Genomic DNA, 136568 nt, shown 5'->3' on the forward strand with positions numbered 1-136568 from the left:
ACCCCTTCAGACAAGCTTGCCTGGGGCCACCCAACTAAGGATGCTGCAACCATGAAAGGGCATACCGGGATATCAATGACACCTGAGAAGTATGCGCAGCAGCCTTCTGAATACGAACACTGTTACGGCCATCAAAGACACACCAACATCAAATGTCAGTTGGGTCAGCAACTAAACCTCATGAAAGGTAAACAATGATATGAAAAATTAAACCGTACTCACAAATATGGGCATGACCCTTTTAGTAAGAACAAATAAACATAATTAAGGGGATTAATTTTTATACGTAACTAATGATCCTGGTGGCAACCCTTAAACAAGATTAAAAACCTACCAATAAAATTGGCCAGATTGGATGAAGATGATCCCTACACCATACTTAGATTACCTATAATCATGACCATTCCTACAGACCCCAGACCATTGGCAATGTGGAGTAGCTGGATATTGACCTCGCGCACGAGGCATGTAAAAACTCAGAAGACGCACTCATCTTTGAGAGTTCCCAATAGCAGCAGCAGGAGGACATAGTGTAGCTTTATTTGACAGAAGTAATCACATAAAATAACTAACTGGTGAAAGTGTAACAGATAATTTTAGTTTCTTTAATTTTACTTTTCACTTCAATATTTTAGTATATTACAGAAGGAGCACAGTAGCCGAGTATTAATGCTGTGGCGTCCAAGATCTTTCACTAAACAATAACTATATTTCTTCCAACATTCTTCAAATATACTCTCCTTTCCCATGTAGCTCACATATAAAAAGTACTTTCCTTTGACATGCGCAAAAGTTCTTTTAAAGCTGTACTTTATAAGTATCCTGCTTCAACGGTGTTTTATATGACGTTCATGGAATGCAGTGTTGGAATAACCCCACTTTGTGGGCCACTTTGGCAGATGAGCAAAATATAGCTCTTCTTGTGTGAAGTTGATGGCTAACTAAGAAAAAGGAAACAACTTTCCATTTTTAGACAGTGCACAGGCATCATATCAAATTTAAGATAGAAAATAAGTTGAGATGCGGTACAACTGAATGATCCAAAACAAAAGACTAATCCTGCCCCTTTTCAATGAGAACTGAGTAAAATATCAAATACATTATTCTCTCAACGATGATCAATGTTAATCCAGATAATAATATTTCTTTCACACACTGGTATAAGAGAGGGAAAAGGCTATATTTTCCAATTGGGACATTTAAAGGGAAATGCAGATGACAAAGAAAAAATCAACAATTCAGTCAGTATTTCCAGCAATGTAACAAAACAAATAATGAGACAGGTAATATGGGATCAATATGACTTTGTATCACAATAATAGAACTGGGAGAAATAAACAGATCTCTCAACAAATTTCTGAACATTTCTGGTAAATAATTTACGAATCTTTTAATTTCTTCTCTAATTCTTCAAAGGCTTTAATGTTTACATCATCAACTTCATCTTGGACCTGCAATGAAAAATAATCAAATGAGAAGTCTCAAAATAATCCATGGATTGCTTAAACCATTCCAAATAAACACCTACCTAATGTACACCATGTTCATAAATGCAAAATGTAATAAAATATGTTGCATAACCCTTCATCATCAAATTATTTTTAGCAGCTGTTCCAAAATCTGAATATGATGCAAAATTAACTTTCTGTTAAATAAACTAGGCTTTGAATAGCATGAAACTTGCAAGTTAGGAAGAGAGGACTTGAAGCCGTATATCATGCAAGAAAGAATACTACAAACCTGGCAATATCTTAAAGAGAGGAACAAAACTATACTAATAGAAATAATACAAGATATGAGACATAAAAGCAACCAGAGATTGTTAACATGTTTGAGCAGAATATATTTTTCAGTATTTTCCATAACTGGGTCCCCTTAAACCCCAGTTTATTTCAGGTTTCTTATGGATTATACACAAGAATAATAGATAACTAAAGCAAAATATCAATCATGAGAATCATCATTAAAGAGAATTACGATGCAAAGCTGCTCAGCGCACCTGCTAAAAATTTAAAAAAATAGAAAAGTAAGAATATTGATACAGCTGCATAAAGCATGGTTAAAGGAACAGATTTGGCCCAATCCAATTTAAAAACTAAACATAAAACATCAAATAATACTGAAATGTGAATGGAATGCATGAGCTGGATTGATGCAGAGAATGCATAGTGCAAGATGGAAACTCTGCAAGCAAGGGGAGTGATGTGTGTGAAGAGTTAGCACACTAGATTTTGGAGGACCTCATGTTTGCAAAGGCCGACACGTTGGAGTGCATTGGAATGATCATGTCTAGATGCAAAATAGGCACAAGTGAGGGCTTCAGCTGATGAGATGTTAGAGGCTAAGCTGAATAATGTACTGGAAGTGAAAATATATGGTCAATGTTGGCACATTTATCTGTACCATCCATGCTTTAGATCTGAACAACTTGAATATAACAATTCTTATTGTGTTATTTCACGTTTTACCTGTTCTACTTCGTCAACTTCAGGGATGTAAAACTGTAACATATTTTGAATTCCACTTTTTAAAGTAATAATTGAGCTTGGGCAGCCAGTGCAGGAGCCCAACAGTTTTAGCTTCACAACACCATTTTCAAAACCTTTAAAGATGATATCTCCTCCGTCTTCTTGCACAGTAGGTCTATAAATGTGAAACAAAATACAGCATCTTAATGTTTTATGTGATGCGACAATTATTGAATTATTTGAAGAGTGTACAGCAGGAAACTAAATTAAAGAGAATTACAACCCAAGGTTCTGACACTCAATTGTTGATTACTGACTACATTTTGATCTTAATTAAATCAAACTCACGGGAGCTATAATCTGTCAGTGGTTTGGTTTTTAATGGAAAAATATTCAGGACTATGCTGCATGCTGTAATGTCTACTTTTCTTTTTTCTGCCTGGCCTCTTACCCTCTCCCTTGAATATTAATATTATTTCTTCTCCCTTTTTCTCAAATGTTTTCTTTAGGAACTCCTGGGTGGGAAACTGTTTTACAAAATATTTTAATGTTCTACAATGCCAATTATATTTTATCTCTGTATGCTTTGCTGTCACCTTCTCCTGGCTACCAATGTTTTTTTTAACACAGTTTACCCTTCCTTATCTCTATGTCTCCCACTCCCCTGACACTCAGTTTGAAGAAGGGTCTCAACCCGAAACATCACCCATTCCTTCAATCCAGAGATGGAGTCTGTCCCGCTGAGATACTCCAGCATTCTGTGTCTATCTTAGTATTGGTATTTTTGTCTGTAGTATTTTTGAACACCAGTGTCATTAATAAGGAGGATTCTGTTCAAGACTATATTGGACATTGATGCAATGGGCTCTTTCTGACAAAGTGGAAGAAAAATTCATTTGGATTCCTTTGGATCAATATCCAGAATTCCATATATAACTTAATCTGTCATGAGTCAGTTAAGAAGTTCCACCATATTTGGTGAATATTTCAATTAAAACCAGATTAGTAAGTAAAATACCTTATTCTTGTATCCAGCAGTTCCTTGATCATTGCAACCACTTCGTCATCCTCCTCACTCTCTGAGAGGTCTAGAAGAGAGAAAGGCATGAAATAGCGCAATTCCACGACCACCTTCCAACCACACATTTTAAGAATTTCAGAATAACCATAAAATGATCTCCAGCAACAACTAACAATCACATGGTGCATATTTTTAATATAGCAGTCCTGTTTTTGTTCCACAATCTTTTTTTCTTTTTACCATCTTGCTGAAATGAAGGTGAATGTATAATGTATGGTTTTGGTTGTCTGTGTCTATGTGTCTGTGATGCTGCTGCAAGCAAGGTTTTAATTGTACCTGTACCTCATCATACTTGTGCATGACAATAAATGCAACTTTGACTTTAAAACGTGAAACTACAAACTAGAATAAAGACAATTTTCAATGAAAAACCATTAGTATCTGAATGAGACGTCACTACACCGCATAGAGAATCAATGATGCACCAGAGATTCTCCTCTACATTGGAGAAACCAAGCACATATCAGATGGCCCATGTGAACAATACTGTGCTGCAATAACTCAGCAGGTCAGGCCGCATGTCTGGAGAACATGGACAGGGAAGTCTGAAGAAGGGTCCCGGCCCGAAACGTCAATTATTCATGTTCTTCAGAGATGCTGCCTGACATGTTGAGTTACTCCATTACTTTTGTGTTTTAACCAGCTTCTGCAGTTCCTACACCAAACAACACTTCTGTCTAATTTCAAAACCCACCTGTTGCCTGTCACTCCAATTCTCCACCCCACTCTGATTTCCTTTCCTGTGGCCAATTTCATCATTCCAATGAAACTTAACGCAAGCTCTATAAACACCATTTCATATTGCTAGCAGGCATGTTATCGCCCTTAAGTCACAATGAATTCAACAATTTCAGAAATCCCGCCCGGTTGGTTCTAATGAAATATTGACCTTTTTAATCTCCACAGACTTTCCCTGATCTGCCGGTCTTTCAAGCAACTGCAACCTCCGTATTTATTCGTTACTTCTATGTAATCTAATTACATCTTGATCAGAGAGATCAACTCTGATGCAAAAGCTTTCACCACCCACTCTCAGTTGCCACTACTTCCTTGTGTGTCAGTTTGTCTTGGTCTCTTATCTCTTAATTTCTCCCTCCCTCCCACTACTCGATAACTTAAAACTTGCTACTTTCTAAGTGGGGAGTGGATTCAGAAGTTGGAGGTGCAAAGGGACTTGCGACTGCTGGTGCAGGATTCCCTAAGGGTCAATTTGCAGGTTAATTCAGTGGTAAGTGAGGTAAATGCAATGCTCGTGTCCATTTTATGGGGACAAGAATATACTGTAAAAGCAAGGCTATAATGCCGATGCTTTATAAAGTGCTGGTGAGGCCACATGTGAAATGTAGTGAGCAGCTTTAGGCCTCAAATCTGAGGACGGATGTGCTGGCATTGGAGAGAGTCCAGAGGTGGTTTACGAGAATGATCCCGGGGATGATTGGGTTAAAGTATGAGGAGCGTTTGATGGCTGTACTTGCGGTAGTTAGAATGATGAGGGGTGTCCTCATTGAAACCTATCAAATAATGAAAGACCTAGTTACAGTGGACGTGGAAAGGATGTTTCTAGTAATGGGAGAGTCCAGACCCAGAGGGCACAGCCTCAGAATAAAAGGATGCACCTTTAGAATAGGGATGAGGTGGAATTCATTACTGTGAAGGCCAAGACATTTGGTATTTTTAAAGTGGTTTATGAGTTCTTGATTAGTAAGGGTATTACTTTACAAGAAGTCAGGAGAATGGGGTTGAGAGGGAAAACATAAATCAGACATGATTGAATGGTGAAGTAGACTCGATGGGCCGAATGGCCTAATTCTGCTCCTATGTCTTATAGTCTTATGTACTAAGATACAGTGATAAACCTTGTTTTGTGTGTTATCCAGGCAAATCATACAGTACATAAGTATGTAAGAAGAAACTGCAGATGCTGGTTTAAACCGAAGACAGACACAAAAAGCTGGAGTAACTCAGTGGGACAGGCAGCATCTCTGAAGAAGGGTCTCGACCAGAAACATCACCCATCCCTTCTCTCCAGAGATGCTGCCTGCCCTGCAGAGATGCTGCCTGTCCCACTCTCCCGAGTCCCATTTTGGAGAACATATCAATTAAGTCTACAAGTGAGACCACAATTGTTAGAGGTCTTCTCCTTGGCACTGACTTGTCCCTATGTAGAACATTGTATCCCTAAGTAGTCACAGGCTTTCAGAAATTTTACTGACAGGTATGTGGGCCTGGCACAGATGGATGACCTGCCCCAGAAAAAAAAGACCCAAAGTATTGACGTTCTTGGATAGAAACTTGCAATTCATGTTCAACAGTACTAAAAATCACCAATTTCCAAATTCCTCCTTCACCCGCTCCTGTTTGTATAGGAGGGTGATGCCCTTACTCATGGATTCTAATATATTGCCACCAGAAGAATAGAAGTATGGGCCCACCTGTCTCAAAAAGCCATGTTTAAAATAGCTCATCAGCCATCACTTCTAGCAGCTTTATTTGTCTCAAAGAAATGGGTTGAACTTATCAGCTCCTTCAGGGTCCAGACATTCTCACGTCACCTACGCTCTCACCTACAGCCTCCAGGAGGGCAGAAAGTCCCATGGGCTCTAGTGCCCATGGTCTTCCAATCGTACAAGCTGGCTCTGAAGAATTTGCAGCTCCTCAATATGTCCAACTGCAAGAATATTACTGAACTGTCCTCCTCCTCAAGGGTGCAGTAACAAAGCTCCTCTGACAACCTATCTGAAGACTTGAGGACATATCTCTCCCTGTTCCACTTAATGGACCCAGGATTGAAAAAAATGGCCTCTTTTATTTATTTCTTGCAGTCGTTTTTTCATTCACCGGCATCAGGAGCAAATCCCTCTGACTCACCCTCGCATTCTAAACACCTTAGAGGATGAAGTACCTCTTGATATTCAGATGAATTGCTTCGCATCAGTGCAGTGGGATGTGAAGGAAACATTTCATGGCTCTCCAAAATGTATAATGCGTTTTTAAGTTCATCAATGTTTTTTTGCAGTGAGCTGTTTGATATTCAGCTTCCGTGCCCCAAACCAGCCTTCTGCTCTTCCTGTGGATGACAATCTGCCAGCAGTCAGAGAAGAACTCTGACTTGATATCTGTGCGGGTCTGACTACAGTGCTTGGGAACATAAGGAGAAATCATTCCAGACTGGATGGACTCCTCTCGTCTCAATCAGTGGACTGCCACTGGGCTCCACCTGCTGAACACCTGTACAGCTTGGCATCTTTACTGCCTCCACAAGGACTCTGGAGATGATGCCAAGTTTGTAGTGTGATCTGCCGGATCCTCCCGCTGTAATGATGATGTGGCAGGACTTACCAGCAGCAGCAGGGGCATTTTCATTTCAACCAAAGAAAGACTAATGATAATTAGCAGGAACAAGTTCTACAACTCAGCACTCATATTTGGAACCATGCGATGAATTATGGAGATGAACAAAATAGTTAAGAGAAAGTAATAAAAAAAAATAAAAATTTAAAATAGCCGTATGTAATACTAGCCGTTTTATGAATGCCCACAGGAAGTTGCCAAATTATACAATTTTCCTTGCATGGTAAATTCTGACATGCTTAAAAAGGAACTCTAATCTCAGCATCTAATCTCAGTTGGTTCTGACAAAGTATATAAGAATTAATAAAGAGTTTGGGACAAGAGGGCGGCACAGTGGAGCAGCAGCAGAGTTGCTGCCTGACAGTGCCAGAGTAACAGATTCGATCCTGACTATAGGTGCTTGTCTGTATGGACTTTATAAGTTCCCCTCCTGACCTGCATGGGTTTTCCCCGGTTTCCTCCCACACTCCAAAGACATACAGGTTTGTAGGGTAATTGGCTTGGTATTAATGTAAAATTGTCCTTAATGTGTAGGATAGTGTTAATGTATGGGGATCGCTGGTCAGCGCAGACTCGGTGGGCCGAAGGGCCTGTTTCCGTGCTGTATCTCTAAACTATAAAAAAAAGAGTAAGTGCACCACTGGACTGATCATCTGAGCAGCTTTGCTACAGATCTTAATTACTTATGTGTCATTCAATTTCATTTCAATGCCAATCGAGAAGAGCAAAGGGAAATCCTTACCAGAATCTGGTTGTGGTGTGCCTGTCATTAAAGGCAGGCCGCTAGCAAAGAAATCATCAAGGACTGCAGAAACCTGAGGCTTAAGAATGTTCCACTCCACATGGCTTTCCTGCAAATATTTAATACTTAATTTCCAGCACTATGTTCATATTTTACACAAAGCAAAATACAAATACTGTATGTTAAAGGTCAAACTTACCCTGGTTATTGTAATGAAATCAGGTCCATAAAACACACTTTTAACGCCTTCTATTTGGAACAGCTGCCTGAAAAAGAGAGCCAAATGAGTGCTGGTTTCTAAGAGCTTCCCTTCCTTACCAATATTAAACTGTTTTTGTAAGATTGCAAATTCTGCTTGTTACATTTACATTATTATAACTTTGACTCTTCAGTTACAAGGAGCAGCTCTGACCATTTATCAAACACAATGTTGGTATCCCACATTGCGTCTGAAATGCTGACAGGCAATTGAAAGAACGGAAAAGGTTCATAACTTTTGTAACTGCCTATTGTAACTGTAAGTCAGTGTCATTGGTTGCATGTTGTAACGGCTGCAGCAAAGATCATAAAGACTAATAGAAAGTATCAAACCGTAATGTGTAGATGTCAACAGTAAAGATGCTTTTTAAACTGTTTCCATTTTTAGCTATGTTTTGGACTTCCCACAAGGAAATTGTACATAGAAGGATTATGAGAAAGCATTACCAAAAACCTACATTTCCATAGTGGCACCTGAATTGTCTGTTGTTCTAAACAGGAGCAGTGATTTGCCGTAAAGATCTTTGTAACATGAGGTGGCATAAGAGGCAATTGAGCAATGGTCGTCTTACTTCTTAAGGGGCTGCGTCGTCTTACTTCTTAAGGGGCTGCCCACTGCGGCGACCTAATTGGCGAGTTTAGAAGAGTTTGCCCTCAACTCATACTCGCAGCATGGTCGACACGAGGTCCTAGGAGGTCTTTGTAACTCTCCTTCATGCTCGAGAGTAGTGCCTGCGTACTCGAGGCCTCAGCTAGGTCGCGGCGTATTTTTCAACATGCTGAAAAATGCCCGCAAGTAAAAAAAGGTCGCCATGCAAAAAATCTATATATTTTTTTACTCGTAGGTTTAGTCGAAGTAGGACGACATGTTATTCGTAGGTAATCGAGGGTAGTCTAAGGTAATCGAAGGTAGTCGTAGAGTCTTCAACATAGTCGAAGGGAGGTCCAAGGAGATCGAAGGAGGCGTCTTCACTCTCCACTATTCGGTGTCCAATTTTCCCGAAGGTAGTCGAAGCTAGTCTTCTACACAGTCGAAGGAGGTCTTCAACATGACACTTTTTCAAACTCTCCTACACTATTCTAAACTCGCCAATTAGGTTGATGGAAGTAGCACAGGCCAAGTAGTTGCTCCTCCTCTGTCTTCTTCTAATGTGTTTGTTTACATGGAAACTTGTTACACTTACATGGCTAGAGGTGAGCAGTGAGCTGAATTCACACTTGGAAAATCAATACTTCCCGAATCGACTACTTGACGACCAGCAAGAAACTTTAAGCTGTTAGGATTTGGCGTGTCCAGGGTCTGTATTGCCAGGAATCGAGCTATAAAAGAAAATATTATATCTCAGTATTTCCTACTACTGGGTTTCAAATTATGGCTCATATTAATTGCAGTACCCAGCAGTTTACTAATGAACAATAATCACCCAATAAAAATAAATATGCAAAATAGAAAAGTGCTGGAATAACTCAGCTGGTCAGTCAGCATCTGTGGAGGGACCCTTCTTGAGACTGAAGAACTGTCCTTACCCAAACCATTGCCAATCCATTTCCTCTACAGATGCTGTCTGGTCTGCTGAATTACTCCAACATTTTGTGTTTTCTCAAGCTAACTGCAAAGTCTTGCAGTTCCGTGTGTATCCATAAATAAATGTGCATTCACATCTATGCTCATTCACGATGAATCATTTTAACTTAGCCACCTAATTGTCTGCTTTTCAGTGCAATAAAATCATACTTTAAGGTGCAACAGAAAGAGAGCAAAAATTTCACTCTGCATGTATATTGTGAAGGAAATGGTAATTGTGCTGCTCTCAGCACTGGGCAGATACCACCACGTTGTCTCTGCAAAATCGTCCAAATTCACTGTAAATACAGGCCAACTAAGGTCTGTGTCCACTCTCAGGTTAAATCCCTACTATGGAGGCTCTACTTATACTTAATCGGCTACAATTTGTGTGGACGCCACCAGACTCCTGAAATAGACAATTCTATTCCAAGCTCTGTCATGAGAAGAGATTACTAGAAAACCAGAGGAAAATATTCAAGGATTTGTTTCAAGCCTCCTTGAAGAAATGCAGCATCTCCACTGACTCAGCGGGACAGGCAGCATCTCTGGAGAGAAGGAATGGGTGATGTTTCGGGACAAGACCCTTCTTCAGACTGGTGTCAGGGCAGTGGGCGGGACAGAGGTCCTTTGACACATGGAGTCCACACTGACCATCGATCACCCGTTCACACAGTTCTAAGTTATCCCACTTTCTAATCCACTCCCTACACACTAATGGCACTTTACAGAGGCTGACTAACCTACAAACCCACTGGTCTTTGGGATGTGGGAGGAAACTGGAGCACCGGGAGGAAACACAAGAGCATAAAAACTCCACACATACACAGCACCTGAGGTCAGCATTGAATCTAGATCTCTGGTGCTATGAGGCAGCAGCTCTACCAGCTGCGACATCATGCCGCCCACTTTCCATGCAGCTGAAAAGTAATTTAGTAGTATTGCAATTTAACAAGGCTCCAAATAAATGAAAATATTATTTTTTCTGGGCCACCAACAGGTGCGTTTAAGAACACCATTTATTTACACCCTGCCCTAGGTTATTCAATCCATAAGGTCACTCAGCATTTTCTCCCTGATCATACCTCTTCTGTTAATTCAATCAATTCATTCAATCAACATGTGTATTTCTTTAGGTACCAAACAAATGGAAAAAACAGTTGACATTCCACTTTGGTTTTGTCTGCTGCTAGTACGACAGGAAAGAGGTTATGTTGAGATACTTGTGGAACTGTAAGTCCAAGTAGTTCTGCTATCAAGTGCCTAATGCACTCTTTCCTTCTAAAATGATAGAATATTTAGAATATTCTTGGTCACCCATGTGACATTGTAGACAAAAGTAGTTACAGCAGCCAAGCATACTACTAATATGAAAATCGAATGATCTCAATACAAAAAGATGCACATAGTCTCCTACTCATGCAAGCAATTTTTTTTAAATGTCAATTTGTTTGCCTGTATTTTAACCAAATCTTTTGATCCTCACCCCTAAAAATAATGAACAAAAACTACAAACAACCAGCATATATAGTCTCTGGTGTCTGGAATATTCATGAAGATGTACTTAAAAAGGTAAAGACTACCCTATTAAATCTGTCAGAAGAAGGGTCTCAACCCGAAATGTCGCCTATTCCTTCTCTCCATTGATGCTGAGTTTCTCCAGCATTTTTGTCTACCTTCGATTTTCCCAGCATCTGCAGTTCTTTCTTAAACTATTAAATATGCAATAAGTTTTGAAAATACATTCATTATAATATCCCATTAATAAGACAAACCTACTGAAACACTATTAAGTAAGTAAGTAAGTAAGTAAGTTTTATTTATATAGCACGTTTTAAGTCAACTCGCATTGACACCAAAGTGCTTTACATAAAATAAATAATAAGTTTCCATTAAGGCATTATAAGTATAGGTGAGTCAGCATCGCATAGAAATGTAATGCATTGACGAGACAAACATTGCCTCCCATCTAGTGGTTGGAACTATACCTGCAGATTAATAGGCACAACACAGGAATTTAATTGAACTGCTTGGGGAACAAATATTGCAAACATTCACTATATATATATATATTTATATATACACATATATAAATATACATATGCATATATTTAAAAAAACTAAAGCTGTAAAAATTAAATGAAAAATCAGCAGTTCCAATTATTAAACATATCAATTTAAATTATAGATTATGTACGACAAAACATTCTATTTTGCAACATTGTCTGAATTATTTAGTTTAACTCTAAATATGGTACTTTCGAGTGCATAACTATCAAATTGGTAAAAGAATTAAGTTGTATTTAAGATCTGCAGCCTCTCTGATGCAAATTGACAGCCTTGTACTGAAAAGAGATTTACTTCATCAACGGACACTTCTGTGATGTATGATAAGTTGCTTTAGGAGAGACAAGTCCCTTAACACATTGACAGAAATAACACACACCGCTGAAAAAGTAATAAGAAGAGAGCATGTTGATGATTAGTCAGGATATCATCTCGTACAGACACAGGATTGCCACGGTACAGTGGAACAATAAAATCAGTCAAAATCAATTAAATTTAACACACTTGAGTGTTATACTGAGGCTTTCATTGAATCTTAACCAAGGGCATCATTCATGCTTTCAAAGGATAAATGCCAACTAATGAACATATAAATGAAAAATAATGTTCTTTTAAATATCTGCTGGCATTTTGCTGCCACTTGGACCAATATGGTAACATGCATATGACAGCTCAATAGAAAAGGCTGTGTGTTACTAACGTGGATGTCAGATCCCATGACAGACCGTCAATGAACCTCACCAGTATTTTAACTCTCTTTGGAAGTTTTCATTAAGGATTGATCTTTACAAAGATAAATGAGGTTTTCAACAAAAGTTGCTTGTTTTAAATACCCATAATATCGGAGTCCACTAAATATACACCTCAATCGAAAATCTTATTTCAGGCTACATTTTAACTGTGGATATTATGTAGGATTTAATGTATTTAATTATTTACTTCATCATATCTATACCTAAATGGCTCATATCTTGTGCTGCAGTCATACATCATGTTTGAAAATGTTAAAAAAAAAAGAACCAAAAGTAACACTCAGGAACACAAAATATTAAAGACAGATCTGCACCTTTTTAGGAAATTTGCAAGTGTTATTTTAAAAATAGCAGAGCAACAAAACAAATTTCGACATTATTTTACAAATACAGAACAATATTAAGATGATTGTGAGCAATTTGTAATTAAGGATCTTTTTTTAAAATACATGAACAAAACTGGCCATGTGAAGCAGATGATCGATCAACCCTCTAGCCAATGTGGCTGTACAGCTGAAGGCACTCAGAGTCGAGGCTTCAGGAAGGACAGGTGACAGGAAATATGCACAGCTAAGCATGTAATCGATTCAGAAAGCGCTTGGCAAGATGTATGATCTAATCATACATGGTAGCAAATGGTAACCGCAGCACAAAAGGATCATGTTCTACAGTAAAATGAGAACATTTGGTTGGAGTCTCACTGCCAGAACGTCCCTCCATCTACTCAAATATCCTTCCCAGCACTCCGTCCACCCTCACCCTCTGATAAGGTTCTCTCTGTCCACTTCTTGACTAGACTAAAACCGTCATCAACCCTCAGTGAGGGAAGTATAAATGTCTAAATAGATTAAATAATTGAAAAAAACAATAAACCCATCCTGGACATTCTGTAAAGATCAAAGATATACTTATATGTACAAGTTAAAGTGACAATGATACTGGAAAACCCTTAGATGATTAACTCTTCACGGGTTAAGAATGCCTGACTTAATGATACCCATACATATGAATGAACCACAATAGTTGGGGCTGAGTGAGGCCACGCTGAGCAGTCCCACTGGCTAACTGAAACAGTGAAGCCGCTGGCAGGCATGCTTCCCCTGCCTGTTCCCCCTCCCATCACAGCTGTGTTTGTGATCCTATCCCACACAATTGCCAGTCATTTCTGATTTAACAAAATGTTATGTCGCAAACAGATCTCTGGAATGATTGCTCTCATAACCCGGGGACTGTCTAAAATTCTAATAAATAGCATTCGGTAGATTTAGCAGCCCCTGCAGAGGTCTGGAAATTTGTTTCTGATGCGTTTTCTGTCAGAATATTAACCAATTTTACTTAATCATTGATTGCATAGCAACTAAATTTCCTTGTTCATACCTCATCTTATTACTCCAATTTTAAGTAAAAATCCAATGATTAGAAAGGAAGCATGGGAACTGAGGATCCAATGTGTTTGCATGGTTTTGTAAAATATTCAGGTCCTGGTGCTTTTAAAGTGAGCACATGACCCATGTCCACTTTGTGATAAAATATTCCTGGTTCGGGGCCACTGTGAGATAAAGGGACTGCAGGACCCGTGGGCTCCACAGTATGCTGGAAAGAGTCCAGAGAAGATGTACGAGGATGTTGCCAGGACTTGATGGCCTGAGCTAAGGTAGAGGTTGGGCAGGCGAGCACTTGGGAGTGCAGGAGGATGAGGAGTGATCCTATCGATATGTATAAAATCAGGAGGAGAACAGAAATTGTAAATGCTCAGAACCTTTTACCCAGAGTAAGGGAATCAAAGACCAGAGGAAATTGGTTTAGGATGGGAGGGGAAAGATTAATAGGAACCTGAAGGGAAACCTTTTCACACAGAGGATGGTTGGAATATAGAATGAGCTGCCAGAGAAGGTAGTTTGAATTTAAAGCTAAAAATTCCTAAAAGCCAGAGAGACTCGTTCATGATTTCTGAAGGGAACTATGGCCAAGGGATAAGAAAGATTGACTAGAAAATTGACAATGAAGGAGAATATCATCGTTTTAGGCTGCTGTATGCAGGCCAATTTATTTATCAAATAATTCACACATGGGAAAACACACGCAGAACATAGAAAGCTCATTGAAACAGAAAAAAAATCTCCTGTTTTCAGTTTGTTCCTTTCATCATTTCTTACAACAATCAATCAGCCATGCTTTCATTCTTGAGAACTAAATGTGCAGACAGACGCAAGGTGCATTTTCTGGGAGGAGATATGTACTGGAAACAATATACTGATGAAATCACAACTTTGACATTTCAAGTTTTTGTATTTTTACAAATTGCCTACATAGGATTGGTGGTGCTGCATTGGAATATTTATTGCAAACAGTACATGATTTAGAGTAATACGATCTCCCTATTTTAACAGATAAAGCAATTTATGTAGCTCCAGTGTTTTAATCTCTCTCAACAAATGCCTTCATAATTCTTCCATTTTCTTAAAAGGGATTGAACTAAATTTGCAAATACTGATGAAAATTGTACTTTCTGACGATAATATCAAATTCTCACAATAGAATATAACTGCTCCTCTCTCAATGGTAATATAGATCACTGATATACAGCACTGTTCTATCAATGCTAATATCAGTTCAGTAAATGCATCAGAAACAACTTAAGCCTCTGGCCTTTTATCTTGATGAGATAAATGCATCCCTCTTAACCACATTCAGCCATAATTATTTATCAACTTCAGGTTTAGTGATAACTGGCAATCTCAAATAGGACCATTTTGAACCCAATTACAGCAATAGAAAACCTATTTTTTTTCCCCTTCTTTTCTGTCAAAAAATTCACATCAACGTTTTGCAGAGCATTACTTGGGAATGGTGCATATTTCTGGCATATCTTATTGATATTTCATGTTATTTATTGCTCTGCTCACTGGCTCTCCACTCTTACAGTGCTGCAAGGATTTACAGCTGATCTCCAAGAAATATTCCCCGCCACCCCCTATCAGTCTGAGGAAGGGTTTCGGCCCGAAACGTTACCTATTTCCTTCGCTCCATAGATGCTGCTGCACCCGCTGAGTTTCTCCAGCATTTTTGTGTACCTCCAAGAAAACCTGCTCTTTATAGAATTATTAGAAAAATAGGAGACCATTGAACCCTTTATGTCTTTGCCGACTCTCTGAAAGTCATTCAGTTCCTCTTGCTCCTCTGTCTTTTCCCAATGGCCCTAGAAAATGTTCTCCCTCTGGAAGTTATCCATTTCCATATTGCAAAAACTTAATACTGGGAATGTTTCCTCCATGGTCTTATGAAGTGCATTCCAGAGTGTGGCAACTCACTTCATAAATACATTTTCACATCTAGTTCTTTAACTCTGTATTTCAATGTCTCCACTGTCCCAGATGTCATCTCTCCTTACTCCACTGATACCACCTCCATCAAACTTCTGTCGTTTCTAGCCTCTCCACATAGGCATCACTGGTGTTGTGCCATTAAATTTCCTCTTCAACTTCTCCTAAAGGCCATGATATCCAACAAGCTATCTAAAGGGCCTGTCCCACTTTCATGACCTAATTCACGACCTTTTTTACTCGTGGACATTTTTCATCATGTTGAAGAAACGCCCCGACCTACTTGATGCCACGAGTACCTACGACTAGCATCACGACCTACCTACGACCTCCTACGACCTCATGACGACCATGCTGCGAGTGTGAGTCAAGGGCAAACTCAGCAGAGGTCGTGAATTAGGTTGTGAATGTGGAGCATGCCCTTTCGTGCAATTCCTGGCTGTACTTCTGAAGATCTGTTCTCCAAAATTGTTTGTGGCTCTATATAAGCTGTTCCAGCACAGTCAATGGATTGGCAGCTTCCCAACAATGTGGAAGATTACCCACATAAGTCCTATTTGCAACATGCAGGACAAACTAACTACCTAAGGTTTCAACACTCAGAAATAGCTATGAAATACATGCCGCGGCTTAAACAGTTTGATTAATTGACTATTGGAACCAGACCCTTTGGCCCACCGAGACCATGTCGAGCATCAATTATCCGTTCACATACTTCTTGTTATCCCACTTTCGCATCCCTATGCACAAGGGACAATTTATGGAGGTTAATTGACCTACAAGCTTTGAGATGTGGGAAAAGATGGATGAGCCTCATGCAGTCACAGGGAGAACATGCAAACTCCATACTGAAAGCAGCCGAGGCCAGACCACTTCCCTCAATAAATTGCAAAGGATTTCAAGCACACTGCGTACTTCCTTCCACTTTTAAGGCATGTAATGCTGATGGCCCTTGATAAGAACATTGCTTGGATTTTTATGAATGCTTCCCTATTTTCAGTTTGTTATAAGATTTTGGAATCTGATTTAACACAAGGGGAGGTCTTGTGTAAGAACAAGCTGAGAACTTTAATGGAAATGCCTGAAATTAAAATGTAAGCATTGATAGGAAAGGTTCAAAAGGTTCACCAGAAAAGGAATTGAGAGAAGCCAAAAGATGTCGCCATTTTGTTTGTGCATCCATTAGCAATTCTCAGAAACTAAAAGAACTGTCTAGGGTTGAAATTTAAAGCAGTATAATATATATCAATATACCTTTGCAGATAAAGTAGATTCAGGCACAGTTCAATCAAGATTTGCAGCATTATATCAAGAATAAACCATGATCTCCTTTCTTGCCCATGTCAAAAAGTAATTCAAAGATTGTACAACAAACATACCACTGACAAACTTAGGTCCTGTTGGAATGAGAAACATCGGTCCCTCTAGCATTCTTGAAGTTAAACTCACAGCAGAATGAACATGTCTTGGATTACTTCTGATGGTTAGGCTAAGATTTAAAACAAATAGAATGAATTTGTTTATGTCACATTATGAATTGAACTTTCATGTTAGAACTATTATGTTAAAATACTATGCCTCCAAGCAGCTTTGGCAGACTTTTACATAAAGGCAGGTGTTAAAATATATTGTGGAGATGAGAGGGAATCAGGGGGGAAGGAGGGAGTGGGGAGGAAGGGCAGTAAAAGGGAAGAATTATAAGAAGCTTGTGATGTTATTTAGCAAAGAACATTTATCAGATTATGGTTTTTCTCAGTTAGGCTAGAAATTGAAGCAAATAATAGTAAGGACATAATTAAAAGACCTGCTGTGAGAATGTGCACGACTTTCTAAAAACAAAGATACAAGATGCATTACATTGTACAGTGCCCTCCATAATGTTTGGGACAAAGACCCATCATTTATTTATTTGCCTCTGTACTCTTATTTGAGATTTGTAATAGAAAAAATCGCATGTGGTTAAGGTGCACATTGTCAGATTTTATTAAAAGTTATTTTTATACATTTTAGTTTCACCATGTAGAAATTACAGTAGTGTTTATACATAGTCCCCCCCCCCCCCATTTGTGGGCGCCATAATGTTTGGCACACATGGCTTAACAGGTGTTTGTAATTGCTCAGGTGTGTTTAATTGCCTCCGTAATACAGGTATAAGAGAGCTCTCAGCATCTAGTCTTTCCTCCAATCTTTCTATCACCTTTAGAAAGTTTTATTGCTGTTTAGCAACATGAGAACCAAAGTTGTGCCAATGAAAGTCAAAGAAGCCATTATGTGACTGAGAAACAAGAATAAAACTGTTAGAGACATCAGCTAAACCTTGGGCTTACCAAAATCAACTATTTGGAACATCATTAAGAAGAAAGAGTGCACTGGTGAGCTTTCTTATCGCAAAGGGACTGGCAGGCCAAGGAAGACCTCCACAGCTGATGTCGGAAGAATTCTCTGTATAATAAAATCCCCAAACCTGTTCGACAGATCAGAAACACTCTTCGGGAGTCAGGTGTGGATTGGTCAATGAACAGTGTCCGCAGAAGACTTCATGAACAGGAATACAGAGGCTACACTGCAAGATGCAACCCACTGGTTAGCCACAAAAATAGGATGGCCAGGTTACAGTTTGCCAAGAAGTACTTAAAATAACAACCACAGTTCTGAAAAAACGTCTTGTGGACTGATGAGACGAAGATTAACTTATATCAGAGTGATGGCAAGAGCAAAGTATGGAGGAGAGAAGGAACTGCCCAAGATCCAAAGCATACCACCTCATCTGTGAAACACTGTGGTGGGGGTGTTATGGCTTGGGCATGTATGGCTGCTGAAGGTACTGGCTCACTTATCTTCATTGATGATTCAACTGCCGATGGCAGTAACATAATGAATTGTGAAGTGTATAGACACATCCTATCAGTTCAAGTTCAAACAAATGCCTCAAAACTCATTGACCGGCGGTTCATTCTGCAGCAAGACAATGATCCCAAACATACTGCTAAAGCAACAAAGGGGTTTTTCAAAGCCAAAAAATTGTAAATTCTTGAGTGGCCAAGTCAATTACCCGATCTGAACCCAGTTGAGCATGCCTTTTATATGCTGAAGAGAAAACTGAAAGGCACTAGCCCCCAAAACAAGCATCAGCAAAAGGTGGCTACAATACAGGCCTTGCAGAGCATCACCAGAGAAGACACCCAGCAACTGGTACTGTCCTTGAATCGCAGACTTCAAGCAGTCATTGCATGCAAAGGATATGCAACAAAATACTAAACATGACTAATTGACATTGCCGTGTCCCAAACAATATGGTGCCCTGAAATGGAGGGACTATGTATTAACATTGCTGTAATTTCTACATGGTGATACCAAAATATATAAAAATAGCCTTTATTGTAATCTGACAATGTGCATTTTAACTACACGTGATTTTTTTCTATTACAAATCTCAAATTGTGGAGTACAGAGGCAAATAATAATTGATGGGTCTTTGTCCCAAACATTATGAAGGGCACTGTAGGTGCATAAACTGTCGCTTTTATCACAACACTCTCATCTCCCAAAAGCATCCTGGACAATACAGCTCACCCCCTCCATGGCACACTGGTCAACCTGAGGAGTACCTTCAGCAACAGACTGGTTCCACCAAGATGCAGGACAGAACACCACAGGAGATCCTACTTCCATGTGGCTATCAAACTGTACAACTCCTCCCCTTCTGTCGTGGGGTAGACCGAGACTGACTCCCCCACCCCTCCCCAATCTTTGCACATCCCCAATCCTTTCCACTGGCCACTTTAATTTCATGTTTCATGAATTTTGTGTTTTTATGACTGTGGCAGATCAATTTCCCTCCTGGGATAAATAAAGTTATTTTGTATTGTAAACAAAGGCCATTTAGATTTGTTCAATGGGATGGGCATGACTGGGAACAACATTAGTAATTAATCTCTAATTATTATACAACGAGTGGCTTGGTGGGCTATTCCAGAGGGTCTTGTCACTTAAAGACCAGGCAAGAATGGTGGGTTTCCTTTCCTAGAAGACATTGGTGAATACGATTTTTTTTTGCAAACTTGTATCAAGGTCAGGATGCTCAAAGCCAGCTCTAATAATCAACAGCAAATTTAGTCATATCTGCATTAAAATGCAGCAAGCTTAGGACAACCAGTTTATCTCAACAAGGAGGCATACACGAAAATACCCAGCCTCCAGCAACTTTAGGGTTATTTAATTTTTCTTGTTATAGTAACATCTACGTATACATTTGGCCTATTACTTCTTTCATATCCAAGTCTGTGCACAATCAGCCAGCATAAGGAAAGCAAGTATCCAAAGCAAATAAACTCAATTTCATTCAACAATGTTGCAAACGCACACCATAATATTGGCTTTATACAACTGAAGGTTGAAGGCAATAAATTGGGTGTTGATCATTAGTAGAGAAAATTAGAAAACGCTGGGAGAACTCAAGACAACATCTGTGGAAATGTTACGGATCTGAATCTTCTGAAGAACTGAATCATTAGGACAGGAGTTGTCGTGGTTGTTTGAATTCCAGACGATGTTGGCAAGGTCGGATACACTTTTTATTAATCAACAAAAAGTACAAAACAAACTGCTGGAGGAATTCAGCAAGTCAAGAAACACCTGTGAGGTCAATGGAATGGAATATTGGGTCATGATCCTGCATCAGGACACATTTGACCAGCTGAGTTCTCTGAAGAGCTTGAAGGTCCTGACCCGAAACCCGGAATGTCCCATTCCCTCCACAGATACTGTCTGACCCACTGAGTTACTCCATCACTTGGTGTTTCACTGAGTTCCCAGCTGTTTGTTTTGTCCTCCAGAATACACAGCAATAGACAGCCCCGTCACATGTGCAACATTCTCAAAATAGTGAGTGTACAGAGGTTTAAAAACAAGTCCCACAGCTAAGCACTCTGTAGGGGCGGGTGCATCTAGGACCAGCCGTCCACCAGGGAGCAAACTAGAGGGCAGACGATGGTTTCCACAGGCTGACCAGCCTCACTCCAGTGACAGAGGCCGGAGCAGGCATAGGGGAAATATTTTTCAGGAGGTTTCAGCTACCAAACATGAACTGTCAGCCCCGGGGACAAGGCTACAAAGAAGGGGAGTGCGGGGCTGGGGCCCAACACCAAGACGCGGAGAGGACAGGCACAAGGAGAATACTTCTCAGGGGGTTTCAGCTGCCAGACACGAGCTGTCAGCCCCGGGGATAGGAGGGAGGAGGGGGGGGGGAGGGGTGCGGTGCTGGTGCCCAACACCGAGCCTTGGAGAGGACAGATACAAAGGGAATACATTTCAGGAGGTGTCAGCTGCCAACCCCGGGGTATAGTAACAGAGAGGGTGAGACTGAGCGGGGCTGGGGCCCAACACCGAGACGTGAAGGGGACAGGCGTCGCATGTGGAGGTGAGACGGCCGGGACGCGACCAGACTGCCCGCGGGACGCGGTGGGGAATGTGCTGGGGGCCAGGAGACGGCTCGGCACCTGCTGTGCGGCCGCCATCGCCATCGCCGGAGCAGCAGCCGCCAACCGCCCGCCACCGCCGCCATCACCACCGCCGCCAGTCAGGACCCCGCCGCCACAGCCGCGCCGCGCCTGACCCCACACCCATACACCGCACACACCAACCCGACCCCTTCCCAAACACCCGTCACAGATGATAAATCTGAGTAAAACATTGTGTATTTTGGAAGACAAAGATGTGAAGGAATCTACTCAGGCAGGGTGGAGGCGACTGTGAGAGCCGTGAGGCCCCCCGGTATGTTTGACTCCTGCCCCTCAGGACGGCGCGAGCGCGGCTTTGCAGGATGGCACGGTAATGGAACAATGCAAAATGCACCGGGTAAATTCATCTTATTGATACACCCTTGGCTTGATTCCGTTGCAATCTTTATTAAGCAAACGGAAAAAAAACCCAAAAAGCGAAAGGAGGTGGCGTTGAGATTGCAATGATGCTGAGTTGATGTGCACCGGCGGGCCGCACTGCGCAGGCGCGCGCACACGGGGGAAGCCGGCCGGTCGGATGGCGCACGCGCGTGGACGGAACGTGCTTTGCTGCACGGGCGACATGCCGGCAATGCGCAGGCGCGGCGACGGGATTGCTCTAGTGCGCATGTGGGAGATGCCGGCAGTGTCGGTAGTGCGCAGGCGCGGTGACGGAGCCGGCAGCGCTTGTCTTGCGGTCATTCATTCAGCGCCGCCGCGGCGAGCGGACCGTCGCTGCTACTTGATGCTTCTTTACAAAGTCAACAGCCCCAACATGGGAATGGAATACCACTGCCTCTCTAGCAGCACCTTGTAAACAGTGATTATAACCGGACGTTTTAACATGGGATGCGTGCATCTTTCAATTATTTTAGTAAGTAGTGAATATGCGATACATTAGGTTACAACTTCCTTTATCCCGGAGGGAAATGGTCTGCCACGAGTCAAAATATGCAATTGCAAGGCATTTAAAGTGTCATGTGCTTTATAATAATAATAATGAAATGTAAGTGACCAGTTTCTGTACAACATATATATAACAGATGCACAATTTACTATTGTAACTGTCTCTATCCAGCCTCTCACTGTGTAATCTTTTATAACAATACATTATCGTGTTTCTCGCAATTGAAAACGAAATGGGGTTTTTTTGCGTTGTCCATCTTCAGTGTATCAGGTAGATAAAGTGAATTTGAAATTTGAAACCATGTTTCATGGACAATCTAATTGTCTTTGCAAAGTCTGGGAACAGTTACAGATGCTCGGGAGTATAATCCTGATTCCTGTTACATTCTCCTCCTCTGAAGATGGATCCAGACCTGAAACGTCAACAGTCCATTTACCTCGACAGGTGCTTCCTGACCCGAAATGTCTTCTGTGTGGGAAGGAACTGCAGATGCTGGTTTAAACCGAAGATGGACATAAAAAGTTGGAGTAACTCAGTGGGTCAGGCAGCGTCTCTGGAAAAAAAGTAATAGGTGATGTTTTGGGTGGAGACCCTTCTTCGGTCTGTCAGTTTCCCGCAACACATGTTGCCTGACCCAAAATGTCTTCTGTCAATTTCCCTTCACAGATGCTGCCTGGCTCGTTGGGTTCTTTCAGCAGTTTTTCCTTCCTCCACGTTCCAGCATTTTCAGTCTCTTGTGTTTTCCATGTTTTCCCCGAGACTGCCAGCATTTTCTCCCACATCTAACAGACCTGTTAAGTGAACAAACAAAAAACAAAGTCCTGGGAGAACTCAGCACATCAACTAGCATCTGTGAGGGGAAATGGACAAACCGTGTTTCTGCCACAGATGCTGCTTGACAGTTTGCAGTTTTGCTCAAGATTCTTTTGCTCTTTTAGTAGTTAATTGGACACATTATATGATCGCTAGAGTGTAGAATCTAGGAAAGTTATGTGATTGGGGTTAGTGTCATGACTTACTAGCAGCAGGCAGCACAACATGTTTGCAAAGGCAGTACTCAATAGATAAAATAATAAACAAAAATGTTGAATAAATAAAAAAACAATACAGTGCAAAAACAAGCCAGAAGTCCCTAATGCTGCAAAGTAGTTTGTAGTTCGAAGCTTAGAAGGAGTGCATGGTGTTCAATAACCTTCTGATTGTTGTGATGCAGCTGTTCTTGTACCTGGACATTAGTTTTCCGACTCCTACACCTTCTTCCTGATGGCAGGAGTGAAATGAGTGTGTGGACTAGACGAGCCAAAGGGCGTGTTATGGTGCCGTATATCTGACCTCTAATTTGTACAGTGAAATATAATTTACAAGTGGACAGTCTTTGTATTATATTGCAATTGTTGAAGAGGTTTATATACAACATTGTGTAAATATGATGCAAGTGATTTTCATTTACCACATGTAGAAACTTGATCTTTCATTCAAAAATCACATGTGGTTAAAGTGCCCACTGTCAGATTTTATTAAAAGGGTATTTTTATACATTTTGGTATCACCATGTAGAAATTACAGCTGTGTTTATACATAGTCTCCCCATTTCAGGGCACCATAATGTTTGGGACACATGACTTCACAGGTGTTTGTGATTGCTCAGGTGTGTTTAATTGCCTCCTTAATGCAGGTATAAGAGAGCTTTCAGCACCTAGTCTTTCCTCCAGTTTTTCCATCACCTTTGGAAACTTTTATTGTTTATCAACATGAGGACCAAAGTTGTGCCAATGAAAGTCAAATAAGCCATTACGAGACTGGGAAACAAGAATAAAACTGTCAGAGACATCAGCCAAACCTTAGGCTTACCAAAAGCAACTGTTTGGAACATCATTAAGAAGAAAGAGAGCATGGGGAGCTTACTAATTGCAAAGGGAGTGGCAGGCCAAGGAAGTCCTCCACAGCTGATGACAGAAGAATTCTCTGTGTAATAAAGAAAAATCCCCAAACCACTCTTCGACAGATCAGAAACACTCTTCAGGAGTCAGGTGTGGATTTGTCAGTGACCACTGTCTGCAGAAGACCTCTTGAACAGAAATACAGAGGCTACACTGCAAGATGCAAACCACTGATTAGTTGCAAAAATAGGATGGCCAGGTTGTCAAGAAGTACTTAAAAGAGCAACCACAGTTCTGGAAAAAGGTCTTGTGGACAGATGAGACGAAGATTAACTTATATCAGTGATGGCAAGAGCAAAGTATGGAGGAGAGAAGGAACTGCCCAAGATCCAAAGCACACCGCCTCATTTGTGAAACACGGTGGTGGGGGTGTTATGGCCTGGGCATGTATGGCTGCTGAAGGTACTGGCTCACTTATCTTCATTGATGATACAACTGCTGATGGTAGTAGCATAATGAATTCTGAAGTGTATAGACACATCCGATCTGAGCATGCCTTTTATATGCTGAAGAGAAAACTGAATGAGACTAGCCCCCAAAACAAGCATAAGCTAAAGATGACTGCAATACAGGCCTGGCAGAGCATCACCAGAGAACACACCCAGCAACTGGTGATGTCCATGAATCGCAGACTTCAAGCAGTCAATGCATGCAAAGGATATGGAACGAAATACTAAACATGACTATTTTTATTTACATTACATTTCCGTGTCCCAAACATTATGGCACCCTGAAATATGGGGGGGGGGGGGGGGGGGGGACTATGTATTAACACTGCTGTAATTTCTACATGGTGAAACCAAAATACATAAAAATGGCCTTTATTGAAATCTGACAATGTGCACTTTTACCTCACGTAAAAGTAAAATAATAAAAAGTAAAAAGAATAAATAGTAACTATTGCAATCAGTGGAGGAAAGATGAATGGCTATCCAGCCTTCAGAATTTCTCCAATTGTTGTTTGAAAAACCAAAACGCTAGCCAGAATTTGGAACTGAGTATCATGTACAGGACAAAATAACACACTTGCGGAAATATGATCGGGCTAGTTCTTCTTGCGCAATTCTTCTCTGCCTCAATGGTGTTAAACAATTGGGCGTGTGCCTCTTGAAATGTGCGATCTATATGCTTCACTGATGTAGAAAGCGATACAAGATCTGTTGCTCAAGTGCCAGAACGTAGACTTCCTTCTTGCAGTTGAAGGACCTGTACCGTGATGTGTGGTTGTCTTGATCCTGGATTTATCAATTGGATGTGCATTCAATAAAGCAGAGTGCCATGCCTCTAGCTGTTAGCATGTAACCCAAACCTACCAATAAATGAATGTTTGCCCCTGATCCAGCCAAGCAGAATCAAACAGTCACTAGCTACAAAAGATAGACACAAAAAGCTGGAGTAACTCAGCAGGTCAGGCAGCATCTCTGGAGAAAAGAAATAGGTGAAGGCAACACCCTTCTTCAGACTGAGAGTCAGGGGAAAGAAAGATATGCAAAACAGGAACGTTGATCAAGGAAACGGTCCATAGGAGGCCATGGGCTGGTGTTAACCAATTGTACAAACCAGTTAGCTCCTTCCCTTCTGTCTGAGTGAAGTCTGGATGTTCTCTATATGCTTCACTGATGTAGGAAGCGATACAAGATCTGTTGCTCAAGTGCCAGAACGTAGACTTCCTTCTTGCTTTTTTTCTATTACAAATCTCAAATTGTGGAGTACAGAGGCAAATAAATAAATCATAGGTCTTTGTCCCAAACATTATGGAGGGCACTGTACTCGTTCAGCTGTGCAGGAAGAAATTCTGAGTTGAGGTGAGAGGAAACTGCTGTAAAAAAACAAATTGGTAGCATAAAACGGCTAGCACTGTTTCATAGTTTACTTTATAGACCTCTTTGCAAGTGCCGCAAATTGATGATGAGAGGTAGTTGTTTAATAGATTTTGGTCTCAATCACTATTGGATTTATTTAACTTCTAACCCATATTTTTCCCTTGATAACTCGCTTGGAAAATAAGAAAATAGGTCAAATGTTGTAAGTTTATATGCATTGGCGTTATCTGACCCCTCTCTGGCTTTTCAGCAGTTTGGTCAGGTTATCTCAGGTTAGAGAAGGAAGATTAGATTTCTTTCTCTTGGATTTGTTTTGTTTAACAAATTGTGTCCAGTTGTGATCTGTCTTTGTATTCAACTTGAAATGTGAAATGCCTATACTGTGGCGGCTCCCAAGGGTCGTGCCACCTTAGTGTCGAACCCCTCGGCACAGGAGTGGTTCAGTCCGGAGGCGGCCCTTAGCCGGAGGCTTTAAAGGCTGGGGTTTGGGTGCCATCTTTCTCTCGTTTGGTCTTCCCTACAACCGGGAGGATCAGAATAAAAAGTGTCTCTCTCTAAACACGACTCCGTGCTTTATTCCAAGACACACGCTACATTGGTGACCCCGACGCTCCATTGGCGTCATGATGGAGAACAGAGAAAGCCCTACCTCCTCACAGGCCGGCCTGGCCCTGTCTCTGGACGCGGTCTCCGTTAAACTGCCCAAGTTCTGGACCACCCGGCCGCTCATCTGGTTCCAGCAGGCGGAGGCCCAGTTCAACCTGCGGGGCATCACGGTCGATGCCACCCGTTTCTACTACCTGGTGGGAGCCCTCGACCAGGATGCGGCTGAAGAGGTCACGGACTTCCTCGCAGACCCCCCGGACAATGATAAATACCTCGGCCTGAAAGAGCTCCTGCTCCAGATTTACGGACTGAGTAGGATGGAGCGGGCAGGAAGGCTCCTGCATATGGGCGGCCTAGGCGAACGGCGGCCATCATCCCTCCTAAAGGAGATGGTGGCTCTACTAGACGGGCACACGCCGTGCCTGATGTTTGAGTATACATACCTGCATCTGCTGCCGGCCTACATTCGTCTGCAGCTCACCGACGTCTCGTTTGCCGACCTTCGGGCCCTCGGAAGGCGCGCCGACACCCTGTGGATGGCGCGCCCTGATGACGTCAGCGCGCTGGGCGTCAGCAGAGACGGGGTCGCGCTGAGGTCGACGCGCCCTGATGACGTCAACGCGCTCGCCGTCAGCAGGTACGCCGATGATGTCACCCCAGCAGCTCCCGAATTCCCCCGGTGGGGCGGGGGAGATGTGGAAGGAGTGACAGCTCCAGCCCGACGGCCCGTACGATCGCCCCCAGCGGCAGTGAGGGGTACTGCACCTGCAGCCCAGCGCCAGCAAGCTGCAGGCACCACCAGCAGGAGCAGGCAAGCTCCAAGTGACTCCAACAGGAGACGTTGGTGCTACTACCATCAACGCTGGGGTGCTGCAGCACAACAATGCCGCCAGCCATGCACATTCCCGGGAAACGCCTGGGCCGGCTGGCAATAGTCCCCGCGGCGGCCGGCCAAATTCATCGCCTTTTTGCCTGGGATCGGCGCTCCGGGACCCGCTTCCTCGTGGATACAGGAGCGGAGCTCAGCGTCCTGCCCCCTTCGCTGGCCGACATTCGTTCCGGTAAGCGGGGGCCCGTCCTCACCGCGGCGAACGGCAGCCCCATCCGCACATATGGACTGCGGATGGTTCCCATCGTGCTCGGCTCCTGCCATTTCTCATGGAGCTTCACCATTGCCGACGTCTCCCAACCATTGCTCGGGGCCGATTTCCTCCGGGCGCATTCCCTCATGGTGGACGTCGGACGTCAGCGTTTGATCAACGCCACCACGATGGAGCCGATCACGTTGCGTGTGGATCAACCGGTGGGACGGCCACTGGCGTCCGTGGACTCCCGATTTGCACGTATCTTGGCTGCGTTCCCGGACATTCTCACTCCGCAGTTTCAATCAGCAACCCCCAGCCACGGAGTGTTGCATTATATCCCGACTACCGGCCCACCACTCCATGCACGAGCACGGCGACTGCCACCAGATAAACTGCGTCTGGCACGGCGGGAATTCCGCACGATGGAGGCCTTGGGGATCGTCCGCCCTTCAAGCAGCCCTTGGGCGTCCCCACTCCACATGGTCCCCAAGTCAAGCGGGGGCTGGCGGCCATGTGGGGATTACCGACGGTTGAACGCGACAACAACAGCGGATCGATACCCCGTACCCCACATCCAGGACTTCACGGCCCATTTGGCTGGGGCCACGATTTTTTCCAAAGTGGATTTGGTACGGGGTTATAATCAGATCCCAGTTCACCCGGATGACGTGCCGAAGACGGCGATCATCACGCCATTCGGGCTTTTCGAGTTTACTCGGATGCCGTTCGGCCTCAAAAACGCAGCACAGGCCTTTCAGCGCCTCATGGACGGGGTTTGTCGCGGCCTCGATTTCATGTTCGTGTACCTGGACGACATCCTGGTGGCCAGCCGCTCGCAACAGGAACACTGTGCTCACCTTCGACAGCTCTGTCAGCGGCTCAGCGAGCATGGTTTGGCCATCAACCTGGACAAGTGCCGTTTTGGGGTGAATGAAATTGACTTCCTCGGCCACCGCGTGACTGCGCAAGGCGCGGTTCCCCTGCCTGACAGGGTCGACGCCATCCGCCGGTTTCCCCGCCCACGCACGGTGCGTGGCCTGCAGGAATTTGTCGGCATGGTGGCGTTTTATCATCGTTTCGTGCCATCCGCGGCCCACATCATGCGGCCCCTGTATCAACTTCTGGCGGGTGGGCAGCACAAAAGCGTTGAGTGGACCCACGAGGCGGAGGCAGCTTTCGACGGCGCGAAGGAGGCCCTTGCTCGGGCCGTACTGCTGGTACACCCGCGGGGAGATGCCCAGACTGCTCTCACGGTGGACGCCTCGGAGTCGGCGGTTGGTGCTGTGCTGGAGCAGCTGACGGGCGGAGGTTGGCGGCCCCTGGCCTTCTTCAGTCGGCACCTCAACCGTGCGCAGACCAAGTACAGCGCGTTCGATCGTGAGCTCCTGGCTCTGTACCTGGCTGTGCGCCATTTTCGTTACTTCCTGGAGGGCCGCCCGTTCACCGCCTACACCGACCATAAGCCGCTCACTTTCGCCCTGCAGAAAGTTTCCGATCCCTGGTCCGCACGTCAGCAGCGGCAATTGGCCTATATATCGGAGTACACTACATCTATCTGCTACATCAAGGGGAAAGACAACCGGGTGGCCGACGCATTGTCCCGGCCCGCTATCAACGCCGTGTTCGAGGTGGCGCCCGGAATGGACTATTCTGCTCTGGCGGCGGCACAGCTCACGGACGATGAGGTGCCCGCCTACCGGACTACCATCTCCGGCCTCCGCCTTGAGGATGTCCCTCTCGGTCCTGGGGGAGAAACAATCCTGTGCGATGTGTCGTCCGGTCAGCCGCGCCCCATCGTCCCTGCCACCTGGCGCCGGAGGGTGTTCGAGGTGATCCACGGACTGGCTCACCCATCAATCCGGGCGACAACGGCACTAGTGGCTGCTCGTTTCATGTGGCACGGTCTGCGCAAGCAGGTTGGCCATTGGGCTCGCACCTGCATTCCGTGCCAGACGGCAAAAATCCAGCGCCATGTCCGTGCGCCGCTCCAGGAGTTTGGTCTACCTCACCGGCGGTTCGACCATATCCACATAGACATTGTAGGGCCTCTCCCGCCGTCCCGGGGCATCACCCACCTGCTTACAATGGTGGACCGCTTCACTGGATTGCTCGCTTCGGGGTGCCGGCGCACATCTCCTCAGACCGGGGGCCACAGTTCACCTCCGAGCTGTGGTCAGCCATGGCTCACTTGCTGGGGGTGCGGCTACACCACACCACGGCTTACCACCCGCAAGCTAACGGTCTGGTGGAGAGATTCCACCAGCAGCTGAAGGCAGCACTGAAGGCACGACTCTCCGGCCCGGACTGGATGGACGAGTTGCCGTGGGTCATGCTGGGCATCCAGACTGCTCCCAAAGAGGACTTGGGCTCATCATCAGCGGAGCTCGTTTACGGGTCGCCACTCACGGTGCCCGGGGAGTTCGTGCCGTCGGCGCCGGGGCAGCAGGGAACGCCCTCATCCACCCTACAGCGCCTTTGCGAGCAAGTTGGCAGGCTCGCACCCGTCCCGACGTCCCGCCATGGGACATTTCGCCCACACGTGCCATCAGCCCTCAGGGACTGCCCGTACGTCTTCCTGCGCCGTGATGCCCACCGGACTCCACTCCAGAGGCCGTACGAGGGTCCGTTCCGAGTGCTGGAACACGGGCAGTCGACTTTTGTCCTGGACATGGGGGGCCGGCCGGAGGCAGTGTCGATCGACCGGTTGAAGCCGGCACACCTGGACATTGACCAGCCGGTGCTGGTTGCCCAACCTCGGCCCCGAGGGCGCCCCCCTTCACGGCTCCCTCCGCCTGTCACTCCACCTGTCCTCCCGCCGGTCCCTCGTCCTGTCCCTCCACCTATGCCTCCGCAAGCCCCACGAGCGGCTAACTTCCGCACACGGGCCGGCCGGGTCGTTCGCCCGCCGGTGCGTTTCGTGCCTCTGGTTCTGGGGGGGGGTCCTGTGGCGGCTCCCAAGGGTCATGCCACCTTAGTGTCGAACCCCTCGGCACAGGAGTGGTTCAGTCCGGAGGCGGCCCTTAGCCGGAGGCTTTAAAGGCTGGGGTTTGGGTGCCATCTTTCTCTCGTTTGGTCTTCCCTACAACCGGGAGGATCAGAATAAAAAGTGTCTCTCTCTAAACACGACTCCGTGCTTTATTCCAAGACACACGCTACAATACTGGATATAAGCCACTAGGAGTGCATTTGAATTATTGTTTCCTAATTCTTTCCGAGCTTATTGTCCCAGAGCCTGGAGTCAATTACAAAGCAGCATTTCTTCCCTTGACCTCGGAAATAGTTAGAGAGAAAAATGTTTTTTTGGCTTTTACGGAGTTTAGTTTAGCTTGGAGAAACAGCACAGGAATGGACCCTTTGGCCCACCGAGTTCGCGACAACCAGCGAACTCCATACACTAACACTATCCTACACGCACACCGGGAACAATTTACCATTATACCAAGCCAATTAACCTAAAACCTGTACGTCTTTGGAGTGTAGAAGGAAACCGCAGATCCCGGAGAAAACCCACGCATGTCACAGGGAGAACGTGCAAACTCCGTACAGACAGCACCCGTAGTCAGGATCGAAACCAGGTCTCTGGCACTGTGAGGCTTATTAAATACAAAATTGAATACATAAATTTGATTGATGTAGAGATTGAAAAATATTTTTTTCATAAACTAAACCGATGGAGGATTGGATCATGTAGTATCTGTGGAGGCAACTGTGACAGACAGAAGTATGTCTCAGCCTGAAGAAGGGCCCCAACCTGAAATATCGTCTGACCATTTCCCACCACAAATGCTGCCTACCTAGCCTGCTGAGTTCTTCCAGCAATTTATAGTTCAAATGTTTTAAATATCTATTATATTTTGAAATGCTATTCAGGGTATTAAAATTCCTTTACATAGAGTCGCACAATGTGCAATCAGGCCCTTCGGCCCAACTTGCCCACGCTGCCAAACATGCCTCATCTGCTCTAGTCCCACCTATGGGCATTTGGCCCATTTCCCTCTATACCTTTCCTATCCATGTTTCTGTCCAAACATTGTGATAATACCTTTCTCAGCTACCTCCATCACCAGCTCGTTCCATATACCTACCAACCTTTGTGTAAAAAAATATGTTGACCTTCAGGTTCCTATTAAATCTTTCCCCCCTCGCCTTAAACCATAAAATAAAATTATTTTTTATGGAGTAATGCTCGCCATGTATTTATTATCCCACTTTAAAAATTCAGACCTCGTAGAATAAAGTATCATCATTTCAGAGCACTTGACAGCAGGAATGTTTTTAAGTAGTAATTTCCTCTATCAGAATAAATAGTAACTATTGCAATCAGTGGAGGAAAGATGAATGGCTATCCAGCCTTCAGAATTTCTCCAATTGTTGTTTGAAAAACCAAAACGCTAGCCAGAATTTGGAACTGAGTATCATGTAGAGGACAAAATAACACACTTGCGGAAATATGATCGGGCTAGTTCTTCTTGCGCAATCCTTCTCTGCCTCAATGGTGTTAAACAATTGGGCGTGTGCCTCTTGAAATGTGCTGTCTATATGCTTCACTGATGTAGGAAGCGATATAAGATCTGTTGCTCAAGTGCCAGAACGTAGACTTCCTTCTTGCAGTTGAAGGACCTGTACCGTGATGTGTGGTTGTCTTGATCCTGGATTTATCAATTGGATGTGCATTCAATAAAGCAGAGTGCCATGCCTCTAGCTGTTAGAATGTAACCCAAACCTACCAATAAATGAATGTTTGCCCCTGATCCAGCCAAGCAGAATCAAACAGTCACTAGCTACAAAAGATAGACACAAAAAGCTGGAGTAACTCAGCAGGTCAGGCAGCATCTCTGGAGAAAAATAGGTGAAGGCAACACCCTTCTTCAGACTGAGAGTCAGGGGAAAGAAAGATATGCAAAACAGGAACGTTGATCAAGGAAACAGTCCATAGGAGGCCATGGGCTGGTGTTAACCAATTGTACAAACCAGTTAGCTCCTTCCCTTCTGTCTGAGTGAAGTCTGGATGTTCTCCCTATGATCACACTGGTTTTCTCCGGGTGCTCCATTTTCCTTTCATGTCCCCAAAATGTGCACATTGGTCAGTTAGTTGCTCACTGTGAATTATCCATAGTTTAGGTAAGACGTTGATGGGAATGTGATGAAATAAAATGCGTTGGCTTAGAATTAGTGGAAAAATGTGTGGTTGATGGTTGGCCAGTTTTTGTGTTCTAGCTGTCCAGGATTTTCCTGTCCTATCATCACCTTTTATCTCCCTTTTTCTCATTGCTTCCAGGTTCTGGAATTGAGGGCTCTCTCTGGAATTACTGTAACCCTCTCACCCACTCTGCTGCTCTGTTCTTGAACTCTCTCAGCTCCCTGCTCCCATTCCGCCCGGCTCACAAAGTAAGCTGAGGAGAAACATTGTGAAACTAAAGCTACAAGAAAATGGCAATTCTGAGCAATTACTCAGATTCAGATTCAAACGTTATTGTCATTGTGCAGTGTACAAGTACAGAGACAACGAAATGCAGTTAGCATCTCCCCAGAAGTGCGAACACAGAATAATGGAACAGTAAAATATATATATGTATATACAGTAGCAGTAGTGCAATTTTGGGGGGGGGGGGGAGAGATCAGTCACTGGGGGAAGGAGTGTCCGAGAGGGGGGGGTGACTGGCAATCAACCAAGGTGCAGAGTTAAGTAGAGTAACAGCCGCAGGGAAGAAGCTGTTCGTGAACCTGCTGGTCCGGCAACAGAGAGACCTGTAGCGCCTCCCAGATGGGAGGATGGTAAACAGTCTGTGGTTGGGGTGAGAGCAGTCCTTGGCGATGCTGAGCGCCCTTCGCAGACATCGCTTGCTCTGGACAGACTCAATGGAGGGGAGTGAGGAACCGGTGATGCGTTGGGCAGTTTTCACCACCCTCTGCAGTGCTTTCCGGTCGGAGACAGAGCAGTTGCCATACCATGCTGTGATACAGTTAGTGAGGATGCTCTCGATGGCGCAGCGGTAGAAGTTCACCAGAATCTGGGGAGACAGATGGACTTTCTTTAGTCTCCTCAGGAAGAAGAGATGCTGGTGAGCCTTCTTGATCAGTGTTGGAGTATTGTGGGTCCAAGAGGTCATCAGAGATGTTGACCCCCGGAAACCTGAAGCTGGAAACGCGCTCCACATCCATCCCGTTAATATGGATGGGGGAGTGCGTGCCACCCCTAGACCTTCTGAAGTTTCACTGTTCTGAGGTGCTCGGGAAATGGATTCACTGGAAATCAGTATGGCATAGTAATTCAAAGCAGAACATTAAAGCCAAGCCTGGATATAATTTAATTTTTTCACATAAATTAAAGCAAATAAAAAAAGTCTTAATTGCTAAACTAGTCTGCAGGTAAGGACATTATTTGTTTCCATGCTGATGAGTGGCTGCTTTCTCTTATTTTACAAACACTATCCCAGTTTTGATGTTGAAGCAATCACTAATTGTCGATGATTCCAGCTTCATTTTAAGTTTCCCCAGTTTCACTGTTATAATCAAATTTTATGATCTGAAAGAAGTTTCTGTTTTCTGATTTGCGCTAATCCTCATCTTGTGACGACCATAATCCAATTAAATGTTTCATAAGAGACTGGATAGCAGTCCCAGCCATCTTGCACTTGGGCAGAGTTGATCAACATCCTATACTACAGAGACCACAGTTTGCAAAGATTGTGACCCCCTGAGATTCAGAAAGCAGATCTTAAAATGATCCGATTGTGACATTAATAACAGTGTGCATTCATGTAATTTCTTTTAACATAGAAAATCGTCCGTGGCACTTCAGCAGAACATAATCAGACAAAAGTCAACACTTTGTACTTCCGTACTTGAAGCAGAGATTGAACAATGGAGTATTGTTATTCCACAGTGAGCTGGACCTCAAAACTTGTGAGTGATAATCATGAATACAGTCAAAAGAGCAACAAAAGGAAAATATTATTGCAAAATTATTTATTTGATAGAGCTTTTTATATATGTGAGAGAATTCCAGCAGTGTATATGTGTTGAACAGGAAGGGAATGAGATGATGGTTTCCCTGATAACCTTAGTGGCTGGACTATAATAAGGAATGGGTGGTGAATATTTCTGCCATTTCTGCACCAGCAACCCTTTTACACTGAGAAGGAATGCTCTGCACTTCCATGGTTCTGCTCACACGAGTTTCCCCGGTGAAATTAATATATAAATATTTCAGGAGCACAGTCGGGAGTCTCATTACTATTTAAGCCTGAGGTCGAGTGGATCTAATTTTTTGTAAACCTGTTTTGTTATCTTAATGTAATTACGGGTCTTGTAATGTTAACCGTGGGAAGTATAAGATCATCTGGTGGAGACTCACACTCACTTCAAAGGTGGGTTATTTTGCTTGTTTCAGACTTGAATTAGGAATCACTTTAGGAAGAACGTCAGGAATTTAATGAGCAACTCTAGACTATTTTCACTTTTATTAAAAAGGGTACTGAGGCATTGATGTAGGTGCAAAGCTTTTCCAATTGCTTGCTATCAAATTAAATCAGATCACACTGAATACGAGTAGAATCAAGCCACACGCAAGTGCAACATTGCAAAGAGAATCACACCAGAGTGTAGAATATAGTTTTACAGCATTGGAGTGTTACATTTCCAGAGGAAAAAGTCCAATGACTGCATTGAAGTAGGTTGGAAGATTGGAACTATGCCCTAGCTTCTGGGTGGACCATTCAGTAGTCTGGTAAGAGGGGAAGATGCTGTTCCTGAGTCTGGTGGTGCACACTTTCAAGGTTTTGTCCTTCCCGACAGGTGAGGGGAGACGAGGGATTGACTGGAGTGAAAAAGGAAATCATGGGAATTTTTGAGGTGAACAGCATAAATTCTTGCAAGGTGCAGATAGATAAATCTGGAAGGAACTGAGGGATATTTTGATGGGATTAAATGAGAAGAGGCTTTTGTGCACAACAGTAAAGACCTGTTGGCCAAAATAGTCTGTAAGCCTTGCAAAATGTGTGAATTTTTATAACGACCGCAAAATATAATCAATTTTTCCATCGCACTATAGCTGCAACCTAAATGCACCTTAATGCGCATCATCTTTTTGTGACTGCAGGATCTTTTTTTTAAATTGAAATAACATTTTTGATTCATGTTAAGTCTCCCTGCAGAATGATATAAATATTCACATTATGTGGAGCCTTATATTTTAAATAATTACAATTAGTCCAATAACTTGTTCCAAAATGATGTTGCATCATTATACAGCAATCTAGAATACTTGAGGCTTTATCTGATTAGTTTACAGATGGCTTCCTGTAATGTGAAGCTTTCCGTTATATATTTTGATCAGATAAATGGAGTTTAGTTCAGAGATGTACTCGGCCCATTGAATCCACGCTGACCATCAATGGCACTTTCACACTAGTGTAATGTTATCCCACTTTCTCGTCCAATCCCCCGCAGTGCTTGAAGCAATTTACAGAAGTCAACTAATGTAAAAACCCTCGCTTCTTTGGAAAGTTTTGAAAATTTTCAACCAACGGCTCCTTTATTTCACCACTTCCTTTAAAACCCACCAAACAGGGCATTATGATCTGGTGACATTTGTCTTTAGTTCTATTTTTTACAAACACTATAGCCCTTGTGATAGGGATTGTTAAACTTATATCATACTATTTGAAGAAACATAGAACTGCAGATGCTCATTTACTAAGGAATGGCACAAAATGCTCAGCGGGTCAGGCAGCATTCCTGGAGATCATGGATAAGTGACGTTTTGAGTTGGTGCCCTTCACCAGGGCTGAAGAAGTGTCTGGTGATGCCCAACCCGAAACATCACCTATCCATGTTCTCCAGGGATGCTGCTTGACCCATTGAACTACTCCAGTATTTTCCACATTTTTTGTATTAGACCATCATCTGCAGTTCCGTGTAATTCAGATATCTTTGAAATATTTATAATGTTTTCCACTGTTAAGACTAATGCAAACTATTGGTTTACATTCTCTGACATTTCAGGTTCCCCGCTTTGCTCTTCAGGTGTCCCACACATACATTAGCTACCCTTTACCTTTTTGTATATACAGAGACGCCCTTTCTATTTGTTTATATATTATGTGCCAGGATTCCGCCATCAATGTTCTCCCTCGGTAACTGTTTGTCTTGTGCTGCTGGTAAAATTCCCAGATCTCTGGTCTAGCCATTTCAACATAGTACGCTCTCATTTTTAATTTAATATTTTCCCCTATCTCCTGTGATAACTTCAGATAGTCCATCTTTCTCATGGGATCCTCTTTCTTTCTATTTGGGATAAATGTACAGAGACCTTGCAGTCCAATGGCAATTCTGACACACATTATTGCAAGAGGCTGCAGAGAGTGGTAGACTCGACCCATTCCATCACACACACTACCATCCCCAGCATCAAAAGCTTCTACTTGTGATGCCGCCTTGAAGGTGGCATTTGGCATCTATCATCAAAGTTCCTGACCACCTGGGCCATTCCCATTTCTCACTGCTACAATAGGGCAGGATGCACAGAAACCTGAGGTCCCATGCCACCAGATGCAGGAATATCTGTGGAAACAGGCCCTTTGGTCCAACTTGCCCACACCGACCAACATGCCCCAGCTACATTACTCCCACCTGCCTGCATTTTTCCCATATCCCTCTAAACCTGTCCTATCCATATAACTGTCTAAATGTTTCTTAAACGTTGCGACAGTCCCTGCCTCAACCACCTCCACTGCCAGCTCGTTCCATGCAGTAAGTTCCTCGTTCCAAAGTTCCATTCCTTTGTGTGGAAAAAGTTATCTCTCAGATTCCTATTAAATAATTTCCCCTTAAAACTTGGTCTTCTGGTCCACGATTTTCCCTACTATGGGCAAGAGAGTAAAGATTATTGAACTAACCTGCACAAACCTAATCCTACATTAGCAATGGAACACAATGGACCACCTCTTGCACTGGTATTTAGTTAGTTTTGCACAATATTTTTATTTTTACTCTTTATATATTAATGTGTAACTTATGTTCTTGAGTGTCATCTGAGTCTATGTGCCTGTGATGATACTCCGAACACAGTATTTCATTGCTCCTGTGCCTCACTATACTGATGCACATTACAATAAACACTTGACTTGAAATCAGGTCTGTATAATCTATAGATTGGAGATGTTCTGGGCGAGGAAATGGAAGCATTGTGTATCAATACCAATTTTATGAAATATTGCAGACAACATTTTGTGCCTTAAGAGATCGTACAATACATGGTGAAAATCTTTCTAACGGTTGTGGACGAGGTTAGTACCACCAGAAAATTGTCCTAAGAAGTTGTCCCGACCTGAACCCCCACCTATTTGTGTTCTCCAGAGATGCTGCCTGACTCGCTAAGTTACTTCTAAGCTTGATGTTTCTTTTGTAAACCAACATCTGCAGTTTCTTATGTCTCCACTACTAGAATTCTAATGGTTAACATAACTTAATGTCGCTGTTTTTTTTTGTACTTTGTGGCAAGTTTAAGCAGAGGTTTCACAGGCACATAAACATGTAGGGAATGGAGAGAAATGGATGAAGTGCAGACAGATGGGATTAGTTTTATTTGGCAGCATAATTGACTCGGACATTGTGGGCCAAAGAGCCTGATCTAGTGGAGTTCTGTTCTTTGTTCTCTGTAAAATCTGAGCATTGTTTGCCCAGAGCATAATGAATTATATATGAACACTAAGGAACACTATTAATCACAAGCCATATACTCATTCCAGGGATTGCAGAACATTCAAATGTTTTAATAGAGAATATTATGGAAGATTCATATCATACAGCTTCGTATCTATTCATAATTTTTGAATGGAGGGATATGGGTTAGGTGCAGGTAGAATAGTGATGGTCTTTGCAACATGTTTGGCACAGATATGTGCTAAAGGGCCTGTTCTTTGCTGTACTGTTCTATGTTTTATTATGCATCGTTATGTTAATTGAACAGAATAACAATATGCAAAAAGCAAAAAATGAAATGGAAATAAAAACAGTAATTATTGGCGATACACAGCAGGAAGAGCAGCATCCGTGGAGGGAGATGCATTGTCCTGAGCAATAGTTTTTTTTATCAGAACTGGAAAAAGTGAAAAACCAAGTATGTTTAAATTGGAGAGATGGGGGGGGAGGTGAACAAACAACAGGGGAAGTCAATGATAGGGGTAGAAATGAGGATTGTCCAGGTGACACAAATACTATGGTTGCCTTATCGTAGAGGGTGCTAAGGGTTTGTTTATCATGGTTGCTCTGTGTGAGGGGTGGAAATAGAAGGATGTGAATTGAGTCCATGGGGAGGAAGAAAATGTGAGGTGCATATCGTAGCAGCTGTTTGAACTCAGGAAATGCAGGCAGTGCTCAGAGGTTAGTGTAGCATCTAGGGAGAGACAAATCGAGTTAATGTTACAGGTTCTGTACCTGCAATGTTAATGTTCTGACCTGTCGTCAGAGCGAGGCAGTTTGAACATGAGCATGGAAGGGTGGAGATCTGCAATTGCTGAATTCTGTACTGAGCCCCCAGGGCTGCAATGTGGCTGGATGGAAGATGAGATCCGTAATTCAAAATATTGCAACAACTTCCATCTTCACGTGATGGAAGCTCAAGGAGCACGATGTCATCATCCACCTGTGCACATTACAGCCCTTTTTAACTTCAAACATTTAAGATAGCATGTTTAAGAAGGAACAGCATATGCTGGAAAATCGAAGTTAGACAAAAATGCTGGAGAAACTCAGCGGGTGAGGCAGCATCTATGGAGTGAAGGAAATTTAACATTTAAATAATATTTAACGTAGCCTTTCCAGTTGGCCAGTTTTGATACAAGGACATCTACCGGTAACATTTAACTTCGTATTTTCACTCGCTACAGTTGCCACCTGATGGTACTGAGTATTTCCATCATTGGGCAGTTCCTTGTTTCTCCAGTTTTCTGTGTTCTGCATCTTGACAGTTGCAGCTTTCATTTCATTTCCTTCCTGCTCACTGATTTTCCTCTTGCGATCCTCCAGAGAGAGTAGCGATGATTAGTGAGCATTCCACACCCTCCCTTCGAGACACCAACAGCAGTTTGGTCCAACCGTTATCAGATATCAAGGTCAAACCTGCACCTGATTCAACAAGAGCTCTCATAACGATTCTCAAGAGCTTGAAACTCCATCTCACGAGCAGAGTTCAGACACCGTCGATAACAACTTCCCTATTCACTCCCTCCTCCCTTCCACTAACGAGCCCCTGGACCCTGAAGTAACTGTTTTCGTGAATATCAGGCCCCATACCAGCGCTGTCTTTTTGTGTAAACCAGAATTTGCAGTTCCTTGTTTTTTGCTTTTAAGATAAAACATGCTTGTTTCTTCACTTTCAGTTCTCACAAAAGGTCACAAATCTGAGAAGTTAAAATCAAGTTTAATTTAGTTTATTATTGTCACGTGTACCAAGGTACAGTAAAAAGCTTTTTGTTGCGTGCTATCCAGTCAGCGGAAAGACAATACATGATTACAGTCAAGCCACTTCCAGTGTTTTGATACATGATAAGGGAACAACGTTTAGTGCAAGGTAAAGCCAGCAAAGTCCGCTCAAGGATAGTCCGAGGGTCTCCTAATCTATTTCTCCTTCCTCAGATGCCGTGTGACCCAGGACTATATTTTCATTTTCCATGATGAGTTACTCTTAACACTTATTTGTAAACCAGAATTTGCAGTTCTTTGTTTCTACTTTTAACATAAAACATGCTTGTTTCCTCGCTTTCAGTTCCCACAAGGTCATAAACCTGAGGTTAAAATCTATTTCTCTCTCCACAGATGCCGCCTGACCCAGGACAATATTTTCTTTCTCCAGTTTTACTTTGGAGATTACTCTGTTTGGATTTGATATTACTTCAACAAAAGATTTACCTGCCCTCTTTTCTTTAGATTTAGGTTGTCAACACAAGATGACTCATAATATCCTGAAGAGTTTACATCGAGTTGAACTTGGTGGATACAACTACTGGCCACTCTTTTCACAAATTGGAATTCGTCTTTACAACTATGAAGAAATCCCAACCTTTCTAAAAGGCAATCCTTACATTACCGATGGGTATAGAGCTTACTTGCCATCAAGTTTATGCATCAGAAGGTATGCTTACGTTGCCACAACTTTCAGAAATATTGATACGAATCTGCAGATTTATCCTGAGTAGCACTTAGGGGCCTAGAGTGCCACCCTGCATGTTGGCGCAGTGGGAGGGTTGTTGCCTTACAGCACCAGTGACCCTGGTTCGATCCTGACTACGGGTGCTGTCTGTACGGAGTTTGTACATTCTCCCTGTGACCTGTGCGGATTTTGTCTGGTTACCTCCCATGCTCCAGAGATGTACAGGTTTGTCGGTTAATTGGCTTGGTAAAGTTGCAAATTGTCCCCAGTGTGTAGGATAGTGTTCCTGTGCGGGGATCAATAGTTGTCGTGGACTCGGTGGGCCGAAGGGCCTGTTTCTGCGCTGTATCTCTAAAACTAAAAACATAAAACAAAAAACTGAGTGTGTGTGAGCATTCACAGTTGGAAGTTGACAAGAATTTACAGTTCAAATCATGTAACCTTCTCTTTAATGCACTAGGCCCACTACTGTTCGTTGTGCATGTTCAAGAAGGAACTGCAGATGCTAGAAAATCGAAGGTAGACAAAATTGCTGTAGAAACTCAGCGGGTGCGGCAGCATCTATGGAGCGAAGGAAATGGGCAACTTTTCAGGCCGAAACGCTCCATAGATGCTGCCGCACCCGCTGAGTTTCTCCAGCAATTTTGTCTACCTTCTGTTAGTTGTGCATGCCTACACCTTTATCTCCTAAACAGACTTCCTCTAGCTGCCTTTGTCCAACGGCTCTGACCTTCCACTGCTATTCTGAGATCAAGTTCTTCAATCTGTGACATTTCCACACACACCCAGCCACATCCCATCAGTAGTTATTGCGACGCTAATGTATGATTTTTCTTTGTCGCTTAAGCAAGGCCCCCCCATTTCATCAGCTTCTAGACAGAGGGGCACTGCAGGATTTTCATCAGTTTAGCAGTTTAACATTGATGTCGGATGCACAAGAAGAGTGGCACAGCGAGTAGTGCTGCTGCCTCACAGCTCCAGCGACCCAGGGTCAATCCTGACCTCGGGTGCTGTCTGTGGGCAGTCTGCACGTTCTCCCTGTGACCACATGTGTGTTCCCCGAGTGCTCTGACTTCTGCAGCCCAAAGTTGTGCGGGTTGGCAGGTTATTTGGCAATTTGTGAATAGCGTCTGGTGTGTAGGTGAATAGTGCAATCTGGGGAAGTTGTTGGTAAGGTGGGAGGAATAAAATGTGTTTAATGAGAATGCGTGGGAGAAGGCTGGCACAGTGGCTGACGTGTTTATGCACTGCTGCATGCCGTAAAACCAGATTAATAAATGAAATGAATGCAGTAAATGTCTAGTCATCATCATTTGACAAACTGGAGCACTGCAGTACCAGCATGTGGTGGGGAGAGGTCAGGATGGTGGAGCTACAGAACCTTGGCAGTGACCGAACACCGCCTTGACTAATTAATGCATTTGGTTAGCTGGCATCTAACATATCCAGAGCATGCCGGGAAGGAAAGCTTTTCCTGAAGTCAAGTGTTGCAGATTGATGGAATCTGAAACAAAAGCAAATAGGGTTTCGGCCCGAAACGTTGCCTATTTCCTTCGCTCCATAGATGCTGCTGCACCCGCTGAGTTTCCCCAGCAATTTTGTGTACCTTTGGTGGAATTTACAGCTGGTTTGGCAGCCAGAGAAAGTAATGGGCCAAAGACATTCACTCAGCAATGAAAGTAATTATTGAGGGTGGGTTAAAATTTAATTCTTTATTAAAATTTATTTTCATCTCTTACCGAAACTACTAGATCAGAAACTTGTCTAATTTAACACTTTAACAAGAACAACAAATATTACTTAAATAAAATGCCACAAAGTGTCGGAGTAAGTCGGCAGGTCAGGCAGCATCTCCGGTGAACATGGATCGCCGATGTTTTGGATCTGAAGAAGGGGTTTAACCTGAAACGTAATTAATTTATCCATGTCCTCCAGAGATGCTGCCTAACACGCTGAGTTATTCCAGCACTTTGTAGCCTTTTGCCTATCCGCCAACATCTTTGGTACCTTGTTTCTACATTATTTTTATTAACGTGGTTTATTTTATTATTGTCACGTGTAGCGAGGTACAGTGAAAAGCTTCTGTTGCGTGCTGTCCAGTCAAGGAAAAGACTACACGTGATTACAATCAAGCCGTCCACAGTGTACACATGGTGGATAAAGCGTGCACCATTTTAGTGCAAGATAAAGTCCGATTAAAGATATTTCAAAGGCCTTCAGTGACTTGTTCATCTTTTGAGCATTGCTGACAAGATCGATTTACTGACCGTGTCTAATAGTCTTTGAGAAGGTGGTGGTCAATGCTATCTTAAAGTGCTGTTTGCACTTTGTATCTGAAATAATAATTCTAGCATTTCGACCCTGTGACAATGAAGGGCTTGTGGCGTCTAAGACAATGTCAACCTGTAGCCAAAGCTGCAGTTAGTGGCTTGCCCTGATCCTCCAAGTTCACGGGTTTGGGAGCCACTGTTGGAATACCCTCGGCAAGACCCTGCAGTGCATCTTGTAGATGACACACACCTGCGAGTTGAAATATATTTTACGTGGGAGGATGGATTACCAGCCTGCTTGAGTTATTTTGTAGGTGGTACATTCTTTGCAAATCCTAGACAAAACTGATTCGTATTCAGCTGGTGGATGCCGGTGTAACATCACTCCCTGATGAGCTCAATGCGTTTTACGCACGCTTTGACAGGGAGAATACTGATGTGCCTTCCCGATCCCCCATTCGCTGTGATGGCATTTCAGTCTCAGTCACAGAGGCCGATGTCAGGAAATCCTTCAGAGGGGTGAACCCCCGAAAAGCACCTGGACCTGATGGTATACCAGGCCGTGTTCTAAAAACCTGTGCGGACCAACTGGTGGGAGTTTTTACGGACATTTTCAACCTCTCACTTCTGAGGTCTGAGGTCCCCACCTGCTTTAAAAGGGCATCAATTATACCGGTGCCCAAGAAGAGTAAGGTGACGTGCCTCAATGACTATCGACCGGTGGCACTAACGCCGGTGGTGATGAAGTGCTTTGAGAGGTTGATCATGGAGCAAATCAACTCCTGCATCGACAAAAACCTGGACCCACTGCAGTTCGCGTACCGCCACAACAGATCAACGGTGGATGCGATCTCGCTGGCCCTCCACTCCGCACTGGACCACTTGGACAACAAAAACTCATATGTCAGGCTGTTATTCATTGATTACAGCTCGGCATTTAACACAATCATCCCCTCCAAACTGGTTACCAAACTCGCAGAACTGGGTCTCTGCGCATCCCTCTGCAACTGGATCCTCGACTTCCTCGTCCACAGACCACAGTCTGTTCGTATTGGTGGAAATGTGTCAGCCTCAATAACAATCAGCACGGGAGCACCTCAAGGCTGCGTGCTCAGCCCCCTGCTGTACTCACTCTATACCCATGACTGCGTAGCGAAACACAGTGCGAACTCCATCATCAAGTTCGCTGACGACACCACTATTGTGGGGCGTATCACTGATGGGGATGAGTCAGAGTACAGAAGAGAGATCGAGCAACTGTCCATATGGTGCCAGCGCAATAACCTGGCCCTGAACACCAGCAAAACTAAGGAACTGATTGTGGACTTTGGAAGGAGTAGGAGGGGGACCCACAGCCCCATTTATATCAACGGGTCGATGGTTGAAAGGGTCAAGAACTTCAAATTCCTGGGGGTGCACATCTCTGAAGATCTTTCCTGGTCCGAGAACACGAACGCAATTATCAAAAAAGCTCATCAGCGCCTCTACTTCCTGAGAAGATTACGGAGAGTCGGATTGTCAAGGAAGACTCTCTCTAACTTCTACAGGTGCACAGTTGAGAGCATGCTGACCGGTTGCATCGTGGCTTGGTTCGGAAATTTGAGCGCCCTGGAGAGGAAAAGACTACAAAAAGTAGTAAACACTGCCCAGTCCATCATCGGCTCTGACCTTCCTTCCATCGAGGGGATTTATCGCAGTCGCTGCCTCAAAAAGGCTGGCAGTATCATCAAAGACCCACACCATCCTGGCCACACACTGATCTCCCTGCTACCTTCAGGTAGAAGGTACAGGAGCCTGAAGACTGCAACAACCAGGTTCAGGAATAGCTACTTCCCCTCAGCCATCAGGCTATTAAACCTGGCTCGGACAAAACTCTGATTATTAGCAACCATTTTCTGTTATTTGCACTACCAGTTTATTTATTCATGTGTGTATATATTTATATCATGGCATATGGACACATTTATCTGTTTTGTAGTAAATGCCTACTATTTTCTGTGTGCTTAAGCAAAGCAAGAATTTCATTGTCCTATACAGGGACACATGACAATAAACTCACTTGAACTTGAACATTGTCATTCTTTATTATAATTTGCTGCCACTTTTTTAAAGACCAGTTAATGTTTTTCCAACGATAGCTATTAAACAGGGAAGGAGCAGGTAATAATTAAAATCTAAAGAAGGAACAGATGCTGCCCCTTACCCATTGAGTTCTCGCAGCTCTTTGTGTTTTGCTCCAGATTCCAGCGTCTGCAGTTCTTTGTGTCTCGTGATACAAATCTTCATTGTTTCAACATAACGCTATGTTTTATCTGCTGCCTCTCAGTGGTGAATCTTGACTGTGGCGAAGAAGCACGATCATAGTCGTTAGTGAGACCGCATTTAGAATATTGTGTTCCGTTCTGGGCACCATGTTATAGGAAAGATATAGTTAAGCATGAAAGGGTTCAGAAAAGATTTACCAGGATGTTGCCAGGAATAGAGGGTGTGAGCTATAGGGAGAGGTTGAGTAGGCTGGGTCTCTATTTCATGGAGCGTAGAAGGATGAGGGGAGATCTTATGGAGGTGTACAAAATCATGAGAGGAATAGATCGGGTAGATGCACAGAGTCTTTTACCCAGAGTAGGGGATATCGAGGACCAGAGGACATAGGTACAAGGTGAAGGGGAAAGGATTTAATAGGAATCCGAGAGGTAACTTTTTCACACAGGGTAGTGGGTGCATGGAACAAGCTGCCAGAGGAGGTAGTTGAGGCTGGGATTATCCCATAGTTTATGAAACAGTTGGACAGATACATGGATAGGACAGGTTTGGAGGGTTATGGGCCAAGCGCAGGCAAGTGGGACTAGGGTAGCTGGGACATTGTTGGCCGGTGTGGGCGAATTGGGCCGAAGGGCCTGTTTCCACACAGTATCACTCTATGACTCTAGTCATGGCTATGAAACCAAGCCCAGCCCTCAACCATGTATGTTCTCCCCCCCCCCCCCCCCCTGAGCTGTGCAAGTAGTTTGCTGGAATTTTCAACATTTCGTATCACTAGAAGGGAATTGTAATAATTATTTGTTCTCCTAAATGTCCTTTATTTGAGAATGTGGGAAGTTTGAATACAAAGTATCTCTCCTGACCACAAAATGCATTTATCTAATCTAATTTTTGCAACATTCGAATGTTACAAGTGTGTATTTCACTGACATTATTGTGTTTTCAATCCTTTTGAAAATAGCCTCTTTGTATTGTCCAACGAGAGTGTGAATATATGGAGCCACTTGCTGGGGTTCCTGTTGTTCTTCCTCATGGGTCTACATGATACGTGCTTCCTGTTGCCATCGTCAAACAGCACCAGGGATGACTATGTTGTTTTTATTATTTTTGGCTTCTGTTTCCAGGTGAGTCACTTTTATTTTTTTTTAAAAGGTAAAAGTTGAAAGGAGGCAGGATGGGAGAAGGGAAAAAGTGACAAGAATTACAAGTCTATACTTGAAGCCGGCGCAGTGGTGCAGCTGGTAGAGCTGTTCTTTCACAGTGCGAGAGACCCCGGTTAGGTCCTGACCTCGGATGATGTCTGTGTGGAGTTAGCATGTTCTCCCTGTGACCATGTGTGTTTCTCCAGGTGCTCCGGTTTCCTCCCACATCCCAAAGGCGTTCGAGTTTGTAGCTTAAGGACCTCTAGTGTGTCAGGAGTGGATGTGAACGTGGGAGAACCTAGAACCAGTGTGAAGAGGGACACAAAATGCTGGAGTAACTCAGCGGGTCAGGCAGCATCTCTGGAGAAAAGGAATAGGTGACGATTCGGGTCGATCACCCTGCTTCAGACTGGAGTTTGAAGTTCTCTATTTTGTGTCTATCTTTGGTGTAAACCAGCATCTGCAGTTCCTTCCTACTCCTAGGACCATTGTTAACGGGTGATCAGTTGTCAGCATGGACTCGATGGGCTGAAGGGCCTGTTTCCATGATATATCTTCCCACCAATCATCATCAGTGCCGTATCATCACTGTATCCCTGATCTTGAGCATGCTGAGTGGATACAAACAGCATGCAGAAAATGGGTCACTTTCTTAGTATGGACACTGGGCATTTCCTGAATGTTATTATTGCCCTAATTTACCATCAATTCTTATGATCTACAATTCTGTATCTTGTGTCAATTTCTGGACACCAGAGAAAAAAGGTTCAGATTTATTATTGTAAAGTGCATTGTGGTACGGTGAAAAGCTTTATTTTGCATGTTATTCAAGCAGATCGGATAATACTCTACTTAACTACAATCAAGTTAAACTTGAGTACAATGGGTTTAGCAATGGGGAATGTACAGAGTGCTGAACAAAGTTCTCAGCATTGCAGCACATCAGTTTGCCTAGATAGGGTCCAATGTCCACAATGGGGTGGAGGTGAGTTGGACAGTAAGTATCCTAGCTTATGGAAGGTCCTTTTCACATAAAGGGTGGTAGGTGTATGGAATGAGCTGCCAGAGAAGGTAGGTGAGGCAGGTACAATCGTACCATTTAAGAAACATTTAGAGAGGTGCATGGTTAGGACAGGTTTAGAGGCATATATGGGCCAAACGCAGGCAGGTGGGATTAGTGTAACTAATGTTGGCCGATGTGGGCAAGTTGGGCATTGGAGCCAGTTTCCACGTTGTAAGACACTGTGACTTTATGTCCATTCAGAAACCACCATGGCTTTGGAAAAGTGTAGGCATAGAGGAGATATATTCAGCTGATATATACCAGGAACAGAGTTCAGTGGAGAGGTCAGGATTGTTCAACATGGAGTGAGTAACTTGAGAGGAGAATTAGTTGCGATATTCAAAACCATGATAAAGTGGATGGGGGAGAAAACTCTCAGTAACCAAAAGACGTATTTGCGATCGTTGGCCAAAGAACCAGTTGCAGTTTTTAAAAAATAATTTGATACTTCTGGAATCTATTGCGTGAAAATATGATGGAAAAATTAACTATGAGTATATATTTTCTAAAGGGAAGAATAAAGCTTTTTAGTACGAGCAATAGTTTAGAGATACAGCATGGAAACAGGCCATTTGTCTGATCAAGTCTGCATCGACCATCGATGACCCATTCAAACTAATTGCATGTTTTCCCACTGCCCACTCCCTACACACTAGGGGCAAATTATAGAAACCAATCAACCTACAAACCAGAAGATAGACACAAAATGCTGGATAGCGGGACAAAACTCAGCGGGACAGGCAGCATCTCAGGGTAGAAGGAATGGGTGACACTTTGGGTCGAGACCCTTCTTCAGACTTAATAAGAAGAAGGGTCTGGACCCAAAATGTCACCCATTACTTCTCTCCAGAGATGCCGCCTGTCCTGCTGAGTTACTCCAACATTTTGTGACTATCTTCGGTGTAAACCAGCATCTGCAGTTCCTTCCTACCTACAAACCAGCACGTCTTTGGGATGTGGGAAAAATCAGAACAGCCAGAGGAAACCCATGCCTCACAAGGAGAACGTGCAAACGCCTCACAGACAGCTCCCGAGGTCAGGTTCGAGTCTGGATCTCTGGCACCGTGAGGCAGCAGCTACCAGCTGCACCACTGTGTCACCCTAAATAGTTGCAACTTGTTAAAAAAAGATGGTAGTCCATTTGTGCTATGATTTAGTTAGCCCTCATTTTGTTCAAAATCAGTTGGGAGTGGTAATGTTGTAGTATTTGTGGATAAGGTTTCATCTGACTGACCCAAAATTCATAGTAACATTTAAAACTAATTATTTACATTTATTTTGTATTGTATTCTTTGTCCAATAAAACAGATGTTATGTGGCATTGGGATTCCATTTATTGAATTAAACAATGTAACAAACACAAGAAGGGTCTATCCAGAGATGCTGCCTGTCCCGCTGAGTTACACCAGCATTTTGTGTCTACCTAACAAACTCAGGAATGACTCTAAACATAGTTGACTAGCACCTTCATGCCATTCCGCCTTTCGTTGATTACTTAACTAACAAATGGGTCCTTGAAGCAGAATAAAGCTGTAATAATTTATGTTTTGCCAATCATAACTATCATGTTTTAACCCTTGACGGAGGTGTCCATGACAAGAAGGCTTGGATTTAAAGTAAGGGTAAGTAATTTAGTGGGTACTGGAGAAGGGTGATTGAAATCTGGAATGTGCAACATGAGGGTTGGTGAAGGAGACTCTTCTCACTTCAGAAGCATTTAGATGAGCACTGGAAACACTGTGGTGTAGATAGCTATGGACCAGGTGCTGAAAAATAGGAGTAGTATAGATAGATTGATGACTGAGACTCATAGGTCAAAGGGTCCCAGTTTCCAGGCTGTTTCACTCGGTGAATAGTGAAATGTGGAGAGGATGTTTCCACTGGTGGGAGAGTCTAGGACTAGAGGTCTTAGCCTCAGAATTAAAGGACGTTCCTTTGGGAAGGAGACGAGTTGGAATTTCTTTAGTTAGAGGGTGGTGAATCTGTGGAATTCTTTGCCACAGAAGGCTGTGGAGGAGACTCCTCACTGCACTTCAGGAGCATTTAGATGAGCACTGGAAACACCGTGGCATAGATAGCTATGGACCAGGTCAATTAATATTTTTAAGGCAGAGATAGACAGATTCTTGATTAGTGCGGGTGTCAGGGGTTAAGGGGAGAAGGGAGGGGAATGGGGTTAGGAGGGAGAGATCGATCAGGCATGATTCAATGGCGGAGTAGACATGATGGGCCGAATGGCCTAATTCTGACCTAATTCTATAATTTATGACCTCATGTGACACTTACCAGTGTATCACTCTAAGGAGTTTGCTTCCATCCACAGTTCTGCATGCTCTGCTCCGCGGGGTATCACCTCTTCTGCTGCCACCACTCCGAGAAAACCAGCCAGCAGTGGCTTGCCCTTGACTATGCTGGGGTCTCAGTAGGAATGTTGGGGTGCTACGTCCCAGGAGTCTTTTATGCCTTTTATTGTGCTGAGGTAAGTCTTTTATTGTCCTTTGTAAATCATAAGTAATTGTTGGCGTATTTAAAAAGTATATACTATAAATAAATGTCCAGCAACAAGTGGGATATGTGAATAGAGTGAAATTAGACCTTTGGACCTTTGGATGTCCAATGATATAATATGGAATACAGTGTATATAATGTAGTATATGCAAGTCTCTATACAAGAGGGGTAACATGAGGGGGAACTTCTTTACTCAGAGAGTGGTAGCGGTGTGGAATGAGCTTCCAGTGGAAGTGGTGGCGGCAGGTTCGTTGGTATCATTTAAAAATAAATTGGATAGGCATATGGATGAGAAGGGAATGGAGGGTTATGGTATGAGTGCAGGTGGGACTAAGGGAAAAAAGTTGTTCGGCACGGACTTGTAGGGCCGAGATGGCCTGTTTCCGTGCTGTAATTGTTATATGGTTATAAGAGTGGCACGGTGGAGTAGTGGTAGAGTTGCTGCCTTACAGCGCCAGAGACCCGGGTTCGATCCTGACTACGGGTGCTTGTCTGCACGGAGTTTGTACGTTCTCACCCTGACCTGCGTGGGTTTTTTCTCTGAGAACTTCAATTTCCTCCCACACTCCATAGACGTACAGGTTTATAGGTTATTTGGCTTGGTATAAATGTAAAATTGTCCCTAGTAGGTGTAGGCTTGTGTTAATATACGGGAATCGGTGGTCAGTGTGGACTCGTTGGGCCGAAGGGCCTGTTTCCACGCTGTATCTCTAAAACTAAAAAACTAAATGGTATACAGATTTCTCACCACTTGGACCTTAATTCAAATCCATCTCAGACCAATGAGGTAAATGTTCTCTGCATATGATCACTAGAAATGATCACATGTAGATAATTAGCATGATGGAAACGACCTTATAGTTTATGGAAAGGTAGTGTCATTATTCTGCCTCAAAATATTCCCCCTCAGTGTGAAGGGCGATGAGCTTGATTAAATTAGTTTGGTGAAGTTAATTCAAAATTGAATCCAATGACCCTGTATAGAGTGAATAAAATACTTTAACATCAGATTAATAACTGGAATAAAGGGAAAAAAGGGAAATAAAATGCAGCATTTCAAATTATTATAAATACACATACTCATTAATATTAACCGGTGCTAACAATAAATTAACTATTTAAAATCAACCCTTTTAAAACTAAAATTTGCAGATGTTTCTGAATTGTTTGACCAAAGAAGGTTGGTATTGAACAGATAATTGATCCAGAGTTGGCCAATGACTAGATGTACATCAACTGAAGATAATGTTCAGAATGCAAAAGTAATTGTACTTAAAACTCATCAAACAGGGAATCAACCAAAGTAATTTTGAGTGCAGGATCTGTAAAACATTGGTTACATTTCTGTCACAGCTAAAAGGGGTTTTGCTCAGATTCTGCTTTGTAATTGTATAGTTACTGTGATATTAATGTGTTATTAAGCATGAGCTTAATATGTTTAGTTTTTTTGAGCATCTAATGCCAGGTAGAGAAGTTAGTGGTGTATAAAGAACATTTTAGAAATTGTCACATATAAATGACTGGAGTATTTTAAGAAAGAGCTGCAGATGCTGGAAAAATCGAAGGTAGACAAAATGCTGGAGAAACTCAGCGGGTGAGGCAGCATCCTTGGAGTGAAGGAATGGATGACGTTTCGGGTTGAGACCCTTCTTCAGTCTGAAGAAGGGTCTCGACCCGAAACGTCGCCTATTCCTTCGCTCCATATATGCTGCCTCACCCGCTGAGTTTCTCCAGCATTTTTGTCTACCACAGAGAATTTTTAAAATGAGAGCCGCCCGCTGGCTCTGTAATTATATGCCTTTTCTTGCCTTCTCAAAGCAGTACTGGAGACAAGTGTACCTGATAACCGTGCTGGCCATGATAATTGTGATGTTCCTCACGCAAATCCATCCACAGTACGCCTCTCAACATTGCCACAAGCTACGCATTCTGCTCTTCTGTTTCATCGCTGCCTATGGAGTAATCCCCACAGTTCACTGGATATTTCAGAACGGCGGTATAGGGGAGCCTGTTGTCAAGGTAGGATAAGACTCCACAGCAGTTCCAACTGCTGTTGCTCTGGGCACTGCGGTTTCATGCTAGGCCTCCAGATTTTGCAGTTGTAGTGACAATGAAACTGTTGGCATTTGCTACATTCCACTGCAAAATTGACAGCAACAGCTGTATTTCAGAAGTTGCTGTTTGTGTGTTACCCTGCTCAAATAGAGGATGATTTTAAGTCGCTGTAGGTTGAAATCTGATTCAATAGACAATAGGTGCAGGAGTAGGCCATTTGGCATTTCAAGCCAGCACCGCCATTCAATGTGATCATGGCTGATCATCCCCAATCAGTTCCCCGTTCCTGCCTTCTCCCCATATCCCCTGACTCTGCTATTTTTAAGAGCCCTATCTAGCTCTCTCTTGAAAGCATCCAGAGAACCTGCCTCCGCTGCCCTCTGAGGCAGAGAATTCCACAGACTCGCCACTCTCTGTAAGAAAAAGTGTTTCCTTGTCTCCGTTCTAAATGGCTTGCTCCTTATTCTTAAACTGTGGCCCCTGGTTCTGGACTCCCCAACATCGGGAACATGTTTCCTGCCTCTAACGTGTCCAAGCCCTTAACAATCTTATATGTTTCAATGAGATACCCTCTCATCCTTCTAAACTCCAGAGTGTACAAGCCCAGCTGCTCCCTTCTCTCAGCATATGACAGTCCTGCTATCCCAGGAATTAACCTTGTAAACCTACGCTGCACTCCCTCAATAGCAAGAATGACCTTCCTCAAATTGGGGGACCACAACTGCACACAATACTCCAGGTGTGGTCTCACTAGAGCTCCGTACAACTGCAGAAGATTCAATTCATGGAATGAACAAAAATGTGGACTTTTTGTGCAATATTTTCACTCTTAAGAAAAACAGTGCTAAAAGTTGAGTTTTGTTCAATTGCTTGTAACTTTTTTAATCGCATAGTATAATCCGTGTCAAATATCTCTCCAGCACTTTTTAAAAAGCAATTTAACTTGTAAAGTTTAAATCTTTGTGAATAATTTTCAAAATAATTAAATTTTGTTTTTAACATTCATATTCCACTTTCTGCTATATTTAAGCAAATGCCTCAGCATTAACATCATTCTCTATAAAATACTTAACAAACTTAGCTGAACATTAGAGCAATACCTCTTGTGGTCAGGGATAATTCTCGACCCGAAACGTCGCCTATTTCCTTCGCTCCATAGATGCTGCCTCACCCGCTGAGTTTCTCCAGCATTTTTGTCTACCTTCAATTTTCCAGCCTGCAGTTCCTTCTTAAACTCTAGATCTTAGTGCACATCTTTCTTCATGGGCAGCTGCCAAATCCAAGCCATTCCCAAAAGATTACAGAGGAGGATTGTTCTGTTTCGAGTTGTCTCATTTCTCACTGGTCTCAGGATCACTATTTCATGCCCCTGCTGGCAGGTACATTCTGCATTGTGTATAAATTGTCAATTTGTTTAGGTTTGGTTGAAATTGGAATCTAAAATATTAAAAAAGTCACAGATTGGAAACAAAGTTTTTTTAGTTTGTCATGAATCGAAATGAACCAAAAGCAGTAGTTAAGCTCAGGATCTATGAAGGCAACCTGCCACCAGTTGTATGCTCATGAATAGCAGTTTGAGGCTTGGCGCTAAACTTACTTAAGTGTTACCAACTAAATGTTACTGTTCTTTGAGAGCAAATAAAGGCCACTTTCTAGAATATCGCAGAGTAGTATAACTCAACTCTCTTCTGAGACTCCTGCCATCACACAAGCCACTCTTTCTCTGTGTAACAAACAACAGAAAGCAAAGGTAAAAGCTCCATGTCCCCAGTTGCAGTGCTGTGCCTCCAGCCAAGCTGATCCGCATACACAGGGTTTTCCCCATTAAATGTAATATCTTCATGCTTAGTACGGTTTGCATAAAGCAATATGATGCTGATAATAGCTGAATTATCATTGAAGGGATGTGGGCTTTGCAGGCGGCCCCAGCATTTAATTGCCCATCCCTAATTGCTTTTGAGGAGGTGGTGGTGTTGCCACCTTGAAGTGCTGCAGTCTCGCAGGTGTGGATGTACCACAATGCTGTTAGAGAGAGTGCTCCAGGGCTTTGATCCTTTGTCGGTGAAGAAAGGTGATATATTTCCAAGTCAGGAAGGTATGTGCTTGGGGATGGCAGCAGCCAGGAGATGGCATGAAGCAGCGGTTGTAGATGAGCTGCCTGTTAAGATAGTCCTTAATAAATAATCCATCCTCGATGCAAAAAAAGTGCCAAATCTCATTTGATGTGGGAGTTTATTTGATAACAGTTTTGATTAGTTGGTGGCACCTCAACAAAGGGACAGGTTGATCCTCAGAGCAGTGAAATGTTTGAGGGGTAATCAAGACTTGTGATGCATGGGCATCTAAAAGGATGAAGTTATTGTGACAACCAATCATTTACTAATAGGTCAGTATTAATTCATCTTGCACTCTTTCTTTCAGAAATTTTAAAACATTTCAAAACAATAAAGGATATTTTTTTATTATTTTGAGAATTACTAATTAAGTGCTGTAATTTCATAGCTGATCATTTTCAAAGCTTAATTTACTAAATGTATTTTAAATGTAGCTACAGCCAATTCAGATGGGTCAGTGGAGAAACTCAGCTTTCATGTTGTGTTTTGTACATCAGTTTTAGTCACCAGATGGGAAATAGTGGTATTTGGTGTCACTCATTTATTCATTATGGATCGAATGTGCTCAAGGGCAGGGGTTTCATTACTGACGTGCTGGATCTTAAATATGTTGACCCTGGTTAAAACCTTGATATTCAAATGTTGAGTGAATGTTAAGTTTATCCAGTCATCATAAATATTTACACATCTTCGCGAATTTACTTTTTTTCCTAGGTGTTTGCTCCAAGAGTGTGTATTATGTATCTTCTAGCAAGTTTGGCATTTCTGTTTTATTACAGTAAAGTACCCGAGAGGTACTTTCCTGGTAAGTATTTTATCTCTATCTCTCTCTCTCCCATACTCGCATGCTCTCTATCTCTACTTTATTTCCTTTTCATCCCTCCCCTTCCCTCTCACTTCTATTTATCTTCTTCCCACAGCAACTGTATTCATTATCTGTCTCCAATAAACTTCTTTTCTAGCTCCTAGCATTTTTCTGAGAATTGGTTGAGGTGTTTAGAGATTGCTGTTGAAGGTACACTGGTTTAATTTTCCATTATTATATTTTGTAATATCTCCTTTGCACACTATACGTGGTTGTGTGTGATGCCACAGGTTGCTGGCACACTGCTGATCATTTTTGGTGATAGTCTAGATGTGACATTTTCATTTGGTAAAGATAGTATATAGATGCAAGTTGTTTTCCCCGGACAGCAGACTGCCTGTGTTCACATAATGAATATCTAAACACTTAGTTCTTGGGCAAAATAAATATTGAAATTTATTAACAAAAATTATATATTTTTATTGAAATTATATGATTGTGAAACTAGGATTAGAACGTACCCGTGTAAGTATTTACCACTGCAGCTCCCTTGGCATCTTTCTATTACATTGTTACTCCATAATGACTGGATCACTGCAAATACAACTTGAATCCTGACCACAGAACCCATGTATCTCCTTGTGCACAATGTTTTTTACATTATTGCCTTTCCATCTTCTGCGTCTTCATGCCCAATTAAAATTTATTTTGTGCTCAAGAGTACAGCCTAGATCATCATTACTTTGTATAAAGATAGTCTGTATTCCAGGAATGGTCCCTAGTGAACAGTGCTGAAGAAGGATTTTGGCACGAAACGTTGCCTTTTTTCCTTCGCTCCATAGATGCTGCTGCACCTGCTGAGTTTCTCCAGCACTTTTGCCTACCCACAGTCTCTCCTCCAACACAGGCTGCCTTTGGCACGCGATCTCTTGCGTTGGTTGTTCAATGGAAATGGTGTAATTTTCTGTGCCTGTTCAGCAGTTTTGCACCACAGTACTAGTTGACTGTGCCATGGTACTTCTAGTGAATAGTGCTGGCTGGGAGGCACCAGAGAATTCACTGCCTGCCTAGCCTGCTGCAAAGTTAACTTAATGCTTGAACTATTATCTGTTTCCATTGAAAGCAAATTAAGACAGACTATATTGGAAAGATTTATTTATACACCATATAATGATTCTACTTTTTAAAACCAAATGCATATAATTTTGCCATATTTTACATAAATAAGCATTAAAACATATTCCCCTTCCTGGGAATGTATGCGTTGGCTAAAATAGTGACCATAATTCAGAAGTGCTGAATTAACTGCAGTGCACTTTAAGATCATGCAAGGTGATTTTATTCCTCTTTTCCCCCAACCTATTTTTTTATTTTTCTGTTTTTCTTTTATTCTCATCCATTCTGTCCCATTTGGTTTCCCTTTTGCACACCCTGATTCAAGCTGTCCCATTGATGCCTCACTACTGCTTGTGCTCTCTCTTCTTTCACCCTCTCCATTTCCTCACTAGGAGAGATGAATGTTGTCCTTGCCAGTAGCACACAACCTGAAATTAAAGCTTCATGTCGGACTTTTGCCAAACTCTTCCAATATTAATAAACTAAGAATATTTTTTAAACTGAAACTCCTAGTTATGCCCACTTTGACTGGCTGATCGTCTTCCATCATCTGGCTGGTGAAACAAAAAAAATGGTTCCATTAATATTTTAGCTCTTCTGCACTGATTTTATCAGTTTTATATTCCTGTAGAAAGTAATCATTAGATTCTGTTAGACAGTCAGAATGAGGTATGATACTGGGCCAGTGCAAAAGGTCACAAATTGTTATCATAATACAAGAAGTTGGTAGACAGGCACAGTGAGAAACCTGAATGATGTGGTTGGCCTTCATCACAAGTACAGGAGTAAGGATGTAATTGCTGTTGTACAGGGTTCGGATGAGACTACAGCTGAATTATGTGTGTCAGTTTTGCACTCTTTAGGAAATAATTGCTTCGTCTGGAGACAGTGCAGTGACGGTACAAGACTATGTCCTAAGATAAATGCTCCTTAGACAGTCTCCTAGATTTTAGGATAAGAGATTAGGCATTTACAATGACAGAAAATGTTGGAAGAACTGAAGAGGTCACTGCAATTCTTTCCTAAAAAAAGGTTCAAAGGTCAGTTTATTGTCACATGTACCAATTAAGGCACAGTGAAACTCGAATTACCATACAGCCATTCTAAAAGAAAAAGCAACTAAACACACAACTACATAAAAGTTAACATAAACATCCAGGCGTATTCCCCACATTCCTCACTGTGATGGAAGGCAATAAACTACAATCTTCATCTTTATTCTACCACGGTCGGGGCAGTCGAACCATCCGCAGTCGGGGTGATTGAAGCTCCTGCAGCTTGGAGCTCCCGAAGTCGGTCTCTAACCATGGACCACGAGCTCCACGATGGTAAGTCCGCAGGCTCCCGTGGTTGGATCTCCCAAAGTCGGTCTCCAGCAGAGGCCGTCAACTCCTCGATGTTAGGCCGCAGTGCGGACGGAGATACGATACAGGAAAAGGATCGCATCTCCGTCGAGTTAAGAGATATAAAAAAAGCTAAAGAACACTAAAACATACATTTAACCTATACTAAGAAAACAACAAAGAAGGAAGGGACAGACAGACAGACTGTTGGTGAGGCAGCCAGTGCTGACGCCGCCCAGAGAGAGCAAGACTGACATACATAATTCAGCTGTAGTCTCAACAGGTCCATGGAGAGAGAAACAAAGTTAATATTTCATGTCAGTGGCCCTTCATCAATGGTGGAAAGGTGGGAAAACAACATGTTTTAAACTACAAGGAGAGGGATGGAGAGAATGGCTAAGGTGTCTGTGAGACACTGTAGATTTGTCAAGTTGTCAAGCTAACCATTACTTTAAATACAAGCAAAAGAATAAGTTGAAGCTGAGATATCCAGCAAAATTTATGGAGACAAAATGTCAGCTAGTTAGTTGAAATTGTTATTGACTTGAGAGTTGTAGTATGTCCACAGATAAAATTAAATGCTGTTCCATGAGCTTGCACTTGGATTTGTTGGACAGGGTAAAGACAGGTCAGATTGAGAATTGACAGAAATTTAAACCCAGCATCTGCAGTTTGTCTACCTTGAGTAGTAATAGCTGCTCAATTGTTGAGTATATTGTAGGCTGTGAGAGGTTTGGGTTTCCAGGGAAATCGAGAGGTGTAGGGATGAGATGGTGAAGTAGAGCAGTCGAATTAAGTTAAATGTTCTTGTACAGTTGTGGGGAGATTTAGACAGGAGAGTAGAATGGGGAAGTTGAAGCAAGATGTATTTTGGTGGATGAATATAAGATATGCCCAATTGGTCAGTCAACAGACTGAATGGCAAGAAAGGAGACAAGTCAAATATCTAATTAATGTCAAGTATGAGTGTATGTGAGTAAAGTTCAAACTGGGGCAGTCTTTTAATTTTATGTAAAGCCTTTGAGCACAGGTGGAAATTTAGCGCAAAACAATGGTTAAGCTACAACATGAGTAAAGTGGCCTGGTATAGTTTTAAGCATGCTGTTCTATGAAGGACAGTAATAATTAATGTACATTTTAAATATGTAACTGGATACCAATTGAGATTAAAACATTGGGGGACTTTCTTGAACAAGAGAAACTTGCGAGAGAGAATATATTTCCAAAATTGTTCAGTGTTTACATCTGGTAAAGAAATGTTTCCAAGCTTGGTAGAGGAACAGTGCCGTTACCGGATTAGTACTGTGTCCATAGACTATTGATCTAGGGAGTTTAAATCAAAAGGATGAATAAAATCTGTAGTAAAAGCTGCCCTCAATTATGGTGGCTATGAGAGGCTGCCCTTCTCTACATTAATTCAAGATTTGGAGCCATTCATTGCACCAAGGTTTAGTCAACTCAAAACTCTTGCAGTAGACTCCTTCACCCACTTTTTTCCCTTTAACCTACTCTTTCTTGCATGTCTAACTCTTGAATTCACTTGCCACCCACCAAACTAAGGGTGATATTCAGTGGCCAATCACACGTTTGGGATGTGGGGGAAAGGCAGAGCACCTGATGGCAACTCAGTCACAGAAAAATGCAAACTTAATACAAACAGTAGCCATGAGCTTGGGTTGTAGTTAGGATTTATTTTGAATATTGTGAGGAGAAATATTGTAGAATTTAATGATAATTTACTCAGAGCAACAATATTTGACAATGTTACAAGGGTGTATTTATCTTTGAAACTAAAAAGCATTGACTACTTTGATATCAAAAGTGGGTTTGACCTTTTCTTTTCATTGTTGCATTCTAATAAGGGTTCTTGTTTTCTAGGTGGATACTTGAATTACTTTGGCTGTAGTCACCAGTGGTGGCATTTCTTGGTAGTTTTAATGTTCTATTGGTGGCATCAGACTGCTGTGCATATAATGCATTATAGACATGAGCAGCCATGTCTAAAAATAAAGTAGACTTTAATTTAGAAGTTTTCCAGCATTGCCTGAAGAGGACTGCTTCCCTGTTTTAAAAAAAAAAAAGCAACAATTTGGCTAATTAACAGCCGAGTCTTCTAATCAACTGCATGATTGCCTCCTAATTTACTTAAAACTGAATGTGTCTCAGTCATGTGCTGTCGGTTTGAAGATTTGTACTGTGGTAAAGTCTGGTACCGTGATGCCTACTCAACGATTCCTCAGACTTATTGTTGCATGAAGAAGCCTTTCTAATGAGCCAAATTGTTGGCCACTTTTCTAACATTTGGATTGTGCCAGTATCACAAACTCAAGGTGCTGTAAAGGCAGCTGTGTTAAAATGCCTTTTAACAAAGTCAATGCATGTGTTTGTAAAATACAAAATGTATTTATTCCAATGTCTTTGCAGTATAATGCCTGCTTTGTCAGTTAGTTCACATTTTATAGAAATGATTTAATATGTACTGTAACATGTATGCTGCAAATTTACTATAACCAGGACAAAAGCAATTGTATTGCATGCAAAATAACAAGTTTACAATGCCTAGCCCATGGCCCTCCCAAATAATATTTTCCTGATATTTAACCCATGATTACAAGTTTAAATAATTAAACCTGGTTTGTTGTGAGGTAATCAACTAATTTTGAAAACAATGTACACTGGATGTTTAAATCAGACGACCATAACTTAAAGTGTTTACAAAATAATGTGTAACAAATTTTAGGGAGAAGAGGGGGGAAAACTAGTAAACTTTATTTTTTTAAATGGGGAAATCTCATGTCAATCTTTAGATAATCTACATCTAACAACATTGATGTTGAGCAGTTTTCTGAAATATTGTCCTGGACAACATGTGGTAAGTATCATACACTTTAATTTAATATACAGAACACATTTTCCCATGCAGATTAAGAGCAAGTGAACAAGAAGCTTAAATTGCTAAATGATTGCTACAAAGCTTAGGACATGTTTTAGTCCCTTGATATAGAAGTGCAAATTATGTTAATTTTATTAGAATAATATAAAATAGGAATGTACTTGTACATCTTGAAACTCAATGCATTGGTCTTGTGCAATGTATGACTGAATTTTCTCAGTGATACGGTTCTAGGGCAGGACAGAGCACTTCAATGATTAACAGTTTGCTCCATCATTTTTCATTACATTATTGTGCCAATTTACTGTAAAAGTGCAGTTTAAATCTAACGCTATGCAAAAATTGTTTTCTACAGAAATCAATTAATTAAAAAAAAATCTTTGAAATGTGATGAAGCTCTTTTTAGATTTGTTGCATATAGCTGACCATGAATTATTGATTTGAGGATTTGTGCAGTAGTGGTTGTAATGGTCAAAACTCTACTTCAGCACACCCATTTTGTCACTGCAGTCAAGATAATTTTGATGTTTGTAGTATTGTGCCTGAATTTTAGTTTTTCCTCTGAACTGGTCTAAGTGGTTGGTAAGTTGATTGTCAATGTTCCTACAGAAGGCACATCATCCCTTTCTGCAAGTTTTTTTTTCTTCATAAAGAACATATCTTGTATACTTTTCTCGTCATACTGAGGTTTTGACATCAAAAGTGTTGAGATAGTTGTGCCCCATAATTTGTGTTGTATTGCAATGTTACTAGTGCCAAACATATCCAGCTATTGCAATTGTTCTGTTAGTCATTTTTCTTCGTTTCATAGGGTATTTGCTAATATGACCATTTTTTTTGCTATACAAAGCATTTTGGTTTTTGATAAAAGAACATTGTTTTGAAAATGTTTATACTCCTGAATGTTGCATCTTTAATAAAAACCATTTGATGTTATCTTTCGTATCTGCTGTTGTGTGGTAAATGTGTAATTATTTATCCTATGCTTTGCACGAATACATTTTGGAATGTTTACCATTATCGAATCTTCAGACTTCAATTAATTTAGCATGGACAACTAACCATATTCACCAGAGTAGTGAGCATTCAAATGTTCAAGTTCAGATTTAATTTGGAAACTTGCATTCCACTAAAATACATATTCATTCAACATAGCTATGACAACAGCAAATCAGCTTTAATTCTTAAATTGCTCTATGTAAAACAGTATTGACACACAAATGTGAAATGCCAGCACAGCAAAAATGCAGATAGTTTATGGATCAACATGTTCCTACCAATCAGATGATATAGCACAATTAATAGGGAGCCACAGTTGTAGTGCAATATTTAATAAGTAATAGTAGCCCCAATAACTACACTAATTAGTAGTTTTGCTTTTACTTACCATAACCAATGGCTGATCTTTACACATGTCACATTTTAATTCCCATGACGTGGTCATTATTAGAAATGGTGATAGATAGGCTAGGTATGCTTAATGAAGCATTGTGGTGAGCAAAGGCCATGCACATCAGTACAGGGTAAAAAGGGCCATTAATGCTTAAAGAATGTAGAGGTTGACAGATCTGAGATTTAATGAGTTAGAGATGAAACAGTAATAATGCAGCAATCACAACAATGGAAGAGTTGCATCTGGACATGACAGGAATGTGAAGTTTAAGCGGACAGCATGAGGCAGAGAAGCAGGGCTGATGATGTTTATGATTGTCAGATAACAATGGAATTGTTAAGAAACGTACATATCTGAACCTGCCGAATAATTCTTTAAATCGCTGTTCTATACTCGATAAATAACAGGCACACTTATCCTTATTCCTAGGTTCAGGCAAAGTACAATGTCAGATGGGCACTGCCATTTTTCCTTTTTGGGACATGTTTGAATGTTCTATAATCCCTTCTTTGGGAAAGGTGCTGCAGAAAATGGATCATCATCAGTGTGTGGTGGTGAACTTGAATGTGCAAAGCGCTTCTCATGAGACAGGCCACCAGATTGCAGCTGTCCCAAGATCCAATTTTGTTTGTCTGAATGCACTTCGCTATTGCACCCCAAGTATTCAGAATAGTAATATTGATTAAAAGGATTTAACACAGAAGCTTCTGAAAATAATTCAGTTTTATGATTCGTTAAATGACAAGCATCCTTGGAGCTGTAATCCTCTGATAGTTCTTTCTGATCCCCTTTCTGTCCTGCTTTGCTTGTATCAGAAGTCAGTCCACTTCCAGTTGACTGTGCACATTCCCTTGAGCTAGTTGTTTTGGTCGATTTCAAGTGGCAGGTTGCAATAGAGGACCTTGTATTTTCAACTGAAACCTCTTCAAACGAAATGTGGCTGGATACATCTGTTTGTTCCAAATTAGTGGGTTGCCTAGGTTCAAGCTGAGCCGATGGTGTTTTGCTTCCAGATGGTGTATTTATAACAATCTGAAGATCAGTATCATAATCTATCTTAAGTGTAAATGGGGCATTTTTAAATACATCTGTTTCCTGGTTACCAGCGCCATTATATGTTTCAGCAGGTGAATCAGCTGCGTTAAAAGGCCACGTCTTTGTTTCCAAATCTGTGGTGGAATTCTGTAAATCTTCAATGTTGGAAGTAGAATCAGATAATTGCATTTTACACAACGTGTGATCACCTACAGAAAGCACCTGGGTGGTATTCTCTCCTTGCCACCTAAGCACGTGTAGATCACAAGTGTTTAGGTTTAGATCAGGATCCAGTTGAAAGTCAGTTAGTGCAGCAGTGGCTTTTTCACAACCTTCAAATTGGCTTATCTCATTAGATTTATCTTCCTCGTCACTGCTGTGAAAAGTGCCTGGAGATGAAGTGAAATCACTTGAATGTTCCTCAGTAAGTGATGCTGATAAACAGCGTCCTATAAAGTGCACCATTTCACCACAACTCAGTTCAGTTCTATCCTCTGCCATATCTCCCACAACCGGTGGAATGTTCTGATTTGTATGCTTCACTGAGACTATATTGCCACAGCCTGAAAACATCAAAAAAAATTGGGAGAAGTACACTGATTAAGAGTTGACTTGGAAAGGAAAAAAAATTGTAGATGTTCAAAATTGCATACATTAGAATAGTTTAATTTCCTTCACTATTCAGCAAACAAAGCAACAATAGCTTCATGCATTGACCTAGAAATTGAAAATAGAAAAAAACCTAAATACTCGGGCATTGACTGAAAGAGCAAGTAACATTCACAGCGGAGTAGCCAGTGGCTCTGGCTGAAGAGGAAAGACCCCATTTGGTCTCCCAAATAACCGACTAGACAGATGCAGAGGGGGGTGGTTCTGGGATGCCAGAATGCACCGCTGAGCCTACTGGAGACGTCGTGGGTTCAATTAGCGAAACGTCGATGAAAGTAGGTGCCCACTTGATAACCCCAATGACGTGGCTGCATAGCCTTTCTCAACATCGGAGGAGCATAGGTGAGTGCAGAAGGCTCCCATCACCATCGGGAGTAAGTTGATATTTGGCACTTTGGACTTTTTACATTGTGTCCTGTGTATTTGTAAACTGCCACCTAATCCCTCACCATGAACATTCAGAGGGGCAATAGAAAAGTCACGCTTACCTTTCAGCTAACCAAGATGCAGGTCAGAATGCCACAGGAAGCCCTTCTTCCCTGTGGCTATCAAACTTTACAACTCCTCCCCCTTCTGTCATGGTGTAGACTGAGACACCCCTCCCTGCACATCCCCAAAGCCTTTCCACTAGTCACTTTAATTACAAGTATTTTGTGTTTGTTTTATGACTGTTGGCAAATTAATTTCCTTCCTGGGATAAATAAAGTTCTATTGTATTGTAACCAAACCTTTTCCACCATGTACAAGGTAGAGCTGTAATGGAATACTCTCCACTTCCCTGGATGTGTGCCCAAATAACTCCAGTATCCACTATCTAGGGCAAAGCATCCCACATGGTTAGCAGCTCATCCACTGCCATACAATCAGTCTGGGCCATCCCATTACTGGTGCCGCAGTGATTCAATGTTAAATGATAATCACTGCGATGAAAGATCAATTAAAGTAGTGGCATAAAAATATTTTGAACATTACCATTTCTTGGACGTTTGACAGAAATTTAAATCCTTTAGAAAGTAGTGTTCAATAAGTTACATTTAAGTACAGTACCTATAAATATCATTACAGCAGCAATTTCCCACAAGGAAAGAACCCTCAATGATCAGCACAACAATCAAGTCTTTGGCAACTGCAGGGGAAATGTTGGCTACAATAACTCCATTGTTCCTTGAATTGTGTTGTAACATTTAACATCCCGATCCATGAGAAGTTGTAAACAAGACCTTGATTTTAACATGTTGAAGGATAGCTCTGCTGCCACACTAATCAGCTAACGTAATGATATGCTTTTGTCAAGTGGAGTTTAAAATTCAAGCCTCATCAACACAGCTAAATTGAAATGCTGACTCAAAAAGGCACAACAACCACACTTGATTAAATACACTGGAGTTTGTACTATTTGAATTTAATATTTTCAGGTCAAGTTGCTAGGTTAGCTTTTTTCTCGTGGATTGTGGGACTGCTTGGCATTATAATTAATTGTAGATAGCATCTGCTTTGGGCAATGTGAGCCTTTACCAGTCTTTTTAATTTCAATTTAATCTTCCTTGGAAATTCCAGAATACAGAAATAATCAAATTAGATTTTTTTTTAAACGAATTAATGCGACATATGGATTGATCCATATAATTGGTGCATTTTGAAAAAAAATGTCAAGATGTTACATTGTATATTTTGAAGTTACATTACCTGACATAAATGATCAGCTTAGAAGTGATGCTCTGAATGCAATCCTGCAGTCTTATTAACAAGGGGCATGGGAGATTTTGTATAGTGAACACAAGTTCTGTGTGAGACAACATTCTACAAGGCAGCATTTGGATCCATTTTTACATTCCCAAAATATCAATGCAATTCTCATCCTATTCTCATCTCGTCCTTTAGTTGACAAAGTTCCAAATTAAATATTTTTTTCTTTGGGAATCAAAATAAATGAATGACAATAGCAGTAACCTGATTTTTCAAGAGAGCAAATGTCTTTTGCACTGAAATAAAATAGCCCAGTTAAACTGTTTGGTACTAAATGCATGTTGGAACATTTGTAAATTGCCAAGCACAGTATTCATATTGGACTGTGTTGCCAATGCTTTGTTGCTATTTGGTCAAAAGTCTGAAATTCCTCACACACCAGCATTGGTGTCATATATGCTCAGGACATTCGATTGAGTTGTCCAAGGACAATTAATGTTGACCTTATTAGCAAATCCCATAGAAAACTAATTAAAGCTAATACTCCCAAAATGATTGATTCCAATAGGAATAGTTTCTGTACTCCCAAAATCAAATTCACTAAAGATGCGTAACTTGCATTCAAAGTATAAAAAGCAAAATTCCACAACTAAATTTTTAAACAAGCATCAGTAGCATCCAAAAATAAAACAGAAAACAATTTAATGTAAACGTGAAACGGTTTAAATTTATTTACAATTTTTTAAATAATCATGTTATAGTCATTCATTGGTTGCAGTTATTCAACACTAGGTGGGACATTAAAAATAATTAGAGAAACACAACTATTCCAGTAATGGCTGCTTGATAAACAGGGAAGCCAATTACCTGCCAGATTTAAACACAATGAAAAATACAGTGCACAGGTTAATATTCTGAAATCCCTGTCAACACAAATTCAATGTATTAAATAGTCAACATTGCGCATAGAGATGCATACTAACAGTCCTCGCATTAGAGACATATTCCATCATTATCTTCACTGTTGGAAATGTTTACGGGTAGCTTAGGGTTTGTAACTTTATTTTTGCTATGTATATATTAAATTAGTAAAGTTACCTATGACATTATGAAGCAGCTCACCACCTGATTTGGATACATATAACCTGGTTATTTAGATGACTAATCTTCTATTTTGGTGTTTGTTTACAGCTATGATAGTTAATGATATTATGAAATGTGAATCAATGTTGATTTTTTTTTTTTTTTTTTATTTAATTTTTTTTAAATTTAATTAAAAACGTTAGTGTAAAATGGAACCACTTCTAAGTCTAGTGGATGGACCAAATTGTAAGCCAGATTCCACACATTAAGCTGAAGGGAAATTTCCTTTATTTATTTACTCATTGAACAACTGTACAATAGATTCAGTCTCGTTACACCCAAGCCCTTCATTAATGTGACTACAAACAGAATTCAAAAAAGCAGAATTAGAAATCGTGAGCATATAAACAGACATTTTAGAAATGAACTGATCACCATAGTTAGGTATCTTTTGTAGAAAATAGTGTTTCACTGCAAATAAAAGGCAATTTTTTTGTAATCAAACGCTGACCGTTCATACTTACTGCTGCCTAGCCCTGTGTGGTTGTATGGCAGTTCACTCGTGTGCCTGCACATCACAGAAAACAGGCCTCTCAAGTTAAGAAATAACTAAAGGGAATTAAAATGAACTGGCTAAATCCTGGTATCTACATTCAATTTGTACGTTTTTAAAAAATAATTTGTTTTCTTAGCAGCAAAAATAAAAGTCAAGTAACTTAACAGAAAGAGATAAAATCAAAAATGCTCAAATAACAAGAACATAGTTATTCAATGCAAACTAAGGCAAAGCAATTCAAGCATTACATTGCAAAGCAAGCAGCAGGTTTCCACATCAGTCAAGTAATTGTAACATAGCATAACACATCAGATGCCAATGCCACTACAGCTCTCAGTAGTAGAATCCAAGCAGTATTAATTGTTCTAAAGCTACAAACCAAAAACTAATTTAAAGAAGCTAAAGCTCATTTCCAAATCAGTTGATCATTCTGCAAAAGTAAAGGGCACTGCAGCAATGTAATTATAACATACAAAGTTAAAAAATGCTGAGGTATATCGAGCTAAGGTCCTTCAGGGTAGCATTTCAACACAAGAGGATTTCAGCAGGTTTTGAAAATTGGAAGAATGTCCAAGCTGTTTTCTAGTATATGCATATTAAAGGCGCACAGGCAGGTGGAAGATTAAGGAAAGCCTTGATGGAACAGTCTTTTACTTTTAGTAGCATCTCCATTGCATCTTGTTACAATCATGTCTTGGTTGGCGTTGCTCTCAACGGAGATAACGCTACTGATTTTGCCATGCTTTCTTTGGATTGAGGTTTCTACTGCAGGGTTCAGATCATTTTAATGCAGATAGTTTATTGGGAGTGTCATTAAAGGTCTATAAGCTGATCCACAAGGAGTAAAGATCTAGCTAACTCAGGAAGACCGTTCTCTGAACTCCCACTGCGGTTCTTTGAATGATCACCTGGAAAAGTAAAAAATATTAAAAACTTTACTAATTATTTCAGTGCAACATATGGCTGGATTTTGTGATTGGTTTCCCCAAGTACACTCACATCACTGGCAATGGAATCTTTAATTGAGTAGAGGGAGTGGTCATGTGGTGAAAATCAAAATGGAATATAAAGATGCTGACCAGACAGAGAGAGGAAGAAATGGCAAAAAGTGGACTGAAAGATAGAATAATGGAAAATGAACACTGATACTGAATGTACAAAGTACTGTGGTAGTTTAACAATAGCTCTGTAACAAGATGCAATAACCTTTGGTCAACCTATATAATGAACACTTTCTTTTTCATTAATAGCAATAACTTTGCACAACCCTCCTTTCTAAAAAAAACACTTGTATTTTGATTTAGGTAACCTTTTGGTACGTGGTTATTGTAACTCAAACAATAATCATCAACATCTGCAAGTATCTTCTGGATTTCATTTTTCCTTATTACCTCAAAAATAATTTGTGCCCAGTGTTTATCGTATACTCCATATAAAATCAAATCATCTGACTTTTCCTCTTACCAGTTTGATTAGAAGACCTAGCAGGGTTAAAAGGCTCAGTGTTGTCAGCTGAAGGAAGAGGAATTCTGGGATTTGAAACAGAGTTACGCCCGGTAGAGTTATCTGAGAAGGTGCAATAGGAATAGCAGAGGAAAAAGCATGAGGATTCAGGTGAGGCTGCAGGACAGAAAAGTAAAAAAATACAGCAATAGTACATGCAGGACAAATATTAATTTTATAAAATGTTAGTGTTTAGCAGAATTTAACAAAAATTGTTATCAATTCAGGTAACAGGATTAGGGTCATATGTGATCCAGGTCTATTATGGGAAAATAGCCCAAAGCATCTGTGTAATTATTGTTAATCATTATTATAATAATTATTCATTATTGCTAATCAACAGATTCATTCAATTTTCAACAAAATTTCAAGAATGTAAACAGGGGGAACTCCTCCAGTTAAGATAAGGAAATCAATATCCAGTCATAAAAAAATGATTTGGTTTAAAGCTTGTGGACTTCACCTGCAGAGAACATCTAGCCTCCCAATGACAATGAATGAGCAACGTGTATGAATGGAATTCCACTGAAGCATTTGTGTTTTGTGGTGACATTGTGGTAACTTTTCTGTAATTGTCAACAATGGGCAGCTATGCAAAATTTTATACTGGTCACTTGCTCGTTATTGGGGTGGGACATGTTCTTCTGAATATATACATGTATCATTCAATGGACTCAGCAATTAGACCTGTCAAATCATCTACCAATTTTAAGAGTTAGGACTCAAACTTTGTAAACAATTATACTGCAGCTCATTTATGTTTTTATGCAAAAGAAAAAGTATTTTTCTCCCAAAAGAAAATTGAAAAATAAATATATTCTTAGTGAATACAACATTGAAAATTCTAACCACAATTATAGTTTTACCAGTCAATGTATTATAGTGTATGCATTAAAGAGTCTTTGGAATGTACGTCATGCAGTTTGAATCATGCTGATATTCCAATGTTATTATATTTGACACAATAAGACAAAGAATTTCCTTACCATTCCCAAAACAAATCAGCAGGTCAACTGTTTGACAGCAGAAATAAAATGTTAAGAAATGTATTATACCTTCAGCATGATACACAAAACATCTGTACATTATTTGTGTAATCAGTTGTGATCACTCTGAGATTAGCAAGACAATTTTGGCCCAATTCAAGATTTATACCACTTCTTTCCCATGGCATCATACAAATGTAATTGTGCCCTGCTCTCTCATTTACCTGTCTTTTGTATGTTATTGAATAATGTTATTGATTAATGTCTCGAGGTGCAGTACAACTCTGAAAATCCAGTCACCGCCTTCTCTTTGAACTGATCAGAGCCCTGTTTCTTGTACTCCCTTTAACACCAGTAGACCGTGCATGTAGCACACCCTGTAAACTTTTTAAACTTTAGTTTGGAGATAAAGCGCAGAAACAGGTCCATCGGCCCAACGAGTCTGCACCGACACTAACACTATCCTACGCACCAGGGACAACGTTACAAAGCCAATTAACCTACAAACCTGTCCATCATTGGATATCGGAGGAACCAGAGCACCCGGAGGAAACCCCCGTGGTCACAGAGAGACCGTGCAAATTCCATTAGGGCGGCACTGTGGCACAGTGGTAGAGTCGATTTGGAAAATAGTATAAATACACAAAACGCTGGAGCAACTCAGCAGGACAGGCAGCATCTCTGGAGAGACGGAACGGGTGACGTTTCGGATCGAGAACCTTCAGAAGTAAAAGAGTCTTGCTCTGAAACGTCACCTGTTCCTGCTGCCTGTCCCGCGGAGTTACTCCAGCTTTTTGTGTCTATCCTCGATTTAAACCAGCATCTGCAGTTCCTTCTTACACATGGAAAATAATATGGTGGTTCCAATTATATTTTCAAATGCTTTATACACTCCCATGTTTAAGACCCATGTAATCGACTTGTCAATGCTGACCAAGATGCCCCATGTAATCTAGTCCAACTTGCCTGTGCTTGACTCATAGCCCCCTAATGGGGTGGAAGATTGCAACCTTCACGTGGTCTGCATTGTTTTGACTAATGCAATCAACCCGGCGTGCACAATCAAATAAGGTAAAATAGAACAAGTTGTCCTACAACTTTAGGCTGTGCACGCCATATGCAAGAAGAAGAAGCCCCCTAAATGTACTTGTCCAAATGCCTTATTAAACATTATAGTACCTGACCATCACACAAACCAACCTCTCTTCCATCTACATTTATTGTTGCCTCGGCAAGGCCAGCAGCATAATCAAGGACCAGTCTCATCCTTGTAACTCCCTCCTTTCCCAACGGTACAGAGGTTTTAAAACACACGCCTTTAAATTCAGAATCCCCGGTCAATTCGTCCCTTCCCACCCGAACCACCCCCTCTCTGGGCACTTTCCCTTGCAACCGCAAAAAAATGCTACACTTGTCGCTTTACCTCCCCCCTTGACTCCATTCAAGGAGTCAAGCTGTCTTTCCAGGTGCGGCAGAGGTTCACCTGCGCCTCCTCCAACCTCATCTATTGCATCCGCTGCTCTAGATGTCAGTTGCTCTACATCGGTGAGACCTGAGGCTCTACACAGATGTCCACTTTGGTCTTTGAAGGGCTCCATTTTCTCCCAAGTCACTTCATTTGCCTTGATATATACATATAAAATCTCTTTGGTTTTTCCTTAATCCATTCTGCCCAAACTATCTCGTCCATTTTTTTGCCCCAACTAGTCCTGCATCCCCTATACTCCCCTATGGATTCCAGCTGCTTGTACCTCACCCGTGCCTGTTTTTATTTTCTGACCAGAGCCTCAATATCTCGTATTCTAGTGTTCTCTTACTCCTATTCCTGGCAGCCTTGCCTTTCACTCTTAACAGGAACTTGCAGATCTTGAACTCTCAATATCTCACATTTTAAAAGCCTCCCCCTTGATGGACATCCCTTCACCCACAAGTAACTTATTTCAATCGACTTGCAAGCTCCTATCCAATACTATCAACAATCGCCTTACCCCATTTTGGAACTTTAGGACCAATTCTGTCCTTTTCTTTAACTAATTAAAAACTAATAGAACTAATGGTAACTGGTCCCAGAGTGCTCCCCCATTTGCATCTCAGTCACTCGTCCTGCCCTATTCCCAGCAGTAGGTTAGGCTTATCCCTCTCCCTAGTTGGGCCCTCTATAAATTGCCTGATAGCTTTCCCGAACAGGTAAATTGCACCCCATCTAAGCCCTCAACACTAGAGTAGGCCCAGTCTACAGAAAGGAAAGTTAACATTTTCTGCCCTAATCACTATTATTCTAACAACTCTCTGCAATATCCTTGCATATTTGTTCCTCTGATTCCCGTTGACTGTAGGCCTATATTTCAAAACACAACATCAAGTTTGCCAAACACTCAATCAATAGGTTTAATACACTAAATATTCACAATTATTCTATATCTGTAGAATGCTGTATGAATTTACTGAAGCACACTTTTTTCAAAGAAAATAAAAATTCGCCATGATTTACTGATCCTTACCTGGGAAGTTAGAGAGTGGCACATGTATTAAAGGATCAGGAATAGTTGCTGATGAACTAGAGTCTATAGTTTCCATTGATATTTTTGCTTCTTACAAAGCAGGAAGAAGGAAAATAGTATAAGGAAGTGGAAGAGAGAATTATGTGCATTTCAGTAGGCATGCTGCATATGTGATTAGACTTTCATTAAAAAATTGGTACAATTCATTCAAAAGTTTTTATGAGCTTAGAATTTTCCACCAAATTAATTCACTTGAATTAATGCATGTTTCCATTACTTCAACATGACTTTAAAAAAAAAATACAGATTTGTAAATATAAAAACCGATTTCCAACCAATCTACAACTAATGAATCATACAATTTAAATACAAACCTGCCCCAGATGCAAAGGGTGAAGCCCCAAACATATCTGTTTGTGGCATAGCCAAGCCAGAGTGAAAACCTGGAGCGACATTGCCAAATGGTACTTTCTTCGGTTCTGCAGCTTTATCTGTCAGGACAGTTTTAATGCAAGTGATTAGTTACTGTGGATCACTCTTGATTCCTATTTTAAAAAGAGAGGCTGGTGAGATTTCAGTGAATTGGCAACATTGCAAAGTGACATTTTCGCACGCCCACCCATTGCAGACGTACTTGAGAAGAATCTCAGTCAAGTATTGGTTAGCATGTGCTGTTTAAATAACTTCAACAACTTATTGAGTATTTATGTAAATCAGCAAGGCAATGGTGTGAATATAGTGAAAGCATTCTTAAATTGCTGCACTGAGAAACTTTCAAATCAGGAAAGCAAACCTGACGTTGGATCATGAACAATCCGAACATACAACACAAGTACTGTGGCAAAAAAGCATATGGCTTGCTTGCCTTTTATCAGTCAGGCATCTAGTATAAATGTTGGCAAGTCATTGCAGCAGTATACAATTTCAGTTAGGCCACAGTTAGAGAATGTGTACAGTTCCCATCGCCACATTACAGGGAGGATGTGGAGGCTTTGAAGAGGGTGGAGTAGAGATTCACCAGGAGGTTGTCTGGATTGGAGATTATCAGTTATAAGGAGAGGTTGGACAAACTTGGACTGTTTTTGCTGGAGTATTGGAGGCTCAGGGATGAGCTGACAGAAGTTTATAAAATTCCAAGAGGCATAGAAATGGTAGATAGTCTTTTTTCAAGAGTGGATATGTCAAATACAAGAGAGCACAATTTCACGATGAGAGGGAGGAAAGTTTAAATGAGTTGTATGAGCCAAGTTTTTTTGTAAACAGAGTGAAATGCCTGGAAGGTGCTGGCAAGCAATATGGTAGAAGCAGATACAATAGCAACATTTAAGATGCATTTTAGATCGGCATGATGAACAGGCAGGGAACTGAGGGCTACAAACAATGTGCACACAGATAGCATTAGTTAGGTTGACACCATGGCTGGGACAAACATGGTAGGACTTTAAGTTCCATGTAGAGGGGATCTCCAATTTATCAATCCATTTTTTAAATTTCCACCCACAGATAGGAAACTCAATTTAACTGAAGATGGCAAGCCACCAAATGAAGCTTATAACATAAAACATGAATAGTGCCATAACTACCCAATGTAGTACTCATGGTTCATCTGCCCTGTGGCATGCAGAGGACAAGGAGATATCACGTGAAGCAATTTGTGAAGCCCAAGCAGAATGCCCCACCTCAGAATTACAGAACACACCCACCCTTTCGTAGCTCGGCAAACTCTTTATCTAGAAGTTCCTCTGCTGTTAGCTTAGAAAAATTGTCATCACCGAATGGATTCCACTTGGAGATATCTGGTGGATTATAAATATTTTGCTGTGAAGTTCTGGGTGATCCTGCAGGACTTGTGGATGCTGACCTACAATAGAAGAATCCACATTAAAATAGTAAAAATACAGGAATCTATGGCTCTATAAGAGATTTGCCTATACAAATATTAATTTATTTACAAACATGCTATTTACAAATGTTTGCTATAACACCACTGTCACTTTGGGGTACATCTTTAATTTAAAGCTTTTTCATTATTACAAATGGCACATTGTTTTCTGTCCCAGGAGTGCACGGTGTCCAGCCTTTTTGATTTGCAAAATGTTGCTTAAAATGTTTTCCAGGAACAGATTCCCTTCAAAATTCAAGGATTGGCGGCAATATAAACCTCAAAATGCAAAGGCAATGTCCCAAAGTGGAAACTCAAGTTCGTAATCTGGGTGCACAGGCCATCATTGAAAACCAAAGTTATCACCTACTAATTTCTCACATCACAAAAGCATAATTTTGTAAAATCAAAGTGAAATTCTAGCCTTAACTTTGCAGTAGCAAAGAAGGGAACACTGTCAGTTTTACCACAGACATTATTCCTTGCAACAACAGCAAATATGGGATTTTTGCACATGTTTGTGAGGTAATCCTAACCATGCTTCCTATGATCCAGCATGCCCAAAAGGTGGTGCTGTTTGCAGTCTTTGCTGCTGTGGACATATTCTCTTACGACGTGGGTCATCATACGGCCTATCTGCCAACTCCCAGAGCATTTCAGTGCAATTCCATCAATCCCTTTGCCAGACTTACTTCTCTGTAACCTTTTGTTTTTCTCTCTCTATTCAATTGTCCCCCTGAACCTCTCTTCACAGCCCTGAACGAGGGCAATTTACAGTAGCCAAATAATCTACCAACCAGCATGTCTTTGAGATTGGAAAGAAATCTGAGCACCCTGGGGAAATTCTTGCAGCCATAGCAAGAACATGCACATTCTACACAGATAGCAGTGGAGCTCAGAGTTAATAAAGGTTGCTCTTTTTAATTCTGTGCCACAGTGGTGCAGCAACACTATCCATGTACCTTGCTATAGAATTCATTTGAAAGTACATACATTGAGGCTTTTTACAAAGGTGTGAAACCCCCTCATTAATTTTACATCTAAATACTCAAGGTCCAAGTGAGATATAATAACTGATAATTATTGCCTAGCCACCTGCACTCGTAATCAATATGCTTTGGTGAACTGTAATGTGTTAATATTTTAAATTAAGATTTTCACCATTATAATATTTACAACATTTCAAATCCTTTAAACAATACATACATTCAAATCATTAGTTAGATCTCTACATAATGTTTAATAGTTAATTAGAAAACATTTTCTGCTTTTGTGTGACAAATCTAAAATGGACTTGGCTACACTACCAGTTGATGACATCCCAGTGGATACAGGTAAACATTTTGAATAGTCTTATCATAGGCCAATCTTTAGGGGAGGGTGTAGGAATTCCCCCACCAGATGACCAGGAAGTGATCTCACATCATAGACTACCACAACTGCTGGACCATTGTAATGCAAATCGTCTTCAATAGTACATCCAAATTGATTTTGCAGAAAACAAATTCTATTTATATTAATATTACAGTAAACCCTTGTTATAACGGACCACTGGTGTGCGTTATTGCCCATTGTCCACCATAACCGAGTAAGGTTTTATTATTGTTTGCAGTTGAAACAAAGAATTGCAGATGATGGTAAATACACAAAAGGACACAAAGTGCTGGAGTAACTCTGCAGGTCAGGCAGTATCACTGGAGAATATGAATAGGTAACCCATCAGATTGAATCAGTCCGCCAAGTTACTCTAGCACTGTTGTTTCACCTTAAAAATAGGCATCGATGCCACTGGCCTGCACCAGTAAGCCCTTCGTCACACACTTCACAGTCCAAATGGCATATCTGTCATTGCAGCTCACATTGTAGCCCCTGCGGACAGCACATTCTTCAGGACGCTGCTACCAACAGGATGTGCTCAGTCACCGCGGGGCTCCCTCCCCTCACACCTGCTGCCGTTTCTTCCAGTTGACCATTGCTTTGTCCTCTCCTCGCTTTACTGCCACCCCCACCTCCTTTTGCCCTGCAATCACCGACATCTTGAAAGGTAGAGCATATTGGAAAGTCCAGGGGAGAACGGAGAGGCGGCATTGGGGTGGAGGGGTGGTGGAATGGACTTAGCGATGGGAGGAGGAGGAGGCAGCAGCAGCGGTGGTGGGAGCAGATAAAGTGACGGCTGACTGGAGAAAGCGGCAGCCGGCGAGAAACGAGGCAGCCCTACGGTGACTGAGCGCGTTCTGTCGGTGGCAGCGACCTGAAGAAAGCGCTGTCACCAGGGGCTACATCGTGTACCACAACAGCAGCTGCGTCAACTGGATCCTGAGGTGGGTGAAGGGCGCGCTGGTGCACCTTGAAAACCAGGAGTGGCTACATATGCTGGGGCTGTAAGTGGCCAGTGAGGTGGTGCAAGCTGGCTGTGTTATTGGCAGGTCCATCCGTGATAAACAAAATCAGTTATAAAGGTCCGTTAAAACAAGGGTTTACTGTGTTGTTATTTATAACATTTGTGCTGCAATATTTGAGATTACTGGATTTTGAAAAAAATAATCTGTAACAGCAAATCCTTTTATTCTAGCATTTGATTCCAATGCATTAACAGCTACCACTTTATAGTGTCGACGTTGTCAGCATTCTCAAACCTACAAGATAGTGACATGTCATTTTGCACAGAAAGTGATGAATCCTCTACATCCACTTAAACGTCATAAAGTGCAACTTTAACCACAGGTACTGCAATGAACTCACTTAGATTTATAAAGGTTTGCCTCAGCAGCAGCAGCCGCCAGTTGTTGAGAGGAATGACTGGCAGGGACTCCAAATACACTGCTGAAAGGGACGTCACTGACAATTCTCCTGTGGCCAGCTCGTTGTACTTTCGGTGATGATGGCGGCGTTAGTGACAATAGTTTAGCTGTCTGCTGGGACTGAGGTGGAGCTTGGTGAACTTGAATCTTTTGCTGCATGTATGTCTGTAAATGTACACAAGTCAATTATGATCTACTTATTCATTTGGGTGCAAGGCAACAAAGAATTCTGAGAAAATTGCTGACATCCTTCACACTATACTCAGCAGAGAACTGAATGCGAAACTCGAAAGCAAATCTAAAATCCAGTGCAAAAGAATAACTTACATTATTTAATACCCAATTCTTATGACCATTAACCTCTCCTGCCCCACTCCATACCCACCACACCAAAATACAGCACCTTCTACTTCAGATAATCTTTGGCATGCTAAAACTTCAGAAATTAGGTACAGCTAGAAACTATTTTTGGAAAAAAGGTTAAATTCTAATTCCATATAACATTACTGGAAGCCGCTTTTTGCTTAACACCAACAGTCCTACTAAGTATTGTCAATTTACCCACTTAATTGGACAAAAGCTGGAGATATTGAAACAAGAGAATATCCTATTTTCAAGGTCAGCTTGCTGCCAATCTTTTGAGCATTTTACTATTTTAATTTGAAAAATATATAATTTCATACTTAGCACTATTTTGCAAGTAAATTACAAAAGGTTATGCAAATGGCAGCTTTAAAAGTAGGCAAGGTTGGGGATTGAGCACACCAATCAAGTCAATCAAATTGCAGAGTCTTAATTACGTTTGAATATGTCTGCGAAGACTACTAGGATTTCCACTAATGCTGTGCTCTTTTCCAAAATCTTCATTTAACTTAACATTAACTGGTAAACAATTGCTGGACTTGATATTAAAATATTAAAACAAAGGTAAAAGCCACTCTTAAAAACATTCATGATTTCTATATATTGATGAATGGATTAACCAAGAAAGTCTCTATGTAAAAATATCTCAATTTGCAGTTATAATGTCACTGTCAGACAGTATTATATTTACTTTGTCCTCACAATAGATGTCCATTCAGCCCATCAAGTCTATGTTAATTTTCAGATCAATCCCGTTCTCCCACAAATTTGCCCTTCAACATTCAAATCAACTCTTCCTGAGATTCTACAATTCGACTATGGTAGCCAATCAATCAACCAATACACACCTGGGTGATCCTGACATACAATAAATCTGGGTACTACCTTCTCAAAGCCATCAAGGACACCAAGAGACAATTCCAGAACAAGCTAGAGTCTCAGATTAATCCCGTCAATTGTCGCAAGGCTTGCTTGCTGTAACCAGCTATAAGCGAAGTTAGGCAAAGTCACAACACATCCCTTCCTGATGAGCTTAATGCATTCTGTGCCCATTTTAAACAGGTCAGCAGGGTCATTCCTCAAGTGCACTAGTACCCACAACCTTTGTAGCAGACATCACTTTGGCCTTCCTGAAAGTAAATCTGCGGAAACCAACTGGCCCGGACAGAGTCCCCAGAGTTCTGACCTCAGAACCAGTGCAGGCCAGCTGGCAGGAGTATTCTCCGACGCCTTTAACTTCTCCTTACTCCAATCTGAGGTTCTCAATTGCTTTGAGAGTATATCAGCCAGTTACAAAAGAAAAACAAGGGACTGTGCCTTAATAACTATCATCCAGGGGCTCCTAAGCCCAACATCATGATGTAATGCAAGAGGATGGTCATGGCAGCAGCTGTGAACGGACTGCAAACTCTCCTCCCACACCCTCTGAATGTGCCCTAAAGTTTAATGATCAGCTCGGGGCATGACATTCTAGGCACATGGAAGTAGAAGAGCAGCTGCTGGAGGAGACAGAAGGTATGGTTGCAGTGGTCTCGGGTCGTGGCGTTGGCAGAGATGACATGGGAGGTCCTACAGCAGCTGAGGAAACAGATCAAGCACAGCCTGTGGTAGCCGTGCGGAAGAATGCAGTGTACCGACCTTTATTCCAATGCAACCAGGCCTTAAAATGAGAATGTAAGACATTGCATATTTCTTTATGCCAAGATCGGACTTTTCAGAGACTAGGAAGTTGAAAATTGGCATCAGAACATGGTGACCTTCTGCATGCTGTTCCAGAAAAGGATCTGTTGCACTTGTGTATAGTATGATTTAGTTGGAAAAACTTGTAGAACACACGTCACTATTTTTGTACAATACTTCCAAAGATATATCAAAATTCTACTCAATTAAAGTCCAAACATTGGGAAAATACAATTAAGCATGGATCAGAACAATTTTTTTTTAAATGGCAGATGTAGCACAAACAAAAGTTGTTGTCAGTAAAGAGCTGCTTGACTGTGCATATTACATAATTAAAGATTATGGTAGCATGTTGGAAAGGTGATTACTTTTCCCCCAATGCATTTTAACCATACAAAAAGGTGAAACGTGGTATTTGATTGAATTAATAGTTTAAATCAGTTATGTTGCAGAGTTTAGATTATTAGCAAAATATTTAACACTGGAAGTCTGCATTTAAAAAATAGAACACCTAGTACATTACAGGGAGTTGATTTTAAATAGTGACTGACCATGAAAAACAAGTTTATGGTAACCAGAGTAGTGAAATCTTAAAACCGTTCATTGTCCCCAAAAAAGTAAATGTTCAACTGGTGGATTTATGCAGCAATACCTAGTTGTGCACCTATTACATCTTGGTACATAAAAATAATAGCCCTGAAATAGTAAAATTACATTACATTATTATATTGCAATTTGTGGAATAGCACATTAAACTTGAGAAAATATTATTTGTAAATTACAAATTGTTCATCAAACTATTTTGAGAGTAATTCAAGTAGGACTTTTTGAAAGCAATGAATAAAATTCAAATAATCTGAATAGCATTTACTCTCATCATAATTGGTATTAGTTGGTTGAAGCTGTATATTTTAGTATTCAATATCCTAACCAGGTCAAAAATATTTGATCTGAAAAAAGATTGCATCGTACAGCACAAAAACTGGCCTTTGCCCTACCATATCCATGCTTTTTGTCCACGTATATTGCTCCCATTTTCTCCGCATGAGATTGATAAAATTCTATGTCTTGCCTGAATGTTTCTTGAACATCATGAGTGTATTTGATTCCATGACCACCTCTGGCAATGATCCAAATATCTACCAGACCATGTAAAACACTTTTCCTCTCAGATCCCCTATAAAACTTCTTCCTTAGTTTCATTCGATCGAGGGAAAACAAAACCAACCTATCCAAACATTCCCCACAAAGTCCTTCATCCAGGGCAACATCCTGATGAATCTCCACAGCACAATCACATCCTTCCTTTGCTGTGGTGACCAGAACTGCAAACAATACTCTGAGAGTGGGCTAACAATGGATTTGTAAATTTGCAACACAATATCCCAACTCTTATAATCTATACCAAAATCTATAAATGTAAACATCCCAGTCTACCTCTGTTGCCATCGTCAGGAACCCCAAGAACTGTTTATCAACATTTCGTCATACCCAACCATTCACTATACATGTCCTACCCTTATTTTATTTCCCAAATGCATCACCTTGTATTAGGGTATGAAGGAACTTCAGGTTAGTCTGAAGAAGTGTCTCAACCTATTCCCTTTCTCCAGAGATGTTGCCTGACCAGCTGAGTTACTCTACCTTTGTATCTATCTTCCCCTTGTATTTATCAGGCTCTGCCCACCTTTCCATTTGATCTATATCCTCTTGTTGCCTTAAACAACAATTATTCATTCTGCTTTCTTATTTAAGTTGTTAATATATCAGGAAAAAAAACAAATATTGCAGCATCCATCCGGTCAGGCTTCCAATCAGTAAAGCTGCCCTCCAACATCGCCCTTTACCTCCTTTCACCAAACCAAACTTGGATCCAATTAACCGCTATCCCATGTGCCTTAACCTTCTCGCCAGATTATGTGGGATCATGTCAAAAGTTAGTAGAGCAATATAGAAAATACATACTACCGTCCTCCCTTCATCCAACTTATCAGTTACCTCCTTAAAATTTTTTTTTTAAATGTAATGCTACAAATTAATCCCCCCCCCCCCCACCACCCGCCCTGGGATACACAATAACTTCTACCCCATCAAAGGCCCTAGCACTGACAATTCCAGTCAATGATAGGAAAACTAAAATGCCCCTCTAATATTGTTCAAGCAGATTTCTGTGATTTGCTTACATCTGCTCCTCTCATTCCTGTTGACTATGGGATGGTCTACATTATGATCACAGTAATGTGATCCCACTCTCTTGTTACTATGCTCCCCTCAAATGGCTTGATGGACAAAATCCATCTCCCTAATCAGTCATACAACTCCCCCTCCATCCTATCTAAAACATCTATACCCCAGAAAGTTAGGTCCTGCTTTCCCACAATCACATTCCTATGTTTACAATAATAACATAATATAAAATACAATAATAAAAATAAAAAAAGACATGCCACAACCACAAGTGGAAAAAGTACACTGAAATTTAAAGACTGCACAGGCGTCAGATCAACAGCCTTTTGCATTTACTATAAATTGCTATATTATTTGTACACTAGAGGGCAGTGGAACACAAATTATTCTGGAAATTTAACACGGAAGATATTGTTAACACTCAGCAGGTTAGGAAGCATCTGTACATAGAGAAACAGATGTTTCAGGCCAAACCCTTGGTCAGAATCAGGAAAGAGAAAACATCTTAGCGGTCAAAGAGGATGAAAGAGGCATGGATATGACAAGGGGAACATGTCTGATAGGGCATGTTAACAGTTAAGAGGTAGGGTTAAGACCGTGTAGAGAAGTAAAGCACAAAGGTATGTAAACACCTCATCTCATATTTCATAAGACTCCCCAACAAACAAAATATAGTTCAAAGATTCAACTAGAAACAGATCATTTCCTATGCAGAGAAAGGTGACGTGATTTAAGACAGGCGAAGACCAAATATTCAAGCATTTGCCCCCACTTCCACATCATGAAACGTACGTTTTCTGGTTAATTATTTTGAGTGAAGTGGGCGTTAGTCGCAAGATTAGCATTTGACTTTAGTTTAGAGAAAGAGGCCCTTCACCCTACCAGCGATAATACACTAGTACTATCCTACACACTAGGGCCAATTTACAATTTTTACCAGAGAAAATTAACCTACAAAGCTGTACATCTTTGGAGTGTAAAAGGAAATCAGAGCATCCGGAGAAAACCCACAAGATCATGGGGAGAATGTACGAACTCCATGCAGAGAGCACCCATTGGCAGGATCAAAGTCGGGTCTCTCGCACTGTAAGGCAGCAGCAACTCTACCGCTGCACCATGGTGCCGCCCCTAAAGTCTTTATCTACAAAATGTTTTTCCATCCATAATGCAATTCCTGGCGAAATTTTAGCTAACATTTTAAATCAAGTTCCCATCTAATCCTTCAATTAGGCAATAGAGATCAGATAGCACTATTGAGTTCTTGCCATATTTCGATCTCAATTTTGGTTCTCATTCAACATTTTGCCAGCACATTCCTGTTTGAGTGAGCTTACTGTCCACGTAATAGTTGTACTTCCTACTTTTCAACTGTAATTACATCGCGAGTATTTAATTGATTCTAAAATATTTTGGAAGAACTCAAAAGTGATGTGAAAGCTGCTATTTAAATATCTTTGCTGACGTCATCTATGGGGGAAAAACTTATTCAATAGTGTATTAGAACACTGAACATTACAAATGAGCAGAACAGGCAAATTGTTCAAATCCTCATTAACATTAATTATCAGTTTTATTCTCAAAATCTCCACTCTTAACTGCCATTCGATTCCATTTCAAACGCCGCACTTATCCAAAAATCATTAAATTTTAGCCTCCCCTCCATTCCTTTAAACCCACAAGTCTGAACCAACATTTGACTTATTGGACATTAGCTTAAATCTCACTGTAGCACCTTGACAATTTGAAATGTTTTAATTAAATCCTGAACCATATGATAACCCCATAACGCATCTAGTTTATCAACACACAACAGAGAAGGCAATTGAACTAAATTTGGAACAATGCAGCTGCAACAAAATCAAGTCACATACATCATTTCCATCCTCTGCAGTCTACATTTACAGTAATAGTTTTGAAACCTCGTATTCCTGCAACTATTCCTCTCCAACTAATCATAGGTCTCTTGTGTATGCTTCTCTTCACTTTTTCCAATTATTGGGAACCATGTCTTTAGTCGTTAAAGCCTTTTCCAATTATATTTCCTGTTAAAACCCTTCACAATTTTCCTCTTAGCCCACCTGTGGCAGATTTTGTTCAGACTAATAATCCATTTGGTTTCTGATTACAAAAAAAAATTAAAAATTGGGAAAGCTTATCTGTTAAACTTGCTATACAATTTTAAGTTGATGCTGATGTTGAAGAAAAGTCCTGGAAATAAAGGTGCGATTCTCAGTCTTCAGTGTTTAGATACTTTACTAATCGGTTTGCAATTAAAAAAAAAAATTGAAGTACTTACAAGAGCTTGTGGGTGTTGCATTGTCATCTGCTGCTGAATGCATCCTTGTGCCATCATCTGCCGCAAAAGTGCTTGCTGCTGCATGGCTGTTGCGTATTGCTGCTGAAGGTAGTAATTCTGCATCATTTGCTGCGGAGTCTGCTGGATCATTTGGAAGCGCTGTTTCAATACAGTACAGATTTTATATAATTTAAGGTTAAAAATTATTTTCAGCAATAACAATTTTTACAAGGTGGCTTCCATAACTGTAGCAATAATAAATATTATTCATGTTTCAAACATAACACATTGTGATATGGTTTTAATTGGCAGCTGCATATTAGCAAATTTCTAGCATCTGAGGAACAAAGTCTGCATAGTAATCAATTATTATTTGGGACACATTGTTAATCTAAGTCTGGAATAAGGAAACAGCAAAAGTGTATTGTTACTGGAGCTACAACGTATTTTGTTTTCAAAGCAAATACGTTCAATGGTAGGAATAAAGAAGCAAATTATAAGCATTTGTCCGATCCCGATCATCATCCGTGAGAACTAATGGAAGTGATGAATCTGAACAACTAAAACTGATCCATCTTAGGCAAGTGCCTGTCTCACCCATTCAGAATTAAAAGTGAAATTTTACTTTGGCAGGTACAACATGGGCATTGGTAAGTAAGCCACTGCAACTTAAGTCTTCATGCACACTATCTTATGTTGAGATAGTAGGGTTAATGTAGCCTCTTTCAGGCACCCACCACTATGTAACAGTAACCCCACAGATTTCCTTTTGATTTTCCCCCTCTGACAAAGCAAAGCCCTCTAGTATTTGACATTTCCATCCTAAGAAAAACATTTCTGACCGTTTGGGCTATCTGCCTCTCATAATTTGATAAATTTCTATTTGGTCTCCTCTCAACCTCTGATGTTCCAAACAAAAACAAAGGGTGGCACAGTGGCTCAGCAGTAGATTTACTGACCTACCATGCCAGGGATCCGGGATCGATCCCGTTTATGGGAGCTCTCTGTACTGAGTTTGGATGTTCTCCCTGTGACCGCATGGGTAAGTTTGTATGTTCTCCCTGTGACCGCATGGGTTTTAGCCAGGGGGCTCCGGTTTCCTCCCACACTCCAAGGACGCACAGGCTTGCAGGTTAATTGCCTTCTGTAAATTGTAACATTGTCCCTAGTGTAGGATAGTGGTAATGTTTGGGGTGATTGCTGCTTAGCATGGATTTGATTTAAAAATGCAGCCTAACCAGTTTTATAAAGCTGCAACATGACTTCTTATACTTCATGCCCCAAATGAAGGCAAGAATACCATATCAATCCATGCGGCTACTTTCAGGGAGCTATACATTTGGATCGCAAAATCCCTCTGGACATCAATGTTCTTAATGCTCTTGCCTTTAACTGTATACTTTCCCCTTATGTCTTAATCTTCTCGATCAGCCTCCCGGGAGGGACCTTGTCAAATATGTCTATATTGACAAAATCCACTGCCCTCCCCTCAATCACCTTTGTTTGATCCTCTAAAATCTCATTCTAGTTTGCAAGGCATGACCTGCTCCAGACAAAGATATAATTTTATGCAATCAGCCTCTTCTCTATTAAGTGCAACCTCAAAAATGTTTGACAAATTATGTCACAATCTTGAGCCAAAGACTGATTCAGGACAGCTATTACAAATATACCAAATCAAGCACTAAAAGATGAAGATTAAAATTTAAGACACACATGAGAGCAAAACGTGACTTTTAATTGGTGGTGGAGCAGAGTAGGCAAGAAGCAGTTGATTGAGGCAGTGCAGCGTAGGTTCACAAGATTGATCCCTGGGACGACGGGACTGTCATATGAGGAAAGATTGAAAATACTAGGCTTGTATTCACTGGAGTTTAGAAGGATGAGAGGGTATCTTATAGAAACATATAAAATTATAAAAGGACTGGACAAGTTGGATGCAGGAAAAATGTTCCCAATGTTGGGTGAGTCCAGAACCGGGGGCAACAGTCTTAGAATAAAGGGGAGGCCATTTAAGACTGAGATGAGAAAAAACTTTTTCACCCAGAGAGTTGTGAATTTGTGGAATTCCCTGCTGCAGAGGTCAGTGGAGGCCAAATCACTGGATGGATTTAAGAGAGAGTTAGATAGAGCTCTATGGGCTAGTGGAGTCAAGGGATATGGGGAGAAGGCAGGCACAGGTTATTGATTGGGGACGATCAGCCATGATCACAATGAATGACTCGAAGGACCGAATTGCGTCCTCCTGCACCTATTTTCTATGTTTATATGTTTCTTAGCCTGTTTGAGAAATTATACACACTTGATCAGGATCAACAGGACCACTTTTAATTCAGTACCATTTTAAAATGATTCAACTTAATCTTAACAGTCAATAGGAACATTGCATCGTTTGAGTAGCAGATTCAGTTGACACAGATATTTCTCAGAGGGAACAAGTTAAGGAGCTGCAAAGTACAAAACCAAAGCTATAATATCCTCATTATTTGGCCGAGGTGTTTCTGCAGTACATGTGTTTGCCTAATCAATGTAGATTAAATATTATTCTAATTGGGTACAAAAAAAAGATTATCTTTAAATAAAGATCTTAAAACCTCAACATGATGGGTAGCTGCTATTTGTTGCATGAGCAACACTACTCCCTCGAGATCAAAGCACTTGAGTAGGAATATAATAATTGTTTTCACTGCGTGTAGAATTTTCCCCCTTCAAGGAGAAAAGAAACAGGCCAACTTTATTCTGTAAAAATGAGACAAAAGTGCTGGAGTACCTCAGCAGCTCAAGAAACATATCTGGAGAATGGATAGGTGACGTTTTGGGTCAGTTCCTTCCTCAGATTGGATGTTTTGGATCAGAGCCCTTCTTCAGACTGCAGAATGGCCCAGACCCGAAATGTCACCTATCCACGTTCTCCAAAGATGCTGCATGACCTGTCGAGATACTTTTGCACAACTGTTTTTTGGAATATTCTCTAGACGTCTCGTTCAGTGCTGCTCTAACGATCACGAAATTTGACAGCATGAAAGAGCCCACCCTAAACATTTAGTCCTTCCACCAATGATGCATCATAGCTACGGTATATGCCATCTATAAGCTACTCACTAAACTGTTCCTCAAATAGAATCTCCAAAACGTGATTTTTATTATCCAAAGAGAAAAAGACATCATGTGCCTCAAACACCACCACTGGCAAGTTTTCTTCCAAGTCACACATCATGGAAATATAGTGCTGTACCTCCACAGTGGTTAGTTTTAGTTCCCAAAACTCCCTTTCCAACGGACTTTGGGAGAAAATTAACCAGACCAATTGCAGCAATTCAAGGTGGCACCCCACTATCTTTTCATAAGCAATTTTGAATGCACAATAAATGGTGTCTTGCCAGCAAAACCCACTTGTTGTAGGATTTTAAATGAAAATAAGTAGCATTTGAGAAATTGGCAACAAGATTACTCAGAGAATGATGGTCAATTTAGCAAGTTACTTTATGGTAAGGATTAGCATCTGGAATCTGGCAACCAAGAATGTAAACACAGAATAACATCATTACCATTTGCAGTTCTTGGCACAAGTATTGATCAAAATGAGTTTCAAGCAGCAAAGACCATATCCTAAGGATTGAGTGCAGCAAAAAGAGGCACAGTATATTCATACTTGAAAACAGGCAAAATAAAAACTTCTGCAGAAACACATGCTGAATTAAGCAAAGAGTGCACAGTGATTATGAAATTTCATTGATTAAACTAAACCATCAAAAGAAGGCAACATGTGAACAAATGAAACTAATCAAGTAAATTCTGCAGAGCTTCAAATATTAATGAGACTGTTCACCTGCAGAAAGTGGTTTCAATTTTTCAGCAAAGAACAGGATAAATCAAGTGATAATTGTGATTTCGCAGAGAAGTTATGTAATGCATGCTGAATGAACACATATTCCTGCATATTTAGAGATAGAACATGCACATATCCTCAAAATATGGCCAGTCTCAAAAGTAATCCTCTGCCAGAGGATAAATTTTGCATGTTTGATCAAAGTCTGGCAACAAGAAATAAAAAATGGTTTTAGGATTTTTTTGAAAATACAGTAAATTGTAGTCAAGCGAATTGAGTTCAAAATCAGGGATACTCACAATGCAGCCTTTGTTTTAGGTGATTGTATGGAAAGAAAACGAGAATGGAGTGAGCATACCTGAGCTGTCTGAAACATTTGCTGCTGCTGGAAATAGGTTTGTTGCTGTAGCAAGTACTGTTGTTGGAGTAACAGATGTGCCTGTGGACTTGGTTGTAGATGCTGAGGATGTGCTGGCTGGATTTGTGCTTGTTGACCTTGTAATTGGCCAATGTGCCCATTACTTGCAGATGTGGTTCCTGTGCAAACCAAAGATTTCAAAACATTTTACATTCCGATGGTTCCTCCTGCAGATTTTTTTATTGCAAAAAAGCCATTAAGTCCAAAATCTGTGAATGAAACATTTGCACTGCTAACCCATGAATTTGTTGAAATTCAGTGGTGGGTCCTTGATTACCTTTAATTCTTGTAGGTTTCAGGACTTTCTTTTCACAAACAAACTAAAATGATTTGATTCTTTTAGTTATGTTGAATCAGCAGATTTTGAATGAATATTTAGGATCTTGTTTATGTAGTTACTCTGATCTTCCGCGGGTTATGATGGCATCAGAACTTCTAGCTCAAAAAGTTAACAGAAATCATGAAGACATGAAGACTGAGGCTTTTGGAAAAGTTAATGAGTGCCTTGAGGACAGTCTATATTGCAGTCAAGGAGGCACTGAATGTCCTTAAACATAAAGGCAGAAAAATCTCCAGAGCCTGATCAGATATATCCAAGGACACTGTGGGAATCTAGAGAAGAAATTTCAGGACCCCTGGACGAGATATACGAATCATCGTTAGATATGGGTGAGGTGCCAGAAGACTGGAGGTGGCTGATGTTGTGCCTCTATTTAAGAAGGGATGCACAGAAACATTTAGGAACTCTAGACCCCAACATATGTGGTTAGGAAGCTGCTAGAGTGGATCCTACTTGATAAGATATACACGCATTTAAAAAGACAAGAGTTGATTAGAGATAGTCAACACGGTGGTGTGCGGGGGATATCGTGTCCAACAAATTTGACTGAGTTTTATTTTGACAAAGGAACAAAGATGATTAATGATGGCAGGGCCATCCATGTTGTCCATTGAACCTCAACAAGGCGTTTGATAAAATACTACAGGGTAGGCCACTCAAGAATGTTACAGTATTGGCTTCACAGTAGGAAATAGAAGGTGGAAAATGGTTACATTTCGGACTGGAGTGCTGTGACTAGTGTGTGCCCCGGGTTGGTGCTGCATCCATTGCTGTTTGTCATTAATATCAACCGCTTAGATCAGAATTAGTAAGTTTGCAGATTACACTAAAATAATTAGTATAGTAGACAGTGAAAATAGCTATCAAAAATTATAAAGGCACCCTATTCAGCTGGGCAAGCAAGTTCAGGAATGGCAAATGGAGTTTAATTCAGATAAATGTGAAGTGTTATATTTTGGTATGTCACTTCAGTGATTGGCATGGTCCTAGGTAGCGTGGTGGAGCCAAGATTTAGTACTGGTGAAAAGGCTTTTGGCATGTTGCCCATTATCAGTCAGGGACTAGAGTATAGAAGTTGGGAATTATACATCATAGCTAGATATGATGTTAATGTGGCCACACTGTTCAGTTTTCAGTGTTCAGTTTGTCATCCTGCTACAGGAAAGATGACATTATGCTGAAAAGATTGCAGGGAATATTACCAGGACCCAAGGGCCTGAGCTATAAGAAAATGGGGCAGCCTAGAACATTATTCCTTGGAATGTAGAAGGCTGAGGGATTATTTTATAGAGGTGTATAAAGTTATGAGGGGAATTGATGGATGAATGCACAGTCTTTTCCCGGAGTAGAGGAAAAAGCAACTGGAGGGCATAGGTTTAAAGTACGTGAAGAAAGATAAGAACAATAATGGGGCAATTTTTCCCATACAGAGGATGATTGGCGGATGGAAGCTGCCGGAAGTAGTTGTTGAGACAGGTAGAATAACATTTAAAAGACATTTAGACATACATGGACAGGAAAGGTTTCGAGACATGTGGGCTAGCCACCAGCAAATTGGACCAGCTTGGATGGGACATTTCGGTCGGCATGGTTGAGTTGGGCCAAAGTACCAGTTTTCATGCAGTATGACTCGATGCTGCCAGCAATCATCTTCCCTACTCTCCATGCTTTAAACTGAACATTTAAAAGGTATTTACTGAAAAGCCTAGGAATATGAACCACTCTAATCAGAATGCAATGTAATGAATCGAATAAACATAGCCTGCATTTATGTTGCAAGCTATAATCAAGGTAATAGGCAATTTACTCAAGGACTACTGAAAGCAATCTTGTTAAAGGCTCATTATTCACCAGAGAGAGAAAGCCATTATGGTTGATAATAGCAATTATTTACACAGTGTGCATTGACTGTATTTTTGGCACTCTTTGATGATGACATTTTCATAAAGATCAGAAGACCAAACCACATGGAAATTTTAAATAAAAACAGAAAAATCGCAGACTGGAAATCCCAGGTCAGGCTGCATTGGAAACAGACAAAAACAGAATCTGAAGAAGGGTCTCGACCCGAAGCGTCACAAATTCCTTTTCTCCAGAGATGCTTCCTGTCCGTTGAGTTACTCCAGCTTTTTGTGTCTATCTTCAGTTTAAACCAGCATCTGCAGTTCCTTCTTACATAAAACAGAGTTAATGTTACAGACCAAAAGTGTGAATGGATGATCAATGGCCGGTGTGGATAGAGTAGCCCGTAGGACCTGTCCACATACTGTATTCCTAAACTAAACTGAAAAGGAAAGAAAAATCAAAGCAAAATGACTTGCAAAGTACATTCACTGACCCTGCACTCCAGGAAGTGTAGATTATAGAATAAGCACTACAAAATTGCATGTTATATTTCGCTTAAGCCATACCCCACTGAAAATATGTGGTAGTATATTAACATACAAGAACAAAATACTTGTGAATCTGGAGAAACTGCACAAGTAACGGGAACAAGCTAAATAAAATTGCAATTGAAGTTTAACTGTAGCTGAGCAAGCTATTGAGTGTATCTTATTTTCACAAGTTTAGATCAGCAAGATAAATAAATTCCTTAAATGCATCATACATTTGAAAAAAATATCTGATAAGTTTGGAACCGTGAGAAGAAGTTGAAGATTAGGCCTCAAATATATGAATGTCGCTCAATTCATGCAAACACATGGTTTCAGGGAGTTCAATGGTGATTGGTGGAGATAATAAAATATATTTTTGTTGTGTCCGGGGGAAGGGAAATCATTAACATTACAATAGCCAGTTTGGTACAAAGCTTTTCAGTCCCAAACTGCACACTAGGCATCCTTCTTGGTCCCAAATACCAACTTGTTTTGCACTCTAGGGAGCAGAAGGCTGATGCCAGCTAAATGGATCTGCACATTGTCCCTCAGAGGCTATGGATCATGCTGCATGCTTAACTGCATTTGCAAAAATAAAGTGGAAACAGCTTATATTAGATTTAATGTTCACGAGAGAACTACAGATGCTGGAAAAATCGAAGGTAGACAAAAATGCTGGAGAACTCAGCGGGTGAGGCAGCATCTATGGAGAGAATGAATAGGCGACGTTTCGGGTCGAGACCCTTCTTCAGGCTTAAGATATCTTTAATTTAATAAACTATCCTGGGTTTAAATAGACAGCAATGTTGCAGCAAATCAATCTACCATAAATGTTATTTAATTATATTTGTGTGCAACAAATTATGAAAAAAAATGGAAATCGACTGCTGTTATCATTGATTGATATAATTTTTGGGTTATGTAGATCATAAGATGATTCTAGCTGGACGAAACATTTCTATGCAAACTCTAATAATCACAAATTCTCAATTAGATTTTGATTAACATTGCTATAACTTGTAACATATCTAATATATTCAATATATTTTCCCTAACACTTCAGGCAACCTTTCATGCAATACCATTCAGCTCAAAGTTCATTGTTCAGAATGATACCAAAACCTCAGTATGTCACCTAAGACTTATGGAAACATCTGCAACTAGTACTCGGTCAAGTGACTCATTCTAGAATTGGTGGTCCAATACCACAAATTAAAAATATATTGAGAAATAGACCATTATTTTACTGTGACAAAGATATGAGGAAGGAAGTTGAAACAAATGAGTAGCTTAAAAGCCTGTTGGGGGGTAAAAAATAGTTTGATTATCTGTACAAATACACACCTGCTGGCTCCGAGACCAACTGTGCAGTTGCTGGCTGCGAGACTAATGGCGAGGTTGCTGGCTGTGAGACTAATGGAGAGGTTGCTGGCTGCGAAACAAGCAGTACGGTAGATCTCTTCCTTGGAGTCACAGCCGGTTGAATTGTCAGAGCACTTGGAGCTGGAGTTGGCTGGCCTGCTTTAGGCCTCTGACGAGGTGCTATCGAGGTTTCTGTAGGAGCAGGATCAGTAATCCTAAAAAAGTTTATATGATAATGGAGATAAAAGCTAAAATAGAAACATACAATTTCGGACCATAATATAAAATGCAACAGAAAATTTTGTTTTGTATTGTTTTCCTGTATTAATCATGCAAGGAACACATTTCTGAAATATATATTTACCTTGCTCGTAGTTGACATTTTTTAACAACGGCTTCACTAGCTTTTATTGGTACAGGCATTTTCACAGGAATTTGCACATTCTGGAAACAGTCACATGATAGATATGGTTATGTTCAAAATATGTTAATAAAGATGAAATACAAATGGTTAATTTCAAAACTGAACTTTCATAATGGAAATCTCGACCAAAATACTAAATCTTGCTAACCTCAAATTTGCTTCTCCCTCCATGCCACGCACCTTCAATCTGAATGTGATTAACTTACTCTTAAAGCGTTCTTAACATTCACAATAATTACACAGAACAGTATAGCACAGGCTCTTTCGGTGCCGAACATGATGCCAAGACCAACCCTTACCTGCCTGCGCATAATCAATATCCCTCCATTCCCTGCATATCCATGTGCCTATCCAAGAGACTCTTAAATACCACCATCATATCTGCCTCCATCACCACCCCTAGCAGCACGTTCCAGGCACTCACCTGTGTAAAGAACTTGTCCCACGCATCTCCTTTAAACTTTGCCCCTTGATTTTCTAAATTTAAGCCATTTCAATTTTTGAATTCAATTGCATAACAACAATTAAGTTAGTGTAGGAAAGAACTGCAGATACTGATTTAAATCGAAGGTAGACACAAAATGCTCAGCAGGACAGGCAGCATCTCAAGAGAGAAGGAATGGGTCAATTGAGTTAACATGGGATATAAAAGTGACACATCAAACTTTACCATCTGGCAGTATTTTAACATTATATGACAGTTATGGGCCTGCAGAAATGGCAAAGCTGTTTCAGCTTATCTTCAATACTATTCCAATGAACATTACTAAAATACTATAAAAATTTGGGTACCGATTACTTAATATGAACAGCATCTACATAAAATATCTTACAGCCTTTACACATCGGCATTCATCAGCTTGCATCACTCGCTCATAGTAAAATAAATTGAACTATTTTGAAGCTAATAATGATAGTCATCAACAAAACATACTTACATTGATGTTCTTAACAGGACACGCTTTCTTTGACAGCTTAAATGCAAAAAACGAAACCTGATAAATGTCAGGTCTCTTGTCAGGGTCAGCCTCAAGCATATATCCTACCAAAAAAAAATGTTTATTCATTTACTCAAGGAAAACTCAAAGAAAAAGAAATCAAATAATTAGTCTGAAAACTTTAAATTGACAAAATCTGACTACTTACGTATTAAACTGTGTATCTCGTCAGAGTACCTAGAATTATCTGGAATTGTAAAACTTCCATCACATATGGCTACTTGGCTTTCTCCAAATGGTAAAGTGAAGAAACAAAGTTTGTAAAGTAAACATCCAAGTGCCTAAAGATATTTCATAAAGGCAAAATAAATTGCAAGTAATCAAGTGTGATATATAAAGAGCACTAAGGAACAGGTATAGCAAACAATTCATGCTTAGAAATAGACCAACTCTCACATACCCATATATCAGCTTTAGTTGTAATGGACTTTCCACTGTAAAGGTTAACCATTTCTGGTGCTCTGTATGACAGGGTTGTGTATCTGAAAATAAGTGCAGAAAAACATTATTCATGCATGCAACATGAAGTTGGCTATTATAAGGAGTCATCTTTCATATTTGCAATATGTTGGTTTGTATACATATTTAAAGGTTAATTTAAATATTCATTTAAATAACATGTTGTAGGACACTCCTCAGTAATTAAACCAAAGTAGTAGTAATAATAATAATAATAATAAGAATAATAATTATTCAGTTGGTTTCCAGTCAAAGAGTAGGTTTTAAGAAGATTTTATTTTAGAGAGCCAAGGGAGGTGGAAATATTAATAGACACTCTACATTTCCATGGTGCCATAAACATTAAGGAAAAAAGAGACCAGAAATTTGGGAAGATTAAGACAGTGTGGAATTGTGGAAGTACAGGATATTGTGCTTGTAGAATTTAGGAAAATGTAGAACAAAGAACAAAGTCAAGTTAGTTGTTAGAGTCAGAGTCAACAAAACATAGTCAGGTAATCCCTCTGAGCCCAGATCAACCATCAACTCTCTATTATATATTATTCCTCCAATGACTTCTCATTCTCCCTTTAGCTCACAAGATTCTACCATCCACCTACACAACAGGGATAATTTAGTGGTCAATTAATCGAGCAACTCTCACGTTTGGGATGTGGAAGGAAACCAGACGAACTGCAAGCCGCTGATGCAGTCACAGGAAACATGTGCAAACTCCACAAATGCAAGACCAAACATCAGAATTGATCCCATTTGTTGGAGCTGTGAGCAACAGATCAATGAGCTGCACTGCCCAGTAGAAAGCATTGGGAGTGTCTGGCTGTTGCAAGACATGGACATGGGCTTCAAAAGCAAATAAGAAAGCAGCAGGAATGAAGTGACAATATTATTAAAGGTAGAAATAGATCATCTAAGTGATGCAAAGGATTGCCTACTTAGAAACTCAGCTTGGGATTTCAATAGAACAGAAAGCTTACATCACTCCAGAGGCCAGGGAGAGAGATGGATACTGCAGTTGCGAGTTCTTAACAAGATTCAAATTAGCACGTTTTTCCCCCAAAATATTTAGTTGAAGAAAGGTTCTGCTTCCCCAATACATGGCATTAAACAAAGATGGCAATTCACCTCAAATGAACAGAAAAAATTAACATGGCAGTCTAATCACAGAAAGATGTTAAGAGAAGAAATTTATAGGGTGTTAGTAGCAAGTAATCAGAAATGAGGGACCTGATTGGTGAATTATTCTGCATTTGTATCAATTGAAAAGAAGAGTAATGACATTACATTAGAAGATGGAATGGAAAATCTTTCCAGAGACAAACCTATTAAACAGCTAACTAGGAAAATAGGAAGGACAGTTAAGTGTTTAACAATTTAGAAAGAAGTTGGGTGACAAGTTGGGTGACAAACAAAATGATGATTTTGAAGCGAGCACAAGGGATATTAGATGAAACCAGAGAAAAGGTTAGACGTCGACCATGAGGAAGCTTCAAATTTTTGTCTTGTTGGGTCTGGGGGAGAGAAATAGAAGAGACAGCAGATCCAATGGTCTCTATCTTAAAGACAAAGTTATGCATGAGCTCCGACACTGGTCGGAGTCGAGGATGGAGGAACAAATGTAAGGCATGCATTTTTATTGCCATCTTTCATTACCTTTTTTTTTTTTTTTTTTTTCCCTTTAAAAAGCATCATACAGTGCTACAAAGCCAATATAGTATTTTTAAAGAATAGTCTCTGGTATAATGCACATAACCAGGCATTCAATTTCTGCATAGCAAGTTATCGCAAAGAGTAATGCAATAATGACCAGGTTGGCAGTGAATGGTTTAATTCAATTCACGGTGCAGCTGAGCAGTTTATCTTATTCTGGAATTCCAAATTGATCCTGAAATAGTGAACGATTTTAGAAGACAAGGATAGTTACTGTTTAATGCAATCTAGACATATCTAGTGCTAAATGACTAAACTAGTTGTCCACCTCATTCTAGTCTGCATCCCTCGAGATCTACAGAATAGAAATGTGGGTCATAATGGAGGGAGTTGCAATAAACTAAACTGATCACATAAATCTTCCACAAAACAAGAAACAGGATATTTACAGTACATTTAAATTCAAGCAGGGAAAAATTAATTGTAAGAGTACAGGTGATAGTTTCAAAGTTAGACATAAAATGCTGGAGTAACTCAGCGGGACAGGCAGCATCTCTGGAGAAAAGGAATGGGTGACGTTTCAGGTCGAGTCTCTTCTTCAGACTTCTTTCCTACACAGTTTCAAAGTTACTTTGCCCCATATTTCTTCTTAAAGTTAACAGATTCTGAAATATTTACTGATATTTGTACATGAAACAATTGAAACATAAAACCAATGAAAAAATTGCAAAGAAATTGTTTAAAATAAAAATCTGAAAACCAGCATGCAGTATAGAAGTCACAACTAGATAGTCAATAAGCCATCACCATATATCTTGCAAATTCTAATGCCATTTCAACTCTCAAGCCAATTTAAGCCAGCAGATATAGGATTTTAATTAAACTTACTTTTTTATTTCCTCCTCAACTACATCAACCCTTTCAATCTGAGGACATATAAATCTGTTTGCAGCACTTCCAAAATCACAGAGGACATAGTTTCCGCTATTGTGAAGTAAAATGTTTTCAACCTAGCACAGAACAGAAAGTGGACTGAATACACAACAATGCATTCACATGTGATAAGATTTGGCTTGATGTTTTTTATGATTCTCACCTTCAGGTCTCTATGAATAATTGCAGGCTTGCATTGATGTAGCCTGGCCACTGCTTCACAAGTGTCACAGAATATTTGCAGCACTTCAGATTCACTAAAGCCAGAATGCAATCGTTGGTTCATCAAATTAACCACCTGACCATCTGGAGAACATACAAATCTGCGATATTAAAAGCGCACATTTAATTTACTCACTAAAATTCAACCATAAAAATACTGTTCTCGATGGCCAATATGTTTGTGTTCAGCTTCAGTCAACATCTTAAATTTCAAGCTTTTAAATAGGTTGCTTTTAGGAGGCCTAACATATAATTAGAAACTCAAGTTTGTGCTAAACAGAACAATTCTAACTTATTTTACTACTAGTAATTGGCTTCGGTAGAGATTGTAAATTGTCCCTAGTGTGTAGGATAATGCGAGTGTTCGCTGGTTGGCGCAGACTTGGTAGGCCGAATGGCTTGTTTCCTCACTGTATCACTAAAGTCTAAACCATGAAAGATATAGAAAATAGAACAGTACAGCACAGGAACCGGCCCTTCGGCCTACAATGTTTTGTGCTGAACATGATGCCAAATTAAACTGGTCTCATCTGCCTGTGCATTGTCCATATTCCTCTAATCCCTGCAATTCCATGTGCCTATATGAAAGCCTCTTAATCTACCTGTAGCTAGTATCCCCTAATCCAGGCATCATTCTGGTCAATTTCCTCAGCACCCTCTCCAAAGTGTCCACATCTTTCCTGATTTCAGGCAGCCCCTGAATTACTGGTTCCATACAAAGTTGACCACATTTAGACTGATATGGAAAGGGGTTTTCAATGAAAGAAAGTAACAAAGATAATAATGATTGTAGAACAATGGACAAATAATGTGATCTGCAAATCATAGCTCATGATTTCTAGTTTATAAGAATAAATTGGATTCAGAAACAAATGTCAAATTTGATGTCAAACTGCCACAGTTGAGTCCAAAATCTGATTCAGAGATTTTATAAAGCCTATAAATTAATACATTAACAGCAAATACAATTTAATATGGAGAACTGATAAGCATCACACAGGAATAAATAATGGGAGGTTTAGGAATAGTATACATAGATGCAGTGGAAAATGATGAGGCAAAGAATGATCCAGACTATATAATCTATACTTTGTTAAATCACTGAATCAGCAAGCCAATACTGCCAGGTCAGTTGAAACTAACTGAGAAAAATCACCTGAGCTCACATCCTTGTAAACAAATCTACTGGCACGGCTGAATTTAGGTCATTGCCACATCTGTTTGGTATAGTAATTATTGATGTCCATGGGTCGACTGGTATATCAAATACTAAATGGTATAGATATACCTGCATTTAAATACGGGAAACATCAGTTGAAAATGATACAAACACTTAAATAGATGCAAATTGTATTTTCGAGTCAGCGTGATTCAGCATAGAAACAGGCCCATTTGCCCACCAAACCTGTGGCAACCGTCACACACCTTTACACACTAATCCCATTTTAATTTCTATGCATTCCCATTGACGCACATCTTCATTCAACCAGCTCATCCCTCTCACCTGCACACTAGAGGCAATTTAGTGGCCAATTGACATCCAAAATGTGCACATCCTTTGAATATGGGAGGAAATACACGAGGTGTTCATAGGTACAAATGGACCAATTTTTATGCAATTACGGAAGATTATTTCACTCATGGGACTGCAAGCAAAAATTCTGTTCGACTCACTTCAGCTCTAATTCTTTAAAGAATATTTATTTAACCCAAATGTTAAGATGACTCAAGCTTCAATAACATTAAATAAAAAGGTATTCAAACTGAAGGACAATTTATGGTAATTTAATACTTATTGTAAAATATCTAATTCTCTACAAGTATTCATAATGTCTTACAGATATTTCAGTCAGTAGAAAGAAAAAAGTCGAATTAATATTTTCAACCAGCTTCTTTGGATAACAGATTCAAATTGATATTTTGCTAAAATGTATTGAATTTAAACAATTCTAAATGTTAAACTAAGTAATCAGCGAAAATTTCTACTATTGCATTGCTTCCATACATTGTTACACATGCTATACATAGATATATATATATTAAAATAAAATTAACAAACCTCTGCAATATTCCATGAGAATAAGGACCTCCCAAACGTCACTAACATTTATCGAGGCAACACTGGAGTCAAGGTAGTTAACAATATTTTTATGCCCAGAGAGATCTTTCTGGTTTAAAAAAAAAAGAAAAAAAATTATTTTAGTCACACTGAAAGAATGCAGATCACCATCCATTAAAACACTACAAAAGCTACTTTCAACGATAAGCAAATAAGGCAAGCAAAGTCAGTTATTCACATTTACATATGGGATGTGGGACGTGGGGGGAGGGGGGAGAGAGGGGAGAAAGAATCAGTCTGCTCCTGAAACTTCATTCCATCTTTGCAGTGCTTTGATTTTGAAGCATTATTTCAATTCTTTGATTTGCCTGCCTGACACCCCCAAAAAATTTTAAAGTTCACCTCCAATCTGAAACCAGCATACAATTTCCCAATCTTTTAAAGTGTAAAGTGAAATACACCATTATCTTACAACTGAACATTTCATGCAATAATAAAAACCTCTGCCATCCTGTTTGTTGAGCATCCCTGGACTAGATGGAAACACTGCCACCATAGTTGGTGTCCTTCACAAGCTTCATTACAAGCCACTTAAGTATTTTTTTATATTTAACTGCATGCTCGTTTATTAGCATGTATTCAAACGTATCACATGCAAATTAGATACTACTTCAACTGCAATGCAAATAAAATGTATTAATATGTGCTGAGTTGAATCTTTCAATGATCACAACAATGAATTTCATTAGAAAAAATGTGGCCTTGTTTACTTGTGTTATGAACATTTTGATAGCCTTGATACCAAGTATATCAGTTGCCTTCCTGCAAGATAATTAAATAGGTACAGTTTGTGTTGCAGGCCAGTTATCTTTTTTGTTCAAAATTATCATGCACAAATGTTCCCAAGCACACTAAATTTTAATCAAATCATTCCAATCACCCGACTGGGTGATCAACTTACGCAAAAGAAAAATGAAATAAGGACATCAAAGTCTTTTCACTATCGATCTATAAAAAAACAATGTGTTAAAGTAACATGCATGAACACCTCATTACTTCCTCCCTTTACTGATTTATCCTTTGGTTCTGTGTATCGGTCGATGTGTGCTCTCATTCAGTTCCTGACCTCTCATATTCTCAGTTCTACTAATCTTCAAGTGAATTTTCTAATGAGCCAAAGTCAACAATTGAGACTTTCATTTGGTATCCAAATATAACACAGCCAGTCAAATATAACTGCCCTTTTAAATCAGAAAACCTACCACACAGCTCGGCCATTTATCATTCAAATCTCCTGTGAAACTTCCAATTAAAAGCCCATACCGATGATAATGGTGTGATCAGTAAAGTGGCTTGCATGAAGCAAGGCAAAGTATGAAACAAAGATTAACAAATTAGAGTAGGTGGGGTGCCAAACCACTTGCATTTTTTTTCTATTTGATGGCAATATTGTTACTCTGGTTTATATTGTCTGAACCCTGCTGATTCAATTATGAAGCAAAGTTTAATTTGATCTAACCATTTTTAACCACGTTTCTTTACTAACCAATGATTTTTCTGTTTTTTTAGGATTACTAAATTATTCTGCAATCAGCTACTGAAAGATTTTGACAAGTGATCCTGCATATACAACTGATTTATGACTTTTTAATTCTGAAATAAAATGTCTTCCTCACTGAAGAAAAAGTCTGTTACAGTGATCCCTTAAATTTACACTGAAGGTACACAAAAATACACATTATAAATAGCTGCAGCACTGTATTATCTAGGACAGAAGCTGCTTGTTTTTGAGCAGTTTCTTCAGGGCATTTTCCAGAATTGACTTTGTCACTGACAAGATCCCACTGTACCATGTAGCAATTATCATGTCTTTTTTCAACTTTTTGTCAATGAGCGACATTATCTGCAGATTAAACAAAATATCTAGTTCTTTCAAATATGCATTTTAAAAGTGGAATATATGTTGTTGCTGCAATAGTTGCAGTCTCAAGAGTTAGTCTCAAGAGCTTAATTTGGTATTTAATTTGTTTGCACTTAAACCAAACCCATTTTACTGGATCTTTTCCCTTAATTATCAGCAAATGAACAAAGGATTTAAAGTGCAATATAATGAGAATTGTCACAGTTGATTGTTTGGATATATTCCTTCAACAGAAATTAGCTTGTATGCCTTAAATGGTATACTCCAAGGAGAAGAACATGGAGGATAGCGAGATCAGCAAGGGGAATGCTAATATTCTATGGCACGTTGCTATCAAGAACATTAAGATTGACAAGGTCACCGAGTCATGTGAAACCCAATTTGCCCCAAATCTCATATGCAAAAACAAACGATTTCCAAAACAATTCTCCAATATTTTAAAAGCCAAAGATCAAGAGAATTATTTGAGCTTCACCTACAAATTCTAGTCCAACTCAGAATACTTGGTGCTCTCATTTTTACCCCACATTGTCAATGAAACTGAATTGTTATGTAAATTGTTGCTTCAAATTAAGGACTGCATCAAGTTATGCTGATTCTGAATGATGTGTATCAACTGTAGACTTGTAAAAACACAGACACCCTCATGGCCCCAAAGTGCTAGGCATATTTCATATAATGAACAGCTAAAACCCTCACTGCTGAAATACAAAAAGTAAAGACAATTAAAACTCCAGAATGGAGTAGAACTTAAGAAACAACAACAAAAGCGGGTCACATAGTCATGAAGTTATCCAAAATGTAATAAGATCACAATTTAGCTTCAACCCAACTTTAATCTTCTGGCATATCATCATATCCCCAAGTTTCTTTTATGGCAAAGGAAAACTTATCTCCATCTAGAACATGTTACTTGAGAAACCAGACCGCAGTTGCAGAAAATAGCAAACACAGAGGAAAGAAATATCATCACATCTCAGATTTAAGGCCTACCTACTATTCTATGATTCAGACCACTATCTCAGAAACTACCTTGTTAAACTCTGTTTGATGAAAGCAATCATGCCAGATTCTTCCAAGTTTCATATTGTCATCTTGAAAATTCCTCATCAAAGCTAATCAGTCTCTATCTTCAACCAATTTTTAATTGATGTTATCATATCGCAAACTAATCAGCATGAATTTGAGAAACAACCTCATGAATGGCACCTTATTGAATGCTTTTGAAAATCCAAATATTAATCCACTGGTTCTCCTTTAATAATGCTCAAAAAAGACTATTTCAGCATTGACTCAGTTTAATGATTTTCTACATGGCCTGTAATCTAAATTCTAATATTTTGACTAGTACTGATGTCAGGAGAGCTTGCTGTTATTTTCAGATTTTCTCTGAACTTTCTTTTTGAATGGTGGCACTATATTTGCTGCTTTCTACATAACTTTCAACATTATTTTCCCCAAAATTAAATCAGGATTGTTGGATTAAAAAACTTTTCCTTCGACAAACTATTTTCAGTGAAAAAATTTGCAGAACTTCAACCAAATGAGGACAGGATTTTTCCTTTTGAATGGAAAGATAATGACGGAAAAACTTCACACCAAATATACCCTTGTTCCAGTTAACCTTTGTTTATGATCAACAGTTATTTGTCTCCATACTTTATTTTGGTTTCAACCTTACTGGAGCAATTAACTTTGTCATTCTTTCTGGACAGCAATTGAATAGACGTGGATTTAAGATTATGGCAATGAGAAAGAAAAGGCAAACAATATGGAAACCAGCTTGGACAAAGGTTATTTTAAACGGACAGGTAAAGATCTAGGAGATACGCTCATTTAAATTAATTGTGAGACATTTGGCAAATTGCTTCTCCTTTGCTTTCTTCTTAACCATTTTTGCAAAAATTGTTTTAATTTTTTCTGCACGTTGGCAGGTAGACAATTAGAGTCTACAAGAATCAGTTCAAGTTAAATTCATTCGGTAAATATCAAATGTTTGACCAAGTCAACTATTCTTTCATGCAATAGTTTTACGAACGGCCGAAGCAATTGAATTTGTTTCAGTATCAGAATTGATAGAAAGTTCCATTGAAAACACACATAATCAGCAATAAAATTCAAAGCATAAAGACTTTAACAAGCCAGGTTGGTACTTTAGTCTAAACTACCATATAAAATATTGTTTTTTCCTTACCATAATGGCTATTTCCTGCTTACAAACTTGGAGGTCATGTTCACTGTTTACATACATTCGTTTCAGAGCACATCTTACACCACTGGGCGTCCTGGCTAAAAACACTACAGCAAATCCACCTAAAAGAAGAAAATAAATGTTACAAATACAACAAAAATGAATCCAATGTTTTTATTTCGTAGATACATCGCATTTTTCAATTTTATCAATGCAAACAGGTTGCCAGAATCTCATATTTGATTGTCTGTGCCATGCTTGAATTTGTTGTGTGAGAAGGAACTGCAGATGCTGGTTGAGATCGTTCTTCACTCTTCTTCTGCTTAAGAAGGGTCTAGGCCTAAAACGTTACCCATTCCATCTATCCAGAGATGCTGCCTGTCCTGCTGAGTTACTCCAGCATTTTGTGTCTACCTTTAATTTACTGTCCCAGATTCTCAACACTAAGTGTCATATGGGGGAAAAGGGATAAGATATTAAGTAGCTCAACATTTCTAACAACTTTAATTAAATTTCACTCATCGGTCCTTTGTGATCAACTGCGAAAAATAGAAATATTTTTCAGGGAAGTATAACAAAACCTGCACATCACCCCTGCCAGTTAAATTGGAACTGGATTATTATCACAACATATCATTTGTGAACATGAATTACTACAAATACTATTTTAAACATAATTACAGCAAGGAGAGCCTTATGCTTCACATTAATAATGTTCTTCAACCTATACAATGATCCTTTGAATTAGATATAATCTTTGACCAATTCAGAACATGAAAATGTTTCTTCATTGCATACTGCATTTGTTTGATACATGAGTCTTGACAATAACTTGAAACTTCAGTGAATAGAAATCTTCCAAAACTAATGTATGATGGTGATAAATTCCAAAATGTTCCCTACATGGCTATAGATTGTGATCAATCCAAATTTTGGGGGGGGAAAAGAGTTTTACTCCATGTCCTTTAATAAACACTCAAGAGTTATTGGAGCAGAAGTCCCAGTTAGTCATAATCTGAGAAAATGAATACACATTTTCTATTTTCATCTTTAATTACACATTTCCAACAGCTATTCGAAATAATTGAAAGCAACAGGCTCAATTTCACATTATTCTTCTTGAACACATCCCGCTATTAACATTGCACTGCTTTAGCTATGCCATATGTATTTGGAAATGTCCCCCATTAATCTATTTGGACTCACCTTTTCAGAGATATTCTGTCTATTCTACCCACTTCCTCTACTATCGAAAATCCATATGTCTTTTCCAGTGTCCCAGACCTGAAACATTAATCATTTTTTTCCATGGAATCTGCCAATTTGCTATGTATATCCAGCATCTTCTGGTCTTTCATTTATTTTATGAAGAGTCAAGAGAGTTTTATTGTCATGTGTCCCAGATAGGACAACGACATTTAAAATATTTTATAGAATGTGGGCATCAAGGGCAATGCATCCATGGACCTTAGCCAATTAACTCGGAGATGGTGACTCAACCCTTTTAGACTTTAGATAGTGTTAAAATAGACCTTTCGGCTCCCCGAGTCCGCACCAACAAGCGATCACCCCATACACTTGCATTATTCTACACACTAGGAACAATTTACAGAAGCCAATTAACCTACAAACCTCTACATCTCTGGAGTGTGGGAGGAAACCAGAGCACCCGGAGAAAGCCCACGTGGTCACAGGAAGAACGTACAAACTCCGTACAGACAGCTCTCGTTGTCGGGATAGAACCCAGGTCTCTGGCACTGTAAGGCAGCAACTCTATCTGCAACTGCTGTTGTAAAGGTATCCCAACATTGAAATAAGTTAAGAGAATTCCAGGATTTAGACCAACTAATGAAGAATCTATTTTCAAGTCAGGACAGGAACCCATAGATGGCGATATTCCTATGCTGCTCTTGTCCTTCAACTGTCAAGACTTCCCACCATTGACTCTGTCCACACCAGATCAGCTTAGTGCAAAAGATAGCAGAGATATAATAATTTAAACGTATGAAAACTGCCCACTTGCCATTCTAATGTGGCACCGAGCATACTGATAAACATACATCACTTGTTCCAGCAATAATTTAAGATATTTTATTTGCAATCTGTACAGCATGAAACAAAATGATTTATGAAGCGTGTTGCACGAACCATAAACCATCCACTCCAAACATTAGCTCCATTGCCGATCGTTGTATGCATTTCCATTGTTGGAGGCATAACAGTTAGTTTATTGAAGCCCAAAACAAAGCAGGCCATGTAGACCGTCAAATGGAGTCATGAGCATTTTTTTTTTATTTCAATGGGTCAGTTGTGCTATATAAACTAAAAACAAAGAGCCTGATAGTGCCTCAATTTCAGAAAATTTCTTCCTTAGCAAGATTCAAAGAAATGCAAGCAACAAAAACTCACACAGCATGAGAATGCAAAATATCAAGGTCAAGAATATGAACAGATTACAGCTTCTGAATTCCTATACCATCATCCCAATGGCAGGGGTGAAATGAGAGCTTAGCCAGGATGGTGTTGATCCTTGAAGCTGGCTGCCTTTTTGAGTCAGCACCTCCTAGAGATCCCTTCGATGGTGGGGAGATCAGTACCCATGTTAGATTGGATGACACTCAAATCTATGTAGCGCTATCACCAAATGATTATCGCCCCATAGATCTGTTGTGCCAGTGCATTGAGCAAGTCAAAGACTGGATGTGCCAAAATTTTCTCCAACTAAATAAGGACAAAACGGAGATAATTGTTTTTGGTGCTAAAAAAGAAAGGCTTAAAGTAACCCAACACCTTCACTCTCTGTCCCTGAAAACTTCAAACAAAGCCAGAAATCTTGGGGTCATTATGGATTCAGATTTAAATTTCGACAGTCACATCAAATCAGTAACAAAATCGGCCTACTATCACCTCAAAAACATAGCAAGATTAAGAGGACTCATGTCAGCTCAAGATTTAGAAAAACTTATACATGCCTTTATTAATAGTAGGCTAGATTATTACAACGGTCTCCTTGCAGGTCTTCCAAAAAAAACTGTCAGGCAGCTACAGCTTGTTCAGAACGCTGTTGCTAGAGTTCTAACAAAGACCAAAAAATTTGAGCATATTACACCAATTCTTAAATCCTTACATTGGCTCCCTGTATGTCAGAGAATTGATTTTAAAATCCTGCTGCTCACCTATAAATCACTACATGGTTTAGGGCCAAAGTATATCACTGACATGCTTCCACTATATAAGCCTTCTAGACCGCTAAGATCTTCTGAAACCAATCTGCTAGTGATTCCCAGAGTAAATACAAAACATGGGAAAGCAGGATTTAGTTACTATGCAACAAATAGCTGGAATAAACTTCCTGAAGATTTAAGACTTGCCTCAACTTTGACCACTTTTAAAACAAGACTGAAAACTTTAATGTTTACTTTAGCTTTCAGCTAAATCTTAACTACATTGCACTTTTAACTTTTGCACTTTTTATAATGCATTTTTAATTTTGTTTTTCTTTTCTTTTAGTTCTTCTATTTTATTTCATTTTATTATTTCATTTATTGTATGACATGTTTTTATGTGAAGCACTTTGAGTCTGCCTCGTGTATGAAATGTGCTATATAAATAAAGTTGCCTTGCCTTGCCTTGATGTCCGCCACCTTTTGTAATTGCCTTCATTCCTGGGCTTTGAATTGCTGAATAACGCCTTGATGCAACTAGTCAATAAGTTCTCAGCCTTTCACCTACAGAAGTTCAAGAAGGTATGTATCAGCATACCAAATCTCCTCAATCTTCTAAGGAAGTAGAGATTTTCATGGGGTTTCCTTACGATTTCACCACTGTGCTGGGCCCAGGAAAGATTTTCAGACATACGCTCACCTGAAGTTATTGATCCTCTCTCTACCACCAAACCATCGATTAACACAGGATCATGGATCTTTACTCCCTTTGCTAAAGTCAACCACAAGCTCCTTTTTCTTACATACATTGTGAGGAAGTTTGTTGTTCTGGCACCAAAAGCTCGATCTCTCTCCTATACTGAGACTCATCATTACGCATAATACGTCCAACAATGGTGGTGTCGTCAGCGAATTTAAAGATCCAATTGGAACAATGTCCAGTTACAGTCATTGCTATAGTGAGTAATGCTGAGGACTGAGCACACAACCTCGAGGTGCCCTTATACTGATGGTTATCAAGGAGGAAGTGTTGTTGCCAATTTGCACCGATTATGGTAGGGAATTGAAGAATGCAGGTGAACAGAGGGATCTGGGAATAACTGTGCACAGTTCCCTGAAAGTGGAATCTCATGTAGATAGGGTGGTAAAGAAAGCTTTTGGTGTGCTGGCCTTTATAAATCAGAGCATTGAGTATAGAAGTTGGGATGTAATGTTAAAATTGTACAAGGCATTGGTGAGGCCAATTCTGGAGTATGGGGTACAATTTTGGTCGCCTAATTATAGGAAGGATGTCAACAAAATAGAGAGAGTACAGAGGAGATTTACTAGAATGTTGCCTGGGTTTCAGCAACTAAGTTACAGAGAAAGGTTGAACAAGTTAGGGCTTTATTCTTTGGAGCGCAGAAGGTTAAGGGGGGACTTGATAGAGGTCTTTAAAATGATGAGAGGGATAGACAGAGTTGATGTGGATAAGCTTTTCCCACTGAGAGTAGGGAAGATTCAAACAAGGGGACACGACTTGAGAATTAAGGGACAGAAGTTTAGGGGTAACATGAGGGGGAACTTCTTTACTCAGAGAGTGGTGGCTGTGTGGAATGAGCTTCCAGGGAAGGTGGTGGAGGCAGGTTCGTTTTTATCATTTAAAAATAAATTGGATAGTTATATGGACGGGAAAGGAATGGAGGGTTATGGTCTGAGCGCAGGTATATGGGACTAGGGGAGAATACGTGTTCGGCACGGACTAGAACGGTCGAGATGGCCTGTTTCCGTGCTGTAATTGTTATATGGTTATATGGTCTGTTGATGAGGAAGTCAAGAATACAGTAGCATAGGTATGTGCAGATACCCAGTTCCTTGAGCTTGGTAATAAGTTTGGTTGGATGATAGCCTATGTGTTCCTATTGACCAAGTGGTCCAGTGCAAAATGGAGCCAGTGAGATTGCTACCCTGTTGATCTATTGTGGTGACAGGCAAATTGTAGCGAGTGTAGGTTCTTGCTAAGCTAGGAGCTGATATGCACCATAATCAACCTATCAAAGCACTTCACCAAGGATGCTACTGCCACCAGCTTGCACTCACTGAGGCTAGTCACCTTACTCTAATTGGTATTACTGACATACTGACTATGTTTCTAGACTTGAAAGCCCAAATACTAGTCCTCAGAAGTTTGTGAACCAATCACCTGGTTTATCCAAGGCTTCTGGTTGGTGAACATTCCTCCACACATTTCCTTAACCATGGTGTATTTGTTCAGATCCATTGCTGAGTCCTTGAACATCACCCAGTCTACTGACTTCAAGCAATCACAGATTCATTCCTCTGCCTCCCTGTGTTATGTGCAGTATTCGCCACTGGAGTGCACTCTTCAGTTGCTTCCTAAATGCAGGAAGAAGCAGCACGACCAGGCTGTCTGATTTCCCAAAGAGAGGGAAAGGGATGTGGCAATAGGTATCTTTGGTGGAATAGCAGTGGTCAGGTGTTTTTAATCCTCTGGTGTACAGGAAACGTGCTGGTGGTAGTTTGGAAGTGATTGCTTCAATTGGTCTTGAAATCCCCAGATATGATGGTAAAGGCATCAGGGTATGCCATCTGAAATTTGTTCACCACGACGTGCAGTTTCTCCAGTACTAGATGAACGTTTCCTTGAGGCCGGATGTAGACTGCGGTCAAGATGATGGAGATGAATTCCCTCAGGAGGTAAAAGGGACGTTGGACATGAGCAGGAGTTGGACATGACCGCTGCATCTGAGCACTACCAGGGGTTTCCCCAGGAGCAAGAGCGGAACTTGCTATCAAAACATGGAGGGGACGGGGGACACAATTTTTTGGCGGCCCCGCGCGCATGCGCACACTCACACACACGCGCGAGGCTTCGGAGGCTCAATCCAGCGCTAAAAGCGGAGATTTTAAAATCGGGATCACAAAAACTTGGGGGGTGGATGTCCTCCACTTCTCAAAACATGGGGGGGGGACGTGTCCCCTCTGGCCCCCCCGGATTTTCCACCCCTGCCCAGGAGACAGATGCCTCCCCCTTTCACTGATACCTCAATTCATTAATAGGATGAATGGAGAAACCTTCAGGTTGGTGGGCAGAGTCTAGAGAGCTGGGGCAGAATCTAGGGAGCTATGTCTCTGTGAAAGAGCACACGACATCCCTCATCTCCCTTTGGTAAAACATCCTTTCTCTCAAGTCCTCAACCGATACCTTTAGAGTCGGTAACTCCATTGCCATTGAAAAATCGTTAACTCACTAATCCATTTAAATAGACTATTTGTGCTGTTTCTTTAATCCATAGAAGTTCAGAACTGTTATTTGTGATCCTGTCCTGCTGTGATGCTTGCAAAATGTCACCACAGTATGGTGCCATTTTTTTTTTCTATTGTGACTCAACTGAGAAATTGGTCAGTAACTTGCAAGACAATGTGCAGGAGCAGGTACCCTTATCCAAGTGGGTTTCAATTTCAATGAAAATGTTTTTTGTGAACTCATCACATTACAATGGCTAAGGGTGAAAGCAGTAAGAAAGAACATTTACAGGAAATTCCAATGTTCAAAAACACGAAGGTATGACTATTTGGACATGTGGTGCAATGGAGCATGATGAACAGCTCAACGAGTAGTCCACCAGTAATACATATCTAGCCACTAATGCCAAAACAAAAGTAAAGCAAGCAGTCCAGCAATCATCTCCCCTACTTGCAACCAGATAAATCCTGCATCAATTCCACTTACCACCCCACCCTACCCGCTGAGTCTCAATGGCAGGACGTGAAAAAACAGAAAAATTACATAGATCTATAAAAGATACAAGGATTATTTATGTGCTGCAGGAAAATTACTCAACTGGCCAAGTGCTGTTATCGTTGAGGACAGATGTACAAGTTTACCGACATAACTTGTGGTTTCCCAAAAAGGGAAGTTGAAAGCTCAAGATAGTTCAAACAATAATTTTCACATGAACCAAATAAGTACTATTGAAACAGCAAATGAATAGCAAGGGGGGAAAAAAAGTAACTGTTACACACTGGTTGGTCCATGATTAGTTAGATACAAAGAAGCAACCAAGTTATTTTATGACAACAAAGATTAAACATCCATTTAAACAAAAACAAAAAAAGCTTGCTTTCTTCTGATTCCACATTACTGAGTGTTTATCAGGTTTTTTTAACCTTCACTAGCAATTGGCCTAGCACTAAAGCAGAACTGATCTATGGTTGCCCACATCTGCTTTCTACAATTCTGAAAATTATGGTTTCAATCTACTCGAGCAATTACAGCTACTCAAAAGTATTGTAAAGCAAAAAAAAGGGCAGATGTCGGAATATGCTCATGTCAAGCATTATCTGTAGACCGAGTAACAGTATCAATGTTTTAAATCATCGACTTAACATCGGGTCAATCCAAAATGTTGAGTATTTTTCCCTCAGATACCAAGTATCATCTTCATTTTCAGTTATTATTTACTCGAGCATACCTTTTTCTAAAAATCAGCTGCTTCTGTGAAAACATTTCTGTAATAGATATCTCTGTAAAATGCATGTTCCATCTTTCTGATGTAATATTTCACTTCCATCATTTGCATGGGAGCAAAAAGGAATATTCAAATACTTAGAGACCCCTTACAAAATACATGCTACATATTAATTTAAGATGATATCGTATCTACCTAATTTCAATGCGAATATAACTTTTTTTAAATTGTTAAGCTTCTGATATTATGGCTTTCAGGAAGTCTACTTAAGTGGCCATGGTGATATCTTAAGTAATATATGTACGTGCATTAGTCAAAATGCAAAATACCCAAACATACAGTACATATACTACCTATTTGGACAAATTGCATTATACTAAAGTATGCCAGAAATAGCAAAAGAACAGTTGGAAATATAACAAGCATTCTTTTCCTTATCTATAAATGTGTATGTAACAGACTGGTACTGGAATTGAAATTTACATTGCTCAAACACTGTACAGTGCTTAATTCATTACATCCTTAGTAAACCATTTAGGATACTGGTCAACGGATCATTTCAAAACTGGGTTTCATACAGCAAGGCATCGAGTAGTAACGGAACTTTATTTTATTTTCCAAAGTGAGAAACACTTCGAAGGTTGTAGTAACATTAGCCCATATTCCTGCCAAAGCACAAAGGATTAAAGAGATGCAGAGAAATTGCAGTTATATAGCAACTTGCGTTGCTCAAACACTTAAAAAGGCTTCATACTTTTAAATGAAGTCTCTAATAAGTTATAGCAATATTTCACTTCCATCATTTGCACTGGGGACACAAAGGAATATTAACAGTTACGTATTTGAAAACTTATTTTGCACCATTAGTAGATTATTGAGCTTGTCATGATATTAAAGGACCATGCTTTTTGGTGGGTGTGATCAAATAATATTGGCCGGGTAGAAAACCAATCTCCTACTTAAAATGTTATCCATTCTTAACAACTGAATAAGACAAGTATGATTAATCTTACAAGAAAGCAGCATTTTTAACATTGTATAATTGCTTCGATTCTGCACTAGACTGTAATAATCCACTTTAAAATTCTATAAAAAATCCTATTTCAGGAAGTCTTCTCCCTAAAAATGGTAATAAACTATGCAAATTTATATGAAAAACAGACCAGATGCCAACGTTGCAATGTTGATAAATATGACACTATCAAACATATTTAAATAGTTTTTTTCAGATAAACAAACTTCTTGGCATAATGCTCTTTGATGCAGATCATAAACCCAATTGAAAATGAATAATCACCCTTTGTTCCCTATCATACAGCTCCTGGGAAACAAATTATCCTTTGAAAATACAGGTACTAGGTAATTTAAGATCACTGTAAACAGTTTCAGTAACCATAGACAATGTTTGCTTATCTAACTATGCTTATAAACTGCTTACTGTACACCTCATGAATTAGAATCAGATAATTGGTACTAAGCTTGATTCAAATATAAATCAATGTAAACATCTTACATAGTTGAAAACTATTACCTGCATCAAAACAATATTTTCTTACATACTGCTGTCAATATCATAAGCGATCTTTAAATTCAACAACAAAATTTCAGGTTACCAATTCATTGCTCAAATTTCAATTACGTAAATTGTAATGCACTTTAAATGCTAGCTTGCACCAAGTTAAATCAAAAGGTAATAATACTACTTAATTACATCATTATAGATGCATGAAGAAACAGATTAGGATTACCTCCTCCAGCATCTATTATTAGAAGAAACCTGGTCTCTTCATTCTTTCCCAACAAATGTGATCTCAGGACTAGGATCACTCTTGTAAAACTTTTCAGCCATTTCCAGTGCCTCATTATCCTTTGTATAATTTTGGTGAATAATACTTCATATAATCTTCCACGTGCAGTCTAGGCAATGAACAATCTGATTCATAAGAACACCAGCAGGGAGAGTCAAACAATGACAGGGACACTAGCAAAGTAATCCAAGACCCATGATGACTGCATAGTGAAACATTCCTGCTCCCAGAGGATGATTTCTCTTGAACTGATGACCACCTTGTCAATGGACCAAGACTACTCTGTCCTCATGGTAAATGATATACAAGAGCCATCCATGTTAAAAATGACACGTAGGCATATTCCACTTCTTCAAACTGAAGTGGAAGTTAACCTTCATCCCACAGAACATCTCTAACAAAAACAACCAGATCAGCAGGTTGTCATCAGTTAAAGTTTGATGACATTTGGTGGTAATTAGCTATTCCAAGAAGATAGGATTATTTTAAATTGTTAAAGATTTCATGGCAATTTGAATCTCTCCCCACGCAGCTACAATTCCCCATTTGTCTGTATTTAACTCTGACAGTCAACCACATTTAATGGGACAATTGCCTGTTTGGATGAGCTAAATTATATAGAAACAAAACATTTCAAATCGTTGCTTTCAATTTGAAAAATAATTGATAAGGTTGTTAAATATCAGTTTGTTTATAGTACTGCTAAGCCAAAATGTGCAGAGTTTGGAAACAGAAAAATATAAGAGGAATAACCCTGGCTTACAAATAGAATGATTATTTGAAGTCTGTGTTGTCTGATGTATAACGAAAGGTTTACAATTAAAATAACAGCCACATCCAATTGATACTTAATTCACAGTTTCATACAACTTTGTGAGCCTTCCAAATTTAGAGTGGAAATTAAGGTGGAAAGAAAGTTCAGGAAGGTCAATGTTGACATCACTCAAGTTGCCAACATTGAGAGAACAGAAGAATGAATAAGGATTTTTGTGAAATTTGATATGGAGGTTGAGCAATACTGAAGGTATAAATGGATCACAATGCGCAAGAATGAGAGATTTCCAGTTTGGTGAACTTTTGTAACTTTGTCGGCACTAAAAAGTGGCTACACTTGTGTACTGCCTAGGTGAGGTTTGCTAAAGCGCCTGTCCCACTGTACGAGGTAATTCAAGAGTTCGGTAAACTTGTGACATTTTTTCAACACTGTGAAAAATGTCCACGAGTAAAATAATACTCGTGATGAAAAAAATTGTTACTTTTTACTCGTACGAGCCGCTACGAGACATCCACGAACTCCTACGGACCCACTACGGACATTCTCCGAGTTCGAATCAGGGGAAAACTCGGGAGAACTCTTGAATTACCTCTTCAATTACCTCGTACAGTGGGACAGGCCCTTAATGATTTTCTCAGGCTGTATGCAAAACAAAACATTTCACTGTACCTAGGTAACAATAGTCTTTATTAAAGTGACAATAAAGTATCATTATAAAGTATCATTAAATCCTCCCTTTAAGATCAATAGTAAACAATGGAGTTTTCCAACAATCATAGATTTTATGGTCATCATAACTTGGACTAGTGTTGTTACAAATCTACACTTTTAATTGAATTTGAATGTCATAGCTCCCATGGTGAGATTTGAAGTCGGGTCTCTGGAAGGATTGTTAGTCAGGTAACTGCATCATCACTTATCTCTCCCCCCCCCCCCACGTAAAAGGGACCAAAACTGTTAGTACTCACCAATATAATCTCACCAAATACTTTTGATCATTAAAAAGATCAGGTCATCAAAATACACTTTGTAATATTAAATGGACGGTAGACACAAAATGCTGGTGGAACTCATTGGGACAAGCAGCATCTCTGGAGAGAAGGAATCCAGAGATGCTGCCTGTCCTGCTGAGTTACTCCAGCATTTTGTGTCTACCTTTGATTTAAACCTGCAACAGCAGTTCTTTCCTACACATTTTGTAATATTACATTGTTTATGTAAAAGTTAATTGTAAAACATTGTTCAGGTATATGTGCTCTTCTATATTGTATTTGGTACCGTTTGTTCTTGTTTATTTCCCTTACACACTAATCAACAGGAAGAACAATAGCTGGAACAAAAAAAATATAGGCACATAGCTTACCTGTCCCACTGCAGTGACCTAATCTGCGAGTTTAGAAGATTTTGCCCTCGACTCAAACTCGCAGCATGGTCGACACGTGGTCCTCGGAGGTCCTATGAGGTCACTGGAAATCTCCTTCATGCTCGAGGGAAGTTCCCGAATACTCGCGGCCTCAGCTAGGTTGTGGAAATTTTTTCAGCATGTTGAAAAAATTTCCGCGAGTAAAAATTGGTCGGCATGGTTCTTTTTAACTTGTAGTGCAGTGGAGTGGGTTCACTATGTAGTTACAGGCAGTCGAGTGCAGCCGTAGGCAATCTTCTTCGCTGACCGGGCGTTTTAATTGGCTCATTGGAGTTTTCAGGACCAAGGAAAACCGACCGGTGGGTTAAATGCCCTCTAAACTTTATTATAAGTTGTCTGACTTCTTAAAAGTCTCTCCACTCCTTCTCCCCCCTCTCTCCAAAGGACTTACCATAACTGTGTGTGCGTGCGGCGTGTGTGTGCGTGTGCGTGTGCATGTGTGGTCCAGCTCGCGGTGTCATCGCTGACGGTCGATCCAGCTCGAGGTTTTTCAGGCGAGTGCCCTCCAGCTTGAAGGTCAAAGACATTCTTCTGAATTCGCGGATTAGGTCGCCGCAGTGGGACAGCCCCTTTACCCTTCCTATAAACAAAGTGTAATCTTCACTCTTGTCCTGTACCCACTAGCATATTACTAGATGTAGAATTGGGACCTTCTTCTGAGAGGGGGTACCTCCAAGATAATTCACTGACCTTCCCTATCTAGTATTGTTTTCTTGCCTGCCTGACAGGAAGCAATGAAACAAAATTTCACTGCAACAACTGCAACAAACTGTTGTTTAAATCCAAAACAATTGTTATCTCTTCTTGGCAAAGGCCCAAATGTACAAAGACAATCACGTAGCACTGAGCATTCGGCCTACAATTGGCAAGAAAGTGATGGTTGTTTACGTTATTCTGATGCATCCTGGATAAAACTACTTTAAGGTGTTTTTAAATAGCCCAACAGAAAAGAATGCCTTTAACAGCAGCAATACGTTAAATGCAACAAGCAAAGGTCTGATATTTCAACAAGATCCATGTTGAACCAAGAGACTGATCTGATAACTGAATATTCATAAGCAGATAACAGTCTGCTGCAATGGCTAAATGAATGAATATGTTTTTCATTTACTTGCTATAGTTTTGTTCTCATACGTGAGATTATGCATCCGTAAGTAATACAATTTAATTACATCCAAATAATTTAACCAAGTAAATTAAAAAATATTAAAAATAGCTGAGCCCCAAGTAAGATGAGGAAAATGTGAACAGATTTTTAATTTATTAGAATGTACATAATTAGTTATTCCCCCAAAAATCCTCAAATAGAATATCAAGAAAGTCAATAACATGAAAATGATGCTGCTCCAGGTCAAAGTGCTATCCCCAGATTTCAGATTCCAACAATTCTAAATTAAGGAAAAAAACATATTTTTACCCTGCCCCTTCAAATCATACTACTTCTAACCTCCCCCCCCCCCCCCCCCCCCCCCCCCTCCGTCCCAACCGCAATGAGTTCTGACTCGCTATGATGTAGAGCTTTTCTTACATCGCCTCCACAATAGACATGAGGTGCAGGAGTAGGTCATTCGGACCTTCGAGCCAGTACCGGCATTCTATATGATCAAGGCTGATCATCCACAATCAGTACTCCGTTCCTGCCTTCTCATCATATCCCCTGACTCTGCTATCTTTAAAAGCTCTATATAACTCTCTCTTGAAAACATCCAGAGAATTGGCCTCCATTGCCTTCTGAGGCAGAGAATTCCACAGATTCACAGAAAAGGTTTTTCCTCATCTCCATTCTAAATGGCTTACCCCTTATTCTTAAACTGTGGTCCCTGGTTCTGGACGCCGCCAACATCAGGACCATGTTTTCTGCTTCTAGCATCTCCAAACCCTTAATAATCTTGTATGTTTTAATAAGATCCCATCCTTCTAAATTCCAGAGTATACAGGCCCAGCCGCTCCATTCTATCAACATATGACAGTCCTGTCATCCCAGGAATTAACCTTGTGAACCTACGCTACACTACCTCAATAGCAAGATTGTCCTTCCTCAAATTTAGAGACTCAAGGACCTCCATTTATTTCACCAATGACCCAATCAATTCCCCTCTACTAACTCTCCCCTGCCTGGCAGAACTTGTCCTCACCCTCAACAACTCCTTTGACTCCCCTCACATCAAAAATGTCTAGTTTTCGACCCGAAATATCACCTATCCCCGTTTACCAAGATGCTGCCTGACCTGCTGAGTTCCTCCACCACTTTGTGCCCTTCTTGGTTTTAACTTTTTTTGTGACAACTACACAAAAATGCCAATCAGTGAAGCATCAAGTAAACAAAAGAAAAACACCGAAGAGGAAAACAAATGGTTAAAATGTCAACTTCGGTCAAAAATATGTCAGGCTGAGCATTTCCAATCATTGCTTTAAGACTGCCAGCATGCACTTTTTTTTAGTATGGATTGCTCCCCAATGAATTTATTGATATTACCTTTATTGAAAGATAAAACTGCACAGTTGGTTTGACTTTTACCAATAAATACAGCTTGCTGGTGACAGTAAAGAACAAAAATAAATCTTTAAAAATAGCATTATCATTAAGTATTAAGGAAGATCGCTTCAGGAATTCCAAGTTTAGAAAAGGGAAAATAACAGAAGAGGATCAGGCACTTCAGGCCACAGTGTCCATGCCAAACATAATGCCAAATTAAAATAATCTCCTCTGCTTGCACTTGATCCGCATCCCTCCAATTCCTGCACATTTATTTAAGTGCCTATCTAATCTAAAAGACTCTAAATATGCCGCTATCATATCTACTTCCACCATCACCCACCCCCGGCAGCATGTTCCAGGCACCCAGTATTCCCTGTCTAAAAGACTATATCCTTTTAACTTTACCCCTCTCACCTTAAAGCTGTGTCTTCAAGTCCTTGACATTTCCATCCTGGGAAAAAGATTGTGATTGTCTATCCTATCTATGCCTCATATAATTTTTATACAATTCTATCAGGTGTCCCCTCAACTTTCAACTTTTCAGAGAAAACAGTTCAAGTTTGTTCATCCTCTCTCTGTAGCTAATATATTCTAATCCAGGCAGATTCTGGTAAAACGTTTCTGCATACTCTCCAAAGATCCCACGTCCTTCCTGTAATGGGGTAACCAGAACTGCACACAATACTCCATATGCAACCTATAAATCTGCAACACGACTTCCTGACTCTCATACAATTGCTCCAATCGATGAAGGCAGGCATATCATATGCATAATGTTAATGCACAATTTTAATGAACAATAATGAAGTTTTATATAAATTCCACATTACTGAAACAGACAAAACGTGGCTTGCCCTGACAAATCCTCCTTTCTCCATCTACCTTCAACTGCCGCTTATGGTAACAAGTTTCACGATGTAAAAGAACGTTAACAGGAATTTTCTGAATTATATTGCCTCCAGATGTAGATCTCAACTGCCCCACCAAGAAAGAACATTTTCTCTGCTCCTCCATCCTTCAAATGACCTCGACCAGGATACCCAATAACTTTGTATTTGTGTTTTGTTATTAAATAGCATGCTCTGGTCTGTGCAATCATCAATTTGTGGCGAAGATACACACAAAAAGCTGAAGTAACTCAGTGGGTCAGGCAGCATCTCTGGAGAAAAGGTGATGTCTCAGATAGAGACCCTTCTTCAGTCTGAGAGTCAGGTGAAAGGGAAACGAGAGATTTCGACAGTCATGTGGAGAGATATAGAACAAATGAATGAAAGATATGGAAAAAAGTAACAATGATCAAGTAAACAGTCCATTGTTGGCTGTGAGCGAGGTGATAACTGGTTATACCGACTATGAAACTCACCAGGATGACAGTGAAACTAGTACGACTAGGGTGGGGGTGGAGAGAAAGGGAATGCAAGTGTTATTTGAAGTTAGAGGAATCAATATTCATACTGTGTAGGAAGGAACTGCAGAAAAAATGTGAAGGAAGGAACTTCAGATGCTGGTTTGAAGAAGGGTCTCGACCCGAAACGTCACCCAAGGAATTTCAGATGCTGATTTACACCGAGGATAGACACAAAATGTTGGTGAAGCTCAGCAGAATAGGCAGCATATCTGGAGATAAGGAACAGGTGACGTTTCAGGTCGAGACCCTTTTTCAGACCCGAAACGTCACCCATTTCTTCGCTCCAGGGATGCTGCCTGTCCCGCTGAGTCACTCCGGCATTTTCTGTCTATCTTCAATGTTCATACCACTGGGTTGTAAGCTGCCCAAGCAAAATATGAGATGGGTGTTTCTCTAATTCGCCTGTGGCCTGACTCTGACACTGGAGGCACAGAACAGGTCAGAATGGAAAGGAGAGTTAAACTGTTTAGTAACTGCGAGATCAGGTAAACCCAGGCAGACTGAGCGAAGGTGTTAAGCGAAACGATCGCCTAGTCTAATTTTGGTCTCGTCAATGTTTAAGAGTCCACATCTAAACAACCAGAGAGCAGTGCTAAACTACTATCGACCTCTTTGGTGACCCTTGGACTATCCTTGATAGGACTTTGCTGGCTTTACCTTGCACTAAACTTCATCCCCTTACCGTGTATCTCATACATTGTAAATGGCTCGATTGTAATCATATATTGTCGTTCTGCTGACTGGATAGCACACAACAAAAGCTTTTCACTGGTAGACAAAAATGCTGGAGAAACTCAGCTGGTGCAGCAGCATTTATGGAGCGAAGGAAATAGGCAACGTTTCGGGCCGAAACCCTAAGAAGGGTTGCCTATTTCCTTCGCTCCATAGATGCTGCTGCACCCGCTGAGTTTCTCCAGCATTTTTGTCTATCTTCGATTTTCCAGCATCTGCAGTTCCTTCTTAAAACAAAAAGGTTTTCACTGTACACAAAATTGCTGGGGAAACTCAGCGGGTGCAGCTGCTGCACCCGCTGAGTTTCCCCAGCAATTTTGTGTACCTTCGATATTCCAGCATCTGCAGTTCCCTTTTGAACAGGTTTTCACTGTACCTCGGTGCGTGCATATGACAATAAATTTAACTGTAACATTAAACTGCAAACGGTATATGAGGTTGGAGGAGGTGCAGTTGAACCTCGACCTAACATGAAAAGACAGTTGGGGGTCAAAGATTATAGAGGTTGGGGTACTTTGGATGGAGGAGGTAGAGAGGCTGCATCTCCTGCGGTTGCAGGGGAGGGGGTAGTTTGGGTGGGAAGGGGAATTTAAAGTCAATTTGTGGCATTGCTTGTGTAAGTCATCGGGAGGGAGCGTCGTTTGCAGCAGGGAGTGGACGTGGAGCGGCGGCACCGGTGCTCGCGCGGCGCCGTCCCCCATGGCAACGCCTGAAGACTCCGCCGCTCGTGGAACGCCGCGCGGGTTCAAAACCCACCTCGCGCCGCCCGTGTAACGGCCACCGGCGGACAGGCGGCTTCCCGCCCCCCACCCCACCGCTTACCTTCGGCGATCAACTCCTCCACCGTCACCTGGTAGCGGCCCACCGTGTACACCTTTCCCTGGAAGGACGACCAGCCGCCGGCGTTCCCGGACTGGCCGCCGGCTCCCCCCGCCGCCGCGGCCGCGCCTTCCCTGCGAGCGTCGAAAAGCTTCTTCATCGCGTCGTGAGGTAAACGGGAGGAGGGGGGAAGAAGGGATAAAAAAAATGTCGCCTGCTGCACAACCACGTCTTCCTTCCACCCGCCTGTCAGTGCCAGCAGATAACGACTCTACCGCGGGTTGAGGGGAGGCAGGATCGAGCACTAGCGCTCAGGTTCGTTCAGCGCTGGCCGCCAGCGCATCCCTGACAGGCGGCGGCTGCATGAGCAACCTGCAGCCGGAAGCGGAAGTGCCCATTCAAAACACAGACCAACTTGTCTCACTCTACACCAAAGATCTTATAGCTATAGGATCTTTGATCTACACTCCCCTCCTCCTCCATTAACTAAACATTATTGACAATCGATCCTCAGAACTTAAACTTTTACCCAACGAAATGCAGCCACTGGGGCAATTTGGAGGAGGAGGAGGGGAGGAAGGAACGGGTAATAGCTTTCTGTGGCTCTCCCCAGGTGAGGAAGAGGTGACTTTGCCATGTTCCAAATGACTCCTTACTCGTGTAGGAAGGAACTGCAGATGCTTACCTTCGGCGCAGATGCCGGTTTGCACGGAGGATAGGCACAAAATGCTGATGTATCTCAGCGAAACAGGCTGCATCTCTGGAGAGAATGGGTTACGTTTCGGGTCACCCATTCCTTCTCTCCAGAGTTGCTACCTCTCCCGCTGAGTTACTCCAGCATTTTTGCCTAACTCCTTATTAGTGCTGACATCGCAGTCAAATAGCTGCTGTCCGCTGGGGATAACTGTTTAAACACAGGTTGACAATGAACCAAAACAACCAGTAGGGACCTCGCTCCGGTCGTCTGTGCAGATAATGAAAATGGTGGGGAGGAAACAGACTGCAGATGTTGTAAATCTGAAATAAGAACAGAAAATACGGAACCCCTCTGTAGGTCAGGCAGCATTAGTCGAAACAGTATAGGAAGTAACTGCATATGCTGGTTATACACCGAAGATGCAAACACAAAATGTTGGAGTAATGCTGAGTTACTCCCGCATTTTGTGTTATCTTAGTTGAAACTGTTTCAGGTTCGGGAAAGAAAACAGTTAGTTTTAAGTAGCTGATAGAGTTGGGTAGGGAAAGACCGGGGAGAGGGAAGCTCTGATTGGGCATGGTTTCTGACCAAGGTTTGCTAACCTGAAATGTTATTTCTGTTCCTTTAGCCACTGATTTGCTGAACATTTCCAACGCTTTCTGTTTTTATCGTATAGAAGGAAGTGCATGGTTCAATAAGTGATTTATACATTGAGGCCTGGCAGGCATTTTTTTCCCTTTCACCATGAGTGTTGTTTTCCCCTTTGCTCACTTAACAACATTCCACCCACCTCCTCCCCACCCACTTTAACCACGTGGTTTATCTTGTGCATTCCCCTGACAATGCCAAGATTCCCAAACCTCATTGACATTGAAACAAATCTCCCTGAGCTTTGCTAAATCTTTACTGGTGTTGACAAACTTCGAGTTCCCCAGCTTTTTTAGTGACAATCCCCATTCTTTAATTTACAGGGACCCCATCTTGATCGTACATTGTTGCAAATTTTCCGTTCTTTACCAGAAGAATAGTGAATCATTGGAATTCTTACTCCAGATTCCAACATCTGGCATTCTTGGCATATCATTTACCATGTTCATTATGTTACTTTATAATGCTTTCAGACCACTCCTTCCACAACTCCTTAATTCACTCATCCCTCCTCTCCCAACCCAAGTACAGCTGTAAACACCTGAACCTAAACCTCCCTTCTCAGTTCCATCCAGGGACCCCAGCAGCTCTTCAAACCTCGTTTACTGCATTTTGTGCTTGCAATGCAGCCTCCTTTACATTCACAAAACCAAGGTAGACCAAGCAGATTTACCAACAAATACTTGTGCTCGGTCTGCCAAAGTCTGCTGAATCTCCCGGTCGCTAGCCATTTTAACTCCATGTCCAATACTGACCTTTCTGTCCTTGGCCTCCTCTATTGCCCAAGTGAGGCCGCATGCAAACTGGAGGAACAGTACCTTGTATTCCCCTTGGGTAGCTTATGATGCAATGGCCATTGCATTCTCCAATGTCAAATAATACTCTCCAACAAATCCCTCTTTCCATGCCCCCCACCTCCCCTCCCTCCCCATTCCGATGTACACACATTACTCTCACCATCTCCCAACCCCCTAACCACGTTGCACTTTCCCCCTCCTCAGTACATTCATCTCCCATCCCCAAGCCATCTATTTCCCTATATCTGGTTTATTTTTCCTTCCCCCCGTTCTTTTCCACCTATATCCCTTCCTCTGGTTTTGCATTTCATTCCTCCTCTCTCCTCATCTAACCTCCCTCACCTGTATCTATCTACCAACTGTTAGGTTGTGGCTAAACCCTATCTCTCTTTTCCAGCTTTCTCCACACCTCCCCCCCCACACACTCCAAAAGTCTGAAAAGAATCTGAAACATCATCTGTCCATACGCTCCCCAGATGTTGCCTGACCCGCTAAGTTCCTTCAGCAGTTTGTGTTACGTTCAGGTTGTAATACACGAGTTTTGCAACTTGTATGTTTTAACTACAAACTATAAGAATGTGTCACCTTGGCGTTATCATTGGTTACTGTAAACATTGTGAATTCATGCTACATTCAGATAATGGAATCTTTTGATGACCTACAGTGGCCCAGAGTATCACAGTTGGAACACCTAATTATAAGGAATAAAAAAATATATGAACACATTTCAGTGTTGGTTAGTTAGGGAGCACTGACATCGCCTCTTACACACACTATTTGAAAAAGGAATATTTTTGTATAGCCTGGATTTTTTTTAAAGTGGTTACATGTTAGCAAAAGTCCTTCCAATTGTCAACCATAACTTCAACAGAAAATCATTGAATATTCCGAAAAGTGTAAAAATAATGACTTGAAGTTACATACTAGCTTCCACAACAAAAGGCACATTGGCCTTCATTAGCCATAGTATTGAGTATAGAAGTTGATAGGTTATGCTACAGTTGTGTAAGACAATGGTAAGGCCACATTTGGAGTATTGTGTTCAGGTTTGGTCATCCTGTTAACAGGAAGATGTTGTTAAGCTGGAAAGGGTGCCGAGAGGTTTACGAGACTTGACAGAACTCAAGGGCTTGAGTAATGGAGAGAGGTTGAGAAGGTTAGGACTTTATACCTTGGAGCGCAGGAGAATCAGGAGTGATCCTACAGATGTGTATAAGATCACAAGAGGAATAGATAGGGTAAATGCACAGACTCTTTTACCCAGAGTAGGGAATTCAAGAACCAGAGGACATAGGTTTAAGGAGAAGGGGGAAAGATTTAATAGGAACCTGAGGAGCAACTTTTTTACACAAAGAGTGGTGGGCAGGTATATGGAACGAGTTGCCGGAGGAGGTGGTTGAGGCAGGTGTTGTCAGAATGTTAAAAAAAAGTTTGGACAGGTATATGGATAACATAGATTAGGATGAATATGGGCCAGACATGTGCGGGTGGGACTAGTGTGGATGGGGCATGTGGGTTGGCATGGGTAAGTTGGGCCAAAGGGCCCGTTTCCATGCTGTATGGCTCTATGACTCCAAAAGGACATTTAACGTTCTTCACAGCCAATTCAGTGTTTTTTTTCTCTCAGTTGCAGTTTTAATGTAGAAATGCAGCAGCCAATTTGTGCACAAGCTGCACAATTTACAATGTGATAAATTAAATAATCTCTTGGCGGAGTAACTACGGCAAGGCATTTCAGATGATTTTCTATTAAAGTTATGCCAGTATTTTGGGAGAAAATTCAGCAAGAAATAACTTGGCAATATAAAATATATTGTAAAAATCTAACTGTGATATAATTTGTTTTTGCCCCACTGGGACCCTATTCATCAACCAATATTTTTGCCACATTTAGCTAAAATAAAACTCTGATCATCGGTAACCATGACCTCATTGTACAGGTCACAACTAATGTTGCAATATTCTTTAAAAAGTAAAAATTCAAAATTTCTCGATAATTGAAATCAAATTTCAATGATAAGTCTGCTCTCCCTTACCCTTTAAAAAAAACTGCCATATCAACTGCAAAAGTGTTCCAGAGACCAGTAAATCACTGGCCCTTTTTCAGTTTGCTTTAGGACAAATGCAAACAACTGACCAAAGTTAGTATGTCCTTGCTACTAAATATAATATTTACATTGCTCTTTATCACTTTTGGACAAGTATGCAATGTAGAATGCCAATGCAGATAAAATGAGGGAAATAGTTTTATTTTTCCTGATTTTGCTAAAGGCTTTCAAAGCTCCATTAATAAACCTTTAGGGATTCAAAAAAATCGATAATGATTTCCCCATTAACTTATTTTCTTTATCTCAGTTATATGCAGAAAAACCAACTGCAGTTCTGGAATCTGCAGTTCTGGAGTCAACTATGAGGTGCAAAGTTCAGTGATGGCCGATGATTTATTATCATGTGAATGCTTTAAATGAACACACCTTAAGCAAACCTTATTTTCTCTCTTACTCGCATTCCTTTTTATTGTGATCATAGTTTTTGGGATGCACATTTTTAGGCTTTACAAGATGAAGCCATTTTAAAAAATTTACTAGACCAAGTGGGACCCGTCACACACACTAACCACCCCCCACGCACACACACTAACCCCGCCTTGATATTATATTAATATTATTCATTCGCTCCTTTTCCCCCATCCCCGCCCTATCCACTCACGCATAGCCCCCAACTGCACAGGCGCGGCTTGAGAGGAAGGGGGTAGAGAGGATGGGGGAGGGGTTGAGAGGGAGCAGGTGAGGGGGGTAGAGAGGGACGTGGTAGAGAGGGAGGGGAGTAGAGAGTGAGTGGTAGGGGGGGCGCGCGGCGTCACAGGGGAGGGCTGGTTCCTGAACGCAATACTCCACCACTCACCCATGGGTCCCAATACTCACCACTCCCTATAGAGGGAGGAGGGGGTAGAGAGGGAGTGATGGCAGAGAGGGAGGGGAGGGGAGGCAGAGAGGGTGGGGGTAGAGAGAGGGGAGGGGATAGAGAGGGAGGTAGAGGGGGGAGGGTAGAGAGGGAGGGGGAAGAGAGTATAGAGAGGGAAGGGGTAGAGAGCGTTGAGAGGGAAGGGGTAGAGAGGGAGGGGGAGGGGGTAGAGAGGGAGAGGGGCAGAGTGAGGGAGGTAGAGACCCCATCATCCTCCTTCCCTCACATTCCCTTTCGCAGCACCTATCCAGGTCGTAGAGCAGCGCCAGGGCCTGGTTCTTGTACTCAGTCCGGCCCTGGCTGTAGACTGCAGCCGTCAGCTCGGCCACCACAGTCTCCAGTCCAGGCCCCACTGCGGGCTGGCGTGGACGCGAGGACCCGAGCGTGGCCGCGGGCGGGCAGGCGTCGACCCGAGGACCCCGTGCGAGGCTGCGGGCGGGCATGGACTCGACGACCCAAGGCGGCGAGCGGGCGTGTGTGAAAACGGCGCCGACCTGAGCAATGGTGCCCACCCACCTCATTGTGACGTCCGAATGAAGCATGAAGGAGTGCATCAAGCAGTGAGAATGAAGCAGGCCGACCGATGGGTAGGTGGTGAAGCCATTGAGGAATGTTCTGGAAAAGCGGCCCTCCCCCTGGTGTCACTCGAAGCTCGTGGAATATTCTGTGTTTGAAACGGGCTCCAAGCCGAGCCATTGTGCCTGCCCACCTCATTGTGATGTCATCAGTGGAAGCTGGTCATTTAAAAAAAAAAAATTTTAAATTTTAATCAGCAATAAGTCGAGAAATAAAGCATAGAATCTTCAGTGAAGTTGATCACTGCTTAGAGGTGGAAAATGTGAGTCTGAGTATGTAAAAATCTTATTGTTACTGCGTAGTGTTTTTGCGAAAATATAAAGACACACACACATACACATACATACATACAAGATGATAGTTTTAAAGTTATACTAGACCAAGTGGGACCCATTGGGTCCCGTCCCCTCAACCGTAGCATAAATTTAATATAAATCTCAGTTACATTTCACACTTTACGTTCTAAGATAAATGTGAAAAGTCATGGCAATAATAAGATAACAAAAAAGTAGTTATCAATCATTGCCCAGAAATATATTTTTCTTATTCCCAATCAATATAAGGAAACCAAAATTTAATTTCTTATTTGAAAATCTTCATAGTTTTCAGACAATCCCCAAGATGATAAATGCAAACAATAATGTAATTAAATTAACCACTGTACAGTGTGTGTATACTTTTCTACAGTAAAAATTATCCATGTGATTCATTTATCTAAATATATCTCAGAACAAAGCAGATTCTATTTTCAATTCTTATTAACATTCATTTACTAGCCATGGGGATATTTTAAAACCAATTTTACTGGCTATTAGATTTTTCAATTAATGTAGGAGAATTAATTTGTGCATTACTGGGGTCATGTACCATAAATTAATTTCAAGCCTTGCTGAAGACTGGTTTGCAGATGTATATAAATCCAGGAGGGGGGAGCTGTAAACCCTGGGTGACAAGGCAGTAGGGCACAATAAACCTGCCTTGAAGATATAACAGAAGCCAGTTACTAATTGCATAGAACAGGACAGCACAGGAACAGGCCACAATGTCTCTACCGGACACGATGCCAAGACTGTCTTTTATCTGCCTGTACACAATCCATATCCCTCTATTCACTGCATATTCATGTGTCTGTCCAAAAGCCTCTTAAAGCCACTATAGTATCTGCCTCCATCACCATCTGGTAGAGTGCTCCAGACACTCGCCATCCTCTGTGTAAAAAAACTTGTCCTGTGCATTTCCTTTAAACTTTGCTTCTCTCACCTTAAAGCTATCCCCTTTAGTATTTAACATTTCCATCTGGGAAAAAGGTTCTGACTGTCCACTCTTTCTATGCCTCTCATAATTATATATACTTTGTTCATGTCTCCCTCAACCTCTGATTTCCCAAAGAAAACAATCCAAGTCTGTCCAACCTTTTCTTTTAACTAATACCCCCTAATCCAGGCATCATTCTAGTAAACCAGGTTGGAAAAGATCAAAAGTGGTGGCTAATTAGCTGCTAAGAGAGAAAGAGAAGAAATGTATTGCAAGTGTTTGGGATGAATGAGCCCCAGGCTTGGAAAAACATTCCATCTCTTCCTCATTCCATAAAGGAAATTGATGCATACGTACAGAACCTTTTATCCAGCATATGGGTTTCACTGTGATAGACCCTCCTATTGCATGGTTCAAATTCCATCAACATCCAATGAAAAACAGCATTCTATATCATGCGAACATGTAACGTTCTCTTAAGACTCGAGTAAGCATCTCAAATGCTTTTCAATAAACTGACCTTAATTATTTCAGTAAAATTGGAAAATATGGGAAGGAAAGAGGGGGAGGAGGAGAAGGGAGGGAGCTTGAAAGAGAGGGGGAAGAAGGGGAAAGGGCAGTGGGGATAGACACTGTGAAGGGGAATAAGATGGAAGGTTGGGAAGGGGTGGAAAGGGAATGAGTGGGAGGGAAGTGCAATGATGAAGAGATGGGAATGAAAAAAAGTTTAAAATGGCTAAGTAAGAAAGGGCAGCATGTGAATGGAAGGTGAATGAGGGAAAGTGAGGAATGGATGAAGATAGATGGTCAAGTGGAGAGAGATAGTGTGGCGGAGGAAGGGGAATGGATGGAAAGAATAAGCAGAGTGAGAAGGGAGTGTTAGGCAGGAAAGTGAGAGCAAGAGGGAAAGTGTAAGTAGCAGTGAAGAGTGGTGGGACAGGAATAATAGAGGCAGTGGCAGATGGATAGGGAAGAAGAGACGTAGGAATGTGAAAATGGAGAGAAGGGTAGGGTGGGAGGGAGTGGTGGGATAAGAAAGTGAAGGTCAGCGAACACTGGAAAGTCGATAATGAAAGAGAAATAGAGGAATGAGTGTGTGGATGGGTAAAAATGGATAGGGATGAGAAAGCAGGGTGGTGAGATATAGGAGGTAAACGGGCTCTTTGTTCTTGCTAACGTTATGAGAAAGATTGTTGATCTGGCACCATTGAATCAGATTATTGATCTCCCTCCTGTATAGTTCATCGTTACTCATTAATTAACCCTACAACGACGTTTTGCAAATTTCTCTTCATTTTGAAGAGCAATATTACATAAGGTTCTAAATTATTATAATTAGAATTCAATCAGACTTCTTTAATGTTAATTGGTTGATGCTGAATTCTTCATCAAGATTAGAAATATTAACAGATGGTCCCTAGAGGGTGCTGTCTGCTCAAAATCCTGCTTGCAACTTTCTCAAACAGCAACACCAAGTCAAAATAAAGCAGTGATGACCCCACTTTTATTTTCCTCGCAAGATCCCAAATATGCTATTACACACCAACAAAAAAAAGTAAAATCGGAAATAAACAGAAGACACTGAATCATTGAGTTTGGTCAACATATATGTGAAGTGTGTTTTCTCTCTCAAACCACTCTCATCTCCCAGATATTATTTCTTTGCTCATGTTACTCTTTCTCTAACTACCCTTATTAAATCATTTACCAGCTTATTTCATTAGCGCAAGAGAGCCGGGGTCGATCCTGACTACAGGTGCTGTCTATATGGAGTTTTGTACATTCTCCTTGTGACTGCATGGGTTTACTCTGGGTGCTCCGGCTTCCTCCCACACTCCAAAGACGTAAAGGTTGGAGGTTGATTGGCTTTGGAAAAATTGTAAATTGTCCCCAGTGAGTTGAATAATGCGAGTGTATATGGTGATCACTGGTTGGCGGGGGCTTGGTGGGTCGAAGAGCCTGTTTCCATGCTGGATCTCTGAAGTCTAAAGTGGATTGAGAGTGGGCTAATAGAAAAATGGTGCCTTCTCCCATTGGTAGGATGTGATTAATGAGGTAATGCAGCGACTGCTGCTTGGGTCACAACTATTATGTACATCAATGTTTTGGCCAAGGGAGCCAAATGCAACATTTCTAAGTTAGCTAATTACATAAAGCTAAGTGGGACTGGGTGGACTGATGAGGATGCAACAGGGCTTCAAGTAAGTATAAATAAGCTGATATAAATGGGAAATAACATGGCAGGTGGGAGAAAATATGAAGTTATTTGTTTTGTTAGGAAAAAATTAAAATGTTATTAAGATATTACACAGTTAATGTTGAGAAGAAGCTGAGACTTCTTGTACACATGTCACTATAGGTGGGTCCAGCAGGCAATTAGGCAAATGGTGCGTTGGTTTAAATTGCAAGAGGACTTGAATATTGGAGTAAAGATAACTTAGTACAAATATAGGTGACACCACACCTTATGTACATATTTAGTCTCCTGAACTTAAAAAGTATATATTTGCTATAGAGGGTGTGCAGATTGGTTCAAGGGATTGTATGTATGTCATATGAGAAGAGATTGAGTAGATGAGAAGAATGAGAGGAGACGCCAATGAAACATGCAACATTCTCAAAGGGTTCTACAGGTTAGATACAAAGAGGCTATTTCCCCAGCTCCCTCGATTTAGGAGTCATAGTTTCAAAATAAGAGGTAAGCCATTGTAGTTCCCTTAGTCAGATATTGATTGTATTCAAAAGAGAAATTTGTAGATTTCTGGATATTAATTGAATCGGAGGATATGGGGAGTGAGCAAGAAAATTGTGTTCAAATTAAAGATGTTATGGAATGGTGGGGCAGGCTCGAAAGCTAATGGCCTATTTTTGTTCCAACCTTTTTATGTCCTTGTACTGTTACCTTAGAAAATATATAAAATTCCTGCAGGATTTAATGCAGAGATTGGGCTGAGGGTTTAAAGGAATGAGATTGTGAGGCACTGGGCCAAAAGTAAAAGATAGTGAGCAATTAGGGCAAGCATTTACAAGAAATGTAAACGCTAGATAATGTGTCAAGAGTTTAAAGTAATGAAAAAGCTAAAGTGAGAACTAAGTGTTTCACACAACAGAGTAAGAGAGGTGACCATGGTTTTTATCCAAGGAGAGAATGACAGAGCTGGCCGTGAGTGTTTAAATAGACAGTGTGGGGAAGAGGCCGAGAGTTTAAACCACTGAAAGTATGAGACTAGATTGAAAGTTTAAAGCAGCAAGACATTCAAAAAGATGTGTGAGAATAGGTGCAGACTGAGAGAGCAGGGCAGAATTTAACATAGCATAAGACGGGGCTTTAATAAATGTAATACATTAGTTCTCAATGACTTTAACCCTCAAAGTGTTCATCAAAGTGAAGGAAAAGTGAGGGAAAAGTATTTGAAACCGTTTTCTGAAACAATAATCTGTAGATCGAAACGGAATATTTTAGATCAGGGCTGTGAATGACAGCAGAATTAATCAGATCCTCATTACCAATGATGCTCAGAAGAATAATGATCAAGATGCAATGGAATCTCATCTCCAGTCTGACAGTGACAAATTGTGCAAAACTAGAACCGTAAATATAAATAAAGACAAAACCTAGGTATAAGCATTGAGTTTATTGTAACTGTATCTCAGCTTACTTGTGCAGATGACTTGACGACTTGGCTTGAGTCAGCTTGGGTAGATCCGGAAATTAGATGAAAAGCTTCGCTAAGAAGCAACTGATGTTTTTGGAAATGGTTCATTATTCTCAATAAACATGCATGCTATTGAGAAAGAAAGATTCATGAGGAAATGAATTAAGTTGTGCCCAATGGAAGCAGCAACGTTTGGTATTTGATAAAAGTAAAAGACTTACAAAGTTATGAAGAAATAATTAGTCAGATAACTGAAAGAATTTTGCACACAAAAATAATTAATAGATAAAGAGAGAGAAAATGGAACATAGGAGCAAACCAGCAACAGGTGTAAGAACTCATTGTAATAGCTTCTAACGCTGTGTAAAGGAAAGGTGCAGTACAAGAAACAATAATGGTGAATAATCAAATCCACCATTTTAATGTGTAGTAAGGAACTGCAGATGCTGGTTTGAACCAAAGATAGAATCAAAAAGCTGGAGTAACTCAGCGGGACTGGCAACATCTCTGCAGAGAAGGAATGGGTGATGTTTCCTGTCGAGACCCTTCTTCAGAACAAGTCTGAACCTTCTTCAGTCTGAAGAAGGGTCTCGACCCGAAAAGTCACCCATTCCTTCTCTGCAGAGATGTTGCCTGTCCTGCTGAGTTACTCCAGCTTTTTGTGTCTATCACCATTTTACTCAAAGGCTTTAATCAAATATTCTCATCTCAAATGTTTTCATGCATATAAATATTTAAGAAATCACAATGGTAGGTAACTAAAGTTGGGAATTTTTTAAGTTCATGTGGAGAAAATGTGCAAGAAAAACTAACAGGGTTTCAGGGGAAAAGAGACTGGATCCATTCTTGATAATTTTACCACATTTCTGTCAATTCTGGATTCCATGATTAGACAATGGCAAAGGAAATACTGCTGTTCAAGAAGAAAATAAGTGGGAATACCAGGATTTGCTGGTCAGTTGAAATCTATTTTTAAGGAAGTGATAACAGACTATTAAGAAATACATAACATGAGTTAAATGAATAAACATGGTTTTCTGAAAGGGAAATTATTTTAATAATTAATTAGAAGCTCTTTGCAGATGTAACCAACAGAATAGTTAAAAGGCAACCAGTGAATGTAATGCATTTATATTTCCAAAAGGCAGTCATTTAGGTTTGACGTGAAAGATTATTGCACAAAATAAGACTTCATGGCTTGAGATTGGTGGGTAGAGAATTGGTAAACAGACAAAGTAGAGATAAACAGGTGGTTAACAAGTTGACATGGCAGGTCTGATGAAGGGTCCCGACCTGATACGTCAGCTATTCATGTTCTTCAGAGATGCTGCCTGACTCGCTGTTACTCCAGCACTTTGTGTCTTTTTTTTAGGGGGCATAAATAAGATTGATAGCCACAGTCTCATTCACTGTGTACGGAGGTTTAAAATTAGAGGGCATACATTTAAGGCGAGAGTGAAAAGATTAAAAAAGTCTCAGAGGGGCAAGGTTGGTGGGTGCAATGGAATGAGTTACCAGAGGAAGTGGTAGTTGCAGGTACAATTATAATTATAAGGTCCCACATAAGCGATTAATATACAAACTTAAAGCACACGGTATTGGGGGTTCAGTATTGATGTGGATAGAGACCTGGCTGGCAGACAGGAAGCAAAGAGTAGGAGTAAACGGGTCCTTTTCACAATGGCAGGCAGTGACTAGTGGGGTACCGCAAGGCTCAGTGCTGGGACTCCAGCTATTTACAATATATATTAATGATTTGGACGAGGGAATTGAATGCAACATCTCCAAGTTTGCGGATGACACGAAGCTGGGGGGCAGTGTTAGCTGTGAGGAGGATGCTAGGAGGCTGCAAGGTGACTTGGATAGTCTGGGTGAGTGGGCAAATGCATAGCAGATGCAGTATAATGTGGATAAATGTGAGGTTATCCACTTTGGTGGCAAAAACAGGAAAGTAGACTTTTATCTGAATGGTGGCCGATTAGCAAAGGGGGAGATGCAACGAGACCTGGGTGTCATGGTACACCAGTCATTGAAAGTAGGCATGCAGGTGCAGGAGGCAGTGAAGAAAGCGAATGGTATGTTAGTATTCATAGCAAAAGGATTTGAGTATAGGAGCAGGGAGGTTCTACTGCAGTTGTACAGGGTCTTGGTGAGACCACACCTGGAGTATTGCGTACAGTTTTGGTCTCCTAATCTGAGGAAAGGACATTCTTGCCATAGAGGGAGTACAGAGAAGGTTCACCAGACTGATTCCTGGGATGTCAGGACTTTCATATGAAGAAAGACTGGATAGACTCGGCTTGTACTCGCTATAATTTAGAAGATTGAGGGGGGATCTTATAGAAACTTACAAAATTCTTAAGGGGTTGGATAGGCTAGATGCAGGAAGATTGTTCCCGATGTTGGGGAAGTCCAGAACAAGGGGTCACAGTTTAAGGATAAGGGGGAAATCTTTTAGGACCGAGATGAGGAAAACATTTTTCACACAGAGAGTGGTGAATCTCTGGAATTCTCTGCCACAGAAGGTAGTTGAGGCCGGTTCATTGGCTATATTTAAGAGGGAGTTAGATGTGGCCCTTGTGGCTAAAGGGATCAGGGGGTATGGAGAGAAGGCAGGTACAGGATACTGAGTTGGATGATCAGCCATGATCATATTGAATGGCGGTGCAGGCTCGAAGAGCCGAATGGCCTACTCCTGCACCTATTTTCTATGTTTCTATGTTTAAAATACATTTGAATAGATACATGGATAGGTAAGGTTTGGAGCAATATGGGTTAAATGCAGGCAAATAGGACTAACTTAGATAGGCTTCTTGGTCGCCATGGATGAGTTGGGTTAAAATTCCTGTTTCCACGCCATGTTGCCCTCTGATTCTATAATTCAATTGCACATAAAGTCTGCAAAGGGATATTATTAAATAAATTGGGTGGCCAAAAATTTTGCAGAATCATTTGAAGATATGTGAGGTTATCACATTGGTAGGAAGATTACAAACCCAGAATATCATTAACTTGGTATGACACTATAAAATGTTGGTGTTCAGTGATATCTATGTGTCCTTGTACAAGAAATACTGAAAGTTATCATGTACAGTGAGTAAGTAGGAAGGCAAAATGGAATGTTAACTTTCTTACAAGGATGACAAGTACAAAAATAAAACAGATTTTCAAGGCTTTGCCCAACTGTTTTGATCTGTTTATTTAAGAGGAGGATATACTTGTGTTGGAGGTGATGCACCAAAAGCTCACAAGCAAATTATCTTGAACAATGGGGTCATACTATGATGGAAGATTGAGAGAACAAGCCTAAATTCTAAGGTGTTTAGAAGATTGAGATGTGACCCCACTGGAATATATGAGATCTTGCGATTTGACTACATCTGTCAGGTGGAATTTGAGAAAAATTAAAGAAAATTACACTTGACAAAAGTATTTATTTCTTTATGAATTAACAAAGTAGATAAAGTGCGACCAGTGCATTTGGATTTCCAAAATGCATTCATTGCGATGCTACATAAAAATCACTTCATAAGATAAGGGTTTATGGTATTGGGATTAATACATATTGTAAGGCGCAGTTCTTTACAATTTATATTAATAGATTGAATAAAGAAATTAGTGCTTATTATCCAAGTGTATCAGCAATACAAGGATCAGTGGTAGTTACACGATAAATCTGTAAACAAATATAGAAAAACTATGGGGTTTAAATCATACATCGCACTGCCTTGAAAATGTATTACTTTTCCATCTCCCAGTGGGTTGAAATGCTGAAATATCTAACGTACATGCGCAGAAGTGGACATACGCTTAGCAGAACTGCAGCAGTTGAAGAAGGTGGCTCATTATACCATCAAAAGGACAGTGAATCGGAGAGACGCTCACCTCCCAAAAAACAGATAATGTCATAAGTGATAGGAGCAGAATTAGGATATTCGGCCCAACAAGTCGACTCCGCCATTCAATCATGGCTGATCTATCTCTCCCTCCCAACCCCATTCTCCTGCCTTCTCCCCACAACCACCGACACCCGCACTAATCAAGAATCCATCTATCTCTGCATCAAAAACATCGACCAACTTGAACTCCGTAGCCCTCTGTGTCAAAGAATTCCAGATTCACCAACTCCCCCCCGACCAAAGAAAGTTCCCCTCATCCCCCTCCCAAAATAACTTCCTTCAATTCTGAGGACACGACCTATAGTCCTAGACTCTCCCACTAGTGGAAACATCCTCTCCACACCCACGCTACCCAAGCCTTTCACTATTTTGTATGTTTCAATGAGGTCCCCGTACATTCTTTTAAACTCCAGCGAGGACAGGCCCAGTGCGGACAAACACTATCATAGGTTAACCTACTCATTCCTGGGATCATTCTTGTAAACCACCCCTGGATGCTCTCCAGAGCTAGCACACTCTTCCTCAGATACGGTGCCCAAAATTGTTCACAATATTCCAAATGTGGCCTTACCCAGCGCCTTATTGAGCTTCAACATTACATTCCTGTTTTTGTATACAAACCCTCTTGAAATGAATGCCAGCATTAAGTTTGCTTCCTTTACTACTTATTTCTCTTGCAGGTTAACTTTTTGGGAATCCTGCACCAGCACTCTCAAGTCCCTTTACACCTCAGATTTCTGGATTCTCTCCCCATTTAGAAAATAGTTTACAACTTTATTCCTACTATCAAAATACATTACTCCACACTTTGCTATATTATATTCCATCTGCCACTTCTCTGCCCACTCTCCCAACCTGTCCAAGTCCTTCATCAAAGTCAAGAACCCCTACCTGCTCCCCCCCCCCCCATATTTTCGTATCATCTGTAAACCTAGCCACAAAGCCTTCAATCCCCTCATCCAAATCATAATAACAGGCATGCAAGGACTGAGCAGAAACAACGGATTCTGGTTGCACATTTAAACATTGAAAGTGACTTTAGTTTCTCCAAAATCGCTTGGCTTCCCACGAGCTGATAACCTGCGATTCTTGGCAAGAATGAGCATGGAGATATTTCAAGAGTGTTTTATTGTCATATGTCCCAGACAGAACAATGAAATTCTTACTTGCAGCAGCATAACACAATACGTAAACATAGTACTCTCTAAACAATATGATAAACAAGAAAAAATTCAGTATATATATATATATATATATATATATATATATATATATATATATAATATATACATGTATACACCCCACAGGCACACACTTACTTACACATAAAACAAACCAAAAAACAGTAATAGAACAACAACAAAAAACAATGCCGCCGGGTTATGTAGCTCAGAGCTTATTTGGAGGTTGTAGTGTTTAATAGCATGAACTAGAGGGAAAGTGCTGCAACGTTTGTACTCTAACTTTCTAAAAAACAACATATACGATTTCATTTATTTATTGATATTGTTTATGACACTTTATAAATATTCTTGTTTTGTTTTTTGTATGCTGTTTCACGCTTGCTTTTTATTATTTTATTCTGTTCGAAATAAAGAATCAAATAAATAAATAAATAAATAGACATCTTTGGAGTTTTTTTATTTTATTTTTATTTTTATTTTATTAGAAGTAAGTACAGTCATATGGCACCAAAGTGCCTAATATATATTTTCATAATACATTTTATGTACAACTTTTTTTTTTGTTACATTGAAAAAGATTAGAATAAGAAAAAGAAGTTAGATAGTAGAGGATAGAAAGATGTGAAATATATAGTGTGTGAAGAAAGAAAACGAGTAAATGAAGAAAGTTGAGAAAGAAAAAATAGAGAAAAGAAAATGAAAGAAAAAAGAAAAGGAGATCATTATTTATAATCTTGACCAACCCTCGTCCAGTCCTGAAACAGTTCTTTTACAATTGTGTTGCACCATATGATTCCAAAAAAACGACGAATGGAGACCAACTTGTTATGAATTGGTCTGATTTATCCATTAGGAGGAATCGCATTTCCTCAAGATGAGCGGTGTCCAACATACTTGCAATCCACATTTTAATCGTTGGTATTGATGCACCCTTCCAAAATTTAAGTATTAATTTTTTTGCTATTATTAAACCATAGTTAAGGAATAGATTTTGAGATGTGTTCAATTTATTCCCATCTTCCATTACGCCAAATATAATCATTTCAGTATTAGGTTCCATTCTTGTCTTGAATAATTTTGTAAATATTTCAAAAATATCATTCCAAAATCTATAAAGTTTTATGCAGGAAACTAAGGAGTGTGTTATAGTTGCCTTTTGGGCTAGACATTTATCACAAGTGGCGGATATATTTGGATAAAATTTGTTCAATCTTGTTTTTGAATAATATAATCTATGTACAATTTTAAATTGAATTAGATTATGTCTTACATTAATTGAACATTTGTGAATATATATCAAGTATTTTTCCCAAGTAACCTTCGTGATTTTTTATCATTAGTTCCCGTTCCCACTCTTCTCTAAGTACCTCTGTCGATGGTAGGTCTATATTTAGAATACTACTAGACCAAGTGCAGACCCGTTGGGTCTGTTTCCCCAACGGCGTTTGCGGGGGGGGGGGGGGGTGAGAAGTGGGGAGGGGGGGGAGAGGAGGAGGAGGAAACGGGATAGATTTGGGAGGGAAAGGAGAGCGGGGTAGGGGGGGAGAGATGGGGGGAGAGATGTGGGGGGGGGGGATGGGGAAGATGGGGAGGAGGGAGGGAGAGGGAGAGGGGGGGGGGAGAGAGGGGAAAGAGTGGGGAGGGAGAGTGGAGGGGAAAGGGGAGAGAAGTGGAAGAGTGGGGAGGGAGGGAGGGGTAGGGGGAGTGATGTACCTGCCTTCTCTCCATACCCCCTGATCCCTTTAGCCAACGCAGCCGTTCCCTACCCGTAGCCCCCACTGGGGGGGGGGGGGGGACGGCATCACACACACTAACCACGCCCAC

The 136568-nt window shown here is 40.7% G+C and overlaps 3 protein-coding genes across 20 annotated transcripts; 1 reads left to right on the forward strand and 2 right to left on the reverse strand.

Moving 5' to 3' along the window:
• Positions 1-1122: 1122 nt before the first annotated feature.
• LOC116966511 (NFU1 iron-sulfur cluster scaffold homolog, mitochondrial-like) lies at positions 1123-21191 on the reverse strand. Its single transcript, XM_033012833.1, has 8 exons — positions 21105-21191; positions 16986-17095; positions 9085-9220; positions 7842-7908; positions 7643-7751; positions 3487-3556; positions 2469-2643; positions 1123-1451 (listed from the first exon to the last, which is right to left on the reverse strand). Exons 1-8 carry the CDS (start codon positions 21167-21169, stop codon positions 1380-1382), a joined length of 804 nt encoding a protein of 267 aa, XP_032868724.1. The 5' UTR covers positions 21170-21191; the 3' UTR covers positions 1123-1379.
• A 158-nt stretch (positions 21192-21349) lies between these two features.
• Positions 21350-60169, forward strand: LOC116966508 (progestin and adipoQ receptor family member 3-like). Of its 7 annotated transcripts, none has more exons than XM_033012829.1 (8): positions 21362-21435; positions 34246-34371; positions 40396-40600; positions 46112-46274; positions 49679-49834; positions 51683-51883; positions 54748-54838; positions 59176-60169. In XM_033012829.1, exons 3-8 carry the CDS (start codon positions 40416-40418, stop codon positions 59310-59312), a joined length of 933 nt encoding a protein of 310 aa, XP_032868720.1. In that variant the 5' UTR covers positions 21362-21435; positions 34246-34371; positions 40396-40415; the 3' UTR covers positions 59313-60169. The 7 variants fall into 7 exon arrangements, with proteins under 7 accessions (XP_032868716.1, XP_032868720.1, XP_032868719.1 ...); XM_033012828.1 differs by having other exon boundaries at positions 21376-21462; XM_033012827.1 differs by lacking the exon at positions 21362-21435 and adding an exon at positions 21786-21978.
• A 1114-nt stretch (positions 60170-61283) lies between these two features.
• On the reverse strand, positions 61284-119458 carry LOC116966505 (AP2-associated protein kinase 1-like). 12 transcript variants are annotated; one of them, XM_033012813.1, is made up of 19 exons: positions 119073-119458; positions 101993-102111; positions 97878-97986; positions 95760-95902; positions 95552-95673; positions 92958-93039; positions 92706-92838; positions 92498-92601; positions 91500-91579; positions 91118-91350; positions 86999-87177; positions 82812-82970; positions 76227-76450; positions 73306-73463; positions 71977-72093; positions 71603-71689; positions 69102-69128; positions 68077-68178; positions 61284-63181 (listed from the first exon to the last, which is right to left on the reverse strand). In XM_033012813.1, the coding sequence occupies exons 1-19, from the start codon at positions 119227-119229 to the stop codon at positions 62079-62081; spliced, it is 3438 nt and encodes a 1145-aa protein (XP_032868704.1). In that variant the 5' UTR covers positions 119230-119458; the 3' UTR covers positions 61284-62078. The 12 variants fall into 12 exon arrangements, with proteins under 12 accessions (XP_032868704.1, XP_032868702.1, XP_032868706.1 ...); XM_033012811.1 differs by having other exon boundaries at positions 71603-71692; XM_033012819.1 differs by lacking the exon at positions 61284-63181 and adding an exon at positions 65681-67520 and having other exon boundaries at positions 71603-71692; positions 119073-119455.
• Between the last annotated feature and the right edge of the window lie 17110 nt (positions 119459-136568).

This window comes from Amblyraja radiata, chromosome 37 (genome assembly GCF_010909765.2).
Source record: "Amblyraja radiata isolate CabotCenter1 chromosome 37, sAmbRad1.1.pri, whole genome shotgun sequence".
NCBI lineage: Eukaryota > Metazoa > Chordata > Chondrichthyes > Rajiformes > Rajidae > Amblyraja > Amblyraja radiata.

Coding starts and splice junctions, on each gene's coding strand:
- LOC116966511 (XM_033012833.1), bottom strand. CDS start 21,169: ATGGCGGCGGTGGCGGGCGGTTGGCGGCTGCTGCTCCGGCGATGGCGA. Junction 3,557..7,642: donor CACACCACAACCAGATTCTG/GTAAGGATTTCC, acceptor TCTCTCTTCTAG/ACCTCTCAGAGAGTGAGGAG. Junction 2,644..3,486: donor CTGCTGGATACAAGAATAAG/GTATTTTACTTA, acceptor TCACATTTATAG/ACCTACTGTGCAAGAAGACG.
- LOC116966508 (XM_033012825.1), top strand. CDS start 21,381: ATGTTTGACTCCTGCCCCTCAGGACGGCGCGAGCGCGGCTTTGCAGGA. Junction 46,275..49,678: donor TTTTTGGCTTCTGTTTCCAG/GTGAGTCACTTT, acceptor TTCCATCCACAG/TTCTGCATGCTCTGCTCCGC. Junction 51,884..54,747: donor TAGGGGAGCCTGTTGTCAAG/GTAGGATAAGAC, acceptor TTTTTTTCCTAG/GTGTTTGCTCCAAGAGTGTG.
- LOC116966505 (XM_033012811.1), bottom strand. CDS start 119,229: ATGAAGAAGCTTTTCGACGCTCGCAGGGAAGGCGCGGCCGCGGCGGCG. Junction 97,987..101,992: donor AGCAGGAAATAGCCATTATG/GTAAGGAAAAAA, acceptor TTTTTAAACCAG/AAAGATCTCTCTGGGCATAA. Junction 76,451..82,811: donor TGCAACACCCACAAGCTCTT/GTAAGTACTTCA, acceptor GTACATTTACAG/ACATACATGCAGCAAAAGAT.